Raw genomic sequence first — 118963 nt, forward strand, 5'->3', positions numbered from 1 at the left:
AGTCCTAATATATAACCATGGCTCCAATACATCATCCAAACTAGTCCTAATATATAACCATGGCTCCAATACATCGCCCCAACCATAGTCCTAATATATAACCATGGCTCCAATACATCATCCCAACCATAGTCCTAATATATAACCATGGCTCCAATACTTCATCCAAACTAGTCCTAATATATAACCATGGCTCCAATACATCACCCCAACCATAGTCCTAATATATAACCATGGCTCCAATACATCGCCCCAACCATAGTCCTAATATATAACCATGGCTCCAATACATCACCCCAACCATAGTCCTAATATATAACCATGGCTCCAATACATCAGCCCAACCATAGTCCTAATATATAACCATGGCTCCAATACATCATCCAAACTAATCCTAATATATAACCATGGCTCCAATACATCACCCCAACCATAGTCCTAATATATAACCATGGCTCCAATACATCAGCCCAACCATAGTCCTAATATATAACCATGGCTCCAATACATCATCCAAACTAGTCCTAATATATAACCATGGCTCCAATACATCACCCCAACCATAGTCCTAATATATAACCATGGCTCCAATACATCAGCCCAACCATAGTTCTAATATATAACCATGGCTCCAATACATCAGCCCAACCATAGTCCTAATATATAACCATGGCTCCAATACATCACCCCAACCATAGTCCTAATATATAACCATGGCTCCAATACATCGCCCCAACCATAGTCCTAATATATAACCATGGCTCCAATACATCAGCCCAACCATAGTCCTAATATATAACCATGGCTCCAATACATCATCCAAACTAATCCTAATATATAACCATGGCTCCAATACATCACCCCAACCATAGTCCTAATATATAACCATGGCTCCAATACATCACCCAAACTAGTCCTAATATATAACCATGGCTCCAATACATCACCCCAACCATAGTCCTAATATATAACCATGGCTCCAATACATCATCCAAACTAGTCCTAATATATAACCATGGCTCCAATACATCACCCCAACCATAGTCCTAATATATAACCATGGCTCCAATACATCACCCCAACCATAGTCCTAATATATAACCATGGCTCCAATACATCAGCCCAACCATAGTCCTAATATATAACCATGGCTCCAATACATCATCCAAACTAATCCTAATATATAACCATGGCTCCAATACATCACGCAAACTAGTCCTAATATATAACCATGGCTCCAATACATCGCCCCAACCATAGTCCTAATATATAACCATGGCTCCAATACATCACCCCAACCATAGTCCTAATATATAACCATGGCTCCAATACATCGCCCCAACCATAGTCCTAATATATAACCATGGCTCCAATACTTCATCCAAACTAGTCCTAATATATAACCATGGCTCCAATACATCACCCCAACCATAGTCCTAATATATAACCATGGCTCCAATACATCAGCCCAACCATAGTCCTAATATATAACCATGGCTCCAATACATCATCCAAACTAATCCTAATATATAACCATGGCTCCAATACATCACCCCAACCATAGTCCTAATATATAACCATGGCTCCAATACATCATCCAAACTAGTCCTAATATATAACCATGGCTCCAATACATCGCCCCAACCATAGTCCTAATATATAACCATGGCTCCAATACATCATCCCAACCATAGTCCTAATATATAACCATGGCTCCAATACTTCATCCAAACTAGTCCTAATATATAACCATGGCTCCAATACATCACCCCAACCATAGTCCTAATATATAACCATGGCTCCAATACATCGCCCCAACCATAGTCCTAATATATAACCATGGCTCCAATACATCGCCCCAACCATAGTCCTAATATATAACCATGGCTCCAATACATCACCCCAACCATAGTCCTAATATATAACCATGGCTCCAATACATCAGCCCAACCATAGTCCTAATATATAACCATGGCTCCAATACATCATCCAAACTAATCCTAATATATAACCATGGCTCCAATACATCACCCCAACCATAGTCCTAATATATAACCATGGCTCCAATACATCAGCCCAACCATAGTCCTAATATATAACCATGGCTCCAATACATCATCCAAACTAGTCCTAATATATAACCATGGCTCCAATACATCACCCCAACCATAGTCCTAATATATAACCATGGCTCCAATACATCATCCAAACTAGTCCTAATATATAACCATGGCTCCAATACATCACCCAAACTAGTCCTAATATATAACCATGGCTCCAATACATCAGCCCAACCATAGTCCTAATATATAACCATGGCTCCAATACATCACCCCAACCATAGTCCTAATATATAACCATGGCTCCAATACATCACCCCAACCATAGTCCTAATATATAACCATGGCTCCAATACATCATCCAAACTAGTCCTAATATATAACCATGGCTCCAATACATCACCCAAATTAGTCCTAATATATAACCATGGCTCCAATACATCACCCCAACCATAGTCCTAATATATAACCATGGCTCCAATACATCGCCCCAACCATAGTCCTAATATATAACCATGGCTCCAATACATCACCCCAACCATAGTTCTAATATATAACCATGGCTCCAATACATCAGTCCAACCATAGTTCTAATATATAACCATGGCTCCAATACATCGCCCCAACCATAGTCCTAATATATAACCATGGCTCCAATACATCACCCCAACCATAGTTCTAATATATAACCATGGCTCCAATACATCAGTCCAACCATAGTTCTAATATATAACCATGGCTCCAATACATCGCCCCAACCATAGTCCTAATATATAACCATGGCTCCAATACATCACCCCAACCATAGTCCTAATATATAACCATGGCTCCAATACATCAGCCCAACCATAGTCCTAATATATAACCATGGCTCCAATACATCATCCAAACTAATCCTAATATATAACCATGGCTCCAATACATCACCCCAACCATAGTCCTAATATATAACCATGGCTCCAATACATCAGCCCAACCATAGTCCTAATATATAACCATGGCTCCAATACATCATCCAAACTAGTCCTAATATATAACCATGGCTCCAATACATCACCCCAACCATAGTCCTAATATATAACCATGGCTCCAATACATCATCCAAACTAGTCCTAATATATAACCATGGCTCCAATACATCACCCAAACTAGTCCTAATATATAACCATGGCTCCAATACATCAGCCCAACCATAGTCCTAATATATAACCATGGCTCCAATACATCACCCCAACCATAGTCCTAATATATAACCATGGCTCCAATACATCACCCCAACCATAGTCCTAATATATAACCATGGCTCCAATACATCATCCAAACTAGTCCTAATATATAACCATGGCTCCAATACATCACCCAAATTAGTCCTAATATATAACCATGGCTCCAATACATCACCCCAACCATAGTCCTAATATATAACCATGGCTCCAATACATCATCCAAACTAGTCCTAATATATAACCATGGCTCCAATACATCACCCAAATTAGTCCTAATATATAACCATGGCTCCAATACATCACCCCAACCATAGTCCTAATATATAACCATGGCTCCAATACATCGCCCCAACCATAGTCCTAATATATAACCATGGCTCCAATACATCACCCCAACCATAGTTCTAATATATAACCATGGCTCCAATACATCAGTCCAACCATAGTTCTAATATATAACCATGGCTCCAATACATCGCCCCAACCATAGTCCTAATATATAACCATGGCTCCAATACATCACCCCAACCATAGTTCTAATATATAACCATGGCTCCAATACATCAGTCCAACCATAGTTCTAATATATAACCATGGCTCCAATACATCGCCCCAACCATAGTCCTAATATATAACCATGGCTCCAATACATCACCCCAACCATAGTCCTAATATATAACCATGGCTCCAATACATCACCCCAACCATAGTCCTAATATATAACCATGGCTCCAATACATCATCCAAACTAGTCCTAATATATAACCATGGCTCCAATACATCACCCAAATTAGTCCTAATATATAACCATGGCTCCAATACATCGTCCCAACCATAGTCCTAATATATAACCATGGCTCCAATACATCACCCCAACCATAGTCCTTATATATAACCACAGCTCTAATACATCACCTCAACCATAGTCCTAATATATAACCATAGCTCTAATACATTACCCCAACCATAGTCCTAATGTATAACCATGGCTCCAATACATCACCGTAACCATAGTCCTAATATATAACCATGGCTCCAAAACATCGCCCCAACCATAGTCCTATAAATAACCATGGCTCCAATACATCACCCTAACCATAGTTCTAATATATAACTATGGCTCCAATACATCACCCCAACCATAGTCCTAATATATAACCATGGCTCCAATACATAAGCTTGTGTCAGTGAGCTTGTGTGTGCCAATGAGCTTGTGTATGTGTCACTGAGTTTGTCTATATTGAGCTTGTGTGTGTGTCAGTGATCTTGACTGTAGTGAGCTTATGTGTGTCAGTGAACTTGTCTGTAGTGAGTGCGTGTGTGTCAGTGAGTGCGTGTGTGTGTCACTGAGCTTGCCTGTAGTCACTTGTGGGTGCCAGTGAGCTAGTCTCTAGTGAGCTTGTGTGTGTGTGTGTGTTAGTGAGCATGTGTGGGTTTGACTTAGCTTGTCTGTAGTGAGCTTGCCTGTACGTGTGTGTTAGTGAGCTTGTGTGGTTGTCACTGAGTTTGTCTGTAGTGAGCTTGTGGGTGTCAGTGAGCCTGCCTGTAGTGAGCTTATGTATGTGTGTCACCCTAAGCGGTGGGTGGGGGCCCTAAAAACAATAAGGGGGGGACCTACTTCCTCCCCCCGGCCCCCACCCCTGAGCGGTGGGTGGGGGCCCTATATAAGAATGGTGGGGGGGGACCTACTGTCCTCCCCCCTTGGCCCTCACCCCTGAGCGGTGGGTGGGGGCCCTAAAAAACAATAAGGGGGGTACCTACTGTCCTCCCCCCCGGCCCCCACCCCTGAGCGGTGGGTGGCGGCCCTAAATAAAAATTCCCCCCCAATCAAGGTGACTAGGGGTCCCAAGCCCCTAGTCACCCCCCCCCAACCCAAATAAAACTATCCCCTACCTACCCACCTCATCCTAAAAATAGTGAGAGGGGAATAAAATAACTAACCTGTAAAGAAAAATTCAACTTACCATTTGAAGTCTTCTTTTTTCTAAAATCTTCATTTTTCAGCCCCAAAAAAGGCCAAATAAAAAGCCATCATACCCGTCGAATTTAAAATAAAATAAAAAACCCGAGCGCCCCCCAAAAAATCCTGATGAAAAATAAAAAAACAGCCGCTTAAAAAATTAATCCATCTTCACCCATGGAGGGCTCCGCACAGACTGAGCTCTGCAGGGTGCGGGAAGGCTTATAAAGCCTTGCCCCGCCCTGCAATTAGGCTAAGAACACTCTGATTGGCTGGTTTAAGCCAATCAGCATGCTCTATGTCATTTTACACAGCGTGGGAAAATTCCAAAGAACTTTTCCACGCTGTGTAAAATGACACAGAGCACTCTGATTGGGTGGCTTGAAATCCATCCAATCACAGTGCTCTGTGTCATTTTACACAGCGTGGGAAAATCCCAAAGAACTTTCCCACCCTGTGTAAAATGACACAGAGCACTGTGATTGGTTAGATTCCAAGCCCATCAATCAGAGTGCTCTTTGTCATTTGACACAGCGTGGGAAAATTCCAAAGAACTTTCCCACGCTGTGTAAAATTACACAGAGCACTGTGATTGGATGGATTTCAAGCCACCCAATCAGAGTGCTCTTTGTCATTTTACACAGCGTGGGAAAATTCCAAAGAACTTTCCCACGCTGTGTAAAATGACACAGAGCACTCTGATTGGGTGGCTTGAAATCCATCCAATCACAGTGCTCTGTGTCATTTTACACAGCGTGGGAAAATCCCAAAGAACTTTCCCACGCTGTGTAAAATGACACAGAGCACTGTGATTGGTTAGATTCCAAGCCCACCAATCAGAGTGCTCTTTGTCATTTGACACAGCGTGGGAAAATTCCAAAGAACTTTCCCACGCTGTGTAAAATTACACAGAGTACTGTGATTGGATGGATTTCAAGCCACCCAATCAGAGTGCTCTTTGTCATTTTACACAGTGTGGGAAAATTCCAAAGAACTTTCCCATGCTGTGTAAAATGACACAGAGCACTCTGATTGGGTGGCTTGAAATCCATCCAATCACAGTGCTCTGTGTAATTTTACACAGCGTGGGAAAGTTCTTTGGAATTTTCCCACGCTGTGCCAAATGACAAAGAGCACTCTGATTAGCTTAAACCAGCCAATCAGAGTGTTCTTAGCCTAATTGCAGGGCGGGGCAAGGCCTTATAAGCCTTCCCCCACCCTGCAGAGCTCCGTCTGCGTGGAGCCCTCCATGGGTGAAGATGGATTCATTTTTTTAGCGTCGGGCTTTTTCTTTTTCGGCGGGATTTTTTTGCGCTCAGGTTTTTTATTTTATTTTAAGTTCGACGGGTATGATGGTTATTTATTTGGCCTTTTTTGGGGCTGAAAAATGAAGATTTTAGAAAAAAGAAGACGTCAAATGGTAAGTTGAATTTTTCTTTACAGGTTAGTTATTTTATTCCCCCCTCACAATTTTTTAGGGTGAGGGGGTAGGTAGGGGGTAAGTTTTTTTGGGGGTGGGTGACTAGGGGCTTGGGGACCCCTAGTCACCTTTGATTGGGGAAGGGAGGTTTGTTTTAGGGCCCCAGGGGTGGGGGCCGGGGGGGTAGAACAATAGGCCCCCCCATTGTGATTTATGGCCCCCACCCACTGCACAGGGGTGGGGGCCAGGGGGGGAGGACAGTAGGTTCCCCCCCTCATTATTTTTATGGCCCCCACCCACCGCGCAGGGATGGGGGCCGGGGGGAGGACAGTAGGTCCTCCCCTCTCATCTTTAGGGCCCCCACCCACCGCTCAAGGGTGGGGGTTGGGGGGAGGACAGGCGGTCCTCCCCGCTCATTATCTTTATGGCCCTGACCCGCCGCACAGGGGTGGGGGCCGGATAGTAGTTTTTTTTTTTTTTTTTACAGTGAGCAGCCACAGGCTTCTCACTGTTTAGTGGACATGCCCCTACTCGGGGTATAGCAAGTAGGGGCATTGGGGAGATTCTAATCTCCCATATGCTATTATGGGGGTCATATTGACCCCCAGAGAGTGAGGGGGGAGGACATGGGGGCTTAGGAAGTGGTGGGGAGCACAGCTCCCTGCTGCTTCTATCTTTACATATTATCTTTATCTTTACATATTACATATTATCCTTGTAATAAACTGAACGAACAAACGAACACTGATACAGTGTTAGTTTGTTCATCTGATTTTTCTATTCATTCATTCGTCTGTCTGATGAATGAATGAATAGATGGAATTCCCGTTCGCATGTCCAGGTGTTTCACTGGGCTTGTGCGGGAATCTCACAGTCTGTCTAGTGTGGGCAGATGACGTGTCCCACAGGGACTTCACCTACCCACACAAAGACGGCGGCGCCCTGAATAAAGATAAGGGCAGAAAATAAAGATTAAAAATAGGTAATATGGGGGGCTTAGGGGCATTTGGGGGTGGCTTGGGGGTCAATTGGATGTAGTGGAGGCGGAAGGGGGGTTAAAAAAAAAACAGGATTCGGCCATGACAGTGCCGCTTTAACAAAAATATGAACAGATCTATAATCAATTAACCCCTTAACGCCGTTACGGCGTTCTATGCTGTCCCGCTTTAATAGGGCTTTAAAGCCGTTGCGGCGGCATAGAACGCCTTAACGGCTTTGAGCCCTGGAGGGCCCGGTATACTCACCTTACCGGCGCTTCGCTTCGGGAGGACTGCCTCACAGCCCAGGCAGCCCTCCCCTGGCAAAAGAAGCCCCCGGGGGCCATGTAATCGCTCTCAAAGAGCGATCACATGGCCCCCTATAGCTCACTGTGGATCTGCCAACAGGGGGACTGTCTGAAATGTCAGACAGTCCCCCTGCTGGTGGGAAGTATAAAAAAAAAATTATTAGACATGTTTTAAAATAAAATAAATATATATATATATATATATATATATAACATGGTGGGGGGGGGGGGGGGGGTTGCACTCACCTGAACATGCTTAAATGGGGTGCTGCTGGGGGCCATATTATACAATAAACAATACACAAGATCCAGCGCACTCTCCTATCTACTAAACAGCAACTTCAATGTTGACAGATTTTATTAGTTTTTAAAAGGTTTTTTTTTTTTTTTTTTTTTTAAAAACACCTTATCTAGGCAAAAAATAATGGGGATTTAGTTACATTATATGATTATACATTGCATAAGCCTGCCACAACGTCAATGTACCCCATCTTTGGCCGGTCCTACTCTCACAGTCTAATGTCTGCTCTTATGAGATTAACCCACTTACTGGGGGGGGGAAATTCCATCTGAGGCTCTCTGCAGTACAAGACTAAATAGGGACCTGAGATGAGGCACCTGTGACAGGGAGGGGAGCAAAACCAAGGAGCTGGCTAGACTCCCAAATATATATATGGAACATGGGGGGGGGGGTTGCACTCACCTGAACATGCTTAAATGGGGTGCTGCTGGGGACCATATTATACAATAAACAATACACAAGATCCAGCGCACTCTCCTATCTACTAAACAGCAACTTCAATGTTGACAGATTTTATTAGTTTTTAAAAGGTTTCTTTTAAAATAAAAAAAAAACCTTTTAAAAACTAATAAAATCTGTCAACATTGAAGTTGCTGTTTAGTAGATAGGAGAGTGCGCTGGATCTTGTGTATTGTTTATTATATATATATTATATATAATATATGCATATATATTATATATAATATATACATATTATATATATGTAACGTCATACAAAGTGTATTTTAATACTATTATAAGTACATATATCAGTATTAAAATACACTTAGAATGATGTTACATATATATATATATAATATATATATATATATATATAATAGATATATACACATATATATGTATAATTACAATAATAAATAAAATAATAAAATAAATAAATAAAATATTGAAACAAAATTTTATATAAATTATATATATAAAATTTTGTTTCAATATTTTATTTATTTTATCATTTTATATGTCATTTCATTCTAACTGTATTATGTTTAAATATATATATATATATATATATATATATATATATATAGGTAACAAAATACACTTAGAATGACATTCTATATATCTATCTATATATAAAATACAAATAACTGTAAATATATATATATATTAAGATAAATACATATAATTACATAAAAGATTACATTAGTATACAGGTAGAATTTAAATACCCATAAATGCATATATATTAAAATTCTACATGTATATTTAAGTAATCTTTTAACATAATTATGTGATTTGATTAATTAAAATTTGATTGACATGCCTGACAACACAGGGAGAAAGTGCAGAGAATTTAATTTGCAAGCACTATATTTGACTCTGTAACTCTCCAAGACCCCATAAAACCTGTACATAGGGGGTACTGTTTTACTCAGGAGGCTTCTTTGAACTCAAATATTAGTGTTTCAAACTTGTAAATTGTATTACAACGATGATATTTTAAGTAAAAGTGAAGTTTTTTTCATTTTTTACAAACGAACTGCACTTTTATGGACTATATTATTGTTGTAATATGTTTTACTGTTTTAAAACACTAATATTTGTGTTTAGTGAAGTCTCCCGAGAATAACAGTACCCCCCATGTACAGGTTTTATGGTGTTTTGGAAAGTTAGAGAGTCACATATAAGGCTTGCATTTCATTCTTTTGACATTGAAATTTGCCAGATTGGTTATGTTGCCTTTGAGAGCATATGGTAGCCCAGGAATGAAAATTACCCCCATGATGGCATACCATTTGCAAAAGTAGACAACCCAAGGTATTGCAAGTGGGGTATGTCCAGTCTTTCTTAGTAGCCACTTAGTCACAAACACTGGCCAAATATTAGTTTTTTGCTTTTTTCACACAAAAACAAATATGAACGCTAACTTTGGCCAGTGTTTGTGACTAAGTGGCTACTAAGAAAGACTGGACATACCCCACTTGCAATACCTTGGGTTGTCTACTTTTTCAAATGGTATGCCAATATGGGGGTAATTCTCATTGCTGGGCTACCACACCGTCTCAAAGGCAACATTACTAATCTGGCAAATTATAATTTGAAAATGGAACGTTCTATATGAGACATCGCTGATTACAAATATGCACATTTTTTGTGCAGTAAAACCCAACAATATTATGACATTCACAGCTAAAATGTCAGCTGGAAATACAAATTTACAAAAAAAAACTTATTTTCTCACATTGTTTTTAAATTTTATTCATAATAAATTATGTTCCATATATGAATAGTTAATGATAAATTAAAGCCCTGTTTCTCCTGAACAAAATGATATATAATAAGTGTGGGTGCATTTAATATGAAAGAGGTGAATTACAGGCGAACAGACATATAGCGCAAATCCCAGTTTTTGTTTACGTTTTGTTTTTATCCGAACGTGCACTATTGACTCCGTCCTGAAGGGGTTAAATCAATTTGATTTGGATCCATTTGTTGTGATATGACTTTCTGGAACAGTGAGAGGGAAGGTAGATAAATAGGTAATCTAACTACCGTATATACTCGAGTATAAGCCGAGTTTTTCAGCCCATTTTTTGGGCTGAAAAACCCCAACTCGGCTTATACTCGAGTCAGAGTCTGTATTATGGCAATTTGCATTGCCATAATACAGACTGGGGGAGAGGGGGGCTGGCAGAGCTGTACTTACCTCTCCTGCAGCTCCTGTCAGCTCTCTCCTCCTCCGCGCCGTCCGTTCAGCACCTCGGTCAGCTCCCAGTGTAAGTCTCGCGAGAGCCGCGGCTCTCGCGAGACTTACACTGTGAGCTGACAGAAGGAGCTGCACGGACGGCGCAGAGGAGGAGAGAGCTGACAGGAGCTGCAGAACAGGTAAGTACAGCTCTGCCAGCCCCCCTCTCCCCCACTGAACTGCCACTGGACCACCAGGGAAGGAGAGCCCCCCTCCCTGCCATATATCAAGCAGGGAGGGGGGACGAAAAAAAAAAAAATAAGAAATAAAATAATAAAAAAAAAAATTAATAATAAAAAAAAAAGGGGTATAAGGACCACTATGGGAGGGGGGGGGGGTATAAGGACCACTATGGGAGGGAGGGGGTGGGTTAAGGACCACTATGGGAGGGAGGGGGGTATAAGGACCGCTATGGGAGGGAGGGGGGGGGGGGTAAGGACCACTATGGGAGGGAGGGGGGGGGATAAGGACCACTATGGGAGGGAGGGGGGGGATAAGGACCACTATGGGAGGGAGGGGGGGTATAAGGACCACTATGGGAGGGAGGGGGGTATAAGGACCACTATGGGAGGGAGGGGGGGATAAGGACCACTATGGGAGGGAGGGGGGGATAAGGACCACTATGGGAGGGAGGGGGGATAAGGACCACTATGGGAGGGAGGGGGGGTATAAGGACCACTATGGGAGGGAGGGGGGGTATAAGGACCACTATGGGAGGGAGGGGGGTATAAGGACCACTATTGGAGGGAGGGGGGTATAAGGACCACTATGGGAGGGAGGGGGGGTATAAGGACCACTATGGGAGGGGGTGGGATAAGGACCACTATGGGAGGGGGTGGGATAAGGACCACTATGGGAGGGAGGGGGGTATAAGGACCATTATGGGAGGGAGGGGGGGGTATATGGACCACTATGGGAGGGATGGGGGGGGATAAGGAACACTATGGGAGGGAGAAGGGGGATAAGGACCACTATGGGAGGGAGAAGGGGGATAAGGACCACTATGGGAGGGAGGGGGTGGGATAAGGACCACTATGGGAGGGGAGGGGGAAGTAAGGACCACTAGGGGAGGGGAGGGTAAGGACCACTGGGGGAGGGGTGAGTCAGGACCACTGGGGGGGGGAGTGAAGGAACACGGGGGTGGGGAGGTAAGGACCACTGAGGGAGGAGGAGGGGAAGTCAGGACATATGGGGGGGGGAGGGGGCGGCAAAAATTTTTTTGCCTACGGCGGCAAATATCCTTGCACCGGCCCTGCACACACTGCATTCACACACTGCATTCATGCATGCACACACACACTGCATTCATGCACACACACACTGCATTCATGCACACACACACTGCACTCATACACACACACATACGCACACACTGCATTCATTATACACACACTGTAAATAAATATTCAATTAATAAATTTTTTTTAGGATCTAATTTTATTTAGAAATTTACCAGTAGCTGCTGCATTTCCCACCCTAGTCTTATACTCGAGTCAATAAGTTTTCCCAGTTTTTTGGGATAAAATTAGGGGCCTCGGCTTATATTCGGGTCGGCTTATACTCGAGTATATACGGTAATTAGAATTAATAATGTAATTAGTAGATATCTTTACATTTTTGCAAATTTCAGGAAGGAGTAAAGAATTTAAGAGTGTCGCTTTGTGTGTGTTAGTGTGTTACATTATGTATTTGTAAAATCTGTTAATAGATATACCACTTTCTGAAAATTGAAAGTATTAAAACATATTTACCAATTACAGTATTAATATCGGCTATTACTTTACCTAATAATTAGGTGTGGTGTGTATTCTTCCATTTATGGGTTTGTTGCACTGTGACTGTCCCTTTTTGGATGCATTCATTTCCAAGAGAGATTGATTTTCAAAAATTAACCATTTTTTTTTTTCTTCAAATTTTGGTTCGTAAAAATCTATATTGTTCACATTTCAGACAAAACCAAATTTGAAAATTCATGAATCAAAACAAAATGTATTTCTTTTTTCAGGCCAAGTATAACTGTGTAGCATTGCCAGAAGTAGCCGCTAACGATTGAGACAGTGCTACTATCATTTCTTCATCAGATTGCTAGCTGTATATCTACGTCTGACTTCTGTTGGCGTTGACGCTAGCAATGTAAGTTAAGTTTCTTTTCTTTGCAAAACAGACAAAAATGACGAAAAATGACGTTTCTTTAATTTATTTATTTTCTTCTTTGCGGACACAGTATCGGTACAATCTGCGTTTATAGCTTCTTATGCTGCTGCAATTCCTCAACCTTCTGATTGTATTCACTACAAAGTATTTTAAGCCTCTGGATTCTCTCTTCCCTGACCGTTTCATCACGGTCAAGTATTCCAGGAAGCAGTCGGCTAATTCTTGGAGACACTGATGCAGAGGGAGCTGGGGGATTCTGACCAGATTGGAGTGAGACAATGATTGAGGTATTTGTTGAGTTTCTGGGGGGATTCCTTACTAATTCTCTTGGAGAGGGTGATTTGTAATGTTTTATAATGTTTGCTGTGTGTCGGGGACTTTCTGAAGAAGATCTTACCAACCCAACAGGTGATCTTGGTTTACTTAACAATTTATCAGTGAATTGGTTGGAGGAAACAGGAGTGGTATTGTCAGTAGTAAGCGGTGGTTGTTTTGGACAATTGTACACCCCAGAACTAGAACCTTCAGCTCTTACTGTCAAACAATTTGCCGTTTTTTGTGAAAAGGAGACGTGGGCTGCTGGTCCACCAGGAAATGCTCTTGCAATATCTGAGTCTACACTGTTTCTCTTCTTTTGATTTTCAGCAGTAACTAAATATGTGTATCTCCTTTTGTTTTGACGTGGTGGTTTGTCTTCAGGAACCTAATTTACAAAATATAATGTTATACTGAGATTGTGTGAAGAAAAAAAAACATTTGTCAAATATGCGCTTCTAATTATTTTAACCCTTTCACAAATATTTTTTGTTTATTTAAGTAGTATAAAATTTATTTGAATTGAATAGCTAGCATAAAACATAAATACAAATACAAAAAGAGAAGTCCTGCGCTTAAGCAGCAAGGACTACAACACACATCAGCCCCAATATATAGTAAAAACCAAAGAAAAGAAAAACGTTACCTGCGCTTTCTCCTTAATCCCTATGTATATTTAGACAAATGGAGGTCATTTAGTTGCTCCAATGGCCACTGGAGGAATGCCCGCCTGCCAACGTCAAGGCAGACCCCCCTACAGTGGTGTATCCTGGTTTTGTGCTGCCCTAGGCAGAACAAAACTCAGGCGCCCCCCCCCCCCCCCGCGCGCCACCCCCACCCAACCTTTACCCCGCCCCGCATTCTAAATACACACACACACACATTCACTGACAGATACGCATACACTAGCTAACAGAAACACACACTCGCTAACAGAAACACACACACTAATAGACAAACTCACACTCAGTAGCAGACAAACACACTCACTAACAGACACTCACTAACAGACACTCACTAACAGACACTCACTAACAGACACTCACTAACAGACACTCACTAACAGACACTCACTAACAGACACACACTAACAGACACACACTAACAGACACACACTAACAGACACACACTCACTCACTAGCAGACACAAACTAGCAGACACACACACTCACTGGCAAACACACACACTAACAGACACACACAGTCAGACACACACACACTCACTCACAGGCAAACACACTAACAGACACACACACACACACACTAACAGACACACACACACACACACTAACAGACACACACACACTAACAGACACACACACACACACACACTAACAGACACACACACACTCACTCACTAACAGACACACACACACTCACACTCACTAACAGACACACACACACTCACACTCACTAACAGACACACACACACTCACACTCACTAACAGACAGACACACACTCACACTCACTAGCAGACACTCACATTAACACTTTTTTTTTTTACTTTAACCCCCCCCCCAGCCTCCTTACCTTTGGGAATGCTGGGGGGGGGGCTTCTTTTTTCCCTGGTGGTCCAGTGGCTTTTTTTTTTTTTCTTTAACCCCCCCCCCAGCTTCCTTACCTTTGGGAATGCTGGGGGGGGCGGGGGCCTTCTTTTTTCCCTGGTGGTCCAGTGGCTTTTTTTTTTTTTTTACTTTAATCCCCCCCCCCCCCCCCGCCTCCTTACCTTTGGGAATGCTGGGGGGGGGGCCTTCTTTTTTCCCTGGTGGTCCAGTGGCTGCTGGGCGGTCGGGCGGCGCTGTTGGGCGGCCGGCGAGGGAGCACTTCCCTTGAGCTGTCTGTTCAGCTCCCTCGCGCGCCGCAGAGTGAGGCTGGGAGGCGGAGCCGGAATATGACGTCATATTCCGGCTCCCAGCCTCACTGTGCGGCGCGCGAGGGAGCTGAACAGACAGCTCAAGGGAAGTGCTCCCTTGCCGGCCGCCCAACAGCGCCGCCCGACCGCCCAGAAGCAGTCCAGCATTTCTGTTAGCCGCAAGGCTAACAAGACATTTGCCTTGGGCATTTGGGGGGCGGCTTTTTTTGCCGCCCCCTGGAAAATGCCGCCCAAGGCAAATGCCTTGTTTGCCTTGCGGCTAATACGCCCCTGCCCCCCTAAGCGGGTCCTAACACTGACCCTTCAGCCTGCTTCCTTGAGCTTCTGGCAAAGATATCTCTAATGAGACAGAAAGGGGTATTTTTTATATACACCCCTATACTTATTAACCCTTAATAGGGAACACATGGGATGGATAGCAGCATTGCAACCAGGCTGTGTGATGCAAAGTAAATACAAATACAAATACAAAAAGAGAAGTCCTGCGCTTAAGCAGCAAGGACTACAACACACATCAGCCCCAATATATAGTAAAAACCAAAGAAAAGAAAAACGTTACCTGCGCTTTCTCCTTAATCCCTATGTATATTTAGACAAATGGAGGTCATTTAGTTGCTCCAATGGCCACTGGAGGAATGCCCGCCTGCCAACGTCAAGGCAGACCCCCCTAAGCGGGTCCTAACACTGACCCTTCAGCCTGCTTCATTGAGCTTCTGGCAAAGATATCTCTAATGAGACAGAAAGGGGTATTTTTTATATACACCCCTATACTTATTAACCCTTAATAGGGAACACATGTATTTACTTTGCATCACACAGCCTGGTTGCAATGCTGCTATCCATCCCATGTGTTCCCTATTAAGGGTTAATAAGTATAGGGGTGTATATAAAAAATACCCCTTTCTGTCTCATTAGAGATATCTTTGCCAGAAGCTCAAGGAAGCAGGCTGAAGGGTCAGTGTTAGGACCCGCTTAGGGGGGTCTGCCTTGACGTTGGCAGGCGGGCATTCCTCCAGTGGCCATTGGAGCAACTAAATGACCTCCATTTGTCTAAATATACATAGGGATTAAGGAGAAAGCGCAGGTAACGTTTTTCTTTTCTTTGGTTTTTACTATATATTGGGGCTGATGTGTGTTGTAGTCCTTGCTGCTTAAGCGCAGGACTTCTCTTTTTGTATTTGTATTTGTATTTACTTTGCATCACACAGCCTGGTTGCAATGCTGCTATCCATCCCATGTGTTCCCTATTAAGGGTTAATAAGTATAGGGGTGTATATAAAAAATACCCCTTTCTGTCTCATTAGAGATATCTTTGCCAGAAGCTCAAGGAAGCAGGCTGAAGGGTCAGTGTTAGGACCCGCTTAGGGGGGTCTGCCTTGACGTTGGCAGGCGGGCATTCCTCCAGTGGCCATTGGAGCAACTAAATGACCTCCATTTGTCTAAATATACATAGGGATTAAGGAGAAAGCGCAGGTAACGTTTTTCTTTTCTTTGGTTTTTACTATATATTGGGGCTGATGTGTGTTGTAGTCCTTGCTGCTTAAGCGCAGGACTTCTCTTTTTGTATTTGTATTTACTTTGCATCACACAGCCTGGTTGCAATGCTGCTATCCATCCCATGTGTTCCCTATTAAGGGTTAATAAGTATAGGGGTGTATATAAAAAATACCCCTTTCTGTCTCATTAGAGATATCTTTGCCAGAAGCTCAAGGAAGCAGGCTGAAGGGTCAGTGTTAGGACCCGCTTAGGGGGGTCTGCCTTGACGTTGGCAGGCGGGCATTCCTCCAGTGGCCATTGGAGCAACTAAATGACCTCCATTTGTCTAAATATACATAGGGATTAAGGAGAAAGCGCAGGTAACGTTTTTCTTTTCTTTGGTTTTTACTATATATTGGGGCTGATGTGTGTTGTAGTCCTTGCTGCTTAAGCGCAGGACTTCTCTTTTTGTATTTGTATTTGTATTTACTTTGCATCACACAGCCTGGTTGCAATGCTGCTATCCATCCCATGTGTTCCCTATTAAGGGTTAATAAGTATAGGGGTGTATATAAAAAATACCCCTTTCTGTCTCATTAGAGATATCTTTGCCAGAAGCTCAAGGAAGCAGGCTGAAGGGTCAGTGTTAGGACCCGCTTAGGGGGGTCTGCCTTGACGTTGGCAGGCGGGCATTCCTCCAGTGGCCATTGGAGCAACTAAATGACCTCCATTTGTCTAAATATACATAGGGATTAAGGAGAAAGCGCAGGTAACGTTTTTCTTTTCTTTGGTTTTTACTATATATTGGGGCTGATGTGTGTTGTAGTCCTTGCTGCTTAAGCGCAGGACTTCTCTTTTTGTATTTGTATTTGTATTTACTTTGCATCACACAGCCTGGTTGCAATGCTGCTATCCATCGCATGTGTTCCCTATTAAGGGTTAATAAGTATAGGGGTGTATATAAAAAATACCCCTTTCTGTCTCATTAGAGATATCTTTGCCAGAAGCTCAAGGAAGCAGGCTGAAGGGTCAGTGTTAGGACCCGCTTAGGGGGGTCTGCCTTGACGTTGGCAGGCGGGCATTCCTCCAGTGGCCATTGGAGCAACTAAATGACCTCCATTTGTCTAAATATACATAGGGATTAAGGAGAAAGCGCAGGTAACGTTTTTCTTTTCTTTGGTTTTTACTATATATTGGGGCTGATGTGTGTTGTAGTCCTTGCTGCTTAAGCGCAGGACTTCTCTTTTTGTATTTGTATTTGTATTTACTTTGCATCACACAGCCTGGTTGCAATGCTGCTATCCATCCCATGTGTTCCCTATTAAGGGTTAATAAGTATAGGGGTGTATATAAAAAATACCCCTTTCTGTCTCATTAGAGATATCTTTGCCAGAAGCTCAAGGAAGCAGGCTGAAGGGTCAGTGTTAGGACCCGCTTAGGGGGGTCTGCCTTGACGTTGGCAGGCGGGCATTCCTCCAGTGGCCATTGGAGCAACTAAATGACCTCCATTTGTCTAAATATACATAGGGATTAAGGAGAAAGCGCAGGTAACGTTTTTCTTTTCTTTGGTTTTTACTATATATTGGGGCTGATGTGTGTTGTAGTCCTTGCTGCTTAAGCGCAGGACTTCTCTTTTTGTATTTGTATTTGTATTTACTTTGCATCACACAGCCTGGTTGCAATGCTGCTATCCATCCCATGTGTTCCCTATTAAGGGTTAATAAGTATAGGGGTGTATATAAAAAATACCCCTTTCTGTCTCATTAGAGATATCTTTGCCAGAAGCTCAAGGAAGCAGGCTGAAGGGTCAGTGTTAGGACCCGCTTAGGGGGGTCTGCCTTGACGTTGGCAGGCGGGCATTCCTCCAGTGGCCATTGGAGCAACTAAATGACCTCCATTTGTCTAAATATACATAGGGATTAAGGAGAAAGCGCAGGTAACGTTTTTCTTTTCTTTGGTTTTTACTTGACATGCGCACAGTCGATTATTCGGCAGGTGCGCTGTTTACCCCAAACCCCCCAATAACTTACAGACACCGTATTTCTGTTGGAATAAAAAAGTCCACAGCTTTATTTATTATTATAAACAAGGTAACAAATTGGGGTCATTGCCACAAAAGTAAATATACCTCCACCCCCCACCGTACATAAATTACCCCCGGCAATGACCCCGCCAATAACAATAAATAACATTATAAATAACCAATAACACATAACATATGGCCTACCAAAGAGGCCCCATATCCATAACTTTTTAAACTGTAGGGGTGTACCGAGACCCCCCTACACCACCTGGTTCGGAGCCACCGATGAGCTCGAACCCACAAACCATTTCACACTCCAGTTTAATCCAGCCTAACCAATTTATACTCCTCCTACCTTCCAATTACCCAAGCCCTATCCCGCCGCTGTGACCAAACGGGAACTCCAAAACAACAGGGAGGGTGGGAGGGACAATTACCAGGTAAGTGTCAGTTTAGTTAAAATGTCCCTTAGTCATAAAATGGCCGCTTAATATACTCCTATAGTCCAACCCCCATTTACCAATAACCACACCCCTTTAACTGGTTACTCCCCTGCCTACTCCTGGCTCTGTCAAGGCCCACTCCCCTGACTGCGCTGTTCCATGGGCTACATGACATGCGCACAGTCGATTATTCGGCAGGTGCGCTGTTTACCCCAAACCCCCCAATAACTTACAGACACCGTATTTCTGTTGGAATAAAAAAGTCCACAGCTTTATTTATTATTATAAACAAGGTAACAAATTGGGGTCATTGCCACAAAAGTAAATATACCTCCACCCCCCACCGTACATAAATTACCCCCGGCAATGACCCCGCCAATAACAATAAATAACATTATAAATAACCAATAACACATAACATATGGCCTACCAAAGAGGCCCCATATCCATAACTTTTTAAACTGTAGGGGTGTACCGAGACCCCCCTACACCACCTGGTTCGGAGCCACCGATGAGCTCGAACCCACAAACCATTTCACACTCCAGTTTAATCCAGCCTAACCAATTTATACTCCTCCTACCTTCCAATTACCCAAGCCCTATCCCGCCATAGCAAGAGACTTGACCCCTTAATGTCTCGAGCGACCCCCACCACACATAAATAGGGCTTTGGAAATACCCTCCTGGAATCCTAAGTTTAGTAGATCACACCCCACATCAGACAGGTGCACACCATCCCGCCTAAAATAACCGGGCAACCCGCCCTCCAATTCAAAGTGCCTCACTGGGACCCCCCCTAGTCTCCTAATAAAGACAGACATGGCCTTATTTACTTTACCACGGCAACGTGCCACAGCCGCCGGGTCCCTGGCATGCCTCCAGTTCAACCGCGGCACCATTTCAGACCAAACTATTGTAACTCCTGGGACCAGAGCCCTCACCCTATCCAGGTCCCTCTTCATTCTCCTGACCAACACCTTCTGGGGGACCAAACCTAAGTCATTGCCCCCACCGTGAATCAACAGTATATCCGGGGCAAACCCCTTGGACAACATCCCAAAAATTTCACCACTTATACTCTGCCAGCTGAAACCCCTAAAACCAAACCACCGAAGGTCCACTGTGTCCAGAAGAAAACCCAGTTGTGTGCCTTGTCTCCGAACTGCGGCCCTCTTCTCCGCCCAGTAGACAAACGAGTGACCCACCAGCCAAGCGACCAAGCCTGAAAGGAAACAAATTCAGTTAACCGGCAGAGCACCCTTTTCCCACATCCACAACATTCCATTCACACCAACCCTTCCGGCCTTACATATGCACGGAACCTGATGGATTCCCATCTCCCAATCTGCTTGATCCGCTCCTCCCCCAGCCCGAGCCGCGCCGCCTCAGTCGCAGCCCCGATACGGAAGGAGTGCGTACCAAATTGTCCGGGCTGCAAGCCCAATCTCGTCAACCCCATGCGGAAGACTCGCAAGAACTGAAAGCGCGACAGCGCCTTCCCATCCTCGTGAATCAGGAAGCAACCACCAACCTGCGGGCGAACCCGTAAAAACTCGTCCCCACACGCAACCGGGCACACCGGGGACCCTGGTAGTGAGGACAGGACAACATTCTTACCTTTTCCGAAGACATCCGTCTTCGAGCGCCGGAGCCAAATCACGACCTTGTCCTGTTCTATAGCCACATCCTCATACTGGAGGCCCGATGCCCCCGACCTATTGGCGCTCACCAATTCGCCAATACGAAAAGCCCCAAAGAAAGCCCACACGAAAGCCACAGAGAACACAGTTACTTCAAATGCCGAACTACACACTTCGTTCAACAACCCCACCAACCCTTGAAGGGTGGCAAAGGACACAGGCCTCCTCGTATCCACAGACCTCCTGCCCTTCTTGAAACCCTTCAAAGTTTGCTTTACCAAGAAATGTTTGGTCAGGTCTTCCCACCCGTTAAACTTGAACAGGAAGGCTAACGCAGACATGTAGCGCTCCACCCTAGAAGGGGATGACCCACCTGCCACCAACCTGCAAAGAAGCCACAACAGCGTGTCCAACCTACCAGCTGCAGAATCGCCTGCTCCCGCCTGGGACAACATTTCCTCCCATTCACACCAAACCTTAGTATAAGCGGTCCAAGTCCCCGGCGCCAGTGAGCTCCTTATGTATCGCCCAAGCACAACGTCCCGAGCCGCCACATCTCCTCCGGGCATGCCTGCCCTGTCGCTTGTGCGTCCGGCGCTGCTTCCCGGAACCGCACCCACTGTGAACGAGACAGAGCGTCAGCGACCACATTCAGCAGGCCCGGCACGTGCCGTGCCCGGAAGACAATGTTCCAAGACATACACAAGAGCACTAGCTGCCGCAACAACCTAACCACTGGCAGGGACGAAGCCGATAGACTGTTAATTACCTGTACCACTGCCATATTATCAGAGTGGAAGATAACTTTCTTGTCCCTGAGCTCCTCGCCCCATAGTGACACCGCTACCACAACTGGAAAAAGCTCCAAAAAGGCGAGGTTCCGAATCAAGGGGCTCTCGGACCAAGCCTCAGGCCAAACCTCGGCACACCACTTGCCCCCAAGGTAAGCCCCAAAGCCAACGCTCCCCGAGGCGTCCGTAAACAGCCCGGCTTCGCCAGATGCCTTCATCACATCCCTGAAAAACACCCGTCCGTTAAACTCAGTGAGGAAGCGGTCCCATATGTCCAAGTCCTCTCTCATACCCACCGACACCCTGATGTAATGACTCGGCAGACGGACCCCACAGGTAGCCCTAGCCAGTAATCTACAAAAAACTCTTCCCATAGGGATCACCTTACAAGCGAAATTAAGGCTGCCGAGCAAGGACTGCAGTCCCCGCAGCGTAACTTTCCTAGCGCCCTTTATCACGTGCACCTGCTGGCGGAGCACCCTCAACTTCTCCTCCGGCAGCCTACATTCCCCCACAACCGAGTCGATTTCCAGCCCCAAAAAACTCAGACACTCGGTCGGGCCCACTGTCTTGTCCTCGGCCAGAGGAATCCCAAACTGTTGGGCTAACCTCTGGAACACCCGCAGTATTTGGGCACATCTGTCGGACCCAGCCGGGCCCACACACAGAAAGTCGTCCAAGTAATGGACCACCGTACCCCCGCCCGATTCCCTGCGCACTACCCACTCCAGGAACGTGCTAAACTTTTCAAAATACGCACATGAAATGGAGCAACCCATGGGTAGGCACAGGTCCACGAAAAACTTACCCTCAAAGAGGCACCCTAACAAATGGTGACAATCTGGGTGGATAGGAAGGAGCCTGAATGCTGCCTCCACATCCACCTTCGCCATCAAAGCCCCTCGCCCTGTTCTCCGAACCAACTCGACAGCATGGTCGAATGATGCATACGATACGGAGCACAGGGCCTCATCGATATCATCATTTACTGACGCCCCTTTTGGGAATGATAAATGATGAATCAACCTAAACTTACCCGCCTCCTTCTTGGGGACTACCCCCAGCGGGGATACCCTCAAGTCAGGCAGCGGCGGAGCCTCGAACGGCCCGGCCATCCTACCCAGTTGCACCTCCTTCAGCAACTTGTCCCTCACAACTCCCGGGTGTTCACCCACCGACTTGAGGTTACTGCATAACCTCCCCACATCCCTACTCTGAAACGGTATTGAAAAACCCTCCGTAAAGCCGTGCCATAAGAATTCAGCGTCCTGACGGTTACCGTACTGTTTTAGCCACGGCAGCATCTCGCCTACTTTCACCGGGGTTGCCCCCCGCGGCAGCGGAGGGGGCCGACGCTCCAACGGCTCCCGCTCCTGGTGCAGACTTACCTCGCTTAAAACACCGGCTGGCTCCGTGTGCACCCCCACAACCTGAGCACTCGTGCTTAAACCGGCACGACGCACCCCACTTACATTGGCCCTCGTTAAAGAGCCAACAGAAGCCTTTCTTTTGCCCGGCCGATGCAGGTCCCCCAGGGGCCGCACCGGCCGTCCCTTGAAAGGGCGCAGCCTTTTGCGCCATCATGAGCCGCATCCAGAGGGGAAGGTCCATTTGATCCCACCGCATGCTGGGATTCGCCGCTAACCTCTGGCGAAACTGCTCATCGTACCGCCACCAGGCGACCCCGCCATAGGTCCGGTACGCTTCCCCAATCCCATCTAGGTAGCAAAACAATTGGGAGCATTTATCCGGCGACTTTTCCCCTATCACGCTGGCCAGGATACAGAAGGCCCGCAGCCAGTTCCCAAACGTTTTAGGAATCTTCCGATACCTACGCTTTTTCTCCTCCTCCTCCTTCTTTGCGTCCTTCTTGTCCTCCTCCTTCATGTCTAAGAACTCCTCCAGCGGGAGTAAGGAAAAAACCTCCACAAACTCACCCTTCCAAATTTTCTCCTTGATGTCCATTTTCAGATGACAACCTAATGGGCCCGAAAAAGACACGTGCACGTTTTGCCGCGCAGCGTCGGTAATTTCGCCCCCAATACCTCCCTTGTCCCCCGACTCCTTACTAGTTTCAGACACAGATAACCCCACTTCGCTATCCAGCGTCGGGCCCACGGCCCTACCTTGTAACCCCTGGCCTTTCTCACACGTCCACACTCTCCCAAACTGAGGTGAAGCCATTTCCCCACCCGCCCATGAATCTAAGAAAGATTTTAAGCAATTCAATAGTGTTCCTGCGTGTGGTGTAACAGTAGACTCACCGCCTGAGCCCGAAGCCGCAGAAGGCTGTGGGTTCGTTTCCCGTCCGTCCGCCATGCTTGGCTCCGGAGCATCCAATTGGCGCCGACTCCTGTCAGCCTGGCCCTGCCTCAGGACCGCGGGTGTATTGCTGCGAGACCTGCAAGGAGAACGACACCTGGGTAGTGTGTCCACATGATCACATACCCGCCCAACCTCCTTATGTTCCTGCCTGTAGTTCCGCACCATATCCCGTCTCCCTGCCTGGCCCTCCCGGCCGTAAGCACTGCGCCGCTGACCTGGCGAGCTCCTGCCTGATGACCCAGACGCACTGCGCCGCTGCCTCCACCTCCGGTCCCTTGAGGCCGATCTCCTTCTGCTACACCTGCTTGCAGACCTGCTCCTCTCTCTACCCCTCCACCCGTCAGCCTGCCTCCTGTCATGCCTGGCACTGACGCCGTGCTGCTCCCTGCTGCGATGCGGCCTAGGGCTCCGCGAGAGACCCCTCGGTCCCCGGGAGCCGCCCCTGCGGCCCTCCCGCTCTCTCCCAGCCCGTCCTGCCTCCATGCCCTGAGCTGAGTCCTGGGAGCTATCCCGACTTGCTGAACCTGGCCCCTTTTGGGCCGCCTTGCGAACTGGGGATTCCGCCTGTCTATCCTGGCGTTTCCTGTCTGCTAAAGCCGCGGGCCCTGCCGGCCCCAATGTACCTGGCTGAGCGGACCCGCCGTCTGCGTCCCTTGTGCTGAACCTGGCCCCACTAGAGGCCGCCCCCGATGTGTCCCCTTGCCCAGGGGCTCCCCCTGCCATCAGGGGGACCGCCTGATCACTAGAGGCCTCCGCTCTGCCCCCCGCCCGCTGCCCAGCCCCAGCGCCATTCCCTGACTCACCGGGCCGCAACCGCTCACTGCTTCCACCATCCGATCTGCTCTGGGTCCTGGCTCCAGCCGCAACCGTCCCGCCTGCCGCCTCCCGGCGGGGCGCACACCGCGTGGTAGGCCTCGGCCTAGCTGCTGCCCGCGCCCGGCCAGCACCGCGTCGGACCGACGGTGCCGGCCGCGGTACATCCACTCCGCTGGGGCCCGCTACCTCATCCAGGGCCCCAACAGACTCCGACAATTACCAGGTAAGTGTCAGTTTAGTTAAAATGTCCCTTAGTCATAAAATGGCCGCTTAATATACTCCTATAGTCCAACCCCCATTTACCAATAACCACACCCCTTTAACTGGTTACTCCCCTGCCTACTCCTGGCTCTGTCAAGGCCCACTCCCCTGACTGCGCTGTTCCATGGGCTACAATATATTGGGGCTGATGTGTGTTGTAGTCCTTGCTGCTTAAGCGCAGGACTTCTCTTTTTGTATTTGTATTTGTATTTACTTTGCATCACACAGCCTGGTTGCAATGCTGCTATCCATCCCATGTGTTCCCTATTAAGGGTTAATAAGTATAGGGGTGTATATAAAAAATGCCCCTTTCTGTCTCATTAGAGATATCTTTGCCAGAAGCTCAAGGAAGCAGGCTGAAGGGTCAGTGTTAGGACCCGCTTAGGGGGGTCTGCCTTGACGTTGGCAGGCGGGCATTCCTCCAGTGGCCATTGGAGCAACTAAATGACCTCCATTTGTCTAAATATACATAGGGATTAAGGAGAAAGCGCAGGTAACGTTTTTCTTTTCTTTGGTTTTTACTATATATTGGGGCTGATGTGTGTTGTAGTCCTTGCTGCTTAAGCGCAGGACTTCTCTTTTTGTATTTGTATTTACTTTGCATCACACAGCCTGGTTGCAATGCTGCTATCCATCCCATGTGTTCCCTATTAAGGGTTAATAAGTATAGGGGTGTATATAAAAAATACCCCTTTCTGTCTCATTAGAGATATCTTTGCCAGAAGCTCAAGGAAGCAGGCTGAAGGGTCAGTGTTAGGACCCGCTTAGGGGGGTCTGCCTTGACGTTGGCAGGCGGGCATTCCTCCAGTGGCCATTGGAGCAACTAAATGACCTCCATTTGTCTAAATATACATAGGGATTAAGGAGAAAGCGCAGGTAACGTTTTTCTTTTCTTTGGCTTTTACTATATATTGGGGCTGATGTGTGTTGTAGTCCTTGCTGCTTAAGCGCAGGACTTCTCTTTTTGTATTTGTATTTGTATTTACTTTGCATCACACAGCCTGGTTGCAATGCTGCTATCCATCCCATGTGTTCCCTATTAAGGGTTAATAAGTATAGGGGTGTATATAAAAAATACCCCTTTCTGTCTCATTAGAGATATCTTTGCCAGAAGCTCAAGGAAGCAGGCTGAAGGGTCAGTGTTAGGACCCGCTTAGGGGAGTCTGCCTTGACGTTGGCAGGCGGGCATTCCTCCAGTGGCCATTGGAGCAACTAAATGACCTCCATTTGTCTAAATATACATACGGATTAAGGAGAAAGCGCAGGTAACGTTTTTCTTTTCTTTGGTTTTTACTATATATTGGGGCTGATGTGTGTTGTAGTCCTTGCTGCTTAAGCGCAGGACTTCTCTTTTTGTATTTGTATTTGTATTTACTTTGCATCACACAGCCTGGTTGCAATGCTGCTATCCATCCCATGTGTTCCCTATTAAGGGTTAATAAGTATAGGGGTGTATATAAAAAATACCCCTTTCTGTCTCATTAGAGATATCTTTGCCAGAAGCTCAAGGAAGCAGGCTGAAGGGTCAGTGTTAGGACCCGCTTAGGGGGGTCTGCCTTGACGTTGGCAGGCAGGCATTCCTCCAGTGGCCATTGGAGCAACTAAATGACCTCCATTTGTCTAAATATACATAGGGATTAAGGAGAAAGCGCAGGTAACGTTTTTCTTTTCTTTGGTTTTTACTATATGTGACGGAACCATCCGTCTGTCCAGTACTCTTGTAAATTCGGCTATGTTGGGCCATCCGTATAAAGGACTGATTTGGGATGTTATAAAGTATGTTCTACCGTTCCAGCCTGTTTCCAGCCGTTCGCCTCGTTCCGTACGAACTCTCTGTCTAACATATGGGTGGCCGCCATTTCGGGACTGTTGCACGTGTTCGCGGCCATCTTGTGTACGAACAGCGGTGTTTGCCTGTGAACGCGTGGAACTAAAAACGGATACCCAAACAGGCGAACACCGCTGAGACCTCCATACACCCAGAAGTTCGTGTTGGAACAACCGAACGACGAGCCATTCGGTAGTTACGTATAATCAACTACGGGGAATCCAACGAACTCGGAGACAGTTGTGGATGATAAAGATTTCGGGTGATTTTAACCGGCGAACGGAGACCGACTGCAGGGCCGAAACTTGTGGAACTCTTTTCGGCTAGAAGATCCGTGCAGTCGGTCAAAACTTCAATCGTCCATAACTCCCGAACCCCTTAACCGAATGGGCTGAGATTTGGACAGAGTGTTCCCCTAACCAAGATCTTTCAAGCGGTGCTGGACTCAAGGGTGTACCCCCTGGTTTTGGGGTACATCCATAACTGGGGTGAATTATTGTACAGTTTAATTGTATTATGTGATTATCTGAGGGGAGGAGAGGTGGGGGAGTTACCCTGTGTATAATTGGTTATTTTCATCCTCCCCCTGGGAGTGCCCTGTGTGTGCCTTTTTCTAATAAAAAGCAGGCTGGATGTTCCAGTCCTCAGATCTTGTTTTGACCCTCAACACGGAGCTTCAGTCTCGTTATTGGGGGGATTCTTATTTTACGCTCAAGGACTATTATTGGGAACTTATGCCGTTTGGTGGATATCGTTACTCGAGAGATTACGCCTTCCCCTGGTTATGGTTCGTGGATTGTGCAGAATACGAACAAGGACTTGATACGGTGAGAGGGGAAGGTAGACTAAACAGTGACTTACTTACTAAGACAAAAGGTGTCTTAACAATTGGTGGCAAGCGACGGGATGAATCCCACAACACAGAAGAAAAGAAATGCAGTATGAACAGTTAAGACGTGCTACTCTTAAGGACATAATAGAACGCCGAGGTCGATCAGCAAGCAATTTGAAGAAACGAGAAATTATTGCTTTGCTAAGGGAAATGGATGCAACACAGGGAACGGAGAACGCTAATGTGCCCAGCAGTTTGGATTTAACACCCGAGGAGATACAATTTAACCGGGCAGTGCAAATAAGGCTGGCACACTTTGGCCCCAACCCCTCAGCAGACATTGTAGAACGTGTGCAAGCTGCAGTAACAGCACACCAAGCACTCCAAGGAAGGGGAGCTGCAGCAGCAGAGGTACCCAATAACGATTCCGGAAGGAAAAAGGTACCATTTGCTGCATTCAAAAACTTTATTGAAAATGAAGGAGAGATCGATGGGTTTCTGGCCGATTTTGAAAGGCAGTGTGCCCTCCATCAAGTACCCACAGACCAATGGGTCACCATCCTCTCTGGGAAATTATCCGGCCGGGCTAGTGATGCATTTCGGGCCATCCCAGAGGAGGAGATCACCAGCTACCGGGCAGTGAAGGATGCGCTTCTAGCCAGGTATGCGGTGACCCCAGAAGTTTACAGACGGCGCTTCAGGGAAACCAACAAACAAAGTGGCGATTCGTATATGGAATGGGCCTGCAGAGTTCACCGTACTGCAACCCACTGGATGGCTGGATGCCAAGCAGTATCAGGGGAAGAGGTACTACAGGTATTCTTACTGGAACACTGTTTCGAGAAATTGCCTACCGGGGTTCGGGAGTGGGTCAGAGATAGAAAACCCTCGACCCTACCCGAGGCGGCCCGGTTGGCCGACGAATATACTGATGCTCGCAAACTGGACAGTACCGTGGTCAAAGTTCCGACCAGAGTGGAATACCGACCAGCAGCCCCTCCGATTTCGACAACCTACCAACCCCCAGTGCATCGCAGCCCAGTAGTACCACCGTCCAATAATTATGTACAGCCATCTAAATTTAATGCCCGGGATTATTCCCAACCCATCCGGTGCTTTCTGTGCAAACAGTTGGGACACAAACGCCCGGAGTGTCCGCTGAACCAAGCTAACCAAGCTCAGTCCTGGAGGAGAGCAGCCAACCCGAATCAGCGACCACCACAGCCTGCTGCTCACTGTGTAGAACAGGAGGAATTCTGGGGTATCTTGCACGAAGCCGACCCGGTGCAAGCCGCCCATCAGGACAATCGCCAGCAACACCGGCAGACTGTGAAACTAAATGGCCGAGTGGTAAATGGACTTAGAGACACAGGGGCCACCATGACACTGCTCCAAAAGAACTTGGTCTCCGAACACCAGCACACCGGAGACACAGTAGCCGTGAGGGTAGCAGGGGGAGCCGTATTCCGGTTACCTGTTGCCCGTGTGCATCTGGACTGGGGAGTGGGCGCTAGACACGTGGATGTTGGGGTTATGAAAGACTTGCCCGCTGATGTGCTTCTTGGTAATGATTTGGCCCCCTTGGTTTCGGCCTATGCTCCAATGGGTCCCTTGGACGTTAACCCAGTGACTACTCGCTCTCAGACCCGTGCCTCTGGAACCAGCCCACCTGCCGAGGAGACCCAGGTAAGACCCTTTTCCCCGACTGACACCTTAGCTCAGACCCCCTTACGTTGGGATTCCCCAGAGGAGTTTGGGAGGGAAACCCGGGCAGACCCTACCTTACAAAAGTACAGGGACCGAGCAGACGCTGGGGAAGAAGGGATAGACGGAGAGCGGTATAAGTGGGTGGGGGACAGGCTATACAGAATCCCGAAACCTTCCCCGAAAAAGATAGCCCCTCCGCAGAACCACCAGCTGGTAGTACCCGCGAAATACCGGCAGGAGCTTCTGCGGATAGGGCACGACGTCCCTTTAGCAGGACATCTAGGGTCACGTCGCACAGCCTATAGGATCTCCCAGAATTTCTTTTGGCCCAACTTCAACCAGGCTGTACGGATATATTGCAGTACTTGTGACACATGTCAACGGGTAGGAAAACGGGGGGACCACCCTAAGGCTAAACTATCAGCGATGCCTATTATAGGGGAGCCTTTTTCCCGCATAGCTGTTGACATTGTGGGACCACTGGCCAGGGCTAGTCCATCAGGCAAGAAGTATATCCTTACTGTAGTGGACTATGCCACTCGCTATCCAGAGGCAGTAGCGCTGTCGAACATAGAGGCAGAGACAGTTGCTGATGCCCTGGTGAGGGTTTTTACCCGGGTTGGGTTCCCTAAAGAGATCCTCTCCGACCAGGGAACCCAATTTACTGCGGTGCTCACCCAGCAGCTGTGGAAAGTATGTGGCATTAAACCCTTGCTTAGCTCGCCTTACCATCCACAGACTAACGGTCTCTGCGAGCGTTTTAACGGTACCCTCAAGCAGATGCTGAGGACCTTTACGGACACTTGCAGGGACTGGGAGAGATTCTTGCCGCACCTTCTGTTTTCATACCGGGAGGTGCCCCAGGAATCTACTGGGTTCTCCCCTTTTGAGTTACTGTATGGGAGACGGGTCCGCGGACCCCTAGATCTCATCCGGGGACACTGGGAAGGGGAGACCGAGCAAGAAGGGACCCCCATAGTGCCATACGTTCTGGAACTTCGGGACCGCATGGAGAAACTGTCCCTGATGGTAAGGGAGAATCTCCAGGCGGCCCAGGGGAAACAGAAGAGGTGGTACGATCAGGGTGCCCGACAGCGAGCCTTCCAGGTGGGGCAAAAAGTATTAGTGCTCAAACCTGTGAAGGCCAAAAAAATGCAAGCCTCTTGGCAAGGCCCGTACAGGATAGTGGCGCAGATCTGCGATACTACCTATTTGATAGCCAGCTGTTCCGACGAAAGGGTCCAGAGATCCTTTCATGTGAACATGCTGAAAGAATATCAAGAACGACCTGAGAACATTGCAGCGGTATGTGCCCCAGCTGCAGATGACCCGGAGAATTTGTCGCTCCCTGATCTATTAGAAAGGGACCCCCAGACTGATCTCACCTCCCTCGTACAGTTAGGAGACAGGTTAAACCCCGCAGAAAAGATCCAAGCAAAACAGTTGTTATGGGAAAAACAAGCAACTTTTTCCCAGGAGCCAGGTTACACCCACCTCGCTATACACAAGGTAGAGACCCCCGGACAGACCCCCTTACGACAGCCGCCCTACCGTATCCCTGAAGCAGTCCGAGATGGAATGCGGAAGGAGATACAGGAAATGACCCAGCTTGGGGTCATCGAACCCTCGGACAGCCCTTGGGCTTCACCTGTAGTCCTAGTACCGAAGAAAGATGGGACCACCCGGTTCTGTGTGGACTACAGGCGACTCAACGAGCGGACTACCACTGACGCCTACCCGATGCCCCGGGTAGACGAATTATTGGATCGTATTGCCAGGGGACGTTATCTGACCACCATAGACCTATGTAAGGGCTACTGGCAGATTCCCCTGGCCGAGGATGCTATCCCCAAGTCGGCCTTCGTCACCCCATTCGGCCTGTACCAATTTAGGGTCATGCCGTTTGGGATGAAGAATGCTCCGGCTACGTTCCAACGGATGGTGGATAGACTCCTGGATGGCTTCCAAGAATTTGCATGTGCATACTTGGATGACATCGCGATCTATAGTGGGTCCTGGGAGGAACACCTGGTACACATAGGGGTAGTGCTGGATAAGATCCGGGCCGCTGGCCTGACATTGAAGCCAGAAAAGTGCCATGTAGGTATGGCAGAGGTACAGTACCTTGGTCACCGAGTGGGATGTGGGAACCAGCGACCGGAGCCCGCCAAAGTAGAAGCAGTGGCTAACTGGCCCACACCCACTACTAAGACCCAGGTATTGGCCTTCTTAGGGACAGCGGGGTACTACCGACGTTTCGTTCCTGACTACAGCTCTATTGCTAAGCCCCTGACAGATCTGACGAAAAAGAATTTGCCTAAGCAGGTCCTGTGGTCCCCGGCTTGTGAAGCTGCGTTCCAGGCACTGAAGCAAGCTCTCGTGAATGCCCCTATCTTGGCTGCCCCAGTCCCTAACAAACGCTTTCTCGTTCACACAGATGCTTCCATGTATGGACTGGGGGCTGTGTTAAGCCAAGTTGGGGAAGATGGAGGAGAGCATCCTGTCGCATACCTCAGCCGAAAATTATTACCTCGAGAAGTGAGTTATGCGGCAGTCGAAAAAGAATGTTTAGCCCTAGTCTGGGCATTGAAAAAGTTAAGTCCCTACTTGTATGGGCAAGAATTTTCCCTTGTAACAGACCATAACCCCCTCGTTTGGCTTAACCGGGTCTCAGGCGACAATGGGAGACTGCTGAGATGGAGCTTGGCATTACAACCGTACAATTTCACTATTAGCTACAGACCCGGTAAGCTGAACGGAAATGCGGATGGCTTATCACGACAGACCGACATACCCACCACCTCGTAAGTCCGGACATCCCCAAGTTGACCCGCCACAGGGTCAAGCCGGGTCTGCCGGAGTGTTCCACAAGGGGGGAGCCGTGTGACGGAACCATCCGTCTGTCCAGTACTCTTGTAAATTCGGCTATGTTGGGCCATCCGTATAAAGGACTGATTTGGGATGTTATAAAGTATGTTCTACCGTTCCAGCCTGTTTCCAGCCGTTCGCCTCGTTCCGTACGAACTCTCTGTCTAACATATGGGTGGCCGCCATTTCGGGACTGTTGCACGTGTTCGCGGCCATCTTGTGTACGAACAGCGGTGTTTGCCTGTGAACGCGTGGAACTAAAAACGGATACCCAAACAGGCGAACACCGCTGAGACCTCCATACACCCAGAAGTTCGTGTTGGAACAACCGAACGACGAGCCATTCGGTAGTTACGTATAATCAACTACGGGGAATCCAACGAACTCGGAGACAGTTGTGGATGATAAAGATTTCGGGTGATTTTAACCGGCGAACGGAGACCGACTGCAGGGCCGAAACTTGTGGAACTCTTTTCGGCTAGAAGATCCGTGCAGTCGGTCAAAACTTCAATCGTCCATAACTCCCGAACCCCTTAACCGAATGGGCTGAGATTTGGACAGAGTGTTCCCCTAACCAAGATCTTTCAAGCGGTGCTGGACTCAAGGGTGTACCCCCTGGTTTTGGGGTACATCCATAACTGGGGTGAATTATTGTACAGTTTAATTGTATTATGTGATTATCTGAGGGGAGGAGAGGTGGGGGAGTTACCCTGTGTATAATTGGTTATTTTCATCCTCCCCCTGGGAGTGCCCTGTGTGTGCCTTTTTCTAATAAAAAGCAGGCTGGATGTTCCAGTCCTCAGATCTTGTTTTGACCCTCAACACGGAGCTTCAGTCTCGTTATTGGGGGGATTCTTATTTTACGCTCAAGGACTATTATTGGGAACTTATGCCGTTTGGTGGATATCGTTACTCGAGAGATTACGCCTTCCCCTGGTTATGGTTCGTGGATTGTGCAGAATACGAACAAGGACTTGATACGGTGAGAGGGGAAGGTAGACTAAACAGTGACTTACTTACTAAGACAAAAGGTGTCTTAACACTATATATTGGGGCTGATGTGTGTTGTAGTCCTTGCTGCTTAAGCGCAGGACTTCTCTTTTTGTATTTGTATTTGTATTTACTTTGCATCACACAGCCTGGTTGCAATGCTGCTATCCATCCCATGTGTTCCCTATTAAGGGTTAATAAGTATAGGGGTGTATATAAAAAATACCCCTTTCTGTCTCATTAGAGATATCTTTGCCAGAAGCTCAAGGAAGCAGGCTGAAGGGTCAGTGTTAGGACCCGCTTAGGGGGGTCTGCCTTGACGTTGGCAGGCGGGCATTCCTCCAGTGGCCATTGGAGCAACTAAATGACCTCCATTTGTCTAAATATACATAGGGATTAAGGAGAAAGCGCAGGTAACGTTTTTCTTTTCTTTGGTTTTTACTATATATTGGGGCTGATGTGTGTTGTAGTCCTTGCTGCTTAAGCGCAGGACTTCTCTTTTTGTATTTGTATTTGTATTTACTTTGCATCACACAGCCTGGTTGCAATGCTGCTATCCATCCCATGTGTTCCCTATTAAGGGTTAATAAGTATAGGGGTGTATATAAAAAATACCCCTTTCTGTCTCATTAGAGATATCTTTGCCAGAAGCTCAAGGAAGCAGGCTGAAGGGTCAGTGTTAGGACCCGCTTAGGGGGGTCTGCCTTGACGTTGGCAGGCGGGCATTCCTCCAGTGGCCATTGGAGCAACTAAATGACCTCCATTTGTCTAAATATACATAGGGATTAAGGAGAAAGCGCAGGTAACGTTTTTCTTTTCTTTAGCATAAAACATAAGTCTGCCCAAAATACTAACCCTTACCTATAAAGAGCCCAAAATGCGGATAGCACTTTAAGATATATTAAACGCTGCAGGAGGGAGAGATGGGCGTTGTCTGATGAAGCCCGGAGTAAAAAAGGCGGGCAAAACGAGTCACTGAAACACCATCGGGAGGTGGAGCTTAGACCCGGCACTTGGCTAAACCCGGAAGTAAAAACTAGAAGTCAGTGTGTTTTGCCGCAATCTGCTTGAATGTGGGATCATTGCTTGTGTATGTCCACCAATGCTGGATGTAAACACTTTTATTGTTTAACCCAATAAAAGTTAAAGGACCACTATAGGCACCCAGACCACTTCAGCTCAATGAAGTGGTCTGGGTGCCAGGTCCATCTGTAAACATAGAAGTTTCAGAGAAGCTGCTATGTTTATACTAGGGTTAATCCAGCCTCTAGTGGCTGTCTCATTGACAGCCGCTAGAGGCGCTTCCGCGCTTCTCACTGTGATTTTCACAGTGAGAAGACGCCAGCGTCCATAGGAAAACATTGAGAACGCTTTCCTATGGACTGGCTGAATGCGCGCGTGGCTCTTGCCACGCATGTGCATTCAGCCGATGACGTCCAAAGGAGGAGGAGAGTCTCCAGCGAGGGAGCCCGGCGGTGGAAAATCGTTAACGGATTAACCCCTTCCTCCCCCTTCAGCCCAGCGGGAGGGGGGCCATGAGGGTGGGGGGACCTATTAATACTACAGTGCCAGGAAAACGACTTTGTTTTCCTGGCACTATAGTGGTCTGTTAAAGTTTTATTGTGCCATTGGGGTCCTTTTGGTTCTGTCATTACTACAGCTACTATCTTAAAAAGATTGCCACTATTCCATAGTCTGCTTGCCTGAGCGGTGTGGGAGTTATTCCCTCTCAAAGAAGAGCCTTTCTCACCCTTACCTAAAAAGATTTAACCCCTTAAGGACACATGACGTGTGGCATGTCATAATTCCCTTTTATTCCAGACGTTTGGTCCTTAAGGGGTTAAACAACTCTAGCCCCTGTTACATTTCTTCACAGATTCGTAGGTATGCCCACTCTCACCTCCAGTTCTGTTACTTTTCCACCTTGTTTGTTTGTTTGCTCCCCACTTTGATGCCCTTTCTACTGTGTTTTATACCCCGCCTCCTCTAGACTGTAAGCTCGTTTGAGCAGGGTCCTCGTCTACCTAATGTTCCTGTGTCACTGTGTAATTGTCTCATTTATTGTAAATTTCCCCGCCTTTCATAATATTGTAAAGCACTGTGGAATAAGTGGGCGATATATAAATACCAATAATAATAATAATACTAATGAAAGTATTTGGAAAATTAGGCTGACTTGGTGGGCTGAATGGTTCTTATCTGCCGTCACATTCTATGTTTCTATGAAAACAGCAATTTTGTACATAGATTGATATTCAGTGATACCTAAAAATCATTGTATATTTTTTCATTTATTCTCTTTTATTTGTTTATTCTTGAGAGACGTATGTTTTGGAGAATATACAGTATCCCTCATCTTGCAATATTTCGGAAAGGACATCATTTTTCGTGACACACAGGATGTATGACAAAAATAGATAACTACCAATTTAAGAATATCCTGCTTAAGGATATTAATGTAAAAAGTCTGCATTAAATAAAGATTATGTTACCTTGACTGATGGTTCTTTCAGATCTGGCTTTGGAGCCTCCATTATAATTGATTCTTGGCTCATTAGATGTCCAAGCTTCTTGTGCATGGCTTGCCAATTTCCCTAGGGTAGAAAGAATCCTTAGTAGTCCGTGAACCAATACTTATCAGATACTTACAGGATCAAAGCATCACTCGGCAAACCCAAGACATCGTGCTGCCTGGGTCGAAAGATAAACTTATACCCACGCCCCCCCCCCCTCCAAACCTCGCGCACATCCATTATGTTATGTAGTGTGTATAGTGAATGCAGAGTATGTATAGGAAATACAGTGTGTGTATGGCATGCAGTGTGTATAGTGAATGCATTGTGTGCACTTGTACAGTGGATACAGAGTGTGTTTGTCTAATGGATGTATGTGTGTAGTAGATACAGAGTGTGTGTTTGTGTAGTGGATGCAGTATGTGTGTAGTGGATGCAGTATGTGTGTAGTGGATGCAGTATGTGTGTAGTGGATGCAGTATGTGTGTAGTGGATGCAGTATGTGTGTAGTGGATGCAGAGTATGTGTTTGTGTAGTGGATGCAGAGTATGTGTTTGTGTAGTGGATGCAGAGTATGTGTTTGTGTAGTGGATGCAGAGTATGTGTTTGTGTAGTGGATGCAGAGTATGTGTTTGTGTAGTGGATGCAGAGTATGTGTTTGTGTAGTGGATGCAGAGTATGTGTTTGTGTAGTGGATGCAGAGTATGTGTTTGTGTAGTGGATGCAGAGTATGTGTTTGTGTAGTAGATGCAGAGTATGTGTTTGTGTAGTAGATGCAGAGTATGTGTTTGTGTAGTAGATGCAGAGTGTGTGTTTGTGTAGTAGATGCAGAGTGTGTGTTTGTGTAGTGGATGCAGTATGTGTAGTGGATGCAGTATGTGTGTAGTGGATGCAGTATGTGTAGTGGATGCAGAGTGTGTGTTTGTGTAGTAGATACAGACTGTGTAGTGGATGCAGTATGTGTGTAGTGGATGCAGAGTGTGTTTGTGTAGTGGATGCAGTATGTGTGTAGTGGATGCAGAGTGTGTTTGTATCTACTACACACATACTGCATCCACTACACACTCTGGATCTACTACACACATACTACATCTACTACATAAACACACACTCTGGATCTACTACACACATACTGCATCCACTACACAAACACACACTCTGTATCCACTACACACATACGACATCCACTACACACATACTGCATCCACTACACACTCTGTATCTACTACACACATACTACATCCACTACACAAACACACACTCTGTATCTACTACACACATACTGCATCCACTACACACATACTACATCCACTACACACTCTGTATCTACTACACACATACCACATCCACTACACAAACACACACTCTGTATCTACTACACACATACTGCATCCATTACACAAACACACACTCTGCATCGACTACACACATACTGCATCCACTGCACAATCTGTATCTACTACACACATACATCCACTACACACTCTGTATCTACTACACACATACTGCATCCAGTACACACATACTGCATCCACTACACAAACACACACTCTGTATCTACTACACACATACTGCATCCATTACACAAACACACACTCTGCATCTACTACACACATACTGCATCCACTACACAATCTGTATCTACTACACACATACTACATCCACTACACACTCTGTATCTACTACACACATACTGCATCTACTTCACAAACACACACTCTGCATCTACTACACAAACACATACTCTGTATCTACTACACACATACTGCATCCACTACACAAACACACACTCTGTATCTACTACACACATACTGCATCCACTACACAGAGTGTGTTTGTGTGGTGGATGTAGTATGTGTGTAGTAGATACAGAGTGTGTGTTTGTGTAGTGGATGCAGTATGTGTGTAGTAGATACAGATTGTGCAGTGGATGCAGTATGTGTGTAGTAGATGCAGAGTGTGTTTGTGTAATGGATGTGGTATGTGTGTAGTGGATGTAGTGGATGTAGTGGATGTAGTATGTGTGTAGTGGATGTAGTATGTGTGTAGTGGATGTAGTATGTGTGTAGTGGATGTAGTATGTGTGTAGTGGATGTAGTATGTGTGTAGTGGATGTAGTATGTGTGTAGTGGATGTAGTATGTGTGTAGTGGATGTAGTATGTGTGTAGTGGATGTAGTATGTGTGTAGTGGATGCACTATGTGTGTAGTGGATGTAGTATGTGTGTAGTGGATGCACTATGTGTGTAGTGGATGCACTATGTGTGTAGTGGATGCACTATGTGTGTAGTGGATGCACTATGTGTGTAGTGGATGCACTATGTGTGTAGTGGATGCACTATGTGTGTAGTGGATGCACTATGTGTGTAGTGGATGCAGTATGTGTGTGTTTGTATCTACTACACACATACTGCATCCACTACACACTCTGGATCTACTACACACATACTACATCTACTACATAAACACACACTCTGTATCTACTACACACATACTGCATCCACTACACAAACACACACTCTGTATCTACTACACACACGACATCCACTACACACATACTGCATCCACTACACATACTGCATCCACTACACATACTGCATCCACTACACACATACTGCATCCACTACACACATACTGCATCCACTACACACTCTGTATCTACTACACACATACTACATCCACTACACAAACACACACTCTGTATCTACTACACACATAGTGCATCCACTACACACAGTGCATCCACTACATCCACTACACACTCTGTATCTACTACACACATACCACATCCACTACACAAACACACTCTGTATCTACTACACACATACTGCATCCATTACACAAACACACACTCTGCATCTACTACACACATACTGCATCCACTGCACAATCTGTATCTACTACACACATACTACATCCACTACACACATACTGCATCCACTACACAAACACACACTCTGTATCTACTACACACATACTGCATCCACTACACAATCTGTATCTACTACACACATACTACATCCACTACACACTCTGTATCTACTACACACATACTGCATCTACTACACAAACACACAATCTGTATCTACTACACACATACTGCATCCACTACACAGAGTGTGTTTGTGTAGTGGATGTAGTATGTGTGTAGTAGATACAGAGTGTGTGTTTGTGTAGTGGATGCAGAGTGTGTGTTTGTGTAGTGGATGCAGAGTGTGTGTTTGTGTAGTGGATGCAGAGTGTGTGTTTGTGTAGTGGATGCAGAGTGTGTGTTTGTGTAGTGGATGCAGAGTGTGTGTTTGTGTAGTGGATGCAGAGTGTGTGTTTGTGTAGTGGATGCAGAGTGTGTGTTTGTGTAGTGGATGCAGTGTGTGTGTGTAGTGGATGCAGTGTGTGTGTTTGTGTAGTGGATGCACTGTGTGTGTAGTAGATGCAAAATGTTACATAGTTACATAGCTGAAAAGACACTTGCGTCCATCAAGTTCAGCTTTCCTCACATATGCTTTTGCTGTTGATCCAAAAGAAGGCAAAAAACCCAGTCTGAAGCGCTTCCAATTTTGCAACAAACTAGGAAAAAATTCCTTCTTGACCCCAAAATAGCAGTCAGATGTCTCCTTGGATCAAGCAGCTATTACCCCACTAATTAGAAAGTATATCCCTGTATGTTATGTTTTTGCAAGTATTTATCCAATTGCAACTTAAACATCTGTATAGACTCTGACAAAACCACCTCTTCCGGCAATGAATTCCATATCCTTATTGCTCTTACTGTAAAAAAACCTTTTCTTTGCCTTAGATGAAATCTCCTTTCTTCAAGCCTAAATGTGTGACCTCGTGTCCTATGTATAGCCCTGTTTATGAATAAATTTCCAGATAATGGTTTGTAATGGCCCCGAATATATTTGTATAATGTTATCCTATCCCCTCTAAGGCGCCATTTTTCAAAACTGAAGAGATTTAAATTTTTTAACCTTTCTTCATAACTAAAATGCTCCATTCCTTTTATCAATTTTGTAGCTCGTCTCTGCACTTTTTCTAGTGCCATGATATCCTTCTTTAGAACAGGTGCCCAAAATTGCACAGCATATTCAAGGTGTGGTCTTACCAGCGATCTATAAAGAGGCAAAATTATATTTTCATCTCGAGAATTTATGCCCCTATTTATACATGACAAAACCTTACTGGCCTTAGCAACGGCAGATTGACATTGCATATTGCTACCTAATTTGTTGTCTATAACAATTCCCAAATCCTTCTAGTGTGTGGTTATCCCTAGTTCACTACCATTTAGGGTGTAAATTGCTTGTGCATTCTTAACCCCGAAGTGCATAACTTTGCATTTTCTACGTTAAATTTCATCTGCCATTTTAGTGCCCAGTCCCCCAATCTATCCAAATCCCTCTGCAGCAAGGCAATATCCTGCTCACATTTTATTACTTTACAAAGTTTTGTCATCTGCAAACACTGATACATGGCTTTCAATGCCCATTTCAAGATCATTTATAAATATGTTAAATAGAAGCGGTCCCAAAACAGAACCCTGAGGGACACCACTTACCACTTTTGTCCAGCTTGAAAATTTACCATTTATGACAACTCGCTGTTCTCTATCCTTAAGCCACTGTTCTACCCAAGAACAAGAATATTCATCTAGACCAATTTCTTTTAGTTTGAAGACTAACCTATTGTGAGGAACCGTATCAAATGCCTTGGCAAAATCCAAGTAGATCACATCCACTGCAACACCCTGATCTATATTTCTACTTACTTCTTCGTAGAATGCAATTAGGTTAGTTTGACATGACCTATGTTTCATAAAACCATGCTGATTATTGCTAATAACACAGTTCTTCCCAATGAATTCCTGAATATTATCCCTTAATAGCCGTTCAAATAATTTCCCAGTCACAGAAGTTAAGCTCACAGGTCTATAATTTCCAGGCAAGGATTTTGAACCCTTTTTAAATATAGGAACAACATCTGCCTCCCTCCAATCCTCCGGTACAATACCTGAAACATGCAGTATGTGTGTAGTAGATACTGTGGCGAAACCGACCTCGCCACGTGTCCTTGGAGGGGGCTGATTGCCCGCCTCTTGCCTTTGGACTATGGACCAGACTTAATGGGAATGTGATACCCCAGATAGCCATACCATGGAGCCTATCCATATAATGAAAGACTATGGGAAAGACTTTAGCTCCATGGCAATTGTACTGTGTGAGTAGGATCTGCGCGCTATTTGGTAGTTTTGTGCGTGCAGATCCCAGCTATCTGGGGATAGGTGAAATTTCTGTGTGTTATGTGTAAATGTGACTTTATGTATTTTAAAGTGTTTTATGTCGTTTTGCAACCATGTGGTTAATGGAGTCTGCCTTTAGTCCTGGGTAATTGGATTACTTCTCCAATTAACTCCAGGGCAGAAGGGAGGAAACCAGGGTGCATTGTGGGGATGTTTTTCTGCCAGCCAGAAAGGAACAAAAGATACTTTTAGTAACTTTTGAACCCCTGGTCAGATTAATGCCATTTTTTAATATGTTGTTCCCCTGAATGGATTGATTGTGGATATGTATTTTTATGTGAATGTGATGTATGGTTTTAAAGTTATGAAAGTTGTGTAAAAGTATATTTTACACTGTATGCATAATGGGATTATGTGTCACACTAAGGGGAGGGGATGTGTGGGAGGTAACATCTATGTCATTGGTTCTTTTATGCCTCCCCCTGGGTGTGGCCTGTATGTGTGAGTTGGAAATAAAAGCCAGGCTGGATGAGCCAGTCCAGAGTTCCTGTTTTACCCTCAAAGTGAAGTGTCGTCTCATTATTGGGGGAAGGATTTATTGCATGCTGTTCCAGTTGACTGCTAGGAGTACAAGCTTATTCGTATGGTTCCTATTCAATGGTCTACAGCATTCATATGCTTGGGAGAATTTAAAAGGTTTCTCGGATTCGGTGATTGTGGTGTCTGCCAGAGTGCTTGGAGTCCTCAGGAAGCACTAGGAGCATCCATTAACGGAGGTACCAAGTCGGGGTGCCAGGCGATCCGTTACAGATACAGTGGATGCAGTGTGTGTGTTTGTGTAGTAGATACAGAGTGTGTAGTGGATGCAGTATGTGTGTAGTGGATGCAGTATGTGTGTAGTGGATGCAGTATGTGTGCAGTGGATGCAGTATGTGTGCAGTGGATGCAGTATGTGTGCAGTGGATGCAGTATGTGTGCAGTGGATGCAGAGTGTGTGTTTGTGTAGTGGATGCATAAAGTGAGTACGACCATAAAGATTTTTTATACTGTATTTAACCCCCATTTGGGACATGCAGCACCATTAGTTGTCATCTTTATCTATTTTAAATGAACTTCAAGGATTTATTCATACCACATTGAGGAATACACCTACTATATAGATTGAACCATCCTCCATGGACAGGTTTCCATTTTTGGATTTATCCACCTCATAGACTTCTCACTCTGGACTTTTTAGATATTGTGCATCTACTTCTCCAGCTTGTCATATGTGATAGTAGTATACTTCCTTTATATTTTATTGGTGCTACCTTTCCTTTATCTGTAGTGGATGCAGTGTTTGTGTAGTGGATGCAGTATAGTGGGTGCAGTGTTGGTGTAGTAGGCGCAGTGTCTGTGTAGTGGATGCAGTGTAGTGGGTGCAGTGTCTGTGTAGTAGGTGCAGTGTGGGTGCACTGTCTGTTTGTATAGTGGGTGAAGTGTAGTGGATGCAGAGTATGTTTGGTAAGTGCAGTGGATGTAGTGTGTGTGTAGTGGATGTAGTGTGTGTAGTGGATGCATAGTATAGTTGGTGTGTGCAGTGCATACAGTGTGTATAGTGGGCGTAGTGTAGTGCATGTAGTGTGTGCAGTGAGTGTAGTGGATGCAATGTCTGTGTAGTGTGTGCAGTGGATGCAATGTCTGTGTAGTGTGTGCAGTGGATGCAATGTCTGTGTAGTGCGTGCAGTGGATGTAGTGTGTGCAATGTGTGTAGTGGATATATTGTCTGTGTGTAGTACATGTAGTGGATGCAGTGTCTGTATGTAGTGTGTGCAGTGGATGCAGTGTCTGTGTGTAGTGCATGTAGTGGATGTAGTGTCTGTGTCTAGTGCGTGCAGTGTCTGTGTGTAGTGCATGTAGTGTGTGCACTGTGTGTAGTGGATGCAGTGTCTGTATAATTAAGTTTATTACCCCTCCCTGCCTGTTACCTGTGGCCAGATTATGCTGCTTGTACAGTGGCAGATTATGCTGTGTCCTGTGGAGAGGGGGTCCAGAAGTCGGATCTTCCCCTCCTGCAGCTTCATGATTACATCTCACGCAATCTGTGGCAACCCGGGGCAATGCTCTCGCGATTTGTGAGTGGAGAAGACATGCAGCTGCAGGAGGGAAAAATCAGACTACTGCCCTTCCCACTCCACAGGACAAGGTGTTGGGGGCCCAGAACTGCACATATATAAAGTGGTGCCGCATGGAGTCATGGTCCCACTGGGGCTGGCTCTGGCATCACTACTTCCTTTTTCCATTCCATTCAATATACTATTTTTATTGTGAATATTGTCTGTTCATGTTGCGACTTTTGGCTTTCATCTTATATAAAAGCCATGAGAAGCACATAACCTGCATCAGACGAGAGAGTATATATATTGTAACTGTATATAGTGAAAATGAACCCATGGGTTAAGGAAAACCTCACCCAGAGGCTCTACAGTAGGGGTAACCCTTAAAGAATCAATACACACACACACAAAAAAGCTACACACCGAAATGCATTTTGGTCTTTTTTTATTTTTCTCTTTGGGTCGCACTTATCTTATTTAGTATGTAGTAGTATGTTTTCGATTCTCCAGTGTGAACTTTTTTCTTTGGTATGTAGGCAAATCATTGTGGTGAGCCGAGGTAATGTGGGACTTATTAGGCCTAGCAGGATGGTAGCTATTTGTAGTACAGGGTTCCAAGTAGCCTTTTTTGACCTTTTAATGGTTTGTGTAGTCACACATGTTTGTATGTATTGCTAGGTGGGCCCTAGGTTGCAGTAGTTTTTCCTTGGTTTATAGTGGATATGTACCCTATGGTGGGCACACAGTTTTTAGGTGTGCTGAGGTATAGGCAGGAGACAGTTTATATTGGATATGTACCCTATGGGGGGCACACAGTGTTTAGGTGTGCTGAGGTATAGGCATGTGACTGTGTGCTGGGGATTTAATTTGGGTCCTATCTGTACTCCTCTCTCTGCTATATATTCCTGCCTTTATTATTATTATTTTGAGTTATGTTTTCTTTGTGTATAGAGGTGTATTGCTTTTTCCTTGGAACTCAGATTATAGGTGTGCTGAGGTATAGGCAAGTATCTGTGTTTACCTACGGACAGCATGAGGTTTAGCGAATACTCCCCTTTCTGTCTTTTTCTTACCTCTATCCATCTGAATACCTCCTACTCCCTTGTTTAGCCCATATTATTTATGGATTGTATACACCATAGATAGCGGTTTCTCCTTACTTCTGTAATGATATATTTGATTTGATATGCAATGCTATTCACATAGACATATAGGTCTCATAGGAGAGCTCATTAACTACAGCCTTTTATCCCATCTAGCTAGGATGTATCTGTATGTAGTGTTGTCGCGAACCCGGAATTTTCGGTTCGCGAACGCGAACTTCCGCAAATGTTCGCGAACCGCGTGAACCGCCATTGACTTCAATGGGCAGGCGAATTTTAAAAAGAGGGACTCTTTCTGGCCACAACAGTGATGGAAAAGTTGTTTCAAGGGGACTAACACCTGGACTGTGGCATACCGGAGGGGGATCCATGGCAAAACTCCCATGGAAAATTGCACAGTTGATGCAGAGTCTGCTTTTAATCCATAAAGGGCAGACATCACCTAACATTGACACCTGTCCTCAAAGCCCAGCCCTGATACACACTGACACAGAGCAGAATAGAGACTGTTCCCCCTACATAGGGTCACTTGGCAGATATGGATTGACACCTGTCCTCAAAACCACTGATACACACTGACACAGAGCAGAATAGGGACTGTACCCCCTACATAGGGTCACTTGGCAGATATGGATTGACACCTATCCTAATGATCCCTGATACACACTGACACAGAGCAGAATAGAGACTGTTCCTTGTCCACAGAGACCATGATACACACTGACACAGAGCAGAATAGAGACTGTTCACCGTCCACAGAGACCATGATACACACTGACACAGAGCAGAATAGGGACTGTTCCTTGTCCACAGAGACCATGATACACACTGACACAGAGCAGAATAGGGACTGTTCCCCCTACATAGGGTCACTTGGCAGATATGGATTGACACCTATCCTAATGATACCTGATACACACTGACACAGAGCAGAATAGAGACTGTTCCCCCTACATAGGGTCACTTGGCAGATATGGATTGACACCTATCCTAATGATCCCTGATACACACTGACACAGAGCAGAATAGGGACTGTTCCTCCTACATAGGGTCACTTGGCAGATATGGATTGACACCTATCCTAATGATCCCTGATACACACTGACACAGAGCAGAATAGAGACTGTTCCTCCTACATAGGGTCACTTGGCAGATATGGATTGACACCTATCCTAATGATCCCTGATACACACTGACACAGAGCAGAATAGAGACTGTTCCTCCTACATAGGGTCACTTGGCAGATATGGATTGACACCTGTCCTAATGATCCCTGATACACACTGACACAGAGCAGAATAGAGACTGTTCCCCCTACATAGGGTCACTTGGCAGATATGGATTGACACCTGTCCTCAAAACCCCTGATACACACTGACACAGAGCAGAATAGGGACTGTTCCTTGTCCACAGAGACCATGATACACACTGACACAGAGCAGAATAGGGACTGTTCCCCCTACATAGGGTCACTTGGCAGATATGGATTGACACCTATCCTAATGATCCCTGATACACACTGACACAGAGCAGAATAGAGACTGTTCCCCCTACATAGGGTCACTTGGCAGATATGGATTGACACCTATCCTAATGATCCCTGATACACACTGACACAGAGCAGAATAGGGACTGTTCCTCCTACATAGGGTCACTTGGCAGATATGGATTGACACCTATCCTAATGATCCCTGATACACACTGACACAGAGCAGAATAGAGACTGTTCCTCCTACATAGGGTCACTTGGCAGATATGGATTGACACCTGTCCTAATGATCCCTGATACACACTGACACAGAGCAGAATAGAGACTGTTCCCCCTACATAGGGTCACTTGGCAGATATGGATTGACACCTATCCTAATGATCCCTGATACACACTGACACAGAGCAGAATAGAGACTGTTCCTCCTACATAGGGTCACTTGGCAGATATGGATTGACACCTGTCCTAATGATCCCTGATACACACTGACACAGAGCAGAATAGAGACTGTTCCCCCTACATAGGGTCACTTGGCAGATATGGATTGACACCTGTCCTCAAAACCCCTGATACACACTGACACAGAGCAGAATAGAGACTGTTCCTTGTCCACAGAGACCATGATACACACTGACACAGAGCAGAATAGGGACTGTTCCCCCTACATAGGGTCACTTGGCAGATATGGATTGACAAATCCCTGACAAACAGCTACCACATGCAAGGAAGGCAGCAGGGGCGCAAATGACCCACTCCCGACGCGGGAAGGTAGTGACGACAAATAACAATACAGGACTCTTTAGAAGCCCTGTGATTGTAATCAGTCCACTTGAAATCCTTTAACTTTGATCAAATATACTTATATACTTGCAAAGACAGAATATTCAAGGATATAATCTTTCAATGTAGGGTAATAACTGCTTGATTCAAGGATAAATCTGACTGCCATTCTGGGGTCAAGAAGGAATTTTTTGTCCTAGCTTGTTGCAAAATTGTGCTTCAAACTGGGTTTTTTTCTTTTTTTTTTTTTTTTTTTTTTTTTTTTTTTTCTTTTCTTTTGGATCAACAGCAAAAAACAGGTGTGAGGAAGGCTGAACTTGATGGACGCAAGTCTCTTTTCAGCTATCTAACTATGTAACTATGTAATCAATTGGAGGGAAGTCTGGTGCAGAGCCACTGACCCATGCACAGGGCCAGCCTTAGGCCTTTGGGCGCCCTGTGCAAGAAATCTTCCCGACGCGGGAAGGTAGTGACGACAAATAACAATACAGGACTCTTTATATTTTCCAGACCCTGGGGTTGACATTAGTCCAGATTTACATCTTGTGACCCATGAGGATGTTCCAGGCACTACTTGTGAAATAAAGACAGATAATAAAGTGAATGATCCTTCTCCTTGGGACTTGCACCCTGTCGTTGAAGGTGGAGTAGGCAATGGCAAGAGCATGCTGTGGGTACACTCTCTTCCCGGTGAATAATGAGGAGACTAACTATGATGACGTTATTTGCGTTGAAAGTAATGATGCCAGAGATCTTTTGAAACCATATGGAAGGAACGAATTGGTTAAAAGAAAGGCAAGAGACCACCTGCATATAGACAAGAATACGCATAAGAGAAAGAAGAGAACAGGTGAAAAAGAGAAGCTGCAGACTGCCTATCTGCAAATAGTTGAGTTATGTCCTGAAGATGTCCGTGTTACCACAGTGCAGACTCTGTTTGATACACTACTGAGGAGAGTCAGAGAAACCCCAGATCTTCATGTATTGGATGAGTCGGTGCGTGGAGTTGCAGAGAACGTAGAACAAGAAATATTTTAACTTTTCCTGTGTACTGACAGCAGATATACATAGGGTCACTTGGCAGATATGGATTGACACCTGTCCTCAAAACCCCTGATACACACTGACACAGAGCAGAATTGGGACTGTTCCCCCTACATAGGGTCACTTGGCAGATATGGATTGACAAATCCCTGACAAACAGCTACCACATGCAAGGAAGGCAGCAGGGGCGCAAATGACCCACTCCCGACGCGGGAAGGTAGTGACGACAAATAACAATACAGGACTCTTTAGAGGCCCTGTAATTGTAATCAGTCCACTTGCACCAGTGGGCCTAAAAATTAGGCATGTACACATGCCTGAAAAATTTGGTATTGTTGCAGCCGCTGCTACAGCAGCGGCCAGAAAAATTTGTTTGTTTCACAGGCAGAAAGTGCCCTAGTTGGTGGCGGATAAGTCACGCAAGTCAAACGTCATTCAGAGCTAAAATACAGCAGCGTGTGGACAATTTTGAGCCCAAGGCAGCTCATCTCATCAGGCCTTTTTTTAATCGAATGTATCGCCCAGTGTCAGTCCCTTTGGGATCCATCCCTCATTCATCTTAATAAAGGTGAGGTAATCTAGACTTTTTTGACCTAGGCGACTTCTCTTCTCAGTGACAATACCTCCTGCTGCACTGAAGGTCCTTTCTGACAGGACACTTGAAGCGGGGCAGGCCAGAAGTTATATCGCAAATTGGGATAGCTCAGGCCACAGGTCAAGACTGCACACCCAGTAGTCAAGGGGTTCATCGCTCCTCAGAGTGTCGATATCTGCAGTTAAGGCGAGGTAGTCTGCTACCTGTCGGTCGAGTTGCTCTCTGAGGGTGGATCCCGAAGGGCTGTGGCGATGCATAGGACTTAAAAAGGTCCGCATGTCCTCCATCAACAACACGTCTTTAAAGCGTCCTGTCCTTGCCGTCGTGGGAGGAGGAGGAGGAGGAGGATGACTTCCACCTCTCCCCCTGTTAGATTCCCGTTGTGCTGTGACATCACCCTTATACGCTGTGTAAAGCATACTTTTTAATTTATTTTGCAAATGCTGTATCCTTTCCGACTTGTTGTAATTGGGTAACATTTCCGCCACTTTCTGCTTATACCGGGGGTCTAGTAGCGTGGACACCCAGTACAGGTCATTCTCCTTCAGCCTTTTTATACGAGGGTCCCTCAACAGGCAGGACAGCATGAAAGACCCCATTTGCACAAGGTTGGATGCCGAGCTACTCATTTCCCGTTCCTCCTCCTCACTGATGTCATTGAAGGTATGTTCTTCCCCCCCAGCCACGTACAACACCACGGGTACCAGATAGGTGACAACGAGCACCCTGGGATGCCTGTTGTGTTTGGTCTTGCTCCTCCTCCTCCTCCTCAAAGCTACAATCCTCCTCTGACTCCTCTTCCTCACAATCCTCTTCCAGCGTTGCCGCAGGTCCAGCAAGCGATGCTGATAAGGCTGTTTCTGGTGGTGATGGTGACCACAACTCTTCCTCTTCACGCTCATCTACAGCCTGATCCAGCACTCTTCGCAGGGCACGCTCCATGAAGAAAACAAATGGTATGATGTCGCTGATGGTGCCTTCGGTGCGACTGACTAGGTTTGTCACCTCCTCAAAAGGACGCATGAGCCTACAGGCATTGCGCATGAGCGTCCAGTAACGTGGCAAAAAAATTCCCAGCTCCCCAGAGGCTGTCCTAGCACCCCGGTCATACAAATATTCATTAACAGCTTTTTCTTGTTGGAGCAGGCGGTCGAACATTAGGAGTGTTGAATTCCAACGTGTAGGGCTGTCGCAAATTAAGCGCCTCACTGGCATGTTGTTTCGCCGCTGGATATCGGCAAAGTGAGCCATGGCCGTGTAGGAACGCCTGAAATGGCCACACACCTTCCTGGCCTGCTTCAGGACGTCCTGTAAGCCTGTGTACTTATGCACAAAGCGTTGTACGATCAGATTACACACATGTGCCATGCACGGCACATGTGTCAACTTGCCCAACTTCAATGCCGCTATCAAATTTTTTCCGTTGTCACACACCACTTTGCCGATATCCAGTTGCTGCGGAGTCAGCCACTTTTCCACCTGTGCGTTCAGGGCGGACAGGAGTGCTTGTCCGGTGTGACTCTCTGCTTTCAAGCAAGTCAAACCCAAAACGGCGTGACACTGCCGTATCCGGGATGTGGAATAGTACCTGGGGAGCTGGGGGGGTGCCGTTGATGTGGAGCAAGAAGCGGCGGCACAAGAGGACTCAGCCGAGGAGGTTATGGAAGAGGATGGAGTAGGAGGAGTAGAGGAGGTGGCGGCAGCAGGACTGCCTGCAATTCGTGGCGGTGTCACCAACTCCTCTGCAATGCCACGCATTCCTTGATTGTCAGCCGTCAGCAGGTTTACCCAATGCGCAGTGTAGGTGATATACCTGCCCTGATCATGCTTTGCAGACCAGGTATCAGTGGTCAGATGGACCCTTGCCCCAACACTGTGTGCCAGACATGCCATGACTTCCTTTTGCACAATCGAGTACAAGTTGGGGATTGCCTTTTGTGAAAAGAAATTCCGGCCGGGTACCTTCCACTGCGGTGTCCCAATAGCTACAAATTTTTTGAACGCCTCAGACTCAACCAGATTGTATGGTAAAAGCTGGCGGGCTAATAGTTCGGACAAGCCAGCTGTCAGACGCTGGGCAAGGGGGTGACTTGGTGACATTGGCTTCTTACGCTCAAACATGTCCTTGACAGACACATGACTGTGGGCAGATGAGCGGGAACTGCTCAAGGCTGGAGACGGAGTGGCGGATGGTTGAGAGGGGGCAAGAAGGACAGCAGTGGTTGACGTGGCTGAAGATGCTGGACCAGGAGGAGGATGGCGGCTTAGAGTAGGCGTGCTGCTTGTACTCATGTGTTGATCCCATAGGCGTTTGTGATGTGAGATCATGTGCCTACGCAAAGCAGTTGTACCTAGGTGGGTGTTGGACCTCCCACGACTCAGTTTCCTTTGGCACAGGTTGCAAATGGCATCGCTGTTGTCAGAGGCAGACACACAAAAAAAATGCCACACTGCTGAGCTCTGCAATGACGGCATTCTGGTGGTGGACACAGCATGCGTTGATTGGCGTGCTGTCTGGCTGACCCCGGGTGCCGATGCATGCTGTCTGACTGTGCCACTAGCTCCTTGCGACGACCCCCCCCTGCTTCCAACTGGTCTCCTCCTCCTCCTCTCTGTCTCCCCATCTGATCTTTCACCCTGTTCTTCTTCTCTTCTAGCGGGCACCCACGTGACATCCATGGACGCATCGTCCTCATCAACCGCTTCGCTTGTATCTGACAATTCAGAAAAGGAAGCAGCAGCGGGTACAACATCATCATCATCACACCGTACCTCCATGTGTTTAATGCTGCCTGCCTGAGACATATCCCTGTTATCTACATCCTCTAGCAATAATGGTTGCGCATCACTCATTTCTTCAAACGGGTGTGTGAATAACTCCTCTGACATACCAAGTAAAGCGGCTGTGGTGCTAGTTTTGGTGGTGGCGGCAGGCGGGTGAGTGCTATCTTGAGAGGTGCCTGAAGCTTAGCTGGAGGAGGATGGTGCGTCAAGATTCCGAGCGGAGGCTGTACAAGATTGGGTGTCCTGTGTTAGCCAGTCAACTAAGTCCTCAGAACTTTTCAAGTTCAGGGTACGTGGCTTCTGAAAACTGGGCATTATTCTAGGGCAAAAGGGAATCACAGCACCACGACCACGACGGCCCCTGCGGGGTGGCCTGCCTCTGCCTGTCATTTTTTTGGGGATTAGTGGTACTATGCGTGCAAGCTACTGTGAGACCAGATATGATTGGCAATGTGAACTGTAACAGTTCTGCAGAGCACACACTGTAGGCCTGAGACACCCGCTTGAAGACAAGTAACTGCTATTCAATCTATAACAGTGAAAAGCAAATTTTGGTTGTAAAAGCACGCTATAGAGACACCAGATATGATTGGCAATGTGCACTGGAACAGTGCTGCAGAGCACACGCTGAAGTAGGCCTGACAGAGCCGCTTGAAGGACACTGACTGGCTGCTATTAGCTTACACTGGAAACCTTTTTTCTTTGTAAAAGCACGCTAAAGAGACACCAGATATGATTGGCAACTGTCAAAGCATGCTGGCACAGGTCTGCAGAGCACACGCTGAAGTAGGCCTGACACCCAGACACTTGCAGACAACTAACTGCTCTTCTATTACAGTGAAAAAAAATATTTATTTTAAATCTAAAGCTTAAGCTATTGTAAAAACAGATATGAGTGGTGGCACTGGGCAAGAGGGCACAGTATCCACTGTGAAACTCACACAGAAGCTGGCAGGCAGGCAACTGCTCTTCTATTACAGTGAAAAAAATATTTATTTTAAATGTAAAGCTTAACCGATTGTTAAAACAGATATGAGTGGTGGCACTGGGCAAGTGGGCACAGTATATGCTGTGAGCCTGACACACAGGCTGGCAGGCAGGCACCTGCAATTACATTACACAGGAAAAAAAAAAAAAAAAAAAGCAGCCTGATGTTCTAGCCCTAAAAAGGGCTTTTTGGGGTGCTGTCCTTACAGCAGAGATCAGATGAGTCCTTCAGGATTGTAGTGGACACTGAATACCCTAGCCTAGCTATCAATTTCCCCATCTAATCAGCAGCAGCTAAACTTTCCCTCCTCTCACTAAGCATGCATCTTCCGAATGAATCGAAAATGGATGCTGGGAGGGAGGTTGGAGGGTGTAGAAGGGAGGGAGTGCTGCTGATTGGCTGGAATGTGTCTGCTGACCGAGAGGCACAGGGTCAAAGTTTGCCCAATGATGACGAATAGGGGGCGGATCGAACTGCGCATGTGTCCGCCCGCCGCGGCGAACAAGCTAATTTCGCCGGGAACTGTCCGCCGGCGGACAGTTCGGTACATCACTATCTGTATGTATTACCACAAGCACATTACTGATTTAATAAGCGGCTTTTAGTGTCTGTCTGTCTGTCTGTCTGTCTGTCTGTCTGTCTGTCTGTCGTGGTGTGCCTGCACTGACAGTTGTTAGGTCTGTAATAAAGAGGGCCCACTTATTGAGGAGTGATAACATTTAAAAAGGGGCGAGGAAGGAGGGCAATGCTGGAACTCAAGGGGAGGTGGTCTAGAGTTAAATAGACTGGACAACTCCTCCCACAACTACAGGCTGTCGCCTTTACATTTGTGGTTGCATACCATAGCCGATCATAAACTGGATTGATGCTAATATATAATAAAGTCGGTAGTGGTGTGTCGGAACCGATGAGTGGTTAGGCCTGTAATAATGAGGGCAAAAAGTTATGATTCAATACTTTATTAAACCAGAATACAATACTTACAATGCCATGGTATTAAATGCATTCCTAATTTCCTGTACTGCACATAGAATGTACCTACAGAAAGCGGAGGATTTCCAACGGCCCATTCTCTTTATCATGTGAGTGGGAACGTTGTGGCTGGGTACAGATGAAGAGGCTACTATGCGGAATGAATGACCGGAGTAAGAGGTTGGACTAAAGCCTAGTCTAACTGATTGGGTTTGAAGATACAGAACGAACTTGTGTGTCGTTCGAGGTTTTCCATGTAATTTGAGAAGTGACGATGTATTTGACAAGCCTACAAATATACTAGAGAGTGAGTTTAGAACCTTGACCGGGCACCATGGTGAATGTGTTTGGGTAAGGAATCTCTGCTGTGAAACCCATTTCACTAGTTTTTGATTGTCTTAGTGTCAGAATGTAATGGTCATTAGATTTGACTTGGTTGTGTATTTTTAGGTATCAGAGAACTTTGTGACAGTAAATTCTCTGGGCCTAAGGAAACCGTAAAAAGCAAGGCATATAGCTGTTTTAATGATGAGACTCATTTGCTGTTTGAATGGTGCTGTGCAAAGTAGGTTTGATATGCATGATTGGGGCTATCAATTGGGAATAAAATATGCTTACATGACACATGGTAACCCTGACTGGGCCTTAAACTTTACAAAAAATTTAAATGCTCTGCAATTCTTGTGCATCAGTTGCGTACTACTCTATCATTCACAACCACATCCGTACATAGAATAGAGAAATAACTCTATTGCCTTTAAAGAATGGCGTGGCCTTTGTTGTTCTGGACAGTCTCCTGCACTGTGATTTGCTGAATTTATATCCACTTGCAATGATTACCAAGTGACATCACAAACTATGTCATCAGTAGTACAAAGGATATTCTCCAATTACACCAGTGAGGGACTGTCCAGTGGGAGATGTGAATGAAAATGTGCAAGGGCCACCATGTCCCCAAGCCTTCAATGAATCCTTGCACTTAAAAATGGAAACCTTTTTTTGTGTTTTTGCATGTGTTTGTCCTGTGTGCCCCCGTCCTCCCAAGGTCAGTGGGAATTTTATCTGAATTTTCTGCCTGTCACATTTACTTGCTATTTTGGATTCTGTAAGATATATAGACTAAACATATGTTGGCAAGGATCCGTTGAAAGCATATCTCTACTTGTCTGAAGGGCTGTCTGATGTGCATCATGGAAAATTTCTACAGGAGCAATGAGTAACATAATAGTGGTGCAATTTACACCGTCTAATGATGGAAATATGATATTATTGCGAGGTGGTGGTGGCCATTTTAAAGTAAATGTTCCCAAGCCTCCAGGTGCCCAGTGCCATAGCTCTAAGTGTAAAACCCTGTCCTCCAACCACATAACAAAATTCCTGTCCTTCACTCCTTCTCAGAGGAAGGACGCTGACATTATTATAAATATATATCTCTACCTTAATTGAAACTCAGTCTTTCATAATTTGGATAAAAATAATGTTTTTTTGTCTTCTTCAATATCTCTTTGTCACTGAACCTTAAAACATGAGTTTTGACCATGAAATAACCTGATAAAAATAAAAAAGCCTAAAACAGGAGTATTGAAAACAAACCAAGACAAGTAAAAAAAAAAACAGCTTTTTACAAAAACTGTATCCACAGTTAAAATAAAGCGCTATAGACCGCCCTTCGGGATGGGATCAGTCCGCTATGCAAATAGTTTAGGTTCTCTCTGTAATGACACAAGATGGGTTGAAACTAGATTGAGGACTGAGCAGGACCAACCGAAGGGTAAGCTATTTGAGTGTTCTATGATTTGGTTTGTTGGTGAATTTAATTTATTTGAACTACTTCATTTCACTTTAGAAATGATTGTATTATAGCAGAGTCCCCTGTAATCATTTTACTCCCAGAGGGGTGTGGGCAATGTCTAGCAGTCACATGGTTAATACCCATGATTACTATAGTATCCTGCGGTTGTTGTATCAAGTGTGACCTTGTGTACAGTTCCATGTTTCCTGTAACAGTATCATGTCAGCATTATTCTGCCTTTGGCTGAGGGCCAGATCTCTTCTTTTTATGAGTGCTGGCAAAAAGCCGAGGGCTAGGACTTTATCTGCCGTATCTATCATACTGACGCTTTCATTAATGGCATTATAAAGGAGAATAAACACCAGAGCCAAAAATATAAAACTACCAGAATACACACGCAAGTGGAATACACTCCGGAAATTAGATAATATTACGTGATCAACAGTACGTGGACACCCATTGCTATCTGGTCTGAGGATTGGAAAATGGCTGCACACAGCACAGGCCGCAAAACGGGACTGGGGATAATTTGATAGCAGCTAATAGCTTTCTAAGCAGTACCAGTCATTAAATGTGATGAGTGGAACTGTGGCTGGCAGAGGGAATTACACTACATATCCCATGAGTCAATGCTGGAATGCATAAAACAAAATTAAATACTTGAACTTAGTCTGGGAGAGGTCGTCTATAAGATGTAGGTGTGGTATTCGGTAATAACTTGTGGAGAGTAAGGAGTGCAGGTTATCCATAATATGTTAACAAAGCCTCGCTTAATAAAAGGGTGTCTGTATCTGAGAATATAGACTGGGTTCCTTAAAGTGGACCTGACGTGTTTGTTTTCTCTTTTCCTTTCCTTATGCCCCCTGTATCGTAATGATTGGAATGATTATTTCCTGCTCCTTGCCTTTATTTATATCTATTATCTCCTCTTCCTTGCACTGGATCTCAGTATCTGGGTGCCGCCATTTTGTTCTCCTCTGTCCATAATGTCTGCACTTTGCTGTCAGTGGGATTTATTTTACTGATGGATTTGGGGTAAATTAGCAACTGAAATACAACATTGCTTAAGTTCCGCCCATTGTCAAAAACCGCTATAGATCACGCTGAGGAAATTATTTTAAAAAATAAAACCAGCAAAGTGACAGAACCGAGTGGTGTATATTTTGAGGGGACGTTTGGGGTTATGGTTTGATGTTGTGGGGGGATAGAAAAGGAAGAGAAGTGCTCACTGGAAGAGGTGTAGGTAATGATTTGTTGTAAAATGATCCGTAGTTTAGGGAGGGTGTGCATGGGAAGCGTTATTAGAAAATATACAAAACATAGAGAAAACGAATGCTTAACCTTGAACGTCTTGTTAATCTTTTGCCATAAAGACAGAATGTTATTTGGTAGATAAGAGGGTTGCTGGCCAGTAAGTTAATGCCCAGAAATCTGAGACCGTGTAAATGCCAACGGAATGGAAGCAGACTGTAAATTCCATATCAGTGCGATCGGTTAGTTAGCAAACTTCCTGAATCCAACAATGGCTGTGTAATTATACAAAGCATGCCTTTATCATCACCTTTAGTGTATTCGTTAACGTCCTGTTGCCCAACTTGGAACACTGGGTTTCAAAACAAAAACAACAGAAAAAAAAAACATAAACATAGGAAAAATACATTGATATGTGTGGCAGACCCGACTGGGTACCTCCGCCAAACACACTTTCACCGGGACACCATAAGCACTTTCAGTCCCTTAGCCGTCACAGCGTGGCCGGGGTCTCGTTGTCTCTTCCCACCCTAGATCTAAGTCATGGATCCAGCTCCCAGTGGTCAAAGCTCTCCTCCAAAGAGTATAGCTATATAGCAGTAGATAGAGCAGGTGTAGCTCCCACCCACCCCCCATTAGCTGAGACTTAATTCTGGGAGTGAACTGACTTTATTCTGGGCCACACACAATCTTTTATGCATAGACCCCTACATGGAGTTTCTTACACAAAAATACAGGGTTTTTCTCCCAAGATCCTCTGTATCTGAGAGATAATTGCGTGAGAAAAACCTATCATTCAATTATCTCTCAGGTACAGAAACATCTACAATATTTTATAACCTCCAAAACAGACATAACACAACCATGTACCCCCTCAAGTCTTATATCCCCGGATAGCCTGGATCTGAGCGCATAACATATCCAAAAAACAATTAGATCCCAAGAACACACCCGAAACACCATCAAGGTAAAGTTTTGACCTACTGCACATGAGGCGCCTGCTAAAAATGTTTCCAGGAGAAAGGTGGCAGCAGGTCTCTTTCGGAGTACAAAAACAAACAATCTACTGAATGCATCCTCTGGCTCCTAGGTAGCGATTGTTCACATAGTTCATGCAAACAATCCCACCGAATCGCACTCTCCTGACATGTGTGGAAAAGAAGCAGGTGTTCGTCAAAGTTCAGCAGTGTTTGCGAGTTGGTGTCCGATTTGAGTTCCATGAACTCGATGACCAAACACTGCTGCCTGCGTTCATGCGGACAAGATGGCTGCCAACTCAGTTCCCACGTATTCATGCATACGAACCGCGGCCATCCAGCCGAACAATTGGAATCCACGATGATGGAGGTGACAAGAGAAGTCAATAGGGGTTAACAAGCACAGAGGTGGTCCGCAGTTGGTGGGTTTGTTTGGTTCCCGAACAATACAGGGAAATCCCACGAACAAAGTCTTTTAACATGTCTTTTACATGGCCCATAGTACTTGGGAAGAAGACTAGCCAGCAGGCTCCTACAGGAGCTAGTGGCAAAGGCATCTTTGCCACAATATGTATCTATATTATAGAACATGATCAATTGGATGTAATGAAAACAAATAAAAGAAAATGGAAAAACAAAGCGAGAAGCCAAATATATCATGTTGAGAATTAATGAAAGACATTTCCTGCTCCATAATTAAACGAACCATGTGATAGTTACTCACAATTTTGCTACCTTTTCCTTCAAACAATATCCTGAATAAGACAATGGCATCTGCTATTAACACAGAGAAGGAGGTGATTTCTTGATTATGTCAATTATCCTTGGCCTTGGTTTGTTTTTCCTGTCATTAAATGTATGGAATTCTAGACCTTGGCCTCTTGTCAAATATCTAAGGAGAAAATAAAACAGGAGACTGGAAACTCACACTCGTAAGTCAATTAGGGGACTGGCCATTGGTGATGTTTTCCCTTAAACTGCTTAATTGTCTCGTGACACTAAGTGCTTCTTAGAGCTGGAATGCGGTTAAAAAGGAAACACTGCTGGGTATAGACCCTCACACAATTCCAGAAATACACATGAAACTAAGTATATAAAACTGATGGTACAAGCAACATAGGTATAGTACCAGTATTATTTGAGAAGCAGAATAGATGGAAAAGTTTATCTGACAATCAACACATACATAGATAATACATACACACATACATACATACATACATACACACATACATAAATAGTGCTGCTCCTTGGTCCATTTCTATAGCCCCAATATCTCTTAGCTCTGTACAGGCCATATGATTGGGCCCTAAATCCCTTACCTCCATACAGACCATAAAATTGGGCGCTAGATCTGTTACCTCCATACAGACCATATGATTGGGCCCTAGATCTGTTACCTCCATACAGACCATATAATTGGGCAATAGATATCTTACCGCCATAAAGACTATATAATTGGGCCCTAGATCTTTTACCTCCATACAGACCATAAAATTGGGCCCTAAATCGCTTACCTCCATACAGACCATAAAATTGGTCTATATATATCTTACCGCCATAAAGACCATATGATTGGGCCCTAGATCTTTTACCTCCATACAGACCATAAAATTGGTCCATATATATCTTACCGCCATAAAGACCATATGATTGGGCCCTAGATCTTTTACCTCCATATAATTGGGCCCTAAATCGCTTACCTCCATACAGATCATATGATTGGGCGCTAGTTCGCTTACCTCCATACAGATCATATGATTGGGCCCTAAATCGCTTACCTCCATACAGATCATATGATTGGGCGCTAGTTCACTTACCTCCATACAGATCATATGATTGGGCCCTAAATCGCTTACCTCCATACAGATCATATGATTGGGCGCTAGTTCGCTAACCTCCATACAGATCATATGATTGGGCGCTAGTTCGCTAACCTCCATACAGATCATATGATTGGGCGCTAGTTCGCTTACCTCCATACAGATCATATGATTGGGCGCTAGTTCACTTACCTAAATACAGATCATATGATTGGGCGCTAGTTCACTTACCTCCATACAGATCATATGATTGGGCCCTAAATCGCTTACCTCCATACAGATCATATGATTGGGCGCTAGTTCACTTACCTCCATACAGATCATGATTGGGCGCTAGTTCACTTACCTCCATACAGATCATATGATTGGGCCCTAAATCGCTTACCTCCATACAGATCATATGATTGAGCGCTAGTTCGCTTACCTCCATACAGATCATATGATTGGGCGCTAGTTCACTTACCTCCATACAGATCATATGATTGGGCGCTGTGGCAGAAGCAGCCACAAGAGACTGTTACCTGAAATGTTATATTGTATTTGAACTCTATGTCACTGAATGTACCTTGTATTTTAACAGCATCTTAATGTAATCGGTTCCCGAACCAGAAACTCTTAGCCGGTTCGGGAACCGATTGAAAGTACCGAATGCAAGACCACCCTGCTGTGGTCGTGTGCCTCCCCTTCATAGAAGGAAACAATGTTGCCAGAACCGTAATTGGGTTCGTGGGTGGCCGCCGTTCGCATAATAACCACGTGGCGACGGCCATCTTAACTCCCGAACAGCGGTGTTTGGTCGCCGAGCGCCTGGAACTAAAATCGGACGCTCGACTACCCAGACACCGCTCAGACCTCCAGGACCACCAAAACGCACGATTCAAACTGCCGAATGGCCCGCCGTTCGGTAGGATGAATCCCCCAGACTAGGGGATTCATCCGAATGTAAGATTAGAGCCGGATGGCTGAAATGTTCGATACCTTTTGTTCAGTGAAATAGACCGACCACAGGGCCAGAATCCATGGAGCTGTTTTCGGCTACCGAATCCCTGCAGTCGGTCAAATCTTTAAATGTCTTTAACTCCCGAACCCCTGGTCTGATCTGGGTGAATTTTGAGTATGTTGCTGTCAGGGTACCTATGGTCTCTACCTCTGAAAGAGGCAGAGACTTAGCTTTTACTCAATCCAGACGGCCTGATGGCTCCCTTCCCCAAGGTCTATCCAGTCATGCAAGGCCGGCCGCGAGGGAGTGACTGCCTTTTACAGCATCTAGGCAGGAAGTTGTCATCAGGACACTCCTCCGGAACGACCTGTCACTCAATTGCTGCAGGACCAATCAGGACGCCTCGGAGGCGTGGTTACTGCTCTGAACAGGGTATTTAACAGAGCTTCTTTCATTAGCTCATTGCCCTGTCGTGGTTCTAGTTTGTTCTAGTCACTCAGTGCTTGTGTATTCTATTATCCCTTTTGGTTTTGACCCGGCTTGTTTACTTTACTCTGCTTATCTCTGTTACCCTTGATTCGGCTTGTTACCCTTGATTCGACCATTCTATACTGTACTACTTACGTTAGTCCGGCCATTCTAAGGTCCGGTATACGTATCTGGCTACTGTTTGTACTCTGCGTGTTGGATCCCTGTCCCGATCCTGACAGTTGCTCACCCAGAACAGACCTACCAGGGGACCCCTCATTTGTCACCGTACCCCCTGTATTTAGGGGACATCCAGAAACTGGGGAAAACTCTGTTCCCACTAATGAGCTTAACTGTTAATCTAAGGGGAGGAGAGGGAGAGGAGGTGACTACGATGTGATTGGATATTTTAAGTTACCTCCCTTGCATGGGAAAAAGACATAAAAGCAAATGTGTGAATAAAGCTGACAGTTGACCTCCAAGCTATGTGTCGTCTAGTTCTTGGAGGGAAGGGATTGTAACTACGCTACCTGTTTTATACCTGTCTTGGACTGTTGTTCCTGTCTACCAGCGGGGCTACCTTGGATCATACCTCTACCCCGCTACAATTGGTGGCAAGCGACGGGATCGTACTACACAGCAAGAAGTGTTCAGCAGGAATTCAAAAGGACTGAATGGAAACGGATTATACCCTCTTGAAACGGGACACGCTAAAAGAGTTACTAGAAGCGAGAGGGAGGATAGCAAGCAACAAAACAAAGGCTATCCTAATCGCAGAGCTCATGGAAGGAGACAGTCGCAGCTGCTGCAGCACCTCCAAGGGAGGAGGAGGAATCCGAGTTTATCAGGGAATATAGGGGCAGGATGGCTCTATTCCCACCAGCCATGGCAGCGCAGAAGGCAGACCAGGTTTACAACGATGTACAGGCATACCTCATGCTGCGAGCGACGCTGAGGAACCAACAAGCGGGGGAAGGAATCGCAACGTCTGTCCCCACCCCGCCAGTGAAAGCTAAAATACCGTACCAGGCATTTAAAGCATTTATTGATACCGAGGGGGACATTGATGGCTATTTACAGGACTTTGAACGGTTGTGCCAGCTGCATGCCATTAGCACTGAAGACCAAGTGCCCTTGCTAGCGGGTAACCTGTCAGGCCGCGCAGCAGATGCATACCGAGCCATGCCAGCAGAGGATATCCGGGACTATCAGAAGGTAAAACAAACCTTGCTCGCACGGTATGCCATTACACCTGAGGCATACCGAATACAGTTCCGGAAACTACTCAAATCGGGAAAAGACTTGCATGCAGAATTTGCACACCGCCTACAACGGGCAGCCACCGGGTGGCTTGAGGCAGCAAAAGCCATCACGTCCCAAGAGATCACGCAGTTGATGGTGCTGGAACAATTCTACCAATGTTTTTGTCCGAAGATCTACAGATCTGGGTAAGAGATCGTAAGCCCTGTACGCTGCAAGAGGCCGCTAAGCTAGCAGATGAGCATCAGGACACCCGGCGGGAACAGCACTCATCCACTAGAGTGCAATCCACGCCAAATGTTCCCCGACTTACCCCAGTAGATTCGCCCCGACCAGGGGGGACCTACCAGTCCCAACCTCCCCGGTACAGCAACAGGGCATCTATCCGATGCCATACCTGTAACCAGATGGGTCATATGCAACAAGACTGTACCCGAAACCGGGCCAGGCCGGCCTGGACCCCTCAACGACCACCAACCACCCCTCGAGCCGCAGTACACTATCAGGCCAGAGCATTGGCTCAACCTTTCACCTCTACCCAAATAGAGGAACCCTTGGGCACCCTCCATGAGGTAAACCCGGTACAGGCGGCATCAGACAACCGCCAAGGCCACCGACAAGTGGTCCATGTGGAGGGAAAGCGGATGGAGGGATTAAGAGATTCTGGGGCCACCATCACTCTGGTACGGAACCATCTAGTGGCCCCGAACCATCTCACTGGAGACTGTATTGCAGTTCGGGTGGCAGGGGGAGCCATCTACAAAGTACCCACTGCTAAACTACATTTGGACTGGGGAGCGGGGGCAGGGCAAATTGAAGTGGGGATGTGATTTTGGGGAACGATTTGGGGGAGCTAACCTCCGCTTTTGTTACCCGACCTCCTCCACAGGAGGCTTACCCGGTCGTCACCCGTCAACAGGCTCGCACCACGGCACCCCACATCGACTCTGAGGCTCAGGTAAGCCCGAACCCCCCTGATCACACTGTGTTACCCTGGACTGCCCCATTAGAATTTGGTAGCGAGGTCGCCCTGGACCCGTCCCTACAAGTTTACAAGGATCGGGTAGATAAAAACCAGACTGGCATAGAGGGGGAGAGATATGCTTGGGATAAGGGGTTATTATACCGGTATGCAGAAAAGGTAGTAGCCGGATCAATTCCCGTACCCATCAAACAGTTAATTGTGCCTCGAAAGTATAGACAAGAGTTAATGCGAATCGCCCATGACATTCCCCTGTCAGGCCACCTAGGGATCAGCCGAACCAAACATCGGCTGCTGCAGAATTTCTTCTGGCCAGGGATATCACAGGATATTAAGCAGTACTGTAATACCTGCGATACCTGTCAGAGAGTGGGAAAACGGGGGGACCGATACAAGGCCAAACTACACACCCTGCCCATAATCGAAGAACCCTTTAGCCGGGTAGCGGTAGACATCATCGGACCGCTGAAACAAAAAAGCCCGTCTGGCAAGAAATACATATTGACCGTAGTAGACTACGCCACTAGATACCCCGAAGCAGTAGCCCTGACGAATGTACATGCTGAGACCATAGTAGACGCCCTCATGCGCATATTTACCCGTATGGGGATCCCCCGGGAGATTATTTCGGATAGGGGTACCCAATTCACGGCCGAGGTCACTCACCAGCTTTGGAAAGTATGCGGGGTCCGAGCTATCCTTAACTCCCCATACCACCCCCAGTCCAATGGCCTCTGCGAACGTTTCAATGGAACACTAAAACAAATGATCCGCACGTTCGTAGCAACCCAGAAAAACTGGCAGCGGTTCTTACCCCATCTCCTGTTCGCGTACCGAGAGGTGCCCCAAGAGTCCACTGGGTTCTCCCCTTTCGAATTGTTGTTCGGAAGGAGAGTAAGGGGACCCCTAGATCTAATCAGGGAACACTGGGAGGGGGGAACGACCATTAACGGCACCCCTATCGTACCCTATGTGTTGGAGTTTCGGAACCGCTTGGAGGAATTGACCCGGGCTGTGCGCAACAACCTCCAGGCAGCCCAGACACGCCAGCGCCGATGGTATGATAGGGGAGCCAGGGACCGCAGCTTTCAGGTCGGCCAGAAGGTGCTAGTTCTGCGACCCGTCACTACTGACAAGCTGCAGGCTTCCTGGCGGGGCCCATTCAAGGTGGTAGAGCAGGTCTGCGATACCACCTATATAATTGGCCCCTGCGCCGGGACCGGAGACAGACGCATGTTCCATGTGAACATGCTGAAACCCTACCGCGAGCACACAGAGGAGGTATCCGCCATCTGCGACTCGGCTGCTGAGGACGCAGATAACCTACCCCTCCCAGACATGCTAGCCCGAGGAACCCTGCAAGAGGACCTAGCAGCTGTACAGTTAGGAGAGCGCTTGAATCCTCAGGAAAGAGCTCAGGCCCAAAGTCTAATTAGGGAAAAAGGAGCCACTTTTTCCAACCTCCCGCGATATAACCCGTTAGCTACCCATCGAGTAGAAACCCTAGATCCGACCCCGCTCCGTCAACCGCCCTACCGCATTCCCGAAGCAGTGAGGGGGAACATGTACAAGGAGCTGAAGGAAATGCTGCAGTTAGGGGTAATTGAGCATTCGGATAGCCCCTGGGCATCCCCCGTGGTACTCGTGCCGAAGCGGGATGGAACTACCCGCTTCTGCGTAGATTACCGGAGGCTCAATGATAAAACCGTATCTGATGCCTATCCCATGCCCCGGATAGACGAGCTATTAGACAAAATGGCCAGGGGCAAATACTTAACCACAATTGATCTTTGCAAGGGATATTGGCAAATTCCTCTAGCCGAGGACGCTATTCCCAAATCGGCCTTCGTCACCCCATTTGGCCTGTACCAATTCAGGGTCATGCCATTTGGGATGAAGAACGCCCCGGCCACATTCCAGAGAATGGTGGACCGACTATTAGACGGGTTTCAGGAGTACACTTGCGCCTATCTAGACGACATAGCCATCTTTAGTTATTCCTGGGCAGACCATCTGGACCATATCGGGGCAGTACTAGACCGCATCAGAGAAGCCGGACTAACCCTCAAACCCAGTAAATGTCATATAGGGATGGCAGAGGTCCAATATCTAGGACACCGAGTAGGCAGCGGCCACCAAAAACCCGAGCCAGCCAAAATAGAGGCCGTAGCTAAATGGCCAACCCCCCGCACTAAAACCCAGGTATTAGCCTTTTTGGGGACCGCAGGGTATTACCGAAAGTTCGTACCTAACTACAGCGCCCTAGCCAAGCCCCTTACCGACTTAACCCGCAAGAACCTTCCTAAATTAGTAGTATGGGCCCCAGAGTGTGAACAGGCATTCCAACTCCTAAAAAATGCCCTTGTTAATGCCCCTGTGTTAGCTGCTCCCGATCCAACTAAACGCTTTCTCGTCCATACTGACGCTTCACTGTTTGCATTGGGAGCAGTACTGAGCCAGATCAGAGCCGATGGAGGTGAACATCCGGTAGCTTACCTCAGCAGAAAACTTTTACCCAGAGAAGTAAGCTACGCCGCCATCGAAAAGGAGTGCCTTGCCGTGGTGTGGGCCCTCAAGAAACTGCAGCTCTATTTGTATGGGCAAACATTCTCACTACTCACAGATCACAACCCGTTGGTCTGGCTGAACCGGGTGTCAGGGGACAATGCCAGGCTGCTGCACTGGAGCTTAGCGCTGCAGCCATTTGATTTCAACATCCAATATCGCCTGGGGAAGCTCAATGGAAATGCCGACGGGTTATCTCGACAAACTGAACTGGACAAGTGATTTGGGGGTACTCCTCCAGACATCCCCAAGCCGATCCGTTGGGATCAGACTGTGTATGCTGGCTTGGTTCTGGGGGAGCATTGTGGCAGAAGCAGCCACAAGAGACTGTTACCTGAAATGTTATATTGTATTTGAACTCTATGTCACTGAATGTACCTTGTATTTTAACAGCATCTTAATGTAATCGGTTCCCGAACCAGAAACTCTTAGCCGGTTCGGGAACCGATTGAAAGTACCGAATGCAAGACCACCCTGCTGTGGTCGTGTGCCTCCCCTTCATAGAAGGAAACAATGTTGCCAGAACCGTAATTGGGTTCGTGGGTGGCCGCCGTTCGCATAATAACCACGTGGCGGCGGCCATCTTAACTCCCGAACAGCGGTGTTTGGTCGTCGAGCGCCTGGAACTAAAATCGGACGCTCGACTACCCAGACACCGCTCAGACCTCCAGGACCACCAAAACGCACGATTCAAACTGCCGAACGGCCCGCCGTTCGGTAGGATGAATCCCCCAGACTAGGGTATTCATCCGAACGTAAGATTAGAGCCGGATGGCTGAAATGTTCGGTACCTTTTGTTCAGTGAAATAGACCGACCACAGGGCCAGAATCCATGGAGCTGTTTTCGGCTACCGAATCCCTGCAGTCAGTCAAATCTTTAAATGTCTTTAACTCCCGAACCCCTGGTCTGATCTGGGTGAATTTTGAGTATGTTGCTCACCCAGAACAGACCTACCAGGGGACCCCTCATTTGTCACCGTACCCCCTGTATTTAGGGGACATCCAGAAACTGGGGAAAACTCTGTTCCCACTAATGAGCTTAACTGTTAATCTAAGGGGAGGAGAGGGAGAGGAGGTGACTACGATGTGATTGGATATTTTAAGTTACCTCCCTTGCATGGGAAAAAGACATAAAAGCAAATGTGTGAATAAAGCTGACAGTTGACCTCCAAGCTATGTGTCGTCTAGTTCTTGGAGGGAAGGGATTGTAACTACGCTACCTGTTTTATACCTGTCTTGGACTGTTGTTCCTGTCTACCAGCGGGGCTACCTTGGATCATACCTCTACCCCGCTACAGGCGCTAGTTCACTTACCTCCATACAGATCATATGATTGGGCGCTAGTTCACTTACCTCCATACAGATCATATAATTGGCCTCTAGATTGCTTACCTTCATACATACCATGTAGTGGAGCTGCAATGCTGAGACAGAATATCTCTGCTGTAATCCACTGGAGCTGGAACTGAAGTGCTGTTTAGTAGATATAGCCCATTCCCCCAGTAACTGGACGACACACAGCTCTGGGAGTCAACTACCTTTTATTCAGGACATACAAGGCTTTTATGCACAGACCCTCTCCAATACATTAAAACAGGGGTTTTAATCCCAAGATCCTTTGTGCCTGAGAGATAATTGCATGAGCAAAAAACTATAATTCAATTATCTCTCAGGTACAGAAAATCCATACAAAAATACAGTACCCTAAAAGTGTACCCACCACACTCAGGAACCCCACAAAAAGTACATCCCCCGATAGCCCCAATCTGAGTGTACTGTATAACATATCCAAATATCACTCAGAATGGTTCGGTGGAACGGGAATGCCATTGAGGTAAAGTTTTGACCGTCCAGGCACAAGGCACTAGCCCAAAACAGTTCCAGAAGAATAGGTTTCTTGGCCGGTCTCTGTTCATGGGGCTCCTGTGCGAACACCATGCAAGGGAATCTCTTCATTTCAGGATACACATGCTCCCCCTGTTCGGTAGTTCATATCTCTTGACTGTCATTCGTATAGGTGGTCGGGAACCGGGACGAGCTGCGGTCTAAAATTTACTGGTGTTCGTGCGAGTGCCTAGCTGAAAAGAGTTCCAGGCACTCGACGACCAAGTACTGCTACCCAACTTCGGGAGACAAGATGGCCACCATTCTTTTGTTGAGCACATGCGTTCGGTTTTATGAAATGGCGGCCACCCAGGGGTAGTATTCATTAATTACTTCCCTTGCGTTTTTACACTTAAGTTGCTGGTGTGAATGTTCTAATGGGGTACAGGGGTGGTCCTCATTCGGGAGACAAATGATTATTGTTCGTATGAAGTACTCCTGAATGTAAAAAAGGGTAGAACAAAAAAAGAAGGGAAAAGACACTAAATAGGTGGTAAGGTCTGTCACAGACTATATGATTGGGTCCTAGAACACTTACCTCCATATTGACCATATGATTGGGCTCTAGATAGCTTACCTCGATACAGACCATATGATTGGGCCATAGATCTCTTACCTCCATTTACTTATTTATAAAATATTTTACCAGGAACAATACATTGAGATTTCTCTCGCTTTCAAGTATGTCCTGGGTCCACAAAACATTGCATTGTTACAATAGGGTACAATAAAATACAAAAACAATATTAATACACAATATATACAAAATTTAACATAGAACAGGTAAGAAATATATAATCAACCATGACAGGTGCATTCTGTTTTGAGATATGTAAAGATGGATCTCTTAACTGACCACCATCTGCTAACATTTAACATCTGCATACCTCATACCAAAATTTCAACACCATCAACTCTCCAACCTCGCAGAAACCTCAACTCCCTTGATCTCCAGCACTTCTCCACCACACTCCAAACACTCCTTTTACCCATCTCAAATCTCAACTGCCCTAACTCTGCAACCTCATTCTACAACTCCACTCTCTCCTCTCAACTTGACATCATGGCACCTCCTACAGTTAAACGCAGCAAGCGCCCCCAACTACAACCCTGGCACACTAAGCAGACCCGTTACCTCCAAAAATGTTCTAGAACTGCTGAACGCTGCTGGAGAAAGTCTCACTCTGCATCTGACTTTGTCCACTATAAATTTATGCTGCGCTCCTACAGCATGGCTCTTTCCTCTGCAAAAGTAAACTACTTCAAAACCCTCATAAGCACACTGTCCCACCAACCCAAACACCTGTTTCACACTTTTGATGCTCTTCTTCGCCCTGTGACTACCCCTCCTTCCACCACCTTGTCCGCCACAAACTTTGCATCTCATTTCACTGAAAAGATCTCTACAATCAGGAAAGAGATCTCTAATCTCTCTCCTTCCCCTATCATTATATCACCCAACCCCACTCCCCCTGCCATCCTATGCACATTTGCACCTGCTACAGCACAAGAGGTTTCTGCACTGCTCCTGTCCTCCCGCCCCACCACCTGCTCTCTCGATCCTATTCCCTCGCATCTCATCCGCACTTTGTCTCCCTCTCTTGCTCTTCCTCTCGCTAGCATTTTCAATCTCTCCCTTTCCTCTGGCACATTTCCCTCACCCTTCAAACATGCAACCGTAACCCCGATTCTGAAAAAGCCCAACCTTGATCCCAACTCCCCATCCAACTACCGCCCTATCTCGCTACTCCCATTTGCCTCCAAGATCCTCGAGAGAGTTGTGTACGCCAGATTGACAGACTTTCTCGAATCCAACTCTCTGCTTGACCCCCTTCAGTCTGGATTCCGCGCTGGTCACTCTGTCGAAACTGCTGTGACCAAAGTATCCAACGACTTAATTGCCGCTAAATCTCACGGCCAATACTCTATCCTAATCCTCCTTGATCTTTCTGCCGCATTTGACACTGTTGATCATCAACAGCTTCTTCACATTCTTCGTAACTTTGGTCTACAGGATACTGCTCTCTCCTGGTGCTCCTCCTACCTCTCCCAGCGCTCTTTCAGTGTTTCTTTCTCTGGTTCTGCCTCTTCTCACCAACCCCTCTCTGTCGGCGTCCCCCAAGGATCTGTCCTCGGCCCCCTATTGTTCTCTATCTATACTGCCTCCCTTGGTAAACTCATCAGCTCCTTTGGTTTCCAATATCATTTATATGCAGATGACACGCAAATCTACCTGTCCTCCCCTGATCTCTCTCCGCCCACCTTGACTCGTGTTTCTGACTGCCTCTCTGCGATTTCCAACTGGATGGCTGCTCACTTCCTTAAACTCAACCTGTCCAAAACAGAACTTCTAGTTTTTCCTCCCTCAAGTGCTGCTACTCCTGTTGTCTCCATCCAAGTCAACGGCGCTACTATCACCTCTACCTCGCAGGCTCGCTGCCTAGGGGTTCTTTTCGATTCTGACCTCTCTTTTACTCCCCATGTCCAATCGATAGTCAAATCCTGTCGCTTCCAACTCAAGAACATAGCGCGCATCCGCCCATATCTAACGCCGGACGCGGCTAAGATATTGTTTCATGCTGTTGTTCTCTCTCGCCTCGACTACTGCAATCCCCTTCTGATCGGTCTTACATGTTCCCAGCTTGCACCGCTGCAATCTGTAATGAACGCGGCTGCAAGGCTTATTTTCCTGACCGGCCGCACCTCCCACGCCTCCACGCTCTGTCAGTCCCTGCATTGGCTTCCAGTTAGATATAGGGCCCAATTCAAAATTCTGGCACTTGCTTACAAATCCCTACATAATGCTGCTCCAACATACCTATCCTCCCTCATACACAAGTATGTCCCGTCGAGACCCCTGCGCTCATCCCAAGACCTACGCCTATCCTCTGCCCGGATCCCCACCTCTGACGCTCGCCTTCAAGACTTCTCTAGGGCTGCACCTATTCTGTGGAACTCACTTCCCTCCTCAATCAGACTTTCACCCAGCCTCCACTCCTTCAAAAAATCTTTGAAAACTCACTTCTTCGTTAAAGCGTATCAATTAAACTGTCAGCAGGCTTCTCATCCCCCACCCCATGACTCCTTTCCTGCAACTGTCAAAAATGACCTACCAAGCACTCAATAAACCCTTCTCTAACAAACTATTTAATCCCCCTACTTTAACCCTTTGTGTCACTATACCCCACTCCCTCTAGCATGTAAGCTCATTGAGCAGGGCCCTCAACCCCCTCTTTTCCTGTACGTCCAGTGGTCTGATCTCAATTATGTGTCTGTTAGTCCACCCATTGTACAGCGCTACGGAATTTGTTGGCGCTATATAAATAATAAAATAATAAAATAATAATAATAATAACTTCTTCAGGACCGGCCTGTTTTTGCGATGTTGTACGTTAAGGTCCAGGGCTCTTTTAACACTTTTGTGGTATTTGTGTTTAGCTGTAATTTTCCTCTCATATTTACTGTTTCCATACAAGTTATATATTGTTTTTTTTCAGGACAAAAGGGGCTTTCTTTACATACCATTATTTGTATCATGTCATATAATTTACTTTAAAAAAAATAATAAATATGGTGAAAAACTTGACTTGACTTTTGCTTGAAAAATCTTTTACTTACCTACCAAAGCTAATGAAAAAAAGTGCTAAATAGATTCAAAATGTTGTCCTAAGTTTAAAAACACCCAGTGTTAACCAGCTTTTTTGCTTTTGTTTTTTGCAAGTTATATGGCTATAAGTACAAATAGGAAATTGCTGTTTTAAAATATATATATATTTAAAATGTATCAATAGTGACATTGTAACACTATTATCTGTCATAAATCTCTGAATCACACCTCACATGTACATATTTTTTTAAAGTAGACAACCCAGGGTATTTAATATGGGGTATGTCCAGTCTCTTTTAGTAGCCACTTAGTCACAAACACTGGCCAAAGTTAGCGTTCATATTTGTTTGTGTGTGAAAAAAGTAAAAAACTGAATTGAATGCTAATTTTGGCCAGTGTTTGTGACTAAGTGGTTACTAAAAAAGACTGGACATACCCCATTTGCAATACCTTGGATTGTCTTCTTTTGCAAATGGTATGCCATCATGGGGGTAATTCTCATTCCTGGGCTACCATACGCTCTCAAAGGCAACGTAACCAACCTGGCAATTTTCAATGTAAAAATATTTGACCCTTATATTTGACCCTGTAACTTTCAAAAACGCTATAAAACCTGTACATTGGGGGTACTGTTATACTCGGGAGACTTTGCTGAACACAAATATTAGTGTTTCAAAACAGTAAAACGTATCACAACAATTATATCATCAGTAAAAGTGCTGTTTGTGTGTGAAAAATGCAATAGAATTCACTTTCACTGACAATATCATCGCTGTGATATGTTTTACTGTTTTGAATCACTAATATTTGTGTTCAGCGAAGTCTCCCGAGTAAAACAGTACCCCCCATGTACAGGTTTTAGGATGTCATAGAAAGTTACAGGGTAAAATACAGTGCTAGCAAATTAAATTCTCTGGAATTGCGGCCTGGGTTATCAGGCAGGTCCCTCAAATTGCAATAAATAAAGTTACTTAATTATGTAAAAATATTACATAAATACGCATGTAGAATTTAAATATATATGCATATTTATATATTTGTAGTCTACGTGTATTTATGTAATTTTGTATATGGACATATTTATATTTCGTATTATTTTTATTTATTTATATATACATAGTTGTGGTCACGGCATAAAGCCGTAGCATTAGTAACATAAGACAAAAAGGGAATGGAAATGTCAGCTGTGGTGTGCCGAAACTGACGAGGTAGTAGGCCTGAAATAAAAGATTATTTTAATGATGTGAGCCGGGATATTCTTTTTAGAAGCTGTAGTGGCGGCTCCTATTCTAAACGAGTGACCAGAGTAGTTTGCCGGGTTCAATCCTAACCGGACCAACAACATTCTAACATACATCATGAACTTACTCGTAGTGAGCTCATTACCGTGTAAGGTCAGGAGTGGTTGTGTTGGAGCCATTGTACAGAAGGAAAAATATTTGTCGATAACTTCCACCGGACACCATTTATTACTAGTGGAGTAATAGGTGATAGTGACCATCTGTCCTTTGGCGCTAGTTTTGGTATGGTGTAGGGATAGCAGATAGTGATCTTGTAACTTCACCAAGTTTGACCTTGTGATGAAATTGGGGGAGTTATAGTTAGTAGTGGTGAACTCTTTGGGCCAAAGAAAACCATAAAAGGCCAAATAGATGGCTGTTTTAATTATACGATTAGTATGAGCTTCGAATGGTGAGGTGTCTAGCAGATTTGACAGTGACTGAAACAATAGATCGTGGATGGGTAGTCTGGAGGGTGAGGGTATAGGGGTGGAGTCTTTAATACCTTTAAGTATGGCTTTAACTTGGTAGGATGACAGAAAGCGTTGTCTATTAGGCCAAGTAGTGAGGATGTGATGTTGAATACCTGTGATATACAACTTAATGGTATTGAACGATAGTGTTAGATGAAGGTGGCAAAAAGAAATGAATGCAATGATTGTCTCCAAGGAAAATTGGTCAGTGATATTAAAGTCCAGCAAGAATCTATTGAAAACATGAAAAGCCCTGCCATATGCCTTCCTGGTGTTATCGGAAAGACCGAGTTGTGAGAGTTGTTGCCCGTGATAGAGCAGTTCTTTTAGTCCCAAACCATCTCCTGCCACTGCGATACCGGAGTTGGTATCAGGGTAGCTGTTGGTAGTGCTGCCCGGAACTCCTAAAACCGAGACCGTGATAAGTGATCAGCTGCAATATTGAGAACCCCAGGCACATGAATGCAAGTTAAAAGAAAACTGTGTTTTGCAGCTAGCCATGTGAGAGTCCTCATAAACCGCATGATGGCCAGGGAAGAGGAACGTCCCTTGTTTACAATATGGCACGTTGCCATGTTGCCCGAGAAGCAATGCACCGTATTCCCAGACCAGCAAGCTCCCCACTTAACTGCTGCTACCACAATTGGATAGAGCTCAAATAAGGCCGATGTGTCCTTGAACTTGGGGATCTCAGTATCTGTATCCACTTTTCTACCTGTAGCAGGATCTGGGTAACCCGGCTGGTTATTCCCATTATTAATTGGTCAGACCAATTTCCCCCAGTAACTGGACGACACACAGCTCCATGGTACAACCGTTGACAATGTTTCTTAGGGCACACAGCTTTTTATGGACAGACCCCCGCAGGGGTCTCCATCCAACACAATCCCAGGCAGGAGGGGGCTAAGCTGCAGATAACCATCTCCCGCTCTGTGAGATACCAACAGGCTTGGCGCCCTGGGACATGAAGGGGTTACAGGGTTAAAAAATATGTCACTAAATAGCCCTGGCTCCCATCTGAGATCCCTGCAAAAAGCTGGGTGATCGGTTGAACAGAGCCCAAGATATTAGCATTCAAAGTCTCGTGCTCGAGGCTCTGTACATCCCTGAAATTAGTTCCATGGAGTTGCTTGGTTTAGTCTGGCAAATTCAAACTTTGCGCCTAAACAAGGCAACAGCCAATCAGCTGAAAGGGCGCAAACCAAATCGTGCCAATCAGCGCTCGGAGGAGGAAGGACCAACTCACAGCTCCAGAGATTCCCTGCTGGAGCGCGTCCCTCTCTCCGGTGGACACCCCCACGCAGGTATCCGCAAGAGACAGCATGCTCCTGAGTAGCTACGATCCTAGCCTCGTACCTGACAGGTAGGGAGGGGTACAAGTTATTATAGCTCTGTTGGAGAGCGGGTAGAACAGTGCATTAAGACAGTGCGCGCAGGCCGGTTCAGGACACGAATGCTCCCCCTGGTATGCGTTCTGTGATACGAACCAGTTGCCCCCCAGGGGAAGCATGCACTGCTTGTTCCCTTGGGGTCTGTGGTTTTCACACCTAGTTATCAAGATGTGGACGTTCTAACTAAACGTTCTAAATGGAGTATCGGGGTGGTCCGGCGCACGAGGCGCCCCCGTGTGGTTAAAAGGTACTTTGCATGATTTAAGGTCAAAATTACAGAAAGGGGGAAAATTACAAAGGGGGAACGCACATTCCAGGAGGGCACATCCACACATAGGAAAGGGCAATTCAGTTAGACAGCGATCTCGCCACACTACCTCTGTGAATTACTATGCCGTCTGCGTACATGTGTACATTTTAAGATTTGCAGACATTAGGCAGATCATTTATAAATAATGTGAATAGCAGTGGTTCGAAAATGGAACCTTGAGGAACACCACACGTGACTAGGAGAGGGAGTCGCTGTCAGAAACTGACACATATTGCGATCGATCTGATACATACGATCAAAACCAGGTTAGCGGATGATCACCAATACGTGAGTTTTTGAGTTTGAGTGCAGTAGAACGTCGTGGTCTACTGTGTCAAAGGCCTTTGCCAAATCAAGGAAAATAGCTCCATACAGACCATATGATTGGGTCCTAGAACGCTTACCTCCATACAGACCATATGATTGGATCCTAGATCTCTTACCTCCATACAGACCACAAATACCACCTTGCCCGGTCACCTTTTATCACAGTTCTCCCCCCTTTTCCAATGCCCAATGAGAATGCTCCAGGACATCAGAAGGAACAATCGCTACCTATCAGCCAGGTTCTCTAAACCTCAACGGATCACTATTTGGACAGATTGGGCACTCCAATGAGAGCTATCCGGGGATATAAGACGTGTGGGTGTTCATAACTGTTTTCGTGTGATTTGGGGGTATTTCCAGTATTCGGCTTCCTGTATTGGGGAGATTATTAACTTAGTGAGCCTTGACTCCATTATCTCCCAGACACAGAGGCGCCAAGGCGGGATCTGTATGTAGTGAATGGAGACACCAGGCTGGCGGTATGTGCATAAAAGGCTGCATTCAGAACAGAAAAATCAGATATACTCCCAGAACTATGTGTGGTCTAGTTACTTTGGTTGAACAGAGCTATATTCACTGAAGGTTCTATTTCGAGCTGAGAGGAGAGTTTAGCGGAGGTAACCAGTCGGGTTACCTGTGGTCAGCTACATCAGTAAAAGTGCCAATTTATTTATTGATGCATGGTCGAAGGGTAAACAGACTGTAATGCCAGGAGAATGGGCTGCTGCTTCCATTATACGACATGTCACAATTATATACTATGTCTCCATTATAAGCCATGTCTCCTTTAAACCCGCTCAGTTCATGCAGTGCTCCGTGTATCCCATAGTTTTCCATTTGGAAGAGGCCTTTCCAACCAAGTCCTCGACCTGTATAAACCTTTCATCTTATGACAACCTACCTTCTACCTCCCCCAGGCTATCGGTATCTTTTGTCACAGAATGCACCTTTAAAGGTGATGTCACAGAACCCCCAGATTCCAACCATAATGCCTTTCCTCGCCTCACTCATTTATGCATCAATTGCTTTCCCTCTGTTTATTTGTAGATTGTGAGCACATCTTGTAATATCTCCTTGTTCTCATGTTTGTGTCTATGCTATAAATCTCACACCCTGTGAGTGATATAAAAACTGAAAGTGCCTTTGTTGACAGTTTGTGTGTTCTCTACACCCACTCTTTAAGCAGTGAGACGTTTTGCAATCTGCCTTTATCCCTGGGACCTTTATAACGCTATATTTAATGCTGTGTCAGGGTCTGAATCCAGCGTTCTGGGGGACGATGAGTGTTCGCTCTCATTACTGGCTGATACTGATACCATGAGCTAGTTTATTGCCAGTCCTTGCACTCAGCACTAGTGTAAGCTCTCTATATATAGCAACTGTCAGCCGAGGGCCGAACGCTCAGCTCATAACACTAACTAACTATTAGTATACAAAGTCAGAGAGGGGTCTCCTTAACAGGACTGTGTCTCAAAATACAGTAAGTCTGCCTGTCTGTCTGTCGCTCTGTCTTTCTGTCTGTCGCTCTGTCTGTCTGTCTCTCTCTTACCTTGATTGATAATATAATATTATCTTATAGGAGTACGGATTATCAATGAAGCCCTCCCTGTTTCCCTGCATTTTTCTTGGTGTCTACATTTTATTTACAAACCCGCAGGTATAGTATTTTATCACCTTTATATTTATTAGTTTATCTGATTATTAAATATGAGAAATGTGTCATTAGAGGTCTTGCCTGTGACTATTAATATACTCGAATTAAGGATCATTCTGCAGCTCATTACATGGAGAGCTTTCAGAACAGGGTATTACGCTTTCTTTTGGTTGAATAGCTTCTTTGCCCTGCATCACGCCTGTAAAGTTATATATAAATACATCATAGCATAAATAACGTGTTTAGAAAGAAGTTTATCCAGTAAGCGCTGCCCATGCGCTCTGTATTTCAGAGTCTTCTTTCGCTGCTAGCATTTATTACAGAAAAAAGAAAAAGGGAATTTTTATGAGATTCTGGCATTATATTCGTGCTGTTATTTTCTTTCTATTCAGATCTATTTAGTTTTGAAAAAAGAAAAATATTTTGCTGCTTTTAAAAGGACCACTATAGTGCCAGGAAAACAAACTTGTTTTCCTGGCACTATATTGCCCTGAGGGAGCCCTCACCCTCAGGGGTCCCCCTCCCGCCGGGCTGAAGGGGGAGGAAGGGGATTAAACACTCACCTTTCTCCAGCGCCGGGCTCCCTCGGCGCTGGGACTCTCCTCCCTCTTCTGACGTCCCTGGATGAATGCGCATGCGCGGCAAGAGCCGCTCGCGCATTCAGCCAGTCTCATAGGAAAGCATTCTCAATGCCTTCCTATGGACGCTAGCGTCTTCTCACTGTGAAAATCACAGTGAGAAGCGCGGAAGCGCCTCTAGCGGCTGTCAATGAGACAGCCACTAGAGGCTGGATTAACCCTTTTGTAAACATAGCAGTTTCTCTGAAACTGCTATGTTTATAGAAAAAAGGGTTAACCCTAGCTGAACCAGGCACCCAGACCACTTCATTAAGCTGAAGTGGTCTGGGTGCCTAGAGTGGTCCTTTAAAGCATAAACCCGCCTCCTTGATCACAAAATGTCTTCCTGTAGGAAGGTTAACCGTGTAGCTCAGCCAATGAGATATTAGATTAAACTGAGTTTCTGACTTGACTCCACCCCCAGAATGTTTCAAAGCTGTGCTAAATAGAAAGGGTGAAGATAAAAGGATTGTGATTGGCTGTGGGGTGGAGTGCTGTCAGCCAAATGGTTGGCTCTGATCTCTCATTGGCTGAGCTGAGTACATACTCTAAGTATGCTTAATAAGGAAGTTGCACAAAAAGGGGGCTCATTGCTAAGGGGGCGGAGTTACACTGCAGAATGTTTTTCTTTTTTAACAAAACTAGATTTGAATGTGAAAGAGATTTAAATCTGGAGAATAATAAAGCCTGAATATCAGGCCCATGGACCTATTAAGTTGTGTTGATGCCTGAAATAGGACTGGAGTTATAAATTAATCGGCCTCCCATTTTCCAATATTTAAACTAAATTAGTGCCCTATTCTTTAATGTTTAACAAAAATAGATCTCATTGGACTCTTCTAAGTATCATTAAGGGCTCCTCTATACCCCAGTAAGCAGTTTATTATGGGACCTGAGTACCATCTAAGTATCATTAAGGGCTCCTCTATACCCCAGTAAGCAGTTTATTATGGGACCCGAGTACCATCTAAGTATCATTAAGGGCTCCTCTATACCCCAGTAAGCAGTTTATTATGGGACCTGAGTACCATCAGTGATTATCCATCCATTTGGGACCCAGTGATATAGGGCATGAATGCAGTTTATTTTATATTATTTTTGTGGTGCATTTGTCATCCAACAAGCAAATAAAGACATTACTATTATTACTATTTATAACAGATTGGTCATGGAATACATCAGTATATGTCAAGATTACAGCACCATTTTTGGGGGTATACATGCACTTTAACTCTAGCCTAGCAAAGAAGCAGGAAAGTACATCACTTGAAGCAGGCAGTAGCCCTAGGTAGATATGATTGAACAAGGCTTAAGTGTAAAACGGTACTGATGTATTAATGCAGGAACATAGGCAGCTAAGTACTTTTAGTTTAAATTTGTATGCTCTTGGGGGGTGTAAGAGAAACGTGGGAGTTGTTCGTCTTCCACTTCGCTATTAAATTAGGTTGAAGGTAACAGGTAAAAAAATGTGGCAATGTATCGTTGAAGCCCCCTTTTGCAATGTGCACTCAGCCCTGGTTAATAGTTGGGCCTAAACATTAAGGGATGTGGACCAAGCTGATCTGTGCAGTAGCCCCCTGACACAGGTGACTTCTGAGAGCATACAATGAATTATTCAGTATTGCTGTGGATAAGCCCACCAAATACAAAGAACATAAAAGGACTTGGAGGATATCGCAGAAAACAATAGTGTGGCGGCCACCCTGAGAGGAAGAGGGGTTTCGCCATCAGAGATGTTCTTTCCCCCTATTCAGAGTGATGCTACAATAATCCCAAACACAATAATCCAAAGAGCGGTATAGCTTGTATAGCTGGTTCCCTACAAGCATGAGACAAGGCTCTGTGTTTAAGGTGAAGTGAACTGGTTTTAATGGGGACCACACATGGCCTTTTATGTGAATGCCCAACGAAGGGGTTTATTGTAACACATTCCAGGGGCATTCCCCACTGGACCTGAGAGGGGACTGATACAAAGTACACAACATAATTACATTAACTCTCCGGTCCAGGACATGTACATTAATAAACACCCCTTTAACAATAAGGTACCCCGTCAACTACTATTTACCCGGATAGCCTGGATCTGAGTGGCCAACATATCCAAAAAGTGTCCAGATCCCATGAATGCAGCCAAAACGCCACCGGGTATAGTTTAGCCTGTGCGGTCGGTCTTTTTTGGGAGTACCAAATACCATAAAATCATGAATGTAACAGTTCGTGCGTACACTGGTTGTGTACCCCTCGTTCAGGAGTGTGCTTTCCCCGAATGCCACTCTTCCCAGATGAATAGAACCAAATGTGTGTGAAGATGGAAGTCCCAGCGGTGTTCGCTCCGTTGAGTGTCCGATTTTAGTTCCATGCTGTATGCGTTTGCGGCTATAGATGGCCACCACCATGTGTTTGTCCATATGAATGGTGGCCACCCAAACGACTGCTTAGAATGTTGTGGTAATTGCAGTTTGCAAAGGTGATAATGAGGTCAGGCAGATCAATGAGTGGCACACAACTGTTCTGGGTGGTCTGTCCATTCAGTACTTTATTCGGTATAATAGCTATATGGTTCCCAGGTGTTCGGTGAATCCCATATACCGAACTACCCCATGTAACAAATAGAAAGAATTAAAAAGAGGGACAATCCAAAGGTAGGAGAATCTGTCACAAAAAAAGCGATAATAATAGTAATATAAAATCCAAAAAAAATTTTAAAAAAAAAAAACATTAAAAAGAAAAATGTTTATTTACAGCTACTGTCCATAAGGGCAGTCAAGCCCATCAATTTGGGTGATGGTGTGCACAGGAAATGGTGTTGGGAATGGACAATTCCTACGGAGATTCAAGCAAGGTGGTTCAAAATAAAAGAAGTTCATTTAAAAGAAAAAACAAAAATGAGTTGCACCTTCTCGATATCCCAGCGATGATGCCTGGGTGTCAGTTGCTGCTGTGTGTCCATTAAGGGTAGTCCCAGAGCTTGAAGGAAGACCTGGGACTCATTGAGGTCTGTGAGCCTGTGTAGGGAGCCGTCTTTAGTAACTTTAAGCGACCAGGGGTAGCTCCATCTGTAAGGGACCCCTTGCTACTTCAGGATGCTGGTGACCAGGTGTAGAGGAGAGCGTCTCTACTGCAGAGTTGCTTGTGACAGATCTGAGTGTATGTGACTCAAATTCACAGGTGGAGAAGTCCTGGACAGCAGAGAGAACTGACATTTTGTCTAGTGATGACACAAATTGTACAATAAGATCTCTTGTGGAGGAGCTCGGGTCCTTCATTGGAGTCGGGTATGCGGTAACAGCCATCAAGGAGTATGACCTTAGCTTTTTTTAGGTGTTAGCCATTGATGGGACAGATAGCATAAATAGTGGGGTAGTTCAGCCATAACCACCTCTTCAGGTACTCCCTGTATTTTCACATTGTTGCCTCGACTACTCCCTTCATCAGTAAGTCTCCAGGATCTTGGGAGTTTCGTGCCATAGCCTTATTCCACTTCTGCAATCATTTCCCTATTATAAGACAGGTCAGTGGTAGTGTTTGTTGTGGATTTTGCAGTGAAATTAGCATTGTAAAGCTGAATTAAGTGTCATTTCATACGGAGCTCATGCGAAACACGACTTCTCAGTTTAGCCTGTAGCTCCGCCCCCTAGAATGTATGCAAATTTAAGTAATGAACCAGGGGTTAAAGGTGAGCTGTCTCCTCAACATTATTTCGTAATATACTGATCATTTAATCAAGTATTAAAAGGAAATAGATTCTTTGTTAAATTAAGTATATGTAAAAACTAGGTCCGATAGTGTTTGAATGTGACTGGGTCTGATGATGTCACTACGCTGTGCAGGGAGTGAAGCCGGGAAGACAATAGAGACTAACTGTTACATTCACACACTGTCGGACCGAAGGTGTATGTATATGCATGTATTCATGGCTGTGCATAAAGCATGTTTGTGTTTTAAAATATACATACACATAGGAAGGGAATTGACACCCCAGGAGTGGGGAAGGGCCTTCTCAGCCCACAAAGGTACAACACAGTGCACCTCTCACTTAGAGATTTCTAGAAAATTACTATACAGGTGGCACCTCACCCCTAGCAAATTGAACAGAATGTACAACAATACCGATGCCAAGTGTTGGAGATGCCTGGAACCAAAAGGAGACACATTACATATCTGGTGGACTTGTCCACATATACGCCCGGTATGGGAAGGGGTAGAAGATATAATTAAAAGTAGTACAGGCACAAAGATCCAGCCTTCTATAGAATTGTACCTACTCCACATTTTACCACAGAATCTCACGAAACCCATACGAAAACTAGTCTCTCTCATCACGATTGCAGTAATGACCTTAATAGCCAGAAACTGGAAGTCGTCAGCGATCCCCACCAAAACAGAGATACTCAACCTAACATCTACTAATGTGAAATATGAAAGATTTGCGGGAACACAAGGGCAGGCAGACCGCACTAACACAGAGACATACAACATGTGGCTCAAATATGAAGCAAAAACCCACACAACAAATAGACACACATCTTATGACCCACTATGAAAAATACAACAATCAACACTAGCCGAAGGCGGAGAAGGAACAATGACATACGCATACACAAATAGTAACCCCGAAAAAGGAACACGTAGTTTAAGCGCAATAGACCCAACTGATAAGCCTAGATTGAACCTGATCCAACAGAGAACCTTGACACAATGAGAAGCGTACATAGGTTGTAAATAGATTCTTGTACATAGTTCTTGTAGATGTGTTTTATGTCTCTTCACAGCAGCCATGGTACCCCCAGCACCACTCAGGGGCCGGATGACTTTAATAAGACCATGTAATTAACCATAGACACGCAACGTCACCAGAAAAAAATCCTAGTACATATGACGTATAGAATCCAAGCAAACTTGACAAGTTGTCGTGTATAATGAATGCTATGTGACCCCCTCCTCCTTCTTTTTTTTGTACCCCTCAAACGTTTACTCAAACGTTAACCTTTACGTTTACTTGTATGCAAACACGAAAATAAAAAATTGTCAATTATAAAAAAATATATATATACATACAGTCTGACAGTAATAATCATGGCAATCACATGAACCTCTTCATAGCAAGGGGTTCGGCTAATCTATATACTATTACAGTCCTTAGAAGTACATATAAGATCCATCCCTACAGCCAGCAGTTTCATGAGTGCTGACTCTATTAGATCCCTGCAGCCAGCAGTCAAGCAGAATCGCACTTTCTATAGTTCTACCTCTGATTGTCTCTTCTATGATAGAGTTTAGGCAATACTTATCAAATATATGCAATTGTTGGATGAATTTAGGTAAAGTACAATCACCATGGAAACCAACAGAATATTCTTCCACTAATTTCAGGGCAATGTTCCAGTTTTAACAGCTCAGACACAGTAATGGAACAAAACTGTTATGAAGTTACTATGTATGAAGTTACCTAGTTCTTGTCACACAGGCTCCTAGGACATGTGCGATAGCAATGATCACACTACAATAAGTCAAAATAAACAGAGAATCCATTTTTACCTGTACGTAGTTGATGTCAGTGTGACTCCTGTAACCCAGATTGTGTCATTTGGTTCCACAGACAGACGGCCAGAAAGTGCAGCTTGGCATGTACGAGGATTCCTTCGATGATCAATATTTTGGATGCATTGAGAAGATAGAGAAAATTGTACAGAAATTGCTGGAGAAAGAAAGAAGCGAAAATGCTGATTTTAATAGCACTTGGGAGAGTGCTGCCAAATCCTGGCCAACCAAAAAATCCTCGCTGAAAACGCTTCCCAAGGGATTTCAGGATGAACATGGCATTGCCTTACTGACGTACACCAATATGACTAGTCCTGTTTATAAACAATTAAATCGGGGTATTAGAGAATATGGTGCAGATCCAGAAAGATTCAAATACCATTCATTACATTTTTATCTTACCAGGGCATTGACATTATTGAGAGACAGTTGTAAAGGAGACCCCTTCTACACATACCGAGGGGCTAGTAAAGTGCAGTTTGAGCCCCCCACTGGCTCAAAGCAAGATGTAAGGCTCAGTCAGTTCTCATCATCGACTACTGACATCAAGGAGGCACAGCAGTTTGGCAATGCTTCCTTTTTCAGGATTACCACATGCTACGGAGCTGACATACAAAGTTTTTCTTCTTTCCCATCTCAGAAAGAGGTCTTGATTCCAGTGGACGAGGTTTTCCATATATCCAGCTATAGCAAAGAGGGGAACAAATTTATCTTGACAAGCACAAACAGGAGATGCAGTTTTTATAACTGTGACTTCCTAGGAGGTAAGTTTAAGAACTGGATGAAGAATCATTAGGGTCTTGATGTTGTTCTGTAGTTATTTATATGTTACATAGTTACATAGTTACATATCTGAAAAGAGACTTGCGTCCATCAAGTTCAGCCTTCCTCGCATTTGTTTTTTGCTGTTGATCCAAAAGAAGGCAAAAAAAACCCAGTTTGAAGCACTTCCAATTTTGCAACAAGCTAGGAAAAAAATTCCTTCTTGACCCCAGAATGGCAGTCAGATTTATCCTTGGATCAAGCAGTTATTACCCTGCATTGAAAGATTATATCCTTGAATATTCTGTTTTTGCAAGTATGCATCTAGTAGCTGTTTGAACATCTGTATGGACTCTGATAAAACCACTTCTTCAGGCAGAGAATTCCACATCCTGATTGTTCTTACAGTAAAAAAAAACTTTCCTTTGCCTTAGACGAAATCTTCTTTCTTCTAATCTAAACGCATGACCTCGTGTCCTATGTAAAGTCCGGTTTGTGAATAGATTTCCACACAATGGTTTGTATTGGCCTCGAATATATTTGTATAATGTTATCATATCCCCTCTTAGGTGACATTTTTCTAAACTAAATAGGTTTAAATTTGTTAACCTTTCTTCATAGCTGATATGTTCCATTCCTTTTATTAATTTTGTAGCCTGCCTCTGCACTTTTTCTAGTGCCATAATATCCTTCTTTAGAAAAGGTGTCCAAAATTGCACAGCATATTCAATGTGTGGTCTTACCAGTGATTTATAAAGAGGCAAAATTATATTCTCGTCCCGAGAATGAATGCCCTTTTTTCATGCATGACAATACCCTACTGGCCTTGGCCACTGCTGATTGACATTGCACATTGTTCACTCCAGACACATTTTTATCATAAACACCTAAATTGTTAATTTTTTTTTTTTTACTTTAATATAAGTCCAATCCGTCTCCTTACCTTTGGGAGAGCTGGAGTGGTTTCTTTCCCTGGGAAAGTAGGGACCTGTCCCCAGGGTCCTGTGCAGATCCTTTCCCTGAGGTCCAGTGTTGGGTTGCTCTGATAATCTTGCTCTGCTCCCTTATGCACCGTCTAGTAATGCTGGGAATTGAGTGACATCATATTACATGAAATAGAATGTGACGGCAAATAAGAACCATTCGGCCCATTTATTCTGCCCAATTTTCTAAATACTCTAATTAGTCCCTGGCCTTATCTTATAGTTAGGATAGCCTTATGCCTATCTCCTTATACTCCTTCACTGTGTTACCCTCTACCACTTCAGCTGGAAGGCTATTCAATGCATCCACTACCCTCTCAGTAAAGTAATACTTCCTGTTATTATTTTTAAACCTTGCCCCTCTAATTTAAGACTATGTCCTCTTGTTGTGGTTGTGGCGGACTGCCTGGCACCCTGACCGGGTGCCTCTGCCAATCGATACTACCTAGTGCTCACCGAGTACTTCCAGCACTCACCGAGTAATTCCAGCACTCCACCAGACACCATCAGCACCATAGTCCCCACGTCCAGTGTTACAGCTTGGCTGGGAACTCGCCATCCTCCACCCACCCTGGACCCAAGACAAGGATCCAGCTTCCAGTGGGTAAACCTCTCCTACTCCAGAGAGTATAGCAGGAACAGCTCTTATAAGAGCTAGTGATTATAACCCAGGGGAGTATTGTGATATAGCAATCCCCAGAGAAGATACAGTTGTTCCCACCACACATGAGATGAGACTCACTTTAATGAGGCCACACTTTGCCTTTTATGCAAGTCCCCATGCAAGGGGCACTCCCACCTGGACCTGATGGTAGACTGCAGGACAAAGTCACAGACCAATGACAATACAGGACACTCCCATATCCAATCACACAATCCCTCCCCTCTGCCTGGGAGGTAATTGAGTCAGGAACTGTACTAACTCAATTATCTCCAGGCAAAAAAACCCACACATTTTAATAAAACCCCCAAAATAACTTTAAAACATACAAAACCACCACAAATGGGAGTCATTTATTTGATCAACCGCATGCATGGTCCCATGCCCAAAATAGTTCCAGAGAATCAGGGCTTGCGGTCGGTCTAGTTTGTTAGTCTAAAAACTAACAAACCACTGAACATAGTCAATGTTCTTACCCTGGAGCCTGTTCCCCTCATCCAGACGAACGGTTCCACCGAACAGTGTCCTTCTAACTTGTATAGAACCGAACGCAGGCGATGATGGAAGTCCAGCGGTGTTCAGGAGTTTCTGTGTCCAATTTTAGTTCCATGAGATTCATGCCCAAACACCGCTGTCTGCGTTCATGTGAACAAGATGGCCGCCACCTCGTGGTTGTCCATAGGAATTGCGGCCACCCAGACGAATATTTAGAACACTGAGGTGAGAACTGTTCCAGGGTGTTGATGGGTGTTAACAAGCTCCCGGGTGGTCCCTGGTTTGTGCGGTTATTCGGGACAATCTTAAAATAAGTTACTTTCGCCACAGTGGTAGTTTTTCTTCTTTTAAATATAGTCTATACCTTTACTGTGTTGATTCCATTTATGTATTTAAATGTTTCTATCATATCCCCCCTGCCTCGTCTTTCCTCCAAGGTATACATGTTAAGTTCCTTTAACCTTTCCTTGTAAGTTTTATCCTGCAATCCATGAACCAGTTTAGTAGCCCTACTCTGAACTCTCTCTAAAGTATCAATATCCTTCTGGAGATACGGTCTCTAGTACTGCGTACAATACTCCAAGTGAGGTCTCACCAGTTGTGACAGACCCATCCGTATGGACTAAAAATACTGTGTTCGTCTGTTTTGCCGTTGCATGAATTCCCCCATTCGTATGCCTGGATTAAGGGAATGCATTTGTTTGCCGACCGCAACTACCGAACGGACGGCCACCCAGGAGAGAAGTGTGCTGCTAGTTAACCTCTTGATCCCAATTAGAATGTTGAGGTTAACCGCAGCCACTTCTCAATTAAGACCGAAGACAGGGTGGTCGTCGTTCGTATGTCGACCACGAGGCGGCGGCCATTTTAACTAGGCGAAAGCCCAACGGTGTTCGAGGATTATTTCATGGAACCTCCTGTGTGTGATTAAAGTTCAATTTACAGAGCATGAGATAAATAACTTTTAACCCCTTAAGGACCAAACTTCTGGAATAAAAGGGAATCATGACATGTCACACATGTCATGTGTCCTAAAGGTGTTAAAGTAAATTATGTCTGTTTGAAAATGAAACTATTTGGTTTTAATGCAAGCTGTGTCAATCAGAGCCAGGGGAGATGTGGCTATGGCTGTATAAACAGAAACAAAGTGATTTAACTCGTAAACGGCAGAGAATTGAGCACTGAAACTGCAAGGGCATGATCTATAGACCAAAACTGCTTCATTAAGCTAAAGCTGTTTTATAGTGTCCACTATAGTGTCCCTTTAATGCTAACTGCTTTGTCAGATTATAGCCCATTTGTACAGATTATAGCCCATGAATGCTATATCATGAAACTATTGATGTACCTCACCGATAGCGTTTTGTACCACATGCCTTTTGTAATCTTTCATTATTGATTTTTGTACTATTTCCACTGTCAATTTATTCAGAAAAAAAGGAATATCCAATTTATAAAAATCCCCGCTTTGAACTGTAGTTTTAATTTAATTTAGCTGTGTTGTCCTAAAATTATCACTTTTGTATTCATTTTCCTGTTTAGTTTATTTCTTGACAGTTCATGTGGTGACAGCTCTCGAACAGTGGTGTACATACCAGGGTCGCAGGGGTCGCGGCTGCGACCGGGCCCGACCCACCAGGGGGCCCGGCCGCCCCTGCGACCCGGTATGTATGTCACTGGGCCAGCCTCTTCTCCTGGGGGGGCCCAGGAGCCGGCCACCTCCGGGCCCCCCGAGGCTGGCCCTGCTGTCACCCGGCGGGCTGGCTGGTCCTGCGGGCGCGCGAGGGAGCACTCTCCCCTGAGTGCTTCCTCTTCAGCTCCCTCGCGCACCGCAATGATACCGGAGCCGGAAGATGACGTCATCTTCCGGCTCCGGTATCATTGCGGTGCGCGAGGGAGCTGAAGAGGAAGCACTCAGGGGAGAGTGCTCCCTCGCGCGCCCGCAGGACCAGCCAGCCCACCGGGTGACCGCCCCCCCAGGAGCCCAGCAGCACCACTGGACCCCAGGGAGTCCCCTCAGCACTCCAAAAGGTAAGGAGGCTGGGGAGATTAAATTTAAATAAAAATGTGTTAGTGTGTGTGTTAGTGTTACTGTGAGTGTTACTGTGAGTGTTACTGTGAGTGTTACTGAGAGTGTTACTGTGAGTGTTACTGTGAGTGTTACTGTGAGTGTGTGTGTTAGTGTGTGTGTTAGTGTGTGTGTTAGTGTGTGTGTTAGTGTGTGTGTTAGTGTGTGTGTTAGTGTGTGTGTTAGTGTGTGTGTTAGTGTGTGTGTTAGTGTGTGTGTTAGTGTTACTGTGTGTTAGTGTGTGTGTTAGTGTTACTGTGTGTTAGTGTTACTGTGTGTTAGTGTTAGTGTGTGTGTTAGTGTTAGTGTGTGTGTTAGTGTTACTGTGAGTGTTACTGTGTGTGTTAGTGTTGCTGTGTGTGTTGCTGTGTGTGTTGCTGTGAGTGTTACTATGAGTGTTACTATGAGTGTTACTGTGAGTGTTACTGTGAGTGTTACTGTGAGTGTTACTGTGAGTGTTACTGTGAGTGTTACTGTGAGTGTTACTGTGAGTGTTACTGTGTTTGTTAGTGTTACTGTGAGTGTTAGTGTGTGTTAGTGTTATTGTGTGTTAGTGTTACTGTGAGTGTTATTGTGTGTTAGTGTTACTGTGAGTGTTAGTGTGTGTTAGTGTTACTGTGAGTGTTAGTGTGTGTTAGTGTTACTGTGAGTGTTACTGTGAGTGTTACTGTGAGTGTTACTGTGAGTGTTACTGTGAGTGTTACTGTGAGTGTTAGTGTGTGTTAGTGTTATTGTGTGTTAGTGTTACTGTGAGTGTTAGTGTGTGTTAGTGTTACTGTGAGTGTTAGTGTGTGTTAGTGTTACTGTGAGTGTTAGTGTGTGTTAGTGTTACTGTGAGTGTTAGTGTGTGTGTTACTGTGAGTGTTAGTGTGTGTGTTACTGTGAGTGTTAGTGTGTGTGTTAGTGGTACTGTGAGTGTTAGTGTGTGTGTGTGTGTTAGTGTGTGTGTGAGTGTTAGTGTGTGTGTTACTGTGAGTGTTAGTGTGTGTGTTACTGTGAGTGTTAGTGTGTGTTTTACTGTGAGTGTTAGTGTGTGTGTTAGTGGTACTGTGAGTGTTACTGTGAGTGTTACTGTGTGTGTTAGTGGTACTGTGAGTGTTAGTGTGTGTGTTACTGTGAGTGTTAGTGTGTGTTTTACTGTGAGTGTTAGTGTGTGTGTTAGTGTTACTGTGAGTGTTAGTGTGTGTGTAACTGTGAGTGTTAGTGTGTGTGTAACTGTGAGTGTTAGTGTGTGTGTAACTGTGAGTGTTAGTGTGTGTTACTGTGAGTGTTAGTGTGTGTGATACTGTGAGTGTTAGTGTGTGTTTTAGTGTTACTGTGAGTGTTAGTGTGTGTGTTAGTGTTAATGTGAGTGTTAGTGTGTGTGTTAGTGTTAATGTGAGTGTTAGTGTGTGTGTTAGTGTTAATGTGAGTGTTAGTGTGTGTGTGTGTTACTGTGAGTGTTAGTGTGTGTGTGTTACTGTGAGTGTTGGTGTGTGTTAGTGTTACTGTGAGTGTTACTGTGAGTGTTACTGTGAGTGTTACTGTGAGTGTTACTGTGAGTGTTACTGTGAGTGTTACTGTGAGTGTTACTGTGTGTGTTAGTGGTACTGTGAGTGTTAGTGTGTGTGTTAGTGGTACTGTGAGTGCTAGTGTGTGTTTTACTGTGAGTGTTAGTGTGTGTGTTAGTGTTACTGTGAGTGTTAGTGTGTGTGTAACTGTGAGTGTTAGTGGGTGTGTTACTGTGAGTGTTAGTGTGTGTGTTAGTGGTACTGTGAGTGTTACTGTGAGTGTTACTGTGTGTGTTAGTGGTACTGTGAGTGTTAGTGTGTGTGTTACTGTGAGTGTTAGTGTGTGTGTTACTGTGAGTGTTAGTGTGTGTTTTACTGTGAGTGTTAGTGTGTGTGTTAGTGTTACTGTGAGTGTTAGTGTGTGTGTAACTGTGAGTGTTAGTGTGTGTGTAACTGTGAGTGTTAGTGTGTGTGTTACTGTGAGTGTTAGTGTGTGTGATACTGTGAGTGTTAGTGTGTGTTTTAGTGTTACTGTGAGTGTTAGTGTGTGTGTTAGTGTTAATGTGAGTGTTAGTGTGTGTGTTAGTGTTAATGTGAGTGTTAGTGTGTGTGTTAGTGTTAATGTGAGTGTTAGTGTGTGTGTGTGTTACTGTGAGTGTTAGTGTGTGTGTGTTACTGTGAGTGTTATTGTGTGTTAGTGTTACTGTGAGTGTTAGTGTGTGTGCTACTGTGTGTGTTAGTGTTACTGTGAGTGTTACTGTGAGTGTTACTGTGAGTGTTACTGTGAGTGTTACTGTGAGTGTTACTGTGAGTGTTACTGTGTGTGTTGCTGTGTGTGTTGCTGTGTGTGTTGCTGTGTGTGTTACTGTGTGTGTTGCTGTGTGTGTTGCTGTGTGTGTTACTGTGTGTGTTACTGTGTGTGTTACTGTGTGTGTTACTGTGTGTGTTACTGTGTGTGTTAGTGTGTGTTACTGTGTGTGTTAGTGTGTGTTACTGTGTGTGTTACTGTGTGTGTTACTGTGTGTGTTACTGTGTGTGTTACTGTGTGTGTTACTGTGTGTGTTACTGTGTGTGTTACTGTGTGTTACTGTGTGTTACTGTGTGTGTTAGTGTTACTGTGAGTGTTAGTGTGTGTTAGTGTTACTGTGAGTGTTAGTGTGTGTTAGTGTTACTGTGAGTGTTAGTGTGTGTTAGTGTTACTGTGTGTTAGTGTGTGTGTTAGTGTGTGTGTTAGTGTGTGTGTTAGTGTGTGTGTTAGTGTGTGTGTTAGTGTGAGTGTTAGTGTGTGTTTTACTGTGAGTGTTAGTGTGTGTGTTAGTGTTACTGTGAGTGTTAGTGTGTGTGTAACTGTGAGTGTTAGTGTGTGTGTTACTGTGAGTGTTAGTGTGTGTGTTACTGTGAGTTAGTGTGTGTGTTAGTGGTACTGTGAGTGTTACTGTGAGTGTTAGTGTGTGTGTTAGTGGTACTGTGAGTGTTACTGTGAGTGTTACTGTGTGTGTTAGTGGTACTGTGAGTGTTAGTGTGTGTTAGTGTTACTGTGAGTGTTAGTGTTACTGTGTGTTAGTGTGTGTGTTAGTGTGTGTGTTAGTGTGTGTGTTAGTGTGAGTGTTAGTGTGTGTTTTACTGTGAGTGTTAGTGTGTGTGTAACTGTGAGTGTTAGTGTGTGTGTTACTGTGAGTGTTAGTGTGTGTGTTAGTGGTACTGTGAGTGTTACTGTGAGTGTTACTGTGTGTGTTAGTGGTACTGTGAGTGTTAGTGTGTGTGTTACTGTGAGTGTTAGTGTGTGTTTTACTGTGAGTGTTAGTGTGTGTGTTAGTGTTACTGTGAGTGTTAGTGTGTGTGTAACTGTGAGTGTTAGTGTGTGTGTAACTGTGAGTGTTAGTGTGTGTGTAACTGTGAGTGTTAGTGTGTGTTTTAGTGTTACTGTGAGTGTTAGTGTGTGTGTTAGTGTTAATGTGAGTGTTAGTGTGTGTGTTAGTGTTAATGTGAGTGTTAGTGTGTGTGTTAGTGTTAATGTGAGTGTTAGTGTGTGTGTGTGTTACTGTGAGTGTTAGTGTGTGTGTGTTACTGTGAGTGTTATTGTGTGTTAGTGTTACTGTGAGTGTTACTGTGAGTGTTACTGTGAGTGTTACTGTGAGTGTTACTGTGAGTGTTACTGTGTGTGTTGCTGTGTGTGTTACTGTGTGTGTTACTGTGTGTGTTACTGTGTGTGTTGCTGTGTGTGTTGCTGTGTGTGTTGCTGTGTGTGTTGCTGTGTGTGTTGCTGTGTGTGTTACTGTGTGTGTTACTGTGAGTGTTAGTGTGTTAGTGTTACTGTGAGTGTTAGTGTGTGTGTGTGTTACTGTGAGTGTTAGTGTGTGTGTGTTACTGTGAGTGTTATTGTGTGTTAGTGTTACTGTGAGTGTTACTGTGTGTGCTACTGTGTGTGTTAGTGTGTGTGTTAGTGTTACTGTGAGTGTTAGTGTGTGTTAGTGTTACTGTGAGTGTTAGTGTGTGTTAGTGTTACTGTGTGTTAGTGTGTGTGTTAGTGTGTGTGTTAGTGTGAGTGTTAGTGTGTGTTAGTGTGAGTGTTAGTGTGAGTGTTAGTGTGTGTGTTAGTGTGTGTGTTAGTGTGTGTGTTAGTGTGTGTGTTACTGTGTGTGTTACTGTGTGTGTTACTGTGTGTGTTACTGTGTGTGTTACTGTGTGTGTTACTGTGTGTGTTACTGTGTGTGTTACTGTGTGTGTTAGTGTTACTGTGAGTGTTAGTGTGTGTTAGTGTTACTGTGAGTGTTAGTGTGTGTTAGTGTTACTGTGTGTTAGTGTGTGTGTTAGTGTGTGTGTTAGTGTGTGTGTTAGTGTGAGTGTTAGTGTGTGTGTTAGTGTGTGTGTTAGTGTGTGTGTTAGTGTGTGTGTTAGTGTGTGTGTTAGTGTGTGTGTTAGTGTGAGTGTTAGTGTGTGTGTTAGTGTGTGTGTTACTGTGAGTGTTAGTGTGTGTGTTACTGTGCGTGTTAGTGTGTGTTAGTGTTACTGTGAGTGTTAGTGTGTGTGTTACTGTGAGTGTTAGTGTGTGTTAGTGTTACTGTGAGTGTTAGTGTGTGTGTGTGTGTGTGTGTGTTACTGTGTGTGTTACTGTGTGTGTTACTGTGTGTGTTACTGTGTGTGTTACTGTGTGTGTTACTGTGTGTGTTACTGTGTGTGTTACTGTGTGTGTTAGTGTGTGTTAGTGTGTGTTACTGTGTGTGTTAGTGTGTTACTGTGAGTGTTACTGTGAGTGTTACTGTGAGTGTTACTGTGAGTGTTACTGTGAGTGTTGCTGTGAGTGTTGCTGTGAGTGTTACTGTGTGTGTTACTGTGTGTGTTACTGTGTGTGTTACTGTGTGTGTTACTGTGTGTGTTACTGTGTGTGTTACTGTGTGTGTTACTGTGAGTGTTAGTGTGTTAGTGTTACTGTGTGTGTTAGTGTTAGTGTTACTGTGTGTGTTACTGTGTGTGTTACTGTGTGTGTTACTGTGTGTGTTACTGTGTGTGTTACTGTGTGTGTTACTGTGTGTGTTACTGTGAGTGTTAGTGTTACTGTGTGTGTTAGTGTGTGTTAGTGTGTGTTAGTGTGTGTTACTGTGTGTGTTACTGTGTGTGTTACTGTGTGTGTTACTGTGTGTGTTACTGTGTGTGTTACTGTGTGTTACTGTGCGTGTTACTGTGCGTGTTACTGTGCGTGTTACTGTGCGTGTTACTGTGCGTGTTACTGTGCGTGTTACTGTGTGTGTTACTGTGTGTGTTACTGTGTGTGTTACTGGGTGTGTTACTGTGTGTGTTAGTGTTACTGTGAGTGTTAGTGTGTGTTAGTGTTACTGTGAGTGTTAGTGTGTGTTAGTGTTACTGTGAGTGTTAGTGTGTGTTAGTGTTACTGTGTGTTAGTGTGTGTGTTACTGTGAGTGTTAGTGTGTGTGTTAGTGTGTGTGTTAGTGTGTGTGTTAGTGTGTGTTACTGTGTGTGTTACTGTGTGTGTTACTGTGTGTGTTACTGTGTGTGTTACTGTGTGTGTTACTGTGTGTGTTACTGTGTGTGTTACTGTGTGTGTTACTGTGTGTGTTAGTGTTACTGTGAGTGTTAGTGTGTGTTAGTGTTACTGTGAGTGTTAGTGTGTGTTAGTGTTACTGTGTGTTAGTGTGTGTGTTACTGTGAGTGTTAGTGTGTGTGTTAGTGTGTGTGTTACTGTGAGTGTTAGTGTGAGTGTTAGTGTGAGTGTTAGTGTGTGTGTTACTGTGTGTGTTACTGTGTGTGTTACTGTGTGTGTTACTGTGTGTGTTACTGTGTGTGTTACAGTGTGTGTTACTGTGTGTGTTACTGTGTGTGTTACTGTGTGTGTTACTGTGTGTTACTGTGTGTGTTACTGTGTGTGTTAGTGTTACTGTGAGTGTTAGTGTTACTGTGAGTGTTAGTGTGTGTTAGTGTTACTGTGTGTTAGTGTGTGTGTTACTGTGAGTGTTAGTGTGTGTGTTACTGTGCGTGTTAGTGTGTGTGTTACTGTGAGTGTTAGTGTGTGTGTGTTACTGTGAGTGTTAGTGTGTGTGTTACTGTGAGTGTTAGTGTGTGTGTTAGTGTTACTGTGAGTGTTAGTGTGTGTTAGTGTTACTGTGAGTGTTAGTGTGAGTGTTAGTGTGTGTGTTAGTGTTACTGTGAGTGTTAGTGTGTGTGTTAGTGTTACTGTGTGTGTTACTGTGTGTGTTACTGTGTGTGTTACTGTGTGTTACTGTGTGTGTTACTGTGAGTGTTACTGTGAGTGTTACTGTGAGTGTTACTGTGAGTGTTACTGTGAGTGTTACTGTGAGTGTTAGTGTGAGTGTTAGTGTGTGTGTTAGTGTGTGTGTTAGTGTGTGTGTTAGTGTGTGTGTTAGTGTGTGTGTTAGTGTGTGTGTTAGTGTGTGTGTTAGTGTGTGTGTTAGTGTGTGTTAGTGTTACTGTGAGTGTTAGTGTGTGTGTTAGTGTGTGTGTTAGTGTTACTGTGAGTGTTAGTGTGTGTTAGTGTTACTGTGAGTGTTAGTGTGTGTGTTAGTCTTACTGTGTGTGTTACTGTGTGTGTTACTGTGTGTGTTACTGTGAGTGTTACTGTGAGTGTTACTGTGAGTGTTACTGTGAGTGTTACTGTGAGTGTTACTGTGAGTGTTACTGTGTGTTACTGTGTGTGTTACTGTGTGTGTTACTGTGTGTGTTACTGTGTGTGTTACTGTGTGTTACTGTGTGTGTTACTGTGTGTGTTACTGTGTGTGTTACTGTGTGTGTTAGTGTGTGTGTTACTGTGTGTGTTAGTGTGTGTGTTAGTGTGTGTTAGTGTGTGTTAGTGTGTGTGTGTTAGTGTGTGTTAGTGTGTGTGTGTTAGTGTGTGTGTGTTAGTGTGTGTGTGTTAGTGTGTGTGTGTTAGTGTGTGTGTGTTAGTGTGTGTGTGTTAGTGTGTGTGTGTTAGTGTGTGTGTGTTAGTGTGTGTGTGTTAGTGTGAGTGTTAGTGTGTGTGTTAGTGTGAGTGTTAGTGTTACTGTGTGTGTTAGTGTGTGTGTTAGTGTGTGTGTTAGTGTGTGTGTTAGTGTGTGTGTTAGTGTGTGTGTTAGTGTGTGTGTTAGTGTGTGTGTTAGTGTGTGTGTTAGTGTGTGTGTTAGTGTGTGTGTTAGTGTGTGTGTTAGTGTGTGTGTTAGTGTGAGTGTTAGTGTGAGTGTTAGTGTGAGTGTTAGTGTGTGTGTTAGTGTTACTGTGTGTGTTACTGTGTGTTACTGTGTGTTACTGTGTGTTACTGTGTGTGTTACTGTGTGTGTTACTGTGTGTGTTACTGTGTGTGTTACTGTGTGTGTTACTGTGTGTGTTACTGTGTGTGTTAGTGTGTGTGTGTGTTAGTGTGTGTGTGTGTTAGTGTGTGTGTGTGTTAGTGTGTGTGTTAGTGTGTGTGTGTGTTAGTGTGTGTTAGTGTGTGTGTTAGTGTGTGTGTGTTAGTGTGTGTGTGTTAGTGTGTGTGTTAGTGTGTGTGTTAGTGTGTGTGTTAGTGTGTGTGTTAGTGTGTGTGTTAGTGTGTGATTGTTAGTGTGTGATTGTTAGTGTGTGATTGTTAGTGTGTGTGTTAGTGTGTGTGTTAGTGTGTGTGTTAGTGTGTGTGTTAGTGTGTGTGTTAGTGTGTGTGTTACTGTGTGTGTTACTGTGTGTGTTACTGTGTGTGTTACTGTGTGTGTTACTGTGAGTGTTACTGTGAGTGTTACTGTGAGTGTTACTGTGAGTGTTACTGTGAGTGTTACTGTGTTAGTAAATGTGTGTGTCTGTTAGCTAGTGTGTGTGTGTGTGTCTTCAGCACTTACCTTTCTCCAGCGCCGGACTCCCTTGGCGCTGGGGATCCCTCCGCCTCTCAGCTCCAAATGCGCATGCACAGCAAGAGCCGTGCACGCATTCAAACCGCCCATAGGAAAGCATTACTCAATGCTTTTCTATGGACGTTCAGTGTCTTAGAATCGCGGAAGCTCCTCTAGCGGCTGTCAGTGAGACAGCCACTAGAGGCTGGATTAACCCTCAGTGAAACATAGCAGTTTCTTTTGTTCAAGTATCATTATATTGCGCTCCTTGAAACAACCACACCGTCTTTTTCCAGAGCAGCCTTTATTTCCCCCCGAGGTTACCTGTGGGTTTTTCTTTGTATCCTGAACAATTCTTCTGACAGTTGTGGCTGAAATCTTTTTTGGACTACCTGACCTTAGCTTGGTATCAAGAGATCCCTGAATTTCCCACTTCTTAATAAGTGATTGAACAGTACTGACTGGCATTTTCAAAGCTTTGGATATTTTTTTTATATCCTTTTCCATCTTTATAAAGTTCCATTGTTACGCAGGTCTTTTGACAGTCTTTTCTGCTCCCCATGGCTCAGTATCTAGCCTGCTCAGTGCATCCATGTGAGAGCTAACAAACTCATTGACTATTTATACACAGGCACTAATTGCAATTTAAAAAGCCACAGGTGTGGGAAATTAACCTTTAATTACCATTTTAATCTGTGAATGTCACCTTGTGTGTCTGTAACAAGAAGAAACATCCAAGGGAATGTAAACTTTTGATCAGGGCCATTTGGTTAATTGCTGTTATCATTATGATTTAAAAAGGAGCCAAACAACTATGTGATAATAAATGGCTTTATATGATCACCATCCTTCAATAAAATAATTTTTATAGCATGATCAGTCATATTTTCAAAATCAATGCCAAAATTTCAATTTCTGCCAAGGTATGTCATATTTTATGCACAACTGTACATAGGATGCAAGGTCACGCGGTTAGACTGGAAGAAAGGAGATTAAGTCTTAGACAAAGGAAAACATTTTTTAACTCTAAGAATGATAAGGGTGTGAAAATCTCTGCTTGAAGAGATTTGTTATCGATCCCCTATACTCCGACTGAGTATATCCATTATATTTCTCCCAAATCCCAAGTGATGCAGTGATTATTGTAGTGAATATAGCTCCCAAACCCCCAGAATTGGTGTTAGTATTAGAGCTAATGTTAGTAGTGGGGTTAGTCTTAGAATTAGTGTTGGTATTAGAGCTGGTGTTAGTAGTGGGGTCAGTCATAGAATTAGTGTTAGTATTAGAGTCAGTCTTAGAATTAGTGTTAATATTAGAGCTGGTGTTATTAGTGGGGTCACTCTTAGAATTAGTGTTAGTATTAGAGCTGGTGTTAGTTGTGGGGTAGGTCTTAGAATTAGTGTTAGTATTAGAGCTAGTGTTAGTAGTGGGGTCAGTCTTAGAATTAGTGTTAGTATTAGAATTAGTGTTGGTATCAGAGCTAGTGTTAGTAGTGGGGTCAGTCATAGAATTAGTGTTAGTATCAGGGCTAGTGTTAGTAGTGGGGTCAGTCTTAGAATTAGTGTTAGTATTAGAGCTAGTGTCAGTAGTGGGGTTAGTCTTAGAATTAGTGTTAGTATTAGAGCTAGTGTTAGTAGTGGGGTCAGTCTTAGAATTAGTGTTAGTATTAGAGCTAGTGTTAGTAGTGGGGCCAGTCTTAGAATTAGTGTTAGTATTAGAGCTAGTGTTAGTAGTGGGGTCAGTCTTAGAATTAGTGTTAGTATTAGAGCTAGTGTTAGTAGTGGGGTTAGTCTTAGAATTAGTGTTGGTATTAGAGCTAGTGTTAGTAGTGGGGTCAGTCATAGAATTAGTGTTAGTGTTAGGGCTAGTGTTAGTAGTGGGGTCAGTCTTAGAATTAGTGTTAGTATTAGAGCTAGTGTTAGTAGTGGGGTTAGTCTTAGAATTAGTGTTAGTATTAGAGCTAGTGTTAGTAGTGGGGTTAGTCTTAGAATTAGTGTTAGTATTAGAGCTAGTGTCAGTAGTGGGGTTAGTCTTAGAATTAGTGTTAGTATTAGAGCTAGTGTTAGTAGTGGGGTCAGTCTTAGAATTAGTGTTAGTATTAGAGCTAGTGTTAGTAGTGGGGCCAGTCTTAGAATTAGTATTAGAGCTAGTGTTAGTAGTGGGGTCAGTCTTAGAATTAGTGTTAGTATTAGAGCTAGTGTTAGTAGTGGGGTCAGTCTTAGAATTAGTGTTAGTATTAGAGCTAGTGTTAGTAGTGGGGTCAGTCTTAGAATTAGTGTTATTATTAGAGCTAGTGTTAGTAGTGGAGTCAGTCATAGAATTAGTGTTAGTGTTAGGGCTAGTGTTAGTAGTGGGGTCAGTCTTAGAATTAGTGTTAGTATCAGCGCTAGTGTTAGTAGTGGGGTTAGTCTTAGAATTAGTGTTAGTATTAGAGCTAGTGTTAGTAGTGGGGTTAGTCTTAGAATTAGTGTTAGTATTAGAGCTAGTGTTAGTAGTGGGGTCAGTCTTAGAATTAGTGTTAGTATTAGAGCTAGTGTTAGTAGTGGGGTCAGTCTTAGAATTAGTGTTAGTAGTGGGGTTATTCTTAGAATTAGTGTTAGTATTAGAGCTAGTGTTAGTAGTGGGGTCAGCCTTAGAATTAGTGTTAGTATTAGGGCTAGTGTTAGTAGTGGGGTCAGTCTTAGAATTAGTGTTAGTATTAGAGCTAGTGTCAGTAGTGGGGTTAGTCTTAGAATTAGTGTTAGTATTAGAGCTAGTGTCAGTAGTGGGGTTAGTCTTAGAATTAGTGTTAGTATTAGAGCTAGTGTTAGTAGTGGGGTCACTCTTAGAATTAGTGTTAGTATTAGAGCTAGTGTTAGTAGTGGGGTCACTCTTAGAATGAGTGTTAGTATTAGAGCTAGTGTTAGTAGTGGGTTCAGTCTTAGAATTAATGTTAGTATTAGAGCTAGTGTTAGTGGTGGGGTCAGTCTTAGAATTAGTGTTGGTGTGATAAACTGCCATTTGCCACTGGGCAATGGAGAGGACTGATTGCCAGCCTCCTGCCCTGCGACTATGGCCCTGGGATGTATTGCTCTATAAGGAACTGAGTTGGGACTTATGGACTTATATTATGCTGTTTCTGGCCCTTTAACTGTGTTGTACAAAGAATGGGTACATTTGAACTGGCACTTCGGATGCAGACGAAGTGCCGAAGTCGTCGAAGTGGCCGCCATTCAAATACCGAACACGTGGCGATGGCCATTTTAATTTATTCGAACGCGGTCAGCGGTGTGTGTAGCCAAATCTATGGAACTGTTTTTGGCTACCCAATTGCACGAACACCGCTGGCCCGTACCTTCTACTTTACTTCGACACCACGGCTGGAGACTAAGTCCCATTCGAAGAGTTGAACGCTCGTTCGAATGGGACTTAGTCATTTTCTCGGTGTAAAATAGACCGACCGCACAGCCCAAATCCATGGAACTGTTTTGGGCATGAAAATGTGCTTGCGGTCGGTCAAAAGTGACTTATACCTATCTCCCGAACGGCTGAACGGATTCAAATTATTTTTGGGTATGTTTGTATTTGGAATAATATATGACTTTTATTAATATTGGATGTATGGTTTTAGAGTTATGAAAGTAAGGTAAAAAGTATGTTTTAAACTGTACGGATAATTGGGTTACCTCTCAGGCTAAGGGGAGTAGATGTGTGGGATGTAACCATTGTGTGATTGGTTAATGTATAATTGTCTGTGGGCATCACTCTTGAATGGGAGAATTGCATAAAAGCAGAGTGTGTGTTATTAAACCTCAGATCTTCTTGACCCTCAATACGTAGCCTTGTCTCGTTATTGGAGGGAACTGCTATATCACACTGGGGATTGCTATTCCCCACACGGTCCTGGAGGACAGAAGCTGATCCAGGGAGGAAGGAAGACAGCGAGACTCCAGTTAAGCTACGGCGGTTGTGGAGTCTGCGGTGGTTGTGGTGTCTGCTGTAGTGCTTGGAGTCTTCAGAAAGTGCTAGGAGCATCCTTCAACAGAGGTACCCAGTCGGGGTGCCAGGTGATCCGTTACAGTTGGTATTAGAATTAGGGTTATTTTAAAGACTAAAATTAGCTTTAGAAATAACTTTAGGGACAAATATCTAACAGGAAGATTCACAAGTGTTTGGGTTACTGTGACATTTAGCTTTGTTTAGTTAGTCTGAACATTTTTTAGGGGCAATTTACCGGTACTTAAGGTTTTTATGGTTATAATAAAAAATAAAAATAATAAAATGTACAGGAAGCTGGTTGTGTCTATTGTAAAGTAGCGAATGCAATGATGCTACTGGCACTGTGTCAATAAATAGACAGTGACACTAAGCTAATTTATTGTGTCACACTATCCATTTAATGGGTCATAAACTGTCTCTTTTTACAGTGTGTTTCTTCTTTCTAGGTAGGAAGAGAGATTCCTGTACCTACAATTTAGGTGAGAAATCCATACTTTTTGCTTTTGAATTGATAACCACTTTTAATTAATAATATTGTTTCCTGATCTGACGGCATGTTATACACGTATTATGCTTCTCCCAGCATCCTTTCCAATTGCTATTTTGTGGCATTAGCCAGACATTAAAAGTTACTAGTCACTGCAAGTCTGGAGGGTCCATGACACACTGACCAGGGGGGAATTCCTACTTGCCAAGGATACATTTTCACTCACCAATGGCTCTTAGATTGAGCACATTCCAAGATACAATGATCAGCCACAAAATTAAAACCACTGACAGGTGAAGTGAATAACATTGATTATATTGTTACAGTTGCACCTGTCACAGGGTGGGATATATTAGGCAGCAAGTGAACAGTCAGTTCTTGAATTTCATGTTTTGGAAGCAAGAGAAATGAGCAAGTGAAAAGATCTGAGTGACTTTGACAATGGCCAAATAGTGATGGCTAGACTACTGGGTCAGAGCATCTCTACAACGGCAAGTCTTGTGGGGTGTCTGATGAATCACCTTTTCTTTTAGATCAGGTAGATGTGTATTGTTTACCTGGGGCAGAGATGGCAGCAGGATATGGGACTATGGGAAGAAGGCATTGTTGTGTTCTGGGCAATGTTCTTCTGGTAAACCTTGGGTCCTGGCATTCATGTGGATGTTATTTTGACCAGCACCAGCTACCTAGAGAGTGTTGCAGACCACGTACACCTTTTTATAGCAATAGTGTTCCCTTATGGCAGTGCCCTCTTTCAGCAGGATAATGCTCCCTGCCACACTGCAACAAAAAAAATCTTCAAGAATTTGAGTTCAATGTGTTGCATTAGCATCCTAATTCCACAGATTTTTGTCTGATTGAGCATCAGTGGATGTGCTGGAACAAAAAATCCAATCCTCACCTCACAACTTGTAGGACTTAAAAGATCTGCTTCTAAGGTCTTGGACACATTCACAAGTCTTGTGAAGTCCATGCCTCGACGCATCAGAGCTGTTTTGACAGCACGAGGGGAACCTACACGATGTTAGGCAGGTGGTTTTAATGTTGTGGCTGATTAGTGTATATCATACTCCAACTGGCTGATCGTATCCACATTATACACTAATATATATTATATGCAACTGGCTGATCGTATCCACATTATACACCAAGTTATATCATTAACCAACTCCTTCTACCGACGCGTTTATCTCACTTTGGCTGACGCACTTTAAGAATAGCTGCCTAATGTAACAATGCTTCTTATTTTATTCCTCATGAACCAATGGCTCTTCATTCTTTCTTCTGTTCTGGATACATTGTGAAATGGACACATTGTTCCAGAGAGAGGCATTGTTTTGGAGTGTACTCTAAGTACATCTGCATTGCCACGTTATAGAATTTGCCTCCAGCTACTTGAGATCTCTCTCAAATACCTCCACATTCCCTTTACATCTCAATAGTGGATGCAAATATCCTTCAATTTTCTCTTGCTATTACCTCCAGAGTTCCCCTGCTACCTCTTTTAACCTTTAGATTTTAAGCTTACAAGCTATTCAGCTACTTTGAAAAAAAGCAACAAAAAAAAAAGCACTTTAGTAGCAAGATCCTAGCCTAAGTGTTAAACCCCATAGAGACAATGAAGCTCAGTGCGAAAGCATCATGGGGCAGATTACTGTCGGGTTCAGTGTTTAGTAGATGGAACCCAAGATGCACAGAAGCGCTGAAGGCAATGGACCAAGTTCACAGTACAAAAGGATCAGACGAAGAGAGTAGTCGGGGAAGCCAAAGGTCGGGACAGACCGCACAAGTTCAGAAGTGATGGTACAGGCAAGGGTCAAAATCAGGATACAGCAGAATAGTCACTGATGGTCTTTACACTACACGATCAGGAGCAAGGTACAACTGAGTGAGGAGTCAAGGGTGTGTATGGTTTAAAAATGGAGTGTGTGGTCCTGTTCATTGTAGCTCCTCCCTCTACAGCACGCATGCACCCTTTGATTCTCCTGAAGCTCTGTCTCCTGTGTGGTGATTTGTGAGAAGCTGCGACATTTGTGGGAACAGAGTTCTGTCTCCTGTGTTGCAAGCGGTGTTCACATGAACACAGGTGGAGTTTGTACGCATGGAGTTCTGCCTGTGTTGCCGTGTCTGGTAAGTGGCGTTCACATGAACAGAGGTGGCGTTCGTATGAACGTGGGTGGTTGAGCCGACCGCGCTGTCTGGAAGGTCGAGTTTTGACACGGTGTCCTTGTGGAGTGAGAAAGAGACGCAGTGTAGGTAAGTGTGGGAGCGAAGGCCTGATAAATACACAGGAAACCCATTGAGCAATAACACACATAGACAGTATAGGCAGACAACAGGCAGCTCACTATATACAATGTCTAACCTCTCTATACAGCTCACTATATACATTGTCTCCTGTATACAGCTCAAATATTGAGTGTACAGCTCACTATATACAGTATAAAGTCAGTATATTTGTATAAATCTTTTATCTGACATTTTATTTTACAGCCTCAATGGAGCTTCCTTCCTACATACCTGTGACGTCAACTTTCCTCTTCGGACTAATTTATTTTTTGTCAGAGTTTGCATCTTGATTGAAAACAACTAGCATTATTGGGATCAACCCGAGAACGTGTCATTATGTAATTAGAAAAAAAATAAAAATAAATAAAAAATAGAGTCTAAGTAAATACATTTTACATGGAGCAGGTAGTAGTACTGTTGTGACCCTATCAAATATGGAGAAAAAATCCAGAGGGGATTTCGCAATCACAAAAGATGGGTCAAAAACAATAGCTTCATTATTTTATATGCACAATGAAATAAAAAGTGCTTACGTGGTGTGCAAATATTACAAAGCGTAATGATTGTTGTCACGGACGGTGGATTATTCCCCATTTATTGCTCCAGTTTAGATTTGTGAGCCAATATAGCCCCCATTTCTTTTTAATTCTTTACCTTGATTGTTAGTGGTTGTAGCCTATCAGAAAATCATTTTGCCTCTAGTCTTGCCCGACTGAAGGATAATCTAAAGAAGGAGAAATCTAAAGGGGATTGATGCCTACGTCGTAGTGGGTGATCCCAAAGACCCCAAATAGCTTTTATTGCTTTTCAAGACATTCATCTGATTCAATTGAGCAGCCTATCAAAGACATTTTAGATCATCCTAAAGAGCCAATCAAATTCCCATTGATGTACCATTCAGGTCCTTGATTGATGTAGGGTGCAGCTAATCAGAAATGAGGTCTCCTTGTCTGTAGGGTGACCTATAAAAGGGAGTAATCCTAAAGAGTTATTCAGACTAATGCTGTTAGAGATAGTCTCTAAAGTCCAAGCAGATTAAAACCAGGGTTTATTACCACGTTTGCATCAAACTGATGCAACTTGATTGGATTAAATTAATGAAATGGGAATGAGCAGAATTCAGAAGGAAATCCAATTTAATAAAAATTTACCAGATGACACAGTAGAATTAGTGGAAAACACCATATGAGTGTAGGAACCGCAGATACAAATAATTAACTTTATCTGAGACTTTGTGGGCCTTTTAATACCTCATTATGTAATAACATCTTTAACTTGGCCAGTAACAATAATGTGGTTGATGCACAGACAATATAACATATTCAGAGAATAAAATAGCTGGGCATGGGGGACGGGGCCTAACCGCAGAGCTGAACAGACGCAAGACAGTGCTGCTGCTGCTCCATGCGGCAAATTCTTATGCTTAATATCCATAAATCGACTATAAAACCTACCAAATGGGCCACCAACAAGGAACTGAAGACAGGGGCTACGTGCTGGCATCAAACATAAGGCACCAACCACAGAAAACCTGGCTATACAGTCCGAGGCCTACCAGCATGGCTGGCGCGGGGAGGCGGCCGTTCCCCCGTTGCCCTCGACAACCTACAGAACGAGATCTGGCCCACGTTCCCCCTCTATGGACCGGTGGGGGTAATCCTGGTCGCAGATGCCCACAGCCCTCTACCTAGCGATGGACGGGTAACCGGACAACGAACGGCATGTTGGGCAGCCGTGGACAAGATGGCAGATACTATGCAGGCCTCCACCACACGAGACCTACTGAAGCCACTCAAAGTCCGACTCGACATGCTGTTTGCGGACTTCTGGAGGAAGCTTGAGAGCAGACCACAAACCGCAAACCCGCAACTCGACTCACCTCACCCTCCCCGATGCTCACCAAGCTGGTCCAGTCCACCTCGGAGACATAGGCCTCGACAGCATCCTGCCTCCCTCCTTAAGTGCGATCCCGAGCCGCGGGACAACCAGGGCCTGACCCCCTCCCAAACACTGAGAGGGAAGAGGGTTACACCTCACAAGCTACGCTCCGACTCCAGCAGCAACGGGAGACCACGCTCCAACACAGGCAGAGGAGGAGACCGGCGCTCCAACTACTGCCCCAGCAGAGACCTGCTAGCTTTCTCATCCAGCGACAGTCTCTGGGGGCCAGACAGACCTGGATTACCGGCGTTTACAGACGCAAGTCAGCGACCAAGCAACAGGTCAGGAAAAACAGAGCCTGCCGCCTTACCAAGCAAGCAGGGTGCCTGAAGCACGCAATATGCCGGGCTCGTGACGGGCACACTTCCTATAACCCACACTACCTGAGCAGCACCCTCACTGCAGATCCCCACACCTCCTATAACACACACTACCTGAGCAGCACACTCACTGCAGCTCCCACACACCTCCTATAACCCACACTACCTGAGCAGCATGCTCACTGCAGCTCCCCGCACCTCCTATAACCCACACTACCTGAGCAGCACCCTCACTGCAGATCCCCACACCTCCTATAACCCACACTAACTGAGCAGCACACTCACTGCAGCTCCCCACACCTCCTATAACCCACACTACCTGAGCAGCACACTCACTGCAGCTCCCACACACCTCCTATAACCCACACTACCTGAGCAGCATGCTCACTGCAGCTCCCCGCACCTCCTATAACCCACACTACCTGAGCAGCACACTCACTGCAGCTCCCACACCTCCTATAGCACACACTACCTGAGCAGCACGCTCACTGCATCTTCCCACACCTCCTATAACACACACTACCTGAGCAGCATGCTCACTGCAGCTCCCCACACATCCTTTAACACACACTACATGAGCAGCACACTCACTGCAGCTCCCCACACCTCCTATAACACACACTACCTGAGCAGCACGCTCACTGCAGCTCCCCACACCTCCTATAACACACACTACCTGAGAAGCATGCTCACTGCAGCTTCCCCACACCTCCTATAACACACACTACCTGAGCAGCACGCTCATTGCAGCTCCCCACACCTTCTATAACACACACTACCGGAGAAGCATGCTCACTGCAGCTCCTCACACCTCCTATAACACACACTACCTGAGCAGCACACTCACTGCAGCTCCCCACACCTCCTATAACACACACTACCTGAGCAGCACACTCACTGCAGCTCCCCACACCTCCTATAACACACACTACCTGAGAAGCACGCCCATTGCAGCTCCCCACACCTCCTATAACACACACTACCTGAGCAGCACGCTCACTGCAGCTCCCCACACCTCCTATAGCACACACTACCTGAGCAGCACACTCACTGCAGCTCCCCACACATCCTATAACACACACTACCTGAGCAGCACACTCACTGCAGCTCCTCACACCTCCTATAATCCACACTACCTGAGCAGCACACTCACTGCAGCTCCCCACACCTCCTATAACACACACTACCTGAGCAGCACGCTCACTGCAGCTCCCCACACCTCCTATAACACACACTACCTGAGCAGCACGCTCACTGCAGCTCCCCACACCTCTTATAACACACACTACCTGAGCAGCACGCTCACTGCAGCTCCCCACACCTCCTATAACCCACACTACCTGAGCAGCACGCTCACTGCAGCTCCCCACACCTCATATAACACACACTACCTGAGCAGCACACTCACTGCAGCTCCCCGCACCTCCTATAATCCACACTACCTGGGCAGCACACTCACTGCAGCTCCCACACCTCCTATAACACACACTACCTGATCAGCACACTCACTGCATCTTCCCACACCTCCTTTAACACACACTACCTGAGCAGCACACTCACTGCAGCTCCCCACACCTCCTATATCACACACTACCTGAGCAGCACACTCACTGCAGCTCCCCACACCTCCTATAACCCACACTACCTGAGCAGCATGCTCACTGCAGCTCCCCACACCTCCTATAACACACACTACCTGAGCAGCACACTCACTGCAGCTCCCCACACCTCCTATATCACATACTACCTGAGCAGCACGCTCACTGCAGCTCCCCACACCTCCTATAACCCACACTACCTGAGCAGCACGCTCACTGCAGCTCCCCACACCTCCTATAACACACACTACCTGAGCAGCACGCTCACTGCAGCTCCCCACGCCTCCTATAACCCACACTACCTGAGCAGCACGCTCACTGCAGCTCCCCACACCTCCTATGACCCACACTACCTGAGCAGCACGCTCACTGCAGCTCCCCGCACCTCCTATAACACACACTAGCTGAGCAGCACACTCACTGCATCTTCCCACACCTCCTATAACCCACACTACCTGAGCAGCACGCTCACTGCAGCTCCCCACACCTCATATAACCCACACTACCTGAGAAGCACACTCACTGCAGCTCCCCACATCTCCTATAACCCACACTACCTGGGCAGCACACTCACTGCAGCTCCCACACCTCCTATAACACACACTACCTGAGCAGCACACTCACTGCATCTTCCCACACCTCCTTTAACACACACTACCTGAGCAGCATGCTCACTGCAGCTCCCCACACCTCCTATAACCCACACTACCTGAGCAGCACGCTCACTGCAGCTCCCCACACCTCCTATAACCCACACTACCTGAGCAGCACGCTCACTGCAGCTCCCCACACCTCCATTAACACACACTACCTGAGCAGCACACTCACTGCAGCTCCCCACACCTCCTATTACCTGCGTGAATTCAGTATATTCATAACAAGCTGTCAAGACCCCAAAACAAGCCCAGCACGTCTGCTCTATATATCCACCATCTTGTGGGGGCATCTGTTTTCATTTGCTTCCTATTTATGGCTTCATCTCCCTGTGTTGGTTACCTTGCACCAGGACCAGGGCGCCCTCACCTCATGTTATAAATGTCTTACATAAATTGGAGTGTCTCCTGGTCCATCCTGAGTGCCACAAGCTTGTACATCATTCAACATGACGTTAAAACATTTCATTAAAATCCAGAATACCGTTTATTGCAGAGCATTCCACTACGCAATTTACTAATTTTACTAAAGCTTTTCAGTCCACCAAAATGTCCACATAGGATGAATGAATGAATAAATAAATAGGAAGGTATAAAATTGAATACTTTTATTTTTCTTGTCTGTACAGTAATCTCTGCACAACATAGCTGCTTTATCGAATATGTATGTTCTATCTACGCACCCCATATTTCAAACAAATGTTATGATATTTTTTCAAACATTAATTTAAGGGGTTAAAGGGACAGTTTAGGCACCATAATCACTACATACCACTGCAGTGGTTATGGTGCCATTAGACCCCAGGTAAAACCCCCTGATTCTTATTCGTTCTGTTTTAAAGAGATGTCAACTTAGACACTGGGACGATTAATACTATTAAAATAAGAATGACCACGGATCCAGCAACAGCCGAGCAGAGACCTGTATCGCAGGTGTCTCTGAAAAGTGAAATTAAATGCAGAGCTCTAAGAAAATCAAGGAAAAGATATAATCTTATTTAAAACAAACCTGCTCGGCCAAGCATAACTTCCTTCTGTCAGACTGAAAAACCCATAAACAATCTGTCACTTGTAATGAGATGATCTGTATTGGTGCCAGGAAAATGTCATATCTTTACCCACGTGTAAGGACAAGGGAGGATGTGAAATGAATGAAAAGCCTTGTTTATGATAAATGGTGGAATAAGAGAATTACATTCAGGAAAAAGGGAAGAATAAATGATAGACCAAAATATTAAAATATATATATATTTTTAAATATTAAAATAAAAAAATACAAAATAATAAAAATGCCCTCCCCCCGGCCAGTTCACACACACTCATACAAACATAAACTCATACAAACACACACTCTGCATTATATACACACACTCTCATACAAACACACACTCTACATTATATACACACAGAGTGTGTGTATATAATGCAGAGTGTGTGTTTGTATGAGTGTGTGTGTGTATATAATGCAGAGTCTGCATTATATACACACAGAGTGTGTGTGTACATAATGCATAGTGTGTGTTTGTATGAGTGTGTGTGTGTATATAATGCATAGTGTGTGTTTGTATGAGTGTGTGTGTGTATATAATACAGAGTGTGTGTTTGTATGAGTGTGTGTGTATATAATGCAGAGTGTGTGTTTGTATGAGTGTGTGTGTATATAATTATAAAAATCACAGAATTTCATAGCCCCAAGTTTTACCCTCAACTTATCCACGAGGCATAGCATACTTCACAATTGTTGGTCACAAAACTGCACTCGACTTATACACGAGATCGACTTATACACGAGTATATACAGTAATTTGGTTTTGAGAGACCTCGGCTGTTCCTCCTCGGCTTTGTCTGTGAAGTTGCCTGGGCTGAGTTTTTGGTTTAAGCTCACCAGGGTGTCGGACATTACTAAGGATGTCCAAGTTTCGTTGGTTATGAGGGGTTGGCGTAAAGGGCCTAAGCGTTTGGACTCTCGGAGGTCAGTTTCCGGCGCTCTTATGGTGGGTATATTCTCGGTTCTGCCGCAGGTTTATTCCTCCCAATTCGAAGTGACGTTGTTTCGGTGGACATTCTCCTTTGGGGGTTTGTTTTTAGGGGATGTCTTTGGCAAAGTGAATGCTGTGAGGTTTCTGATTCGCAGGTCCAAGATGGATGTTTTTGGACAGGGTACCTGGGTCACGTTATGGAGCATCCCTGGCTCTATGGTTTGTCCTGTGGGATGTCTTCATGCTTTTCGTGAGATTCACCCGGTGGGCGATGGTCCTTTGTTGATTCACGGGTATGCCAGTTTCCTGTCACGGTTTCAGTTTATCAGGGTTTTCTGCATGGTTTTGGAGGTTTTGGGGCTGCCTAGTGCAGAGTTTGGGGGACACTCTGTGGCGAAACCGACCTCGCCACGTGTCCTTGGAGGGGGCTGATTGCCCGCCTCTTGCCTTTGGACTATGGACCAGACTTTATGGGAATGTGATACCCCAGATAGCCATACCATGGAGCCTATTCATATAATGAAAGACTATGGGAAAGACTTTAGCTCCATGGCAATTGTACTGTGTGAGTAGGATCTGCGCGCTATTCGGTAGTTTTGTGCGTGCAGATCCCAGCTATCTGGGGATAGGTGAAATGTCTGTGTGTTATGTGTAAATGTGACTTTATGTATTTTAAAGTGTTTTATGTTGTTTTGCAACCATGTGGTTAATGGAGTCTGCCTTTAGTCCTGGGTAATTGGATTACTTCTCCAATTAACTCCAGGGCAGAAGGGAGGGGATGTTTTTCTGCCAGCCAGAAAGGAACAAAAGATACTTTTAGTAACTTTTGAACCCCTGGTCGGATTCATGCCATTTTAATGAATTAATATGTTGTTCCCCTGAATGGATTGATTGTGGATATGTATTTTTATGTGAATGTGATGTATGGTTTTAAAGTTATGAAAGTTGTGTAAAAGTATATTTTACACTGTATGCATAATGGGATTATGTGTCACACTAAGGGGAGGGGATGTGTGGGAGGTAACATCTATGTCATTGGTTCTTTTATGCCTCCCCCTGGGTGTGGCCTGTATGTGTGAGATGGAAATAAAAGCCAGGCTGGATGAGCCAGTCCAGAGTTCCTGTTTTACCCTCAAAGTGATGTGTCGTCTCATTATTGGGGGAAGGATTTATTGCATGCTGTTCCAGTTGACTGCTAGGAGTACAAGCCTATTCGTATGGTTCCTATTCAATGGTCTACAGCATTCATATGCTTGGGAGAATTTAAAGGTTTCTCGGATTCGGTGATTGTGGTGTCTGCCAGAGTGCTTGGAGTCCTCAGGAAGCACTAGGAGCATCCATTAACGGAGGTACCAAGTCGGGGTGCCAGGTGATCCGTTACACACTCCTTTCGAATTGGAGTTGCTACTGAGGCATCATGCCTAGGGTTGGCTAAGGAGGTCATCCAGAGGATTGGGAGATGGAAATCTGGGAGGTTTCGATCATATGTTCGTCCGAATGAACTGATTCCATTTACCGTTTTGTCGTTATAGGTGAAAGCGAGTATGGGTCATCGGCCATTCGTACATTTATTGGGCACAGCTGGGGGTTCAAGTACCCCCCCGGGGACTACAATTGGTCCTGGCGCCAGCGGTGGCAGAAGTCCATTGGTTCCTGATGTCATTTTTATACATGCTGGGGGAAACGATCTGGGCACTGTTCCGGTGTGTGATCTGGGGGAGAGGATCCAGAAGGATTTGGGGGAGCTCTGGCTCCGATTCCCAAGGGTGTTTCTGATATGGTCCGAGGAGCTCTCTTTCTCAATTTTTGGCGGGGGGCTAGAGACCCCGGGGCTTTGGAATGGAGCAGGATTACGCTCAATAAGAGAATATCACGTTTTGTGAAGGGAATAGGGGGGCTCATGGTGTTTCATTGCATCTTTGAGTGTAATGCTTCCATGTATTTTAGGAGTGATGGGGTCAACCTGACAGATGTTGGACTGTATTGTTTAATTTGTGGTTGCAGGATGCATTGGAGGAGGCCATGGCTGTGGCGTTGGGGTGGCCCCATTGATTTAGGGGGTAAACCAGCGGGTCTTGTGGCCCTTGTCAACCGGGGGTTGGACCAGCAGTCCGTGGAAAGTGGATGGGTAGGGCTGTCCCTCCGCTAACCTCAGGTACAGTTATGGATAACGGACGTGCCCACTGAGCCAACTAACCGGCTAGTGTTTATCATTACTCAATGGAAGGCCCAAAAAAAGTCCTTGTGCTGGTTGGAACGAGGGAGGGAGGGGGCAGCTGCCCTAAGTTATGTTTGGTTGGCAAGGTGGTAGGATAGTGACGTATCTATTTACTGAGTAATTATGTAAAAAGTGTTTTATGTTATAAAGTTGAAGTTTAAAGAGTTATATATTTGTATTTTAATAAAGCTGTGGCCTATTTTATCCCAAAGCAAAGTCTGGTGTGTTTTCATTGGAAGCAGTTTATCAAGGAATCAGGTTTATGCCCATACACAGTTACCCTCTACTTACGCACATGTAACAAATTCTGAGTGTACGGGCAAAGACCAGCCAAATGATAAATCCACATGTTTAGCTACATGTTTTACAGCTCAATAAACCCCAGGTCTCAAACATCACTAAAACTTAACAATGAATTAATTTCAGGATTGAATGTACTAAAATGAAAGACACAATAAGATTGCCATACTTTGTTTGAATTCAGTACTATGCTTACAATATTTGATATCTTACTATATAAGATATACCTCATTGTTTAGAAAAACAATACTATGTTATGCAGTATCATTTTCTTTCTAGTGACCCTATGTTACTTGCATGCCACACTATTATGAAAGAAGCCTTATAAAGGCACATGTGTAAAAAGGAAATTCAAGTGAAGATGTGTATTCTGATTACGATATAATATGAATCAGATTAAGGTGTATAAAGGCAAATATGACCTACAGCAGAAACTCTGCACAGCCAGAGAAAGGAGAAAGATGCACAACATAAATGGAAAAAATTCAGAACGTACAGACAATATTCATTTACCGTTCCTCTTACTCGATTAAATGCGTAAAAACCACACACAAAAAAACATTGGTTTTCCTATAAACATTGAGGCTTGGTAAATGCTGATGAACATAACTGAAAAGTCTATCGAGGATTCATCAGCCAAATATTAACCGTTATTCATGCCGGATGGTTCCTACATATTACAACACAAAATAACTCTCAGGCTCATTAATTAGCATTGCATTTTAAATGCCACACAGATGATAATCTAATACCAAGTCTTAATATCTCTTATTTAAATAATTACCTCACTAGAAGAATAGACCCATTGTGTGCAGTTGTGCATAGTCTGTTCTTATCCGATATCACAATTAGCACAATTTCTTGTTTCTGTTATATTTCGTTATTTAAGATACTTACTGAATCAAGGTTTTCACCAAATTAGAAATGGCTTGTCTGTATGCAACAACATAAATGTTCTCCTAATGACACATTTGGTACTAATTAATGTTAACGATGCAGAGATGTGCAGCTATACCCCTAGGGATAATGGGAAAATATTATCAAGATAACAGTAGGTAGCTAGGCAACCACAAGGTAAACTATCTGTGACCATTTACAGGATGTTGTTTGGTAACACAAGATATTTAGTAAACCCTGCATTTTACCTTTACACTAATGCACAATTACCACGAAATTCCATAAAACAATATAAAAAATAAATAAATTGTAGGAGTATATTATGTTTTAAAAACAATGGCAGAAGGGGACATGTAGTTAAAGGTTAAAAAGCCAAACGTTATCGAAACAATAAACATCATTAAAAAAAAATACAAATAAAAAAATTAATAAATTAACCTTTTGGAGAAATAAAAACACTGTGAAATCAAAAACGGAGTCATTAAAAAAAAATGCCTGCAAATTGCAAATCAACGGCTTTATTGTTAAAATAAAATTGAATAACTCGCTATTGAGATGTTTTTGTGTAGAGGAACCCCCACTAAACCGTTAATTGCCCAGGTTACCCTGCAATGTGTGTTACTGCACCGACATTCCTTTTGTGTGGTTCCCCTAGCTTGACCCTGTGTTTCGTTCCTTGTGTTTTGTAGAACTGCCTGCTCCCCGTAGTTCCCAGTTTGACATCTCATTTAGAATGTGGTTTTAGAACGTTCGCACCTTGTAATGAGGTGTCAAAACCAAAAACCGCAAGGGATGCCTCGGTGCGTGCTGGCCCTGGGTGGCGGCCCTTTCGTAAGACGAACGCCATCCGGGGGGAGCTTTCGTGGACTGTTCCCACCTCGTTCGGGTTCCGAATGAGGACCTCCGCGCCAGAATGTTCACACCAATCAATTGGTACGTTGGCAACTAGCAACACAGTGTGATACTGCAAGGGAAGTAATTAATGAGTGCTTCTCTGGATGGACGCCGCTTGAACAGACGAACACCGGCCAGGGGTAGTATTCACACCATCCCCTTGCAGGGCTTCATTCAGGGACCCCGCGAACAAAGACTGTTCTTGGCGGTTACCGTTCTGGAGGTCCCTGAGATTTGTGGGGACATCAAGTGGGGGCAATGGCGGAGGCTGGTTTGCTCTCTGTTGCTGGGAGGTAAAGAGGTGGGAAGTTTGACCCACCCCAGATACAGAGACCTTTGGGATGAAGACCCCAGGAAGAGGGAGCGTCCTGGGACAAAGCAACTGGAGTTCCGGTTCTGTTATACGACCCCAGGGGACATTGTCTTCATGTGTGTTCCACCCCTTGCATGAGGGAAAGTATTAAACCGCCTGTGTCCAATAAAGTTGTTGTTGTACCCCTGGAACTGTGTGTCGTCCAGTTACTGGAAATGGATCTGTTCAGCCGGGTTACCCAGGGTCCGCTACACATTGGACTTTTAGTGTGACATTGAGATGTTTGAAATCGAGTCACATATAACTAACTGCAGGAGCAGCTGGAAGAGTATAATGTGACCAGAGGTTTTCAGGAATTAGTTAAGAAGATCCAAATGAAATGTCAAGAGGAAGACAAACAAATTATTGAGATAAATTACAATTTAAATTAGATTAGATTCAAATTTTTATTGAGGTAAAGAAGACTATGATAAAGTATATACTTGTAACAAAAACAAAGAAATGCATCATAAAATGAATACGAGATCACATAAAGTGAAAACTGTTTTGAAAGCTGGGGACATGTTTCATTTTCTAATATGGCAATGTCTAGTGATGTAATATCTTAGGAATGACTTCAAATTCAGTATTTACAACAGAGAGTGATAAAAACACTTCAGATTGGTGATATGACTAGTGTAACGGATCAACAGGCACCCCGACTGGGTACCTCTGTTGAAGGATGCTCCTAGCGCTTCCTGAGGACTCAAAGTACTGCAGCAGTCACCACAATCACCGAACCGGAGAAGCATACGAATGCTCTCAAGCATATGAATGCTGTAAACAGCTGAACAGGAAAAGCATACAATCCGCTTACACTCCTGGCAATCAGCATGCAATCCAATTCCCCCAATAACGAGATGACACTTCATTTTGAGGTCAAGCAGAACTGACTGTACTGGCACATACAGCCTCTTTTATTCACAATCCACAAACATAGTACTGCCCACAGGGTTTTGAAATACAACCAATCAATCCGTACAATACACACAGACACTCCCACAAAAAACAGAGAAATACAGTTTTTACAAAATATTAATAACTACCAAAATATACATGCCATTCACATAAAACATACATTTTCAGAATCAGCATGCTTGAAATATACACATACTCAAAAATCAGGGCAATCGGTTCAGTGGTTAAAAATGTAAGGGAAAGTCCTATTTGACCAAATGAAGCATGGCTTTTCTGCCAAAAAACAGTTCCACAGAGTCTTCTATCCTGGAGATAATTTGGAAGTAATCCAATTATCTCCAAGGACAGAGGCAAAACTCCATTAGCCAAATGGTAGCAACATATAATAAAATACAATATGCCCAAATACTGTATTTAAAGGGCTAAATCTCCCAGGGGCCATAGTCAGCAAGCAGGAGGCGGGCAAAGAGGCTTCTCCAATGCCCAGTGGCGAGGTTGGTTTCGCCACAACTAGCTCAGAAGGAGAGAACACATAATACTAGGTGAGGAAGAAAATTTCCTACTTAAAAGACTGGAAGGAGAAGAAAGACACGATAAGGAAAAGGGAGAAGGAAGTGAGGCCTTGGAGAAGTCACAGTTTGACACACCCATTGGTTTCCAGTAGAGGACCTCCCACCCATTGGTTTTTCAAGTGGAGGGTATTAATAATAATAGATGGTGGGCTTGCCATTGCCCACCAGCCTAATAGTTAAGTTTCCCCTAAATAATTCCCCGGGTGGCTAGGCACAATAAATTCCATATATGAAAAGAAAATAGATACTCAAAAGGCCAAATAAAAGTCCATTAACTACCAATGCTACTATTAAAAAATAAAACAATACCTTATTCCCAAAAAAGGCAATGAAAAAAAAAAAGATTATAAGGCGAATATTTTATCTATCTTTACTCATGAAGAAGAAATAAGACATCTGATGGTAGGTATTAGATTTATTGTGCCCCATCTATGAAGGCACAATGTAGTGGAACCTGGGCAACCAGGCTTGTTCCCACCACTATTAATGAATGAACAGACCCATTTTCCTGACAGTAACTGGACAACACATAGTTCCGGGGTAGAACAACATCTTTATTGGCCACATGCGGCTTTATACTTTTCCCCATGCAAGGGGTGGAACACACATGAAGACAATGTCCCCTCCCGGGTCGTATAACAGAACCGGAACCCCAATCCCTTTGTCCCTTGTTCCTGCCACTCAGTGTCCCCTCCCAGCGTTTTCCCACTCCCAGGGATACTCTGACGGAAAAGGAACTCCAGTCCCTTTGTCCCTTGTTCCCCTCACTCAGTGTCCCCTCCCAGTACCCCCCCCCCCACCAGGGGTCTTCTGAGGGTCGTAGCATGGGAAACTTCCCGCCTCTTTACCTCCCAGCAACAGAGAGCCCGCCATCCTCCACCATTGCCCCCACAGGATGTCCCCACCAATCTCAGGGACCCCCAGAATGGTAACTGCCATGAACAGTCTTCGTTCGCGGGGTCCATGTGTGAAGCCCGCAAAGGGAACCGTCTCTTTCGGGATGGGAATGCTCCCCCTGTATAGACAAACGCCGACCACCCAGAGCAGCACTCAGTTACTTCCCTTGCGGTTTCACACTATGTTGCGAGTTGCCAACGTTCCAATTGATTGGTGTGAACATTCTAATGGGTGCCGGGGAGGTCCTCGCTCGGGAACCGAATGAGGTGGGAAGCAGTCCGCAAATGCTCCCCCTGCATGGCGTTTGTCTAACAAACGGGCTGCCACTCAGGATCGGCACGCGCCGAGGCTTCCCTCGTGGTTTGTGGTTTTGACACCTCATTACGAGGTGTGAACATTCTAAAACCACATTCTAAATGAGATGTTGTGGTGGTCCCCATTCGGGAGGTGAATGGAGTCCCATTCATGGCGGAGCTCCCGAACGGGGAACAGGCAGTTCTTTAGTTCTACAAAACACAAGGAATGAAACACAGGGTCAAGCTAGGGGAAACACACAAAAGGGATGTCAGTACAGTAACATACATTGCAGGGCAATTCACAGTTTAGCGGGGGTTCCACTACACAGAATTTATCTTTAATTGGATGATGGCTAGGGGCTTGGGGACTCTAGCCACCCAGGTTTTTAAGGTTTCCTTGACTTTTGTATGGTGGACAATATCATGTCTACTCCTCTATTTTATAATTAATTAGGGGCCCCCAACAATCTCCATGGGTGTGGGCCAGATGATAGACACTGAATTCTCCCCCATTAATAATTATTAGGGCCACCACTCGTCGTCCATGGGTGTAGGCCAGAGCGGACATTAGGTCCTACCCTGTTACTGTTAATATCAGGGCCCCGACTCATCACAAAGGCTGCTTAGTTGCTAGTTTTAAACATTTAAAAGACATTGGAGGTAAAATACCCGCATTACAGTAATATGGGGGGTTTAATGACCCCCATAGGATTTTTGTTTAATTTTTATTTTTTTACTTTTATTGTCCTTTATTATCTCTTGCACCGCAGAGGGTTTTTAACCATTTGCCTGCTGCCTGTGCATGCTAATAGCAGGCCAATAATTCTGAATTTTCTTTTTAATTACGGCCTGTATTGAAAGCTCAGATTTTAAGAATTCAGTCCAGATCTCTGAGAGGTGTCCAGCAGAGTAAGTTCTGTCTGAAATCCAGACCAAATTCAGACCCGTTTTGAGTCTGAATTACAAAATCCGGACGTTGATGAATTCCATGAACATATGCAGCCAGGTGGTTTTACTTCATTCGGTATGGGGCCATTCGAACTTTAGTGTTGCATTTGGATTTCAATTTGCTACAATTTGTATTTTTATGAAAAAACTTCTGACCTTTTATTCTTTCCCTCAACAGTCTGAGTGCCATCTAGTGGCCTAATGGAGGCATAGTCAAAGTATGAGGAAAAAATAGAGCTTTTTAAGGGTCATTGCTATGGTTTTACAAGCTATTTTGTGTAACTCTTTATAATGTGATACTGTTTTATTTTTAGAAAGCTTTGCCCATTTTTATAGTGATTTTTTTAAGAGTTAGTCCAAATCCCCCCATTCTTTAAGTAGCAGGCACCCTCAGACACGAGATACAGAGGAACCCCGAGAGCTGATTGCTATCGCCACATCTAATCATTCCTTTTCTCATTCACAGGAGGTATAATTATAATAAATTCACTGGTCTAACTCTCAGTTCTATAATCCCTCTATGCGCCCAGTATGTATGCTGCTAGTTTCCAATATCCGTGCTCTGAGGCCTGTCCACATAGACTCCCAAACACAGGATAAACTCACCCAGAAAGTCTACTAATTGATAAACGGCCCCCTTCTTTGTAAATTTGTTTTTGTTATATACGGTCAAAGCACTGGTAAGTACTCGTTCCATTTCCAAGCTAATTAATGAATCCCTCTCATTTAGCCGTGTAGTGTAATGCTGGAAGACGGCTAGACCCGTCTCTAGTCATAAAGACGTTAAATGGATGAACACTTGCTAATACGGGGTGCTGGTAGCCATCAATAAATTCCAAATAAAAAAGTCTGGCACACTGCAAAAATAACATAGTGTCGTTTTTTTTAGTGCATAGCAGGAAGTATATAAATAACAACAACAACATAAACAATTATTAAGTGTATACACTGGACAACATATTATTCTGTAAATGTGAAAAATGAAAATAACAAGTAACTAGTGTTAGGAATATAAACCTGTATACCTATCACTAACGTGTGTCCCCCACCCCCGCTGGAAAATAAGGGGTTAAATCCTTATTTGTTTACCTGTTTCCAGCGTCGATATCCCTCCACGCTGGATTGCGCTTCTCCTTCGCCAACATCAGCTGATTCAGGGAACCTAACGCGCATCAATAGCGAAGGTCTTTCCGTAGGAATTAATTGAATCAATGCTTTCCTATAAGGATTTTCGAGACGCTAATCGTTCTCATGCAAAGCGTGAGGACATCCAGCGTCGTTTCATGGAATCCAACTCTGTGAAACATCATAAAGCGCCTCTAGTGGCTGTGTGGTAGATAACCCTGTAATGTAGACAATGCAGTTTGACTCTCTTTTTATTCTGTATTATTAGTATTGCTATTTATATGCTTCCTGATAAGCACTAAAACACAATATGAGGGACATTGTGGTGGAGAGCAACCAAGTGACTGGGTTGGACAGTGGAAGAAATGGAAGGAGAGAGTGTGGACCCACTACTAAAGTTAGTAAGTAGTGTGCAAGCTATGCCTGTTTACAAAAGCAGAAGACCTTTTCTATGGCTTTTGCCAGTCATAATTCATTTTTGCCAATAGTGAGGACAAAATATTTGTGCCTACAGACACCTGAGATGTAACTCTGGCCCTGCATGCGACCAATGCCTCGTTTTCCCTTTTATATGCATCCTCAAACTATGAACAGTAACTACATCATAAACCCATTCTGCAACAGACTACTTAATCTTTGCCTCTGTAATGTATTGGTGTCTTGACTGCAAGGCGTAATTGATCAGGAATTGGGAGTGGTCCGGTGGCCCAAGGTCTAGGTCGACAACTAGGTTCTTTAACAGAGAGGCAGGGTCCAAAAGCTCCAGATTTTTTATTTAAGTTTGGAACAGAGGAAAGATGTACTGAATTTGTAATTGGTACGGACCCAGTCTGCTAGTCCTGATCAAATATACAATCAGCCGAATCCTTCTTTTCCCAGATGGGTCTCTATGGGTCCTTCCCAGGACCTCCTCCATAAATGGCTTCCAATAAGCATCATCTCCAATAATTGGGTTTGTGCTGAATGGACATATCTCTGTGGAAAAAAGGTTTTTGCTTCTAAGTTTAACATCCTCCCACCCCAGAATGGTTGGGAATTCCAGGCTAGTAGAAGCCATCTGGATTTAGACCTTGGGTAAAGACACCGAAGAAACATTATAGAAAAGAACAACTGGGAATTTTTACATCCCTAAATTTAGTTTGGGAGAAGGGGAACAGCATAACAGATATACAACCTACATGTCACTGCCCTTTAATGGTTTAAAAAATTATGATCCATTGAAGGAACATCAAAATAATCTGAACATTGAGTTCAATTGTTAAAACACCAAATAACTTTAGCTATGCTATTCATTCACTTAAATATGTTTAAAAAAAGTGCATTCCAAATTCAAGGTAAAAATAAATCAGGAAACATTCTATTAGTCAGCTCTGCTTATAGTTCAGCTACTTTGACCTTAAATTTGAAATTCACTTTGACCCTATAAGTCCTGAGCTGTCACACGGATATCGTGAATCTTTTGTATTGTTAATACGTTTGTGACTGTTTCATCACCCCATAAACTTG

General features: G+C 44.7%; 2 protein-coding genes across 3 annotated transcripts; one reads left to right on the forward strand and one right to left on the reverse strand.

The window, feature by feature from the left end:
• Positions 1-12866: 12866 nt before the first annotated feature.
• Positions 12867-35863, reverse strand: LOC134600358 (uncharacterized). Its single transcript, XM_063445011.1, has 2 exons — positions 35774-35863; positions 12867-13795 (listed from the first exon to the last, which is right to left on the reverse strand). The coding sequence occupies exons 1-2, from the start codon at positions 35858-35860 to the stop codon at positions 13181-13183; spliced, it is 702 nt and encodes a 233-aa protein (XP_063301081.1). The 5' UTR covers positions 35861-35863; the 3' UTR covers positions 12867-13180.
• On the forward strand, positions 13302-102091 carry LOC134600331 (ecto-ADP-ribosyltransferase 5-like). Of its 2 annotated transcripts, none has more exons than XM_063445009.1 (5): positions 13302-13379; positions 75793-75870; positions 82084-82789; positions 99220-99252; positions 101754-102091. In XM_063445009.1, the coding sequence occupies exons 1-5, from the start codon at positions 13371-13373 to the stop codon at positions 101837-101839; spliced, it is 912 nt and encodes a 303-aa protein (XP_063301079.1). In that variant the 5' UTR covers positions 13302-13370; the 3' UTR covers positions 101840-102091. The 2 variants fall into 2 exon arrangements, with proteins under 2 accessions (XP_063301079.1, XP_063301080.1); XM_063445010.1 differs by lacking the exon at positions 13302-13379 and adding an exon at positions 75441-75693 and having other exon boundaries at positions 101754-102090.
• The last annotated feature ends 16872 nt before the right edge of the window (positions 102092-118963 follow it).

Source organism: Pelobates fuscus, chromosome 1 (genome assembly GCF_036172605.1).
Source record: "Pelobates fuscus isolate aPelFus1 chromosome 1, aPelFus1.pri, whole genome shotgun sequence".
Classification (NCBI taxonomy): Eukaryota; Metazoa; Chordata; class Amphibia; order Anura; family Pelobatidae; genus Pelobates; species Pelobates fuscus.

Excerpts from the sequence above, each read along its gene's own strand:
- LOC134600331 (XM_063445009.1), top strand. Across the intron at positions 82,790-99,219 it reads TAACTGTGACTTCCTAGGAG|GTAGGAAGAGAGATTCCTGT; the intron begins GTAAGTTTAAGA and ends TCTTCTTTCTAG. Across the intron at positions 99,253-101,753 it reads TTCCTGTACCTACAATTTAG|CCTCAATGGAGCTTCCTTCC; the intron begins GTGAGAAATCCA and ends TTTATTTTACAG.
- LOC134600358 (XM_063445011.1), bottom strand. The coding sequence starts at position 35,860 with ATGCACAAGAAGCTTGGACATCTAATGAGCCAAGAATCAATTATAATG. Across the intron at positions 13,796-35,773 it reads TGAAAGAACCATCAGTCAAG|GTTCCTGAAGACAAACCACC; the intron begins GTAACATAATCT and ends TTTGTAAATTAG.